The sequence below is a fragment of the Ambystoma mexicanum genome, chromosome 5q, assembly GCF_040938575.1.
Source record: "Ambystoma mexicanum isolate Mex_15411 chromosome 5q, UKY_AmexF1_1, whole genome shotgun sequence".
In the NCBI taxonomy this organism is placed as follows: domain Eukaryota; kingdom Metazoa; phylum Chordata; class Amphibia; order Caudata; family Ambystomatidae; genus Ambystoma; species Ambystoma mexicanum.
Window position 1 is genome coordinate 1,083,764,871 of NC_090933.1, and position 144,179 is coordinate 1,083,909,049.

Consider the following 144,179-nt stretch of genomic DNA (forward strand, 5'->3'; position numbering starts at 1 on the left):
TCCATCCATCTGTTGTCCATAAGTGCAGGAAACCAGGCCGACTTAACTGTAACTGTACCCTTCTCCCAGACTGTGTCTGCTCACTTGTGTCGCAAGAACATGCAGTGTCCTCAAGGCATTCTCTGTGAGCAACACCAATGGGAGCATATCAAACCCCTGCCAAAGCCATATTCTCCAGCTCTCTCTCCTTCAGTACTTTAGGGCATGGACCCAGTGCCGTCCCCAGGTCATCCAGAGCCCTGTGTGAGACTTTTCAGTGCAGCTCCACCCTCTCCAACATTCTGACAGCATTCTAGCCAACCCACAACAAATGCAGAACAGCAGGGTGTCAGCTGAACAACAGAACTGAGGCCCCTGTAGATCTTGTAAGTGCGTTTGAGGACCAGCTCCGTGTCATGCCGGGTGGCGTGAATCTTTAACGGGTGCTGGGCCAGTCTGATATTTAAGTTTACATGACACTGAGCTTGAGGCAAGGCGATCTCCACCGACGGGTCTAGCTTGCCTCTGATGTGCAGCAAGGTCCTAGAAAGTAACTGAAAGCATTCCAAGTGGATGTTCTAAAACGTTGGTGGATCAATGTAAGCTGGGACTGAAGGGCAGTCACAGTGCCTATGCTAAAGTAAAATCTGGATGTACGGAGTTATGGCAGCAAAATCACCTCGAAGAGATCAAAAGGTCTATTATCGTGTTTGGTATCACTCTTTGGAACAGTCTTCCAATGGGCAACGGGGAAACGGCTTCATTATCGAATTCAGAAAAAGGGAAACCTTTCTGTTCTGATATATCTTCCATCTTGTATTGTGTATTTGCATTTTTTAAAGCGCTCACACAGCCCGGGGGCATCGAGGCGCTGTTACAGGAATATGTCTTAGTTGCGTATTGATAACGCGCTTAGTACCCAGAGCGGACCTGGGAATGGAACTTTTGTAACTACGTGCTGTCTTGTTTCCAAGGCGATCACATTGCCACTGAGCTATCCTCCCGGATCTTGTGGTCATCTATATGACGGTTGAGCGGTGTGAAACCGTAGGGTCAGTTCTAGCAAACGTAAACATAGCATTGAGAACTCGACATCATATTCAGGGGTTTCCTGTGATTTTAGAGGAGTTGAGGGTTTGGCTTCACTTGGGGACCACATAGCTAAAGAGACATTAGGAGAATCACTATGGTGAAAATAATACAAATGCCTTTTGAGTTGGCCTAATAATGAACATGTTGATCAATACTTGTGCACTGCTTTGTCAAATACAATGTAGCCTTCATGCTACAAAAACTGAGAAATTATTAGCTCAACGTTAATCTATAATCCTTTATTAGATGCCATTTTTAGGCGCATGGTGGCCTGTGTTGAATAGGTTTTCACTTAATTTCTTATTGTTACAGTGAGTTACATGTATTTAATGTAACGTATTATTGTATGGTTATGTTTATTTGATCAATGCACACCTATAATGGGTGGTGCAGTCCTGAGTACCCCGCCGGTTAGGGTTACCCACGCAACCGTAACTTGCACCCTGCCATACACTGCTCATAACCTCACAAATGAAATCGCAAATGGATTGTCAAGAAGCTCACTAACATGTACAGTGGCCAACTGTCCTGAATCTTGCAGGAATATTCCAATTGTAAGGAGTAACCTGCACCCAACCTGTCTGGTATTGGATTTTACCTGCCTGCCATGGCCATTTCCTGGGGATGAGCAGCTGTTTGCAGGCTTCCCAGGCTCCTGTTTGTCTATTTCTTTTTCATGGTGCATTTCAAGCACCAGGTGTCACAAGTGCTGTCCGCGGGGTCTTTTTAAGAGAGATTTTAAAATGTTTGGTTTGTTGAAAAAGAACATTAGAATGCGAGGTATTACTGGTACACAGTTGCAGAGTGTGGACACCGCAGTGAGTAGGGAACTGGCAATTGGAAGTGGCTGTACTGCATTAAGAAGTGGGTATTTGTATTTATTTTGTATTTATTTCTATTTATATAGCGCTTTACAGCAAGGGTAGGTTTGTTGGTTAGAAATGAGAGGGGTGCATAAGAAGCAGCATGCAACATGAAACGATGACTACAAGCAGGGGACTTTCTGATGCGTGTTCTTTTACTGTGCGTCTCTCAGACTTACTAGAGCAGTTGTACGGCCCAGATATTTGTCCAGGTTCACATTAGTCTGCATGCGGATACTTGTAATCTGCTAGTTAGGATGGTTACAATCAAGCCATGATCATTCACTTTGCACAACATCTTTCCATAAATATTATTATATTGTTCGGGGGGTTGATTGTATGATTTGTGCAATTTTAAGCCACCTCTATGAAAGAGAATATTATTTTAGCTTTTGAAATCAAAACATAACACACATTTATAAAAACTAGACTGGAGAAGCTATGTGGTCAAGCGCCTAAATCACAGACTAGGCTCAGTAGCTGGTTAGAATCTGTTCCAGGGGCTACACCGGGAGATAACGGCCCAGCAGCCTGAGGTAACACCCCTAGTGAAGCGAGGACGGTTAACAAGGAGTATGGTGTAGCCAATGGAATGGGTTACTAACGCCATTAGCACACGGGTTACCAAAGCAGTAACCTGGGGTGCTAAAAAAAGAATTTTCATTCAATGAACAGGATGCTGGCGCGCGTCCCGTTCAATAAATGAAAATACTTTGTCATGATGGCCACCATGGTTGTGGAAGGCAGAGCTCATGCAGAGCCCCTCTTCCATTTCCATGGCAGTCGGCAAAGCGAAACGGAGGGAAACTGCTGCGGCAGCTACTGCTGCAACAATCATCAGGTAAGTGAAGCAGGGGATGGGGGTTGAGAAAAAAAGTTTTTTTAAAATAAACCGGAGGGTGGGCCTAGATGGCGCTGTGGGGCAGAGGCGGCAGCTGGCAGGTTCCGTGAAACATGGGCTGAGAGCAGAGGTTTCAGCCACGATCCAGGTACTTGATTGACTGCGCCCCTCGAAATTGAAACCATTATGAAACATGGCCACTCTACCTATATCATGGATGGCTTAAAAAATAAATGCACGCCCGAGGGAAAAATGAATAGTGGTGTATGTAGAGCATTTTCTTAGGCAATGCCCAATGGTGCAGATGGTATGAATCTGTGGCTGGAGCAGAAAAGCAGGCCAAGCCCCACACACCCAGTACTTACAGAACATGGTCAGAGGATGTGCCCTATGTGTAAATTGAGAAAAGGCAGTGCTTTATACCTTTCACATAATGTTGTCCCTGCCCTGTGAAGATTTTGGATATCAGCACTGTCTGGAGCATGGACACAGGCCATAACTAAGTCAAAGCGTGGCTGGATGCCATTCCTCTTGCAACTCTTGGATGTATACTCTACCTAGTTAATGGGCACAGGCCATGGCCCAGAGGCAATACATAAATGGAGTGGAATTCATTTAGGTACTTTCTGTAGAGTTGCTGTGCCTTGTACATAACCCAGCTCTTTACTCACAGACTATGGCAAAAGGGCATAGACGTGGGTATTGTGTGGAAAGGTAGTTATGAGTTTTGAAAAAGGTATAACGCTAAACCCTAGCCTGTGAGCGCCCTAGCCTGTGAGCTGTAGTCAGAGGTAATTTTTCACGATAATGTGCACATCGTGTGTCCATAACGCATGCACTGTAAACTGTTCTAATAGACTATGGCTCCAGGCCATGCACTGTGGATATTCTGAGTTTCTTTATTGTGTGTGGGTTATGGTTGCAGGGGAAGATCTTTACCTAATGCCGATGTTGTGTGGCCCTAATGATATCTTTGGTGATGTCAATAATGTGTGTTATTTCTTCTGTGATATTTTGTGTGAGCAGCGCATGGTGGGGATAAATTAGGATTCTGTTGTGAACCAGAACTGCTCTACTCCCAGGAGTCCCAGATGCTGACTTTGCCCTTCTAAATGAATCAAAACACGTCTCATCACACAACTAAGAAAATTCAACCACATCACCTCCAGGAGCTGCACTAGCAACTCCTTCAAGCCCCCATAATCTTCAAGAGAGACTGCATAACCCAAAGAGTAGTCACTGCCAATGCACCACTCTACGTGGACAAAAATGTACCATCTCTGTAGGCCAGCCCATCCCCAGTAGCCACAACATCACGGATGGGAAAAGAAGAAGTGCACAATGAAATAAACTAGGAAACATGCTGTTTCCTAATATGAACCTTGTCTCTGTAAGAAGCTATCATACAGACCCCCTAAATCCAACACTTCAGGAAAGACTTAAAGATACTGCTTTTCAAAGAATATCCCTCCAATTGCTCCAATGCTCCCCATTGTTCCCCTGAAGAGCTTGCTCTCCTTTGGTCCTCTACCCATCCCAGCTACCAATGCTGGCCCGGCAATCTACCTGTCCTCACCTGGTCGAGTTCCCTACACACACCACTCTGTTGCTTCCCAGTCGGTTGTTCTTCATAAACCCAATTCATACATCCATAAGTACTTTTTCAGGAAATATACAGGTTTGTGTGGGGGGTGTGTGCATGTGTGTGTTTGGGGGGTGCTTTGTGTGTGTTTGTGTGTTGTGTATGTGTATGTGTGTATTTATAAGTGGAAATATACTACAAAACAAACATGTTAAGTGCACAAACATTGGAAAAGCCAATATGAGTGTTACTCCAAACGCGCAAGCTAAAAAAAGACCATCACACCACAAATTGAACCTTGACTCACATGACAGCACTACTTTGCGAGATTATTTTTAGGTGGTCCAACAAGGGTCAGACAGGACATACACAGGTGGACCCAAGGGTATGTCAACCTTTCTTCACTTCATTGGCCACAGAACTCATCCTTCCAGCTTAGGGCTGTACTAGAGGTCCCTGCCCCGAGGCTGTTGTCTCTGGCCAAACTTTAGTGCCTGTTGCAGCCCCTCTCCTCCAGCATTCAAGCCCCCCTCGGCCATGTTTTAACACACCTGATGATCTTTGTCTGCAATCCAAGACTGACTCCCCTTCTTAAGGTTGTGTGTTTTACACCTTCTATTCTCTGTCTCTTCCTCTCCTTGTAAGTTCCCTTCCCTCTCTCCTCTCCTGTACTCCGCTTCTCTCCACCACACAATATGCTTTCCTCATCTCCATTCTCTCTTTCTGGGTATACTTTTATCCCCTCTTCCTGCTTTGGGCACTTGCATCCAGGTGACTCTCGCCTTTATTCCATATACTAGTTACTCTCTTTATTTGCAAAATAGATCATATAATTTTAGCTATCAAAGAGCGTACATATATTTGTGTAACCCAGGAAAGGTAGGACTCACAGCCCCCAGTCCACTTGATGGATGCATGCATGCTCACCCTTGACTTCGCAAGCTCAAGACCTTCTCTCTGACTATTGCAGTTTTCATAGACGAGGCACTTAAGAGTGTTTTTCGAGCTACCATTCAATTGGCCAGGGTTTTCATACCAATCAGCTAACCCTAGGTCTACTAACTGTTTTGTCACGGAAGCGAGCCATTGGATTTATTTATTTATTTATTCGTATTTTAAAAGCACACGCTGAGCCCGTGGGCATCGTGGCGCTGTTACATATAAGCATTTGGCTGGTTACAGAAGGAAGGTTATTAAGTTTACTGGCATTTTGATTTACGGTATCATGTTTTAGATATATACATTTACAAGGCATTTAGATTTACAGTATCATATTTTAGTTACATACATAAGCAGTGCGGACATCAGGGCGTTTAAGATATGTGTCGTTCATGTCGGGAGGGAAGGTCGGAGGTGATTATGTGAAGAGCATGGTTTTGAGGGATTTCCGAAAGGAAAGCAGCGAGGGTTCCGCTCTGAGAGAGTTAGGGAGGTTGTTCCAGAGCTTAGGTGCTATGTGTGGGAAGCCAATGCCATCAGCTTTAGCTCTTCTTATGGTGGGAAATCGGAGTTGGTTGTCATGGGGAGTTCTTATAGGACGAAGGGAGGATTTCCTGATAATGGTTTCTGCTAGGTAGGACGGAGCGGTGTGATTGATGCATTTGTGTGTAAGGGAGAGTACTTTGAAGTTAATTCTTTCTTCAACTGGGAGCCAGTGAGCATTTCTTCTGGCCTACGACACATGGTCGGATTTGGGGATGTGCAGGGCAGCACGGAGCGCATTGTTTTGCACTGTTTGGAGCTTGTTTAGATTTTTAGTTGAGGTGCCGGCTAAGAGGGCTTTGCAATAGTCTGGCCTGGCTCCTCTGGTGGCTCTAGCGATGGAGAGGCAGTTGGTAGTGGTAAGATAGGGTTTTATGGCAAAGATGAGTTTGGTGGTCAGTGCTGAGGAGGAGGAGATGGCGTTGACTTGTCTTGTCATGGAGAGAGTAGCGTCTAAGTATACTCCTAGGGTCTTCACAGCAGTGGAGACAGGTATGTTGGTGTTGTCGATGGTTATGTGTGAGTAGTCTTGGCTGAGCTTGGATAGGATTTCGCTGGGGGCCAGGATGATGATCTCTGTTTTGTCTCCGTTAAGGCAGAGGCCATTGATCGCCATCCATGCTTGGATCGTTGAGTAAATGTTAAGGAGGGCTTCTGTGTCTCGGGCATAGTCTCCAGTGAGGGGGAGGAGGACTTGTGTGTCATCAGCATAGTTTGTGTAGGCTATGCCGAGGGAGTCCAGTAGGTCGAAGAGTGGTTTAGTGAAGAGATTGTATAGAGTCGGTGCAGTGCATGACCCTTGGGACTCCACAGCTTATGGTGGTCGGAGGGGCATTGGCCTGGTCAGAATACACCTTCATGGCTCGACCTTCTAGAAAGGAGGTGATCCAAGAGGTTGCTTTATGGGAGAAGTGGGCTGCATTGAAAAGGTGAGATGTGAGGATGCCATGGTCCACTAAGTCAAATGCTGCAGAGGGGTTGAGTAGCAGGAGGAGAGCAGGTTTGCCTGTGTCCATTATTTTTGTGATTTGATTTTTTAAATCTAGTAGGGCAGTTTCGGTCCCATGGCCTTTGCGAAAGCCCGATTGTCTTCTGCCTAGGATAGCATGGGTCTCTATGTATTGCTGAATTTGGTTGTGTGCTGCCTTATCAAGGATTTTGAGGAGGAAGGGGACTTTAGGTGATGGGGCGATAGTTGCTGGGGGAGGTGGGATCTAAGGAGAGTTTTTTTAAGAGTGGGCAAACCCAGGCTTCTTTTAGGCAATGAGGTACGGTTCCTGAGGAGAAGGAGGCATTGATGAAAGCTGTGATGATTGGGGTGAGGGCTTGTGAGCAGTCTTTGATGATAGTGGGAGGGCATATGTCCCCCTTGCAGGTGGAGGGTTTGATGTTTTTGAGTAGGGCGGCGGTTTCTAGTTCTGTGACTTCTCTGAAGTCAAAGAGGGGTATTTGCGGGTGAGGGTTATGAGGGGGGAGAGAGGGAGGTGTGGCGGGGTATTGAGTGCTTTACGTTGGGATGCAATTTTGTCTTGAAGCGTTTTGACTTTGTTTAGGAGGGCTGTCTGGATGCCTGAGCACCAAGCTTCATCCTTGATGATTTCATCTGGGCTGGACTCGGGAGAGGTGAGCTCTTTGAAAATAGAGAATATTTCTCTGGTTTTGGAGCTGGATTTGGTTATTCTTTGATTGTATGATACGGATTTAGCTTTGAAGATGGCATTTTTGTAGGTCCGTGAGATTTCTTTGAACTCGTTGAGAGAGGACTGGTTGGGCGTAGACTGCCAGTTGGATAGGGCTTTGCGCTTCAAGGTGCGCAAGACAGATAGTTCTTCTGAGAACCAAGAGTTGGAGTGCATGGATTTTTTTCCTTTTTTGTCTTCCAGCGGGGCAATAGACTCAATGGCTTGGGTGAAGGCGTTGTTGTAGATGTTAGCGAGAGAGGTGGGATCTTGGATATAGGGATGCTTGAGTTCAGGGATATCAAGAAGAGGAGAGAGATTGGTCACTGTGAGCTTTTTGGAGCTTCTGACTTTGGTGGGGGGGTGCATAAGTAAGGGATTTACGGGTGGGTGTGGTGGGGATGGAGAATTGGATGAGATGGTGATCCATCCAGGAGAGGGCTGAGATGGAGGTGATGGATGATGAACAGTTATGATCTGCTACCCAGTCGATGGACCGGCCTTTGCAGTGAGTAGGTTTGGTGATTTTGTGGATGAACCCCATGTTGGAAAGATCGTTGGCCAGGTGTGTGGCAGATTTGTCCTTAGGGTCATCTAAACCAATGTTAAGGTCATCAAGTAGAATGGTTTTGGTGGAGCTTTTTAGGTTGTTGCTAATGATTCGGAGGAGATGCTTTTGGACGTCCGGAGGAGAGCTTGGTGGTCAGTATTTGACTAAGAAGTTGATGGTGGAATTAGGGGGGAGAGCTAGTTTAGCGTAGAGAAGGTCAGCGTTGTTATCCCAATGTTGGTTACACTGCCTAATGGCAAGTGAGTTTCTATAGATGAGGGTGACGCCCCCACCTTTAGAGGTTTTGCGGTCCTGCCTAAGGATGGTGTAATCCTGGGGCAGGGCAAGGTGTATGGATGGGTTGGATGCCTCACGGAGCCAAGTTTCGGATACGGCTAACATATCTAGTTTGTGGGTGGTGATGAGGTCATTGATCTCTATGGCATGGGTATGGATGGAGCGTGCATTAATGAGTGCGCATTTTAGGATGCGGTTGGTAGGCGGTGGGTCATGAACGCTGGTGTTCGGTGAGAGCGAGGTGGTGGGAGCACTTGTGAGTGATGGAGGGAGGGGTGCATGTAAGAGCGCATGAGGTGGTGGTTATGTGCTTGGACTAGAGGGTGTGATCGTAAAGATGTTATGTGGGTGCGATAGCTGAGCTTTTGGTTCCTATTGTGGGTAGACGGTGGGGAGCTGCGGAGCAAAAAAGATGGTTTGGTGCGGGTTCTTAGTCTGTAACGCCTAAGAAGGTGTTCAGGAGGGTTGGAAATGCAGTGGTTGAGAGTGGTGTGTGGTGATGTGGATAGGGAGGAGTGAGGCATGATGGTGGGCGGTGGTGAAGGGTCTGGGTATGCAGATGGCCCAGAGAGAGAGTAATGAGTGAGATAGAGGAGAGGGAGAGGAGGGGTGTGGGCGCTGTGAGGTGGGTGGCAGAGGGATGCATTCGAGCACTTGGCTGGATAGTGCTATGCGGTACAGTGCTAGTACTAGGGGCAGGTCGTGGCAGGTACAGTGGCAGGGTCTGTAGGGCTGGCAAGGCAGCGAGGGGCTGGTGGTGGCACACGCAGTAGCAGGGCCGATAAAGGCTGGCAAGGCAACACCGTGGCAAGGCCGCTAGGGGCTGGAGAGACAACACAATGGTATTGGCAGCAGAGTGGCAAGGCCGCTAAAGGCTGGCAGAGGAACACAATGGCATTAGCAACACAGTGGCAAGGCCGCTAGAGGCTGGCAGAGGAACACAATGGCATTAGCAACACAGTGGCAAGGCTGCTAGAGGCTGGCAGAGGACCACAATGGCATTAGCAACACAGTGGCAATGCCGCTAGAGGCTGTCAGAGGAACACAATGGCATTAGCAACACAGTGGCAAGGCCGCTAGAGGCTGGCAGAGGAACACAATGGCATTAGCAACACAGTGGCAAGGCCGCTAAAGGCTGGCAGAGGAACACAATGGCCTTAGCAACACAGAGGCAAGGCCGCTAGAGGCTGGGAGAGGAACACAATCAGTACACCTTGGTTATGGAGGATTAACCCAGCATAGTCTTCGGTTTGCTGCTTGTGAAAGTTAGTGTGAGTGCGGCCACGGGCTACGGCAGCGAGAGTTGCATAAAAATAAGTCAGGGGAACAATTGAACTTACAGACTAGTGTGCCGTAGGTGATTCGGGCAGGGTTCCTAGCCAACGGCCCATATGCATCAGACAGCAATATAGTGGATAGTTCAGCTTAATTTCAGAGGCAAGTAGTGGGCACGGTACTTACAGCTACTTCAGTTCTGCTCACAGTGTGAGTAGTCTTGGTCCATGAGCGATCTGTGTGGCCATGATGTGTTTGCTCATGTTGGGTGCACCAGTCACTGGGTAGTACGGTTGAGGGCAGCTGGGATATGAAGGGGATCATAGGAAGGGCATCAGGGGTCTCGGCTCGTGGCTCGTGGCTTGCCTCGGCGAACAGAGGCAAACAGAGCCTTATTCACAGCCTTAGTCTGTAGGCCGGCATCAAATAGCAACGCGTTGCTTAGCAACAAAGTGTAGCCTCGTTATGAGGCTGCGTTGCACCGGCCATCTTAGAATGGCAGAACAGCTGATTGGAAGCGCTGGGCTGCATCGGCTGCTAGGATCACTGAGGTGATGTCAAATAAATGTATTATAGATGCCAATCAACGCAAAAAGGGCTCAGTAGCTCACTAAGCTTACCAGTGGATTTACTGGTGTGGATGGAGGGACATGTGCCATCCGTCGTCCGGGTTGATGAGGCGATGGTAGCTGTGATGAGGGGGGGAGAAGGGCTCCTGCCCTCTCCATGTCCAGGGGATCTGTGCCACTACAGAGGCAAACAGAGCCTTATTCACGGCCTTAGTCTGGATCTTATGTGCTAGTTCACTTCTGTGTCGATCTTCCAAAATGATTTGTGTTAAAACAGCCTGTGGGTTGGTCCACAATGAGACCAATAGCAGACGAGGTTTCAGCCTCAAGTAATCCAGTAAATACATAACTCCCACCTCTAAATAGAGTGAAAGGGACGGGGCCCTTGTGGAACACCTAATAGTTAGCAAAGGAACTCATTTCACAACACCCCAGCAGGGCCATCTTGGTATAGCCCCAAATGCCTGCACTGTATGCCACAATTTCCACCATCATATCATATCATTTTGCTTCTATACAACCGGGCCATATGCTGAATCAAAAAAAGCCAAAAGTTTTTAGCAAACAAAAGATGGAGGCATTTGCTTGCTTCATGTGGATTAGGAATTTATCAACCTGGTTTGACCATAATAGGAAACCTAAGAAGGTAATCCACAAATAATCATATTTAGAGATTTGGGTTTTTACACCAGATAGCCCAACTCAGCGTTTTCGTTTTCCTTTTCCCCGCCGTTATACCTTATTATAGACCTCTCCTATCCATGAAATTGGCAAGTTTATTAACAAGGGTCTGAAGAACTTTTGGTGCATGAGCTAGCAGCACAGCGTCATCCAAGTAAAGTATAAGTGGATGCAGGTTACCCACCACCATCGGGACGTTCATAGTACCAGCAACTTCAACTTGTGGGTCATTGATATAGAAAGTGAAGAGAAGAGAGGCCAGAACATGGCCCTACCATACTCCTCTTCCTGATGCAAAGATCTTCGTTTGGACCAAACTAACCAAAACATTTAATAATGGGAGCGGAGTCCCTTTGTTCTTCAGCAAAACCAATATTTGCACCCTGGCCACACAATCAAACGCTATTTATTTGTATTTATATTATTTATTGTTTGCTTGTTGGGCACTTATATAATAAGCAAATACTGTGTTAAAGCAGGGAGGGAGCGAGGGTGGGAATTACATTAAAACACAATACACTATTAAAAGCAGAGGGTGGAGAGGGAGAGGGACGAACCTACTATGCCTTGTGAGTATTCAGAACATGCAAGTGCAGAGCAGTGGGGAAAGAGAGAGACAGCAAGTACATGAAGGCTAGGGACAAGGGCAAGCCATGGCCCTCTACTAACTTACTAATTAGGAGAAGAAGATTCAGGGATTGTTTGTTAGTGCCAATCCCCTCCCTGAAACCATATTATATTTTGTCTATGGGATACATTTCCTTTGCTCAATCAAGGGCTTGCATATGAATCAGTCTTCTAAATAGCTTAGCTGCATCCAGTATAGAGTTGGCTGATGAAAAGATGGATCTCCTCTGTCACCCATCTTAAAAATAGGCACGAGTACTGCTGTTTCCAAGAGGAAAGGACAGCCCCAGATGTATAAACTGAATTGAAGACTGCTGTTAGAACTGGCACCTAGAATCCAGGGACCAGCTTGAATACATCAGCTGGACAAGGATCGGGCCATGAACTCCTGTGACTAGATGGTCTCAGGAGCACAGCCTTAACTTCCTCCTATGAAAAGATCATAAATACCCTGCTAGGGGTAATCGAATTTAATGAAAGGTCTCTAGGGGTTGAGAAGAGCAACACGCAACCCTACGGCAATACATAAAGTGCAGCAAAGTGTTTTACCCAGGCTGCCTCCGGTATGTTACTCTCAGGCCCTGGAATATGATGTTTGCCTCTGATCGCTTCTGCTATTATCGCCCAGTATCTGCAGGGGTTTTGACCAATATGAGGTCAGACTCTACCCGGGCATAGGAGACCCACAATCTTCGTCTCCACTATCTGAACTAACATTCTGGGCTCCACGAATTGAATTACATGGGATCTTTCAATTAACAGACAATCGTTTGTTATAATGCACCTATGTCAGTGCTTTAAGTGGGGTAAGAAATTGAGGGGGGGCCCTCTTTTGGGGGCGTGGCATCCGCTGTGGGCGTGGCCTAAAAGTGCACAAAACATAGTAGGGTGCGCAAACAAATATATAAATGTAGTAGAGCATTTATATATTTGTATGCGTACTAGTATGGTTTGTGTATTTTTCAAGCCTTCTTTTATAAACATTGCAATGTTACATATTTCTATGTTTATAAAAGTTGGCTTGAAAGTGTACAAACCATAGTAAGTTGCGCACACTTGTGTGCTTACCTTACTACGGTTTGTGTACTTTTCAAGCCACCTTTTATAAACATAGACATTTGTAACATATTTCTATGTTCATAAAAGATGGCTTGAAACGTACAAGCCATCTTTTATAAAGCGTTTTGTCCGTCGACAAAGCTTTATAAAAGTTGAATTGGGTACGTTTCAAGCCGTCTGTTATAAACGTAGAAATTTCTACGTTTATAAAAGACGGCTTGAAACGTACACATTTCAAGGCATCTTTTATAAAGATTTGCCAAAGGAGACAGGCACCTCGGGCTCAGTGATCGCTGCTCTGAGCAGAGATCACAGAGCCCAAGGCGTCTTTCACCCTCTGGGAACCCGCGGGCTCCGTGATTTAATCTACATATTAAATCATGGAGCCTGCAGGTTCACAGAGGGTCAGTGACCTGGCGATGGCCAACAAAGGAACTGTAACTTCCCTGATGACCCCTCAGATGGGGGGTCATCAGGGAAGTTACAGTGACTGACAGAAGTGCCAGCCAGCCTCAGCGACGCTGTGGCTGGCTGGCACTTCTGTCCACTTGCCTAACGTTACACTGGCGGGCGCATCTCCCGTCGCGGCTGCGGCTGGATAATGCGTCCTGCCATGGCGTGGTGGGACCGGGGGCCCCGGCAGGGCCCCGGCTCAGCCCCACTTTTTGGAGACTGGCGGGGCCCGGCCCCGGCAGGCCCCGGCCCACTTAAAGCACTGACCTATGTATTATTTATGCTGTTTACTTCTGTGCTTTCCAGATATAATGATGTATGTGTTCACTTGAATGCTTTTGATGAACTTTGATCACACAAAAATGCATAAAAAAACTTGAATATTTTTCAAATGAAAGAATATCAGCTAATTAATAATAAAAAGCTGACACTTTTCAAAAATCTAGAGATATGTGTTTTTTAAGCAATAACTGTTTGTTTCCAACTATGAAAGCCCTAAGCTTACGGGCATCCAAAAGGGTTTAAAATCAGTATGCATTGTAATTATTGTGCATGGTTTTGAACTACAGAGGGTAGGACAACCCCCCAGTTATAGGGGTTACCTCCATGTGCTGCTTCGTTTAGATTCTCCCATAACTTCCCTTCCTGCTCTATTTTCCCAGGTTCATTGCCTTCACATAAGTGCTTTATTAAGTGGAACCATTACTTTCTGTCACTTTCCTATCTCTTTATAAGTTCCTCCTCCTCCTTTCCTTCTTCTATTTCCTTTTTATTATTGTTTATTTATTTTATAAGATTTTCAATTACAAAGTCTCATATAAGACCAGGAACTATAGATGCAATACATACAAATATAAAAATAAAAAGCTAATTAAGTACATCACATCTCTTGCAAAAAATAGAGCAAAGAGGAGCACAAAGAAGCGGAGTGATAAAGGTAAACGGTGAGCCAAACTTGAACAAAAGATACACATAATATTATAAAAAAAATTCACACATATAAATGGGCCAGATATTGCATTATAATCATCTCGACATTTTTTTCAGTATGAAAGACACCTTTTTGTTTGCTGACAATAAAACCGTACCATGTGCCATTCCTCACGCAGTGACTTATCTGAACTCTTCCATTTTCTTAAGATAATTTTCTTGGACATAGTTACGGCACTGTATAACCAGTATTTTGTCTCATTAGATACATTCGGAATCAATGACAACTGACTCAAAACAATACGCATTGATGACATGGGAATATTACAATTTGTCACTATCTCCATTCTATAAATAACATCCTCCCAATAATCCCCAGTTTTGCTACATTCCCAAAATATATGCATGTTTGTGCTTTTCACAGCTTTACATCACCATTATAAGTCCATTGATAACAGTGTCTCTTCGATCGCGTCCAATACAATGAACAATTTTCTGCTGGGTGTATCTCAGATCTACCTTCATCTGAAGGATGGTGCTACATATCCTGACAAAACAATGTCTGATATAGGGACTTGAATTTCGTTGTCCCATAATAAATGCTTTGAGTCAGCAATACAGGAAGTTGGAAACAAAAGATGGCATAACATTGAGTCAGGTATGGAATGCGCCCTCAGAAAACAGCTCAACTTTGTTTCATTATGCATATTTAACGCATACATAACCAAAGTCGGCCAACCCATCTCCAATCTAGACATCTTTAAGCTTCCAAGTGCCAGATGTCTGCCAGGAGTGGCAATTTATCAGAGAATTACCCCAGGTAATAGTTGGGTTGTACCAGAGACTTGATTCAAGTGACAGCAGGGTTTTAATGTTATTTTCTTTTTGGACATATCTCCAGGTTTCTACAGTATGATGAACCGGTGGTGGCACTAATCTATTTATCCAATGTACATTATATTATCAGTGTAGGTACCCTTACCTTGATAATAGGCACTGATACAATACACTGTGCACCACAAAAAACACTAAACATGGATAAATAATTGTCAAACTAAGCAACCTGAAGAGAGATGCAACAGGTTATGGGATAGCTGTCAGTGTTATTGATTTATTTCACATCTATAATTCAGGGTTTAAAACAATGTTACAGCAACCTGTCAAGCATCAGCAAGGTGGGATCTATCCAAATCCTATGTTGAAAGAAGTCTTGGCTAACTAAGAAAAAAGAGGGAACTGTATGTAACTAAGTTCTATATTTGTTTAAAACTGCCCTGAAGAAGGCAATACTATGTAGATATCTGCCGAAACCAGTTGACACTCACGTAGAGATGGTCAGTGAGTGCCTGCCACAAAATTATGTTACATCAGATGAGTTGAGTGGGTAATAGAGTGTTCTCCTCTCTGGAAAGTTAGGTTAGCTATCAAACATTTTAGCTATATTTGTTTTATGAGTTTTAGACACCTAGCATATTGGCTAATGAGGTGATTTTATTTTGCCAGAGATACTAGACTGGGTGATCTATCCCCCTTTTTAAGTAGTTTTTCCTCAATATTGATTGTTGAAAGTGGTGCTATGTTTGTTGTTTAAACATTCTAAAGATGATAAAATTAGGGTTTTTGGACCACAGGGTATAGGAAATCAACTCTTGCTCTTTTTCTATCCACTCTTAGATAGGTGGCTCATCATCGCGGACTAAGGAAATATCCAGCCAAGGTAGGGACAGTTAGAGATTTTCCATGTCCCCAGGGTCTTCAATGTCTGTACAGTGTCTTATGTTTATCCTCTGAATTACAGAATATAGTGTAAGGTTGTGTGTGAGTGTTTTTCTGGGTTGCATGAACAGGAGGGACCGACCTCAACAGGGGCAAAAGCCAACAAGGCACAAAACCCCCACAGGATAGTAGATCAAGAGATGGTCGCAGGAGCAGATCCACAGGTTAGGAAAGGATCCAAGAAGCAATGACAGGAGTAAGGTTCCAGTAAGATAGTGATGCCAGAGGGCAGCACAGAAACGAGAGAGTAGGGATCCAGAGAAAGGAAGCAGGGATCAACAAGACGAAGAGGAGGAAAGGGCACATGCAAATAACAGTGGTCAATCATAAGAATGCAAGGAAGAAAAGCTAACGTCTTACCCACAGAAAGCAATAGTGGGTTGCAACGTGAAGCTCCGAACATCTCTGCTAACTAAATAATGAACAGAGATAGTGGCCGCCATCCTGAAAAAGACTATACCAGCAACTCTAGTGCCGGTCTAGCGTGATGGCCCTCTGGAGCGTGCCTGACGCCATCTTTACCACAGTGACCACCACGTTGCTGTGGCAATCTGTGCTTATTGCTGCAAGGGGTTCAGAACGATCTTTACAGAGGTGAATCACATCTACTAATGTAATTATATTTTCACAGCTGTGTCTATCCACGACAATCCTGTTTAGTTATTATGAATTAGTCGCAGTATCAGTGCCCCTAAACGAGAAGAACATTTTTTGTCAATATCTTGATGTCAACATTCAACAAAGAAATTGGCCAGTAATTAGCACAGTCAGCATGATCTCTACCAGGTTTAGGAATTAACGTAATTAATGTCTAACCCCTGGTCTCTGGTATCACGCCCCTCTCCACAATATTCACATAAACCTCCCTCAGCACCAGCATCAACAATTGCTGAAACTTACTATAAAATTAATTTATAAAACTACCCGGACCTGGGCATTTGCCTCTTTTTAGGGAACCTATAGCTTCAAATATTTCCTCATTTGTGATGACAGAGTCACGCTCACTGGGTTCAGTGACACTCAATCTGTGAAGGTCAATATCCTCTAGAAACCTATAGGTATTGTCTTGTGTGCAGGTGTTATAACTGTTATACAAATCAAAAGAGAACTGTTCAAAAGCCTCAAGGATGTTGGAACAAGTGTTCTTTAAAGCGGCAAACTAAAAGTAACAGTGAGCCTTCCAACATACAATTTACTACCTATAAATGGCAGCATTTCCTTCATGCCTGCATTGGGTGGGCAGGAGCCCATCCCGCAACCCTGTTGCCAGAGGAGAAGCCTTTGCCGCGTGAGAAACCAGCACCGGAGTGCTGCAGGGTAAGGCGGCGTGCTTGTAGTGCATCCAGCACTAACACCGTGCCCCCACCTTGCCACAACCTTTCCTGCTCCCTAGAGAGCCATAGGCTGGAGGTCCGACCCTGCTTTGAGCCCCACAGCTGCTCCGCTACACGAGGAGCTCCCGCAATGGCTGCTGTTCTTTTTTGCACTGCGTCCTCGGTTGCTTGGCCACTACATTGCTGAGGCCATGTTGCCCATTGGCTCAGCGTTCTACTTCCGCAAGGAGGTCCAACCGGAAGGCGTTAGCCAGCCCTCTCACGAAGGCACCATACAAAGGCGTAGGCCTGTCTATGCCTGTCCGTGCCGTTCGTGCAGTCGGCACGTCCTTATGCCCAAACGTCCCAAAGCACCTCTCCAGTTCTACTTGGCTGAGTTGTAAGTACCTCGACGCACCCAGTGCAATCATTTGCCTTCCATTCCCACTGGACTTCTCTGCTCACAGGATTAGTGTCTGTGACCATAGCAATAGAAGCTCTTGTAAAAAAACGTATTCACTATGGATGGTCACACCCATATTATGCTCTGTACTTTAATACCCACAAGCCCACAGCTACACCCATTAGGTTTTATTACGAAATAGCCCATTGCTGCCACATTCTGATTTAGCCTGTTGTTGTGTTCTGAATCTGCCCAATGCTGCATATTTTGGTTTGAAACAACCCATTGCTGCCACATTTTGACTTAGCCTGTTGTGTTCTGAATCTGCCCAATGCTGCATATTTTGGTTTGAAACAGCCTATTGCTACCACATTATGACTTAGCCTGTTGTTGTGTTCTGAATCTGCCCAATGCTGCATATTTTGGTTTGAAACAGCCCATTGCAGCCACATTTTGACTTAGCCTGTTGTTATGTTCTGAATCTGCACAATGCTGCATATTTTGGTTTGAAACAGCCCATTGCTGCTACATTTTGACTTAGCCTGTTGTTGTGTTCGGAATATGCCCAATGCTGCATATTTTAGTTTGCAACAGTCTGAATCAAGCCTTTTGTACCAGCCTACTCTTACTGTGACTGAAACTGCCCACCAACTCGCCTGCTGCCTATTTGTTTAACCAGCCTACTCCCAGGCCCAGCCCACCTATCTACCATATTGTGCCTTTGCACAGCCACTACCTACCGATCCACTCCCATGTACCTAGACGGTGCTTACTATGTATCTGCCAACCGTCTATACTGTCCTGCTGAGGACCATCCTTAACCTACTCCGCACCTTGAACCCCACCATGACACCCACCTTTCCCTTAACAGTGACCACTCCTTGTATTGCGTCACTTCACAACAACTACCCCAGCCAGTTCAACCCAGACACTAGACCATGTTGTCTACATTCAAAGAAACCTTAAACTCTATGCTAGGCTCCCTAAAATATTTGAACCTACGGCCAAATCATTATGCAATCCCAGAACAAGTACCACCAGAAACCTGGGCACGCAGTCCAAAACCAATAACTCCCGCCACAAAAATACCTCCAACCAGCCCACATCCCCGAACAATAGTTGACCCACTCAAGATACCAAGACCCCCCTAGAGCACCTTCATAACTTCCAGTTACTGACCCATGAAACCATTCATTCTAGTATCAAAGGTGACCTAATAAACGCCCGCTCCATGGTAGCCCATGCCTTGGATATAGCTGACCTACTTCAGCAAGAAAAAATTGACTTCCTCGCTATTACCGAATCCTGGCTCCACTCAGCAGCAGGCCCAGTGATCATGCTTGCCTTTCCCAAGGACTATACACGCCTTAGAATAGATTGAACTAAATCCCGAGGTGGAGGCCTCGCCATAATCACTAAAACTAGACTAGCCTTCAGACTCACCACGACATAAAACCATGATTCCTGTGAATCACTGTCAGTCAAACTACCCATCAATGATACTCAAACCCTGACCATCCACCTTATATACAGACCACCCGGCGCCCTAGGATCCTTTGAAGAAGACATAACCAATATTTTATCAGACAACCTCAAAACCTCTTCACAATGCTTTCTCTTACGCGATTTTAACCTAGGGTTCAATGAGCCTTTAGACCACAATGCCTTGCAAATTAACGATTCCCTTGCTGAACTTGGGTTTACACAAAAAGTGACTCTTCCGACCCACATTAAAGGAAGGACTCTTGATTGGATAGCAGAGTACAATTGCCAGACTTCCATCACATCCATAATGCCACAACATTGGTCCGATCACCACCTGATAACCTTCACTCTAGTGGCCATGCCGCCACCAACCCCCGATAACAGCATAGCACCAGACATCCCTACTAGAAATAAAAGAAATATTGCAGCTGAAAAACGTACTCCCCTGATCCTTCCCACTCTGAACTTGCTTCCTGTCTATACTGATCCCTATACCTTAGTAGAGGAGTATAATAAAATAATGATCTCTTCCTTAGATACTATAGCACCACTGAAACTAAGAAAAAGCAAACCTAAAAAACATGGGAACACTTGGTTCTCTCCCCTTCTGAAATCAATTAGACTAGAAAAACGCAAAAGTGAATACATTTGGACACAAGATCCATTGGCCACTATAAAAATTACCTTAGTAAACTAGCCACTCTCTAAAAAAAAGAAATTGTTCTTGCCAAACAATCCTCCTTCAAAGCGCGTATCACACAAGCTACTTCAAGCACTAAAGAATTGTTCACAATACTTAAAGAAATGGAAACTCCTATCCATGCCCCTGACACCTGTCTGAAGGATAAAACATGGTGCACTAGTATCCAGAACGCCCTAGCTAATAAGGTAGCAACCCGACAAATCAAGATTGCCAATAAAAAAGAACTCTCAAACCGTCAAACTGCCAAGGGGACCCCTGCCCAGCTCAAATCACAAAGGATGCTGTGTGCAATCTCTCCCCATTCATCTCCAAACTCATTAATGCCTCGTTCGCAACCGGCACCATCCCCAACAACTTGAAACAGTCCCGGGTTTTCCCATTACTCAAAAAACCAACACTAGACCCTGTCATACCCACCAATTACAGACCGATCACAACAGTCCCTTTCCTCCTTAAAATTCTAGACAAGGTAGCTGTCACGCTCACCTGGTCTCCACGGGGGCATGCTTGTGTGCGAAGGATGATGTCTGCACTGGTGTTGTTCTGCTTAATGAGGGCCTGCTTGCGTCCTCCCTTCTGTCTTGCCTCATAAGAAGTTCGTCTGCAAGTTGAAACAAGCTATTAGCCAACTGTGTGGAGCTGGTTTTGGTTTTCACCTCCTTACGTGTTATCCTTCTCTTTCCCTGGCTCACCTTGTCTATTATATGGGTGAGCTCTCCGTCCTGCACACTCTCTGGCAGGGGCGCGGTACTCTGTAGTTCTTGGATCGAGTTACTTCACTGATCCAATGGAGGTTGCTGAAGTGGATGGACCGGAGTAAGCAGGTAAGTCTCTATTCCAATAGCTCCTTGAAATTGCTGCCTTAAGTCCTTGCATGCAAGATATCTAATGTTCGTTTTCTTGTCTTTTAGGTGCGGCACAAAAACAGTTTTCGGATGATGGACGACTCTCCTGACAATGATGTGCAGGATTCTTGCCAGTAAGTAGAACGCTGTGCGAGATGCGCTAATAGTTCGCATTATTTTAGCCTTCTTGTTGTGTGCGACTAACCTGCTTTGTCTTTTCTGTTCGGCAGGTGCAGCGCTTTTCCAGGAAGAAGATGGAAGGTCCGACTGATGGTGTCAAGATGCGGCATGATGCAGAATGATGGAGAACTGCTCGCTGGAGTTCCTGGAGGAGGCTGAGTCAGGCACGTCGCTACCCGAGAGGGTACCTTCTGTTCTGATCTTCTACAGATGCGGTAGCCCTTGGATAAGCATAAAGGCGAGGGCCAGATGTTCTGCAGGTAAGACCTTCAATGCATGAATAACTCTTGTTCTTCTATTTTCACAGGTGCCGATGGATAGAAGACTCTAGACGGGCGTGGCAGAAAGGAAGCAAGAACTGACACGGTGAGCGTTACACTGCAGGAGTGCAGATTAACACGAAGCGTGTTCAGTTTGCAAGGTGTGGTTTAAATAGCCTTGCAAGTAGTTCCAGGAAAATAGTCCCCTTCATCGTATCCTTTCTCTCTGGTAAAGTAGTCCCAAGCCACACCCTGTACTGAATGGGCTCAGCATCTCAGAGCCAAATAAATGGACCATGTATTTAACACTTACCATGAGCCTGGCGCCAACGGCGCCAGGACTGAGCCCAGGTGAGCCTAGCTGGGGCCTGGGAAGTCCCAAAGGAAGCCAGAATCTGGGATGGGCTCGCGGGTTTCAGGGTTTTGGGGGCATGCACCATGACAGTAGCTTACCTTCAAATCCAACAATACTTGGAACGCAACCACCTATTAGGAGTACGCCAATCAGGTTTCAGACCCCAACATGGCACCAAAACGGCCCTCATTGACTTAAAGGCACAAATTGATGCATTGAGAGACAGCGGAAAGGCAGCCATACTGCTTCTACTTGACCTCTCAGCAGCGTTTGATCGGGTGGACCACAAAATCCTGTGCAACCACTTGGATTCCGCCGCCCATTTCTCACAAGAAGCAATAAGTTGGACCCAATCCTTCCTTGACAACAAGACAATGCATGTCCTTTCACCGGCAGCGGGAGCCAACCCTATTCCCATCACCTGCAGAGTGCCACAGGGCTCCTGCGTGTCCCCTACACTGTACAACATTTTCATAAAGCCCCTTTTTGACGATCTAGATGATCTAGGTATCACCTACACTGACTATGCCGATGATACCCAGATCCTCATCCCATTGACGGGATATTACACTAAGGATTTGGCCTTTGTGAACAGAATGTACCTCATCATGCAGGCATGGATGGCCTCTCACGGTCTATGCCTGAATGATGACAAAACTGAACTCCTTATCCTCGGTACCCCTGCCAATCTCAACAAACTTGGCCACAACTACTCCAAATTCAGAATAGATGACAATAACATTACAGTAGCCAAGGAAGTCAAAACCCTTGGCGTCTACCTTGACTCCACCCTAACCTATAAAAAACAATTTAACTCCATGGCCTCATCCTCTGCTTATACATGCAAGTTAATCAGAGTTGCTAAGCCGTTCCTCTCCACTAACAACTGCATCACCCTTGCGAGAGCCCTTATTTTGTCTAAACTGGACTATTGCAATGCCCTATATTTAGGGAGTAACAAATATATTACCAACACAATCCAGATTCTACAAAATAATGCCCTGAGAGCAGCCCTAAGCATGCCCAAGAAAGCTCACATTTCTGATATTAGAAGAAACAATAATTGGCAATCCAACAAAGATAAAATACTCCCAAAAGCAGTGTCTCTGACACGTAAATGTCTACACAACGATGCCCCACAATACTTCATAGCTAGATTCACGAGGCAGTCCTCCAACCGCCCCAACAGAACTGCCAATGCCAACCTCCTAACGGTGCCTAGATTTAAACGTACGAAGACGGGTGGAAGTAGCTTCCCGGTCAAAGCTGCCCAATATTGGAATTCCCTCCCATCGCCCCTGAGGGAAGACCTACCCTACTTTCGCTTTAGGTCTAACCTTATCCACTGGATCAAGGAAAATTACCTCTGACCACACCTTTACCATGCAACCCTCTTCTTGCCTTCTTCTTTCCTCTGCTTCGACCGTACACTCTGTGTACATTATGTATTATGTATTGTGTACATTGCCTAAAAGTGTAAAGTGCTCGACCACACATACTATGCACATTGTGCATTATGTATTGTATATATTGTGTAAATGTGTAAGTCGCCTGCCTTTAAGTCTCATCTTGTATAAAATGCCTTTGCCTGCTAACTATTGCATAATTTGTCTCTCCCTGCAGAGCAATGTAACCAAAGCTGAACAATCTTCTTGATGCTTATTGCGCCCTGATACCCTGGGGTCTGGTGTGCATTACAAATATTAAATCAAACAAAACGAACAAACAAACATTAATACTTGGAATCTTAATCAGCAATATGACTTGTTTATCTTTATACAAATTGACAAAAGTGTGTTAGCCTTGAAGAAGACCTAATTTGGTCGAAACACTTGTTGGCTGTAATATTAGTTTATACATTACTACATAAGAAGCAATAAAAGTCTTCAAAATGGATTTTCTGAGTTTTTGTCCCTTATAGGGTCTTTTTTGATATTTTTAAATAATGGCGCACATTGGTCAGGATATCCACTTACCTTATTACTCACTTGTGACGTTGGGCAGCCCCACACATGCGTCTAGTCCTGCTTAATTGTTGTTGTGATACTTACTTTTTAGTTTGCGTCGCATGAGCATGTTGAAGCCCAGTCCACATTGTTTTAAAAAGAAATAAGAGCTTGTTTTTCCTTCAACCAGATTACAAAATCTGCACCATGATCTAGAGCATTGGAATGTAGATGTAACACCTAAGTAAGAGATGTTTACAGTGACTGAAAACATATATATAAGATACATATGTATAACATGGGTCTGACACTTATTTGTGGTGGCAGAAAAAGTATTTTAAAAAATCTTTATAGAGTGTTTGCAGTGTCGTTCTTCACTTTGATATTCATTTCATCCATTTCTGCTAATTGGTGCAGCTCTTTTCTGAATTCGTGTAATGGCTTCCATTGACACACAATTAGAATACTTTTTTCCAACTTCAAGCTTCTGACAACCCACCTTTTTTGTACTGAATCAAGGGAACTAATTGGAATGAAAGTTTCAGATTGGGTGACAATGTTAAAACTATTTAGATCTTGAATGTCCCTACATCGGTCCGGCATGGTCATAGCTTACAAGCATTGGGACATAATTGGTATCAGAATTCTTACAGCTCTAGCAATAGCCAGTGGGTTGCATTTTCAATGTACTAATTTTTACCCAAGAGATCCAGAAAATTAACTCTTACTGTCAATAGATCATCACCATGCTAACACCTGAGGACCTGGGACCGCTACCACCACAACCATTTTCTGGAATGTGGTTGGAGGACGTCTTCTTCCATTGATATACAACAAAAGGCAGGGATAAAAAGAACTGTTGGCAAACTCTGGCCTATGCACCAGTGCTGCATTCCTCGATGTAACGCTTTGCTCATACATTACACTCCTACACAGGGATGGAGAATTGAGATTTGTGTTGCACTTTATGTAGAGGACAAGACCTAGAATGCAAAATACGATTAAGGACTGGTTGAGTTACTCACACTCTAGAGCTCTGCTTCCAATTTGTGTTCTCGAAAGGCACAGAGGTACGGGTACCTGGAGGGATCTTTCAGTGATCTTGCAAGTGATTAGTAGCCCTAGCACTTAGTCTGAAGGCAAACAACTTGACCACAAGGACAGGGAAGGACACCAACAGTATTCCCAAAATACTTACGTGGTGTGAGCAAAGTTGAATATTCAGTTAATTTCATTAGTTCTATAACTGCAGCAATAGTACAAGGATCAACGTCACATTATAGGCCATTCCTGTAAAAGGATACAATGCTCTTGAATGATGTGCATGCACAGGGCTTGGCACCCTATGCAATGATTCATTAATGTAGAATGGCAACTGTGAGAACTTGCACTGAGGCAGAGCCTTCTTGGAGCCATTAAGCAATGAGGACATGCTTTTTATAATCTGATTAATACTCTTGAATCTATCATCTAAACCAGTGCAAATTATAACTGCAATGTCAATATAAGCCACGGTTCTTGGCTCCAAAACATACTGGCCCTCATCACAAGGTTGGCGCTCCGGTAAGAACGGCACTGGTAAGGCAATACCGGCAGCCATTACCGGGCCGATGAATCATGACCCTAGATGCCGTTGCTACCGGCATCATCAAGGACCCGCTGTGGCCGTGCACCACTGTACCGGCATGCGGGCACGCGTGCAGATGGGGAGGCCTTAATACCGGCATGCCGCAAAGATGGGGACACCACGAGCGCATGTACAAGTGCATACCGGCATCGAGATGCCGGTAAGAAGGGCGACCAGGATGCCGGCAATACTGGCATCGCGGATCACCCGTAAACAGCAAACTGCTGTGTAACCAAGTGCCACAGGTGCACACAATCAGCACAGCTGGAGGCAATGGAGTCAGGGCCAGCACAAAAGGAGCACACCCACACACCACACCCCCTTCCAAGCCAAAATGCTACCACTTGTACTTGCCATACTGGGCCTGGAGGACATGCCTGCACTGCTACTCCTTGAGCAGGCAGTACACCAGGAAACACAGAGGAGACGCAGGAGGAGAAGGAGGGTGAGACATGCCCAGCAAATCCCACCAGTGCAGGCAGTCGCTCCCCGCAGACAGCCAACAATCCCAAATATAAGGGCCAATCCATTTGACTTAACCCGAGCACAGATCCACACAGAGACACCATCACCAACATAGTGGAATTAATACAGGATGACTTGGTCAGCCTGATCAACATCCACACAGCCACCCCCCCCCCTTTGCTGAAGGTGGCATCTGTGCTCTACTTCCTGGCCACAGGCACTTACCAACACACAGTGGGCCAAATGCATGGCATGTCCCAATTATGCTTCTCTGTTGTGTTAAACCAAGTGCTGGATGCACTACTGAAGCATGCAACTGCCCACATATCCTTCCCAAGGACACCACAGGAGGCAAATGCCACCAAAATAGCATTCCATGCACTGGCAGGCATGCCCAATGTAATTGGTGACCTCGACTGTACCCATGTAGAGTTGGTAGTCCCACATGCCGTGGAGGCGGTGTACCGCAATCGGAAGCTATACCATTCCATCAATGTGCAGATGGTGTGTGATACCAGCCAGATAATAACACATTGCTGTGCCAGATACCCAGGATCCACGCATGATGCCATGGTGCTGCGGAACTCCTCACTACCCCGCTACATGGAAGGAGACGTTGTACGAAGTGGCTGGCTGTTGGGTGAGTCTGCCCTCTGGGCCATGGGGGCAGATGGATTGGGGGGGGTACATGCATATGCAAGGGGAATGCCCTCTGGGCCATGGGGGCAGATGGATTGTGGGGGGTACATGCATATGCAAGGGGAATGCCCTCTGGGCCATGGGGGCAGATGGATTGGGGGGTAAATGCATATGCAAGGGGAATGCCCACTGGGCCATGGGGGCAGATGGATTTGGGGGGAATGGAAGTTTCTTAAGTCATCCGCCGACACACAGCACTCACATTTGCATGCAAAATGCCCCTAGCCAAGACATACATTAGGTGGCCTGGTGTTTTAAAAGGCTAGGACCCTAGGTCCTGTATGTCACACAAGGCTCCCTCTATGGATTGGCATGCACTGTACAGGGCTGACAGTCATGTGGATGTGGCTGCCAATGACGAGATTGTGCATATGAACTTGAATGATGTACAGGCTGAGCACACCTGTCAACTGAGCCCCATCCTCACACATACCTCCTTCTGCTCCCATGTAGGTGATGCTGGATATCCTCTGAAGCCGTGTCTACTCACCCCTGTCAGGAACCCGCAGAACAGGCATGAGGAGGACTTCAATCGTGCACAGACACGTACACGTGTGGTCATTGAGCAGACGTTTGGCCTTTTGAAGGCACGGTTTCGCTGCATCAGCAGGTCGGGTGGGGCACTCACATACGGGCCTGAGAAGGTGGACAAGATCATCACGGCATGTGCAATGCTGCATAACATGTGCATCCGGTGGAACATACCCCTGCCACATGACGTGGAGCTGTCACCACCTGGTGAAGTAGTAGGAGAGGAAGGAGTAGAAGTAGGACATAGGCCAGGACACGAAACACGTGAGGGTCGCGCAGTGCGCCAAATGGTCACAGACCAATCATTCTGATGTACTTTGATGCAGAGGGTGCCATGTGTTGTGAACTGTGGCCACTGGGTGTGTGGGCACATGTGCACAAATCACCATGAAGCAATAAATTGACATACAAAAAATCAGCAATGTCCACTCATGTGATGTTTGCTACAGAGCTGGTGTATTCGTGAGGAATTTAGTACAACATGATTCAACAATCCACACCCCACCACCCCTCCACCTCCCACCACCCTACTCCCATGCCCCCAAACACCCCAGTACTACACACTACACCCACCACCACCCTCCACCCACCCCCTAACACCCAAAGTCAACTATGGCACGACATGTGTCTGGATATGTATCCAAAGAGATTCTGCAGGGTGGCCCTGCTACTGTTGAGCCCCCTTCGGAGGTGGGGGTTGGATCTCTGAGTGGCGGGAACTCCGCAGGGACCTGCGCACGGGGCTGGTCTGCCTCGAGCTCGCTGGCGTGGATGATGCGGATAACCCCGATGGTTGTGATTCCAGGGGCAATGTTTGCGTTTGGTCCATGCTGTCAGAAATCCTGGTGAGGATCTGACCAAAGGCATTGAAGCCATCACGCACTTGCTGTGCACTTGAGTTAATGGCCTGGATTATGGCCACAGTGCTGTCCTGGATGATATGGCGTGTTGTCTCCCCCTCAGCAAGGTACTGCTGCACATAGCCTTGCATCACCTCCCGTATGGCAGTGTTGGTTGTGGTCGGTGGGTGATGTGGTGGCACAGCATGAATCATGGGGCTGTGCATGGGCGGAGACCACTCTCCATTGCTCCCCTGGTCAGAGGAGTCCTGTCGAGGTGTGTCCCGTGGGGTGGTTTGCGGGCTTGGTGTGTGCACTACAGGCTCTGAGTGGACAAGTCCTGCATCGCCCACATTTGCCAGGCTCAGCTCCCTCATCAACACTATGATCTGCCGATGCAGCCATCTCCCCAATTGTGCTGGCAGCAGCAGACTGTGTGCCTTCCTCCATTCCTGCTGTGTCCTCAGCCAGTGTGGATGGTGTGACCAGGGGTGCAGGGGCAGGTGTCTGCTCGTCCTGTGTGGTTGTCTGTGTGGCTGTATTGGCACAGGTTGTTGACCCGCTTCCCGCTTGGCCCATCCTTGGTCCACTTGAGGTTGATGTTCCTGTGCCATCAGCTTGCCTCCTAGGCCTTTTGGCTGCTGTTGTGCATTGTGCACTCCCATGTGCTTCATCACTGTCTGCATCCGTACCTGTGGGGGACAGAGAGTGGCAGGGCATCAGTGATTGTGGCACTTGCATTATGCATGCATTGGTCTTTGGGCATGTGGCGCCATCTGATCAGTTGCATTCCTGTCTTTTTAGGGGACTGTGTACATGCAATGTAGGAGGGTGCATTTTGACAGCGTAGTCTTGTTCACATGTACACCATGTTGGCGGCCGTTGGGCCTTGATGTGTGTTGGGAGTGTCGTCCTGGGTGACACATGCCCGTAATATGTGTGTCGGGTGTGTATTTATGTATGGGCGCAACATGCAATGGGATGGGATAGTGGTGGACCCGGCATGTGTATATGGATATGTGTAGGTGTGCATGATGGGCCATGTATCGGCTGGCATTGCTGCCACATTTGGGGGACAATGATTTTGATTAGTTATCGTGTTTTTGTAGGGACACTCACCTTCATCTGCCGATGTTGGCACGCCAAACTCTGCTCCACCAACTCCTTCGATTGACACCACGTCTATGACGGAACTGCAGGTCTCCTCCCATCTGGCCAATTTCAGTGGTGAGTGTGGTCCTCCTCCTGTTGCCAGCCCCTGGCTCCGATTGGCCGACAATATGTGCCAGACTTGCAGCCTGAGGTCGTCCCACCGTTTTTTACAATCGCGCACTGTGCGTGCGGTGGTGCCGACTGCACTTACTTTCTGGGCAACTTCTTCCCAGATGACCTTCTTCTTTAGCTGGGCTGGAAGCCTGAGGTCATTGCAGAACACCACTTCAGCATTTGACACTAGGGTGTCGGCTAACATGTTGATCTCATCGTCCATGAAACGTGGTTCGCGCAGGTGGCCGTGCCTTTCCGGGTGGCCTTCGACATGTTGTCCGTGGTGGCCTAGGAGTTGTGGTGTAGAAGGTCCTGTAGGTGGAGGATGGCAATGGATTGTGTTTTTGAAGATGGCCGCCATGGCATTTCCCGTTCCGGCGCGATGACGTTACTTCCGGGTCCGGTATTGACAGACCCATTATTAGAACTATGTTCATAACCGTATCGCTATTTAGGGGTTGCCGAGGACGGAGGCGTTCTGTGCGTATTGGTCGATGCTGCTATCTGGGGGTTTGAGGGCCGTTAACAGCATGCCGGTATGGCCATTACCGGTATGCAGGGGTACGCGTGCTCACACACTCTTGATCTCCCGCTATTTGCGGGTTGGTGCCAAGCCGGACATGTTATTACCGCCATGCTGGTGCAGGCTGATTTTTAGCGCCAACCTTGTGATGAGGGCCACTGTCAGCGACTGATGAGCCACCACAAAACGCTACTGTAAAATCCTGCTTGTCCTTCTCTATTAACATTCATACTCATATTGACATGATTAAAGTAGAATGTGGAAACAGACTGATGACCAATGTTCTCTAGGACTTCTAGTGTAAATGCTGATTAAAATTCCAATATTATAACTTTCTGATTTGTCACATGTCTACCAGATCTTAAAAAATTACTGCCAATGACTGTTCAATTATACCATCCAGAGTAGCCATTTTAAGATATCAGATTTAAATTGTTTTTTTTTTTTCAATTGTATGGTTCAATTTATACTTCGATGAGATTTCTGTATTTGTTAAATGAAAGCAAAGCAGAGCTGAGAGACATTGATCGGAATTGCAATGTCTTGCGATTGCATTAGACCTTGCATTTCATCTAATTGCAAGTTTAAGTTTATTAATCCATTCACTTGTTGAGCATGTAGTCTCACTGCATAACATAATTCGCAGTAAATTGATTCTGGACTATCACATTGTTTTTTTTGTTGTATTTTTTGTATTTGTTTATTATTTATATTGCGCGCCAAACCCTAGGGTAACTGGGCGCTTGAGAAACCTAGTGGTTACATACATGTTAGGGAAATGTACATTAAGGGCAAAAATATATACAGAGATTGAGACCCTGGTTACAGTTGAGTCTGACAGCAAGAGGCATTATATGTCATAAATAAACAGTGGTCAGACAAACAAGAAGGTAACATCTTAATGTAGGGGCTTGTTGCTCAGCCAGTTTTTTATACTGTCTTTGAAGGTGAGGAAGGAAGGTTCTTGTCTGAGAGGGATGGGAATAGAGTGACAACGTTTGGCAGCTTGCACTAGGAAGCTGGCTCCTCCAGCTGTTTTTAGATTGAATCTTGGTACCACAAGGTTATGAGATTGAGAAGATCTGGTGGTGCGTGAAGGTTGGTGCATAGAGATTTTGTCGGATATGTATTTTGGGGCTGTGTTTGTGAGGCATTTGTGCGTGATGGCTAGGGTACATAGTGTGTATAGTGTGCATAGATGAGCAGCCAGTTCGCATTGTGTCTGTGCCTGGAGATATGGCAGGATCTGGGTAGACTAAGTGCTGCTCTCAGTGAGTTGTTCTGGAGTACCTGGAGTCTGTTTAGGTTATGTTCAGAGGAGCCTAGAAAGAGTGTGTTGCAGTAGTCTAATTTGGACAATGCAGTAGCTCTGGCTAACGTTAGGCAACTACTTGTAGATAGATACAATTTAAAGCTGTAAATCAATTTATTAGTGTAGGCTGTAGCGGATGCCACACTGCTGATTTGTTTTTTAAGAGATAGTTTTAAGTCAAGGTACACCCCAAGAGTTTTTATCTCTTTAGACACATTGATTGGGTTGCCATCAATACTGAAGGATGAATACCTGGTGTTGAGTTTATTCAAGTGTGCCTGGGTGCCCACAATCATTAACTCAGTCTTATTTCATTAAGAAATAGACCTTTGGTGGCCATCCAGGCTTGAATTTCCAGACAAATATTGTTCAGTAGTTTAGAGTCTTGGTCGTAGTGGCCAGTGAGAGGGATGAGGACTTGGGTGTCATCTGGATAGTTGATGTAGATGACACCCAAGTTATCCAGGCGGTCGAATAGTAACTTCGTAAATATATTTTATAGAGTGGGTGACACACATGAGCCTTGAGGGTCTCCACAGAGTATGGGTGTTGGGTTTGCTGAGGTTGAAGGGGAGAAAACTCTGGAGGTCCGATTAGAGAGGAAGGATTTGACCCAGGCAGAAGCATTAGTGGGGAATGCTCCAGCTGTGGTGAGGTGTTTGGTGAGAATTTGGTGGTCGACGAGGTCAAAGGCCGCAGATAAATCAAAGAGTAAGAGGATTGCTAGCTTGCATTTGTCTTTTGCCTCGTCCATTTGGAACTTGAGGTCAAGGAGAGCTGTCTCGGTTCCATGTCTAGGTCTGAAGCCTGATTGTCTAAGGCCTAGGAGTTCACTCTCCACTATCTAGATGCTTCTGAATTTGCAAATAGTCCACACGGTCCAGGATTTTTAGGAGGACATGTTGTATACTGTGCCAGCTTGATTTCTTTCTGTGATGATCAAGAATATATTAGTGACCTGTTTTTTCAGTTGGTTCCAGACATACCAGCCATTCAAGATGGTCCATACCTTCGGATGCCTAGAGGAAGAGGGCGATATAGACACTGCAATAGTGGCATCCATGCATGAGCACAGTGCAGGTGGTCTTAACATATTGAAGTCACACTAAGCCCCGGGATGAGACAGAAAAAGTTGAGTTCTGGAAAGATGACACATGACATTGAAAACAAGTATGGAATGGAACCGTGGGTTGAATGGAGTTTGTAATTCTTGCTCTTTCCAGAACCATATCCATGACTTGAGGTCTTGGTCTGCCAATTGCCCTGTATGGCTTTGGTATCATGCTCCAATGATCATGCTAAGTGCCACAGAGAGAGTGATCATGCGTGTTTGCATGGTACTGAACCGCTATATGGTGAACTTGGGTCAGGTGCAACCCAGAGAATTATATGACCAAGGATATAGTTGTCCATGATGAGGCAGTAGCCTGTACTTTCCATAGTGCAGAATCCATAATAAAATCTTAGTCAGAGGACCTTAGATGGAAGACCAATAATGGGAAGCAGGTGGTATTTGACCTGCTGAACCTTTCCGTGGCTTAAAATACCAAGGACCATAAAACCCTACTTGCCCACTCGAAGACAACACATCTATTCTTATTGATCATCTTTATAAGGTTGTGCTCACACCATTTCTATCAAAACTGGGAAGTACTGGATGTGAGATGTCACTTAGCTGCCACTTCTTTTTAAAACATTCATGACCCATTTGATCGTGAACTAGAGGTTAAGGTACATAACTATGTTGAGGGCACAGAATTGATCTTTAAAATTAACCCGTCTGTAGTTGGCTCAGCACAGAAATGTTTGCATGCATTGCCTTAACAATCAGATGTTGCTCAACTTCCTAAAATTACAATGTGACGAAAAACAGTGAGTCTGCCGGTGGCCTGCTTACATTTGGCCAACAGAACTGAAAGGTTGCTCAACTCAGTAAGCACGTTTAAGATCAACTACCGTAAATGCATTATTTTACCATCCCTGGATGCTCCAATATATCTTCTCATTTCTCAACTCCGAGTGTAGGTCCAAGGTGATAATAGGGTGTGCATTTTCTGATATTGACCTAACCAATCTTGTCTATCTGAGCATTCCAGATTGGCCAGTCACATGAATACTCAACACACAGTCACCTAAACCGGAGAACATTTGATCGTGTTATTAGAGGAAAGTAAATAGAATAATATTGAAAAGAAGCGACTCTACTTCATTCATTGGACGTTCCCACATATTTGTTGTAACATTTCCTCCCTTTCACTCTCAACCAATTTCAATTTTGTAAAAATAACCATTAAAAATCCCACTAGTGGAAGGAAACAGATGAGGGGCAGAGGGAGGAGCTCGCTGTCAGAACACATTCTGGGGTACTGTTAAAATGTTACCTTTGTGATGTATTGTGTACTTGAAGAGACTCCACTGTGGCTGTGTATCCCTGTTAATGCTATGCTTATGAACATTTCAATAAAGCTGAATAAAAAAAAAGAAATCTAACTAGTGCAAGTGCTAAGGATAGCTGTGTTCCATTCATTAATCTATTCCAGAGGTCAATTGTAATTACTCTGGACCTACAATTGACAAAGAGACCTAAGTGCTTTTTTCTAATGGCCACAATTGCCTCACATTTCATTACAACGCGAAAGAGAGTTTCTGTGCAGCCGACAGTGCAAAGTCTGCAAGTTCTTAATTCTTATGGGATGTTCCATCGTGAACCAACGACCTCCAATGTTGGCAGGCAATTTAGCCGAAATTTCATAAACCATGCGTTTTATATCTGGGATGGAAATTTCATCAGATATAATTTAATGTTAGGCATGGTAATGCTCCATAGGGATCTATTACTGTATAATTGCAGTCTTAATAAATCTTCACTGTCCACAATTTTAACCCATCTTCCAATTTTTTTTTTCACAACCCAATGCAAATCATCTTCCAATGCCGGACTGCTCATGTGAGAGCTGGAAAGATTATAAAGGTTTATTGTTTAAAGGGCGAATCACTGCTTGTAGGATATTTTATTTTTCATTTATCTTTGGGTGGGGTATTTATATAGCTCAGATCTGGCCTCAAATAGCAGCAGAAGAATGCACATAGCATAATGCTGTTGGATTACATCCAGTGTTGTGCGGGTTCCAGATGCATGCTTTGGTTTTTCCAAAAATGACAAAAAGGTTGCCATTGCCGCAGTGAAATGTTCACATTTGATAAGGGGATGTATGCATAGAGGAAGCAATAGTCTTGGGTGATAGCTGAGTGGTAAGTGGTGGGTAATGGATTGTGAACAAAAGGGGTTTAAGTTTGTTCCTGAATGTCTGTAGCGAGGGAGAAAAGCTCATGCCTGATGGCAAAGAACTCCAGATTTAGGGAACATAAAGTAAGAAGTCCGGTTTCCTGGTATTTCTTTCCATGCTTTATGCGATTCTAGGAGCTTTACATTGGAGCGGCAGGTTTTCCGTGCTTCGGCTTTTTCTGCGGTTGGCCAGGTTTTCTTGTGTGTAGGGCTTAGAAAATGATGCACAGACTTGAATTGTGCGGAGGTGATGGGATGGAATTTAATCAGACCAGAGATTATCAGCACGGCAGAAAAAGAATAGCTGTGTAGCATCCTCGGCCGCCACTCACCGGAATTAATTAATGAAGAGGAGAGCAAACTATGTCTATGAATGTCACCGAAGAAGACAGAATACCAAAAGCAATGTTCATTGTTTAGAAAATGCTAAAAAGGGGGGCTCTGTTGAGCAGCTAAAAGATAGCAGCTTGAGTAGGAAGCTCCGGCCCCATAAGATCCTGTTTTAACATAAATCCTCTTTTACACCACCAAATCCTCTTCTGAAGATCCCATTACACAATGGACGGATCTGGTAACCAGCGGCTCAAAGACCATGTAAAACCGCACTGTGAGGGCTGAGGTGTGCGCTGCCAAAAACCGTGGTGGTGAGAAGAGAAGTGGCCGATCTACATTTTCAGCCACACTGGTATGACAGACTGCGTCTCTTATCTGTGCGGGCAGACTCTGAACACCCGACCGTGAGGACGGTAAACTGGGCAGGGGGCCAGTACCCACAACACCTTACCACCAGCAACATACCATCATTTGAGCACGGCGTGATAAACCTGCAGAACTCAATGCCCACGCTTGCCTGCACGGTGAGAGAGCGTAGCAGGATACGCAAGGCCAGCGCTTCATGATACAGAGCACCCAAGGGGAACCATCAAGCTACACCCGACAACCACAGTGCCATTGCGATCTGATAAAGAGATCTGATGCCCGCAGTATATGAGCACACATCACACTGTTAGACACCCGGCAAACCCACATGCAGTGCAGTTCAGCATTGGAACGTAGCCATCTGAGAACACAAACTGGTTTGTACATTCGTTGATGCTGTCTTGAGACTCCTCCATTGACTGCGGCCATTAGCCCCTCTGGGATACATATGCTGTCATCCACAGCCATATTAATGATTTCAGTAGGGCGGAATATTGATTACACCTAACCGAGGCCTTGATCATACCCTATGCCCGCTTTGCTCCAGGTGGCCTGATGGCTGGATCTAGCTGCCTGCAGTATTGGCACAGAGAGTGCTTAGAACATCTGACTGATAAAACGGTAAGCTGGGCAGGGGACCGCAGCCCATACTACCAGCAGCACACCATCATTTGGGCATGGCGTAATAAATCAGCAGAACCCATACATGGCCACGCCTGCCCGCGCGATGTGGGCGCGCCGCGAGACCTGCGCTTTACGTGACAGAGCACACAAGGGGACCCTCAGGCTACACCCGGCCCAATAAGAGAACCTGACTTCCGTAATGTATGAAGACACAATACAATTATTATGTTCTCAATCACACACTGCACAGATAGATTTGGTACAGCTGTTTTATTTCTGGATAAATCATCATCAGCCCCATCTCTTTGCCCATCTCCACAACCGTCTCTTCTCTTTTAAAACATCACATTCTCCCCCAGAATCTCCTGTCCTCACCTACTCCCATGTTCTAGAGCTTTCATCATATTGCCTGTAGTGGCAAGCGGGTTGGCATACCTTGCTAATGAGGCATAGTAATTCCAGTGTCTACAACATAAGATTGTCTAACTATGTACACCTAACTAAATGTTGTAACAGTAACACTACAACACAGATCCTCTCCTCTAACTGTTGGCATTGACAGATTAATATTAGAAAGCTGATACCATAGCAATATTAGATCTGTATGGAAGTCTGTCCTCAGGCATTTCCATTTTTTTTTTCAAAATGTATATTTTATTCAATAGTTAAACAAACAAAAAGAAACAAATTAACTAGACAGTAGACATTGGAATCAGCACAAGATTATGATAACATAGTTCATTACAATGGAAGAGTGGATATCGAAGTCCCGTATGCAGTTCATTCATAACGATATATTGATGGGGAGGGAGTGGAGGAGGGGGATGGTTCTGGATGGGGCCGAGTTATAGCCATGCAGAGTTTAGTTAAGCCAGCGGACACTAGGCAGCTTCAGAGTAAGGGCAGGGAAGTGATCCGCATAGTCTATGAATGGGGCCCAAGTGTTCAGGAAGGGATTAAGGTTGCCCCGGCGGGAAGCCGTAATTCTTTCTGCTACAATGATGTCCCAGCACTTAGTCCACCAGAGTGGAATTGAGGGGCCTTCGTAGAGCTTCCAGAGATGAGCTAAGGCGATCTTGGCTGCCAGAAGTAAGTGGGAGCAGAGACGGGCTGCGTTTCCAGACATTGGCAACTCCCCATCCCCCGGGTCTCCAAGTAGAATAATTTCAGGGTCCCATGGGATGTTGAGGCCTGTTATTGGTCGGATGTGAGTCAGTACCCCCTTCCAGTACTGCGCCGCTTTTGGGCAGTCCCAAAGGAGATGGCAAAGTGTCTCCTCTTGCACGCATTCTCTCCAACAGTTCGGTGAGGGTCGCACCCCCGTTTTGTGTAATTGAGACGGTGTAATATAGTACCTAAAGCATATTTTATAACCACCTTCTCTGTTGGTAACGCACTGAGGGCCTCATTACGACCCTGGCGCTAAGTGAAAAACGATGGCGGTAAATGGTTACCACCATCGTTTTCCGCCAGGTCCGATCATGACCCGTGACCGTTAACTACGATGCCATTAGCGGCATCGTAGTTAAAGCTGCCGCTAACTGCGCCAAGGGTGCACGCACGCGACCGCCCTTACCGTACTTAGCACCATGGCGGAAAGGTACGCAAATGCCGACCCAAGCGGACATGCACCTAACGCCATCACCCAGCCCGTTAAGTACCTTACCGCCATGGTGCTAATAACGCCATCGCGAACCAACCGTAAAGGGCCATGTTAAGTGAATGCAGCTGCCACAGGTGCACAGAAACAGCACAGGTGAAGGCAATACAGACTCAGGAAGTACAAAAAGAGCACACCCCACCCCTTCCCACACCCAGTCACACTCCACAATGATACCAATACGACTAGCAATGTTGGGGCTAGGGGACCTGATAGCAATGCATGTGCTACAACAGCAACAACAACAACAGGCAGCACAGAGGAGACGCAGGAGGAGAAGGAGGGCAAGGCAGGCCCAGCAAGCCCCACCAGCACAGCCAGTGCCACCACGCAGGCAGCCCCCAATCCCATGCATCAGAGCCAATCCATCCAACCTCACTGCTGAGCAGATCCACACCCTGTACCGTTTGGACCGGGACACCATCACCGCCATCGTAGACATGACACACAACGACATTGTCAGCATGATAGAAACTCCAACCGCCACCCCCCCCCTACTGAAGATAGTGTCTGTACTCCACTTCCTGGCCACAGGCACCTACCAGCACACAGTGGGGCACCTGCATGGCTTTTCACAACCATTATTCTCACGAACACTCATCCAAGTGCTCGATGCCCTCCTCAAGCACACAGACGACCACATCTCATTACCACGGACTGGCCAGGAGATTGCAAACACCAAAGTGGGTTTCCATGCACTAGCCGGCATACCCGGTTGCATTGGTGCCATCGACTGCACCCATGTGGAATTGGTGGTTCCACGTGCCATGGAGGTACCGTACCGCAACCGGAAACAGTTCCACTCAATCAACGTGCAAATGGTCTGTGACTCCAACAAGATCATCACACATTGTTGTGCCCGATTCCCCGGATCAACCCATGATTCTATGGTCCTGAGGAACTCCACAATACCACGCTACATGGAGCGACATGCAGGGCCAAGATCCTGGCTACTCGGTGAGTCCAATGTCATGGAAGTGGGCAGGTGAATGACGTACCGATGCATACTCCACCAGGCTGAAAGGGGGGGGGATGATGCATACTCCACCTGGCTGAAAGGGGGGGGGATGATGCATACTCCACCTGGCTGAAAGGGGGGGGATGATGCATACTCCACCTGGCTGAAAGGGGGGGGGATGCATACGCCACCTGGCTGTGAGTAACACAGAGAACGGAGACAGAGGATGGGCACTCACAATGCACACAACCCACCTGCATACATTGGGTGATGGCATACAAAACAGGCCATGGGAGCCATGAGCATATACTGGTTGCATTGTGTGAATTAATTAGTGCATGTAGAAGTGAGCCAAAGTAACAGTTGGATGCAAGCCATGGTGGAACATCATGTTCTTGATCAGACAACATGACTGACACATACATTCTCGCCTACATACAGGTGATGCAGGCTATCCCCTGAAGAGGTGGCTCCTTATACCAGTCCGGAACCCGCAGAACCAGCACGAGGAGGACTTCAACCGTGCACATACACGTACTCGTGTGGTCATAGAGCAGACATTCGGCCTATTGAAGGCACGGTTCCGAAGCCTCAGCAGGTCTGGTGGGGCACTCCTGTATGGCCATGAGAAGGTGGCAAAGATCGTCATGGCATGTGTCATGCTACACAATATGTGCGTCAGACGGAATGTGCCCCTGCCCCCTGACGTAGAACTGAAACCACCTGACGATGAGGATGAGGAGGGTACAGATGGGGTGGCACCCCATGGAGGAGGCGATGCACAGGAGGGGCGTGCAATGCGCCAAAGTATCATCGACCACTGCTTCTAGCACACACGGCTGGTGTGTATCACATGGTGACTGCACTTGGGGCACTGTGTGGCTCTGGGACATGCACACTGTGGACTGTACACCAATAAAGCACACATACGCAATGAAAATGTCCACACATTTCTTTTTCGGAAAGAAAACAGTGTATTCAAGCTATGAAACGTCGTGACACCCCCCCCACCTCCCCCCTGCACACCCCAACACACACCCCCCACCTCCCCCTGCACACCCCAACACACCCCCCCCACCTCCCCCCTGCACACCCCAACACACCCCCCACCTCCCCCCTGCACACCCCAACACACCCCCCCACCTCACCCCTGCACACCCCAACACACCCCATGTAGGTGTCAACAGATGCCTGTGACAGTGGCCACAGGCTGTTACAAGCCCCCTCTCCCGGCCCCCGGGGCACCCCTGGCTGTGGAGCGCAGGTTACGTCCGGAACGTCGCACGGGGCTGCTCTGTGCAGAACTGGCAGTGGAGGATGTCTCTGCCTGCCCCCGTGCATGCACGTCCTGTAGGGTGTGGGTGAGCTCAGTGAGCGCACGACGCAAGCCGGCAAGTTCTGCACAGATGTCCCTGGACATGGCCTGCATGGCATCCCTCAGGGTGGCAGTGCTCTGTGCTACTTCGGCCCTTAGGGTCTCCGTGGCCTGTTCAATGGTTGCCCTAGCCCCCACACATTCCGCGGCATGCTCAGTCAGCATCGTGGACAGTTGTTGCTGCCGTTCTGTGATGTCCTCGAGGGACTGCTGCCCCTGCTGGCCCATGGCCAGTGCTGGTGGTGTGATGGAGGGGCTGCTCCCCTCCTGTGGAGTGAGGACTGGGCATGGGGTGGAAGGCCACTCCTCTACCTCTGTGTGCCCCTGTGTGTGATCCTCATGGGGGCTGGCGTCTGAGAAACAGGGGGAATGTAGTAGGTCAGTGGGGCTTCTGACCTCGTGCTCCATGTCTGAGTCTGAACATGCAGCTATTGCAGCTGTCTCACCGATGTTGCTGCTGGCCGCTGACCCGGTGCCTTCTGTGGCAGGCAATGTCGGTAGAGGTGGAGCAGCTGCTGCTGGCCTGCTGCCTACAGGGGTGCTTGCCGGTGGGACGTCCGGTATGCTCGCAGTGGGTCCTGCTTGTTGTGGGGTCTGCCTCACTGCAGCTGAGGTTGAGCGTGCGGGGCGGTATTGATGGCCTTCTTGGCTCTCTTCGTCGCAGGGGTGTCCTGGTCCTCGGGGTGTGAATCTATGCCTGTGGTGGAGCAAAGGAGGGAGGGCGTTATTGGTGGGTCTGCGGACTTTGGAATGACAATGATTGACATTATTCTGGTCAGTAGATGAGGCAGATTTCAGGCAGGGCCATGCAGGTTGTCTCCTTTTAGTGTGGAATGTGGATGCAGGTATGCGGGTGCCAGCAGTGTATACAGGGTGGTGCTCGCATGTGGCTATGGGCAGTGTTGAAATGTGTTGCATTTACACTGTAGGGCAACCTTGTGCTACACATGAATGGACTGCAGTGACTATGGCATGTCTTGTTTGAGGCACCTACCTTCATCGCCTGATGTCGGAGCTCCCCTTTCCATCCCTCCGACGCCTTCAATGGATTCCATGCCAATCGTGGTTGCACAGATCTCCTCCCATGGTTGGAGTTTTAGTGGGGATTCCGACCCTCCACCGGTACCCAGGGCAAGGTTGCGGTTTGCAGAGATGACGGCTCTGACCCGTATGCGTAGGTCATCCCAGCGCTTCCTGCACTGCTGTGGGGTGCGGGGTACAGTCCCCACCGCGCTGACACGCTCGGCCTCCAGGGCCCAGATGGCCTTCTTCTTCGCTATCGCTGTCCTGGTCATTTCAGGGGAGAAAACGACACCTGTGTTGTCTTGCAGGGTCTCCGCAAGCATGCAGAGTTCCTCCCGGCTGAATCTCTCCTGGCGCTGGCGGTCACATGCCTTCTTTACAACTTTAGGCCTTTTCGGGTACTTGGATGGGTGGGTGATTGGTTGGGACAGGTGTCAGGGTTGGATCTGGTGTTGTTCGGTAGGATGGCAATGGATTGTGTTTTTAAAGATGGCCGACGTGCTGTTTCCCGTTCCGGCGCGATGACGCTATTTCCGGTCCTGCTTTTTACGGCCACCGCAAATTACGGTGGCCGCTAATTACGGTGGCCGCTACTTACGGTGGCGGAAGTGCACCTTGCTCGCTTTACGATGCCGGTAGGGGCCTTTTCCGCCATGGCGTTAATTGCATTACCGCCATGGCGTAATGCACGTGCGCGATGGGTCGTAATGTGGCGCTCTTTACGCCATCGGCCCACGGCGTAAACGCTCATTACGCCATGGCGGTAATGACGGAAGATTACCGCCTGGGTCGTAATGAGGCCCTGAGTGTTCTTGTGAAGTTTAGTCCAAATTTTATCCCAGGTGTCAGGGTCGAGGGGACGCCCGAGATCACGCTCCCAGTGCAGCATATACTTTTCCTTTGATTCAGGGTTGAATTTTTCTAGGAGTTTATAAAGGGTAGAGATCTTGCCTCTTGGGGGGGATGCCGTTAGTGAAAGTTCGAGGGGAGTTAGATCCCTGGAGCCTCGGTCCCTGATAGAGCGCTGAGAGATCCAGTGCCTGATCTGAGTGTACCGGAATCGTTCCTCCTCGGAGACGCTGAATTTCGCTTTACAGTCTTCAAAAAAGAGCGGCTGGCCATCAATTAAAAAGTCTGAGATTTTGTCGAGCCCACCCCTAGACCAACTGGCAAAGCTTCGGCGACATAGGCCAGGGGAGAAGCCTGGATTGCCCCAGATTGGGGTTAGTGGGCCCAGCGAGCTTTTGATTCCCCATTTTCTGTTTGCGGCTTTCCAATTGTCCACTGTGTTACAGGTTGCGGGCAGTGGAGGTGTTGCGGGCGGGGTATTTCGAGATTGGATATGGGGCAGGTCTGATAAGGGAGACGAGCACCATCCTTCCTCAAGTTGTAGCCAAGCAGGCCGATCCCCTACACGGGTCCAAGCGAAGGCGTGCGCGAGCTGAGCTGCACAGCAGTATCTAGCGATGTCCGGGACCCCGAGACCACCGAGTTGTCGACTACGGGTCATGATTCTCCTGGCGATGCGGGGCCTTTTACCGCCCGAGATGAATTTCATAATATCGCGCTGCAGGTTTACCAGTTCCGATTCGGGGATATGGGTTGGGAGCGCGTGGCATTGATAAAGTAATCTTGGGAGCAGGGTCATTTTCACCGCGGCAACCCGGCCTAGCCATGAGATCTCTTGCTTGTCCCACTGTTTCAGGTCAGAGCGCAGTGATTTGAATAGCCGGGGGAAGTTGGATTCGTAGATTAGTGGGCTGGATTTGGGGATGTGAACGTCCAGGTATTCCAATGATGTATTCGCCCACGGGATTTGAAACTCGGGACACAGAGTGTTTGCTTGGCGCCTTGGGAGATTGATCGGGAGGGCGGAGGATTTATCATAGTTCACTCTGAACCCAGAGCATGCGCCAAATACTTCTAGTTCATCCAGAAGAGGTTGCATCGAGCTGCTTGGATCTGTGATTGTGAGAAGTACATCATCGGCGTAGAGTGCCACTTTATATTCAGTCCCGCCCACCGTGATTCCTTTAATGTTGGGATTGAGGCGGATTCTCGAGGTGAATGGCTCCATTGATAAGGCAAACACCAAGGGGGACAGCGGGCATCCTTGGCGAGTCCCTCTGGATATAGAGATGCTTGCCGATTTCCTTGCGTTGACTCGGAGCTGTGTTGATGGGTGAGTGTAACAGGCCATTAGACAGGTTGTAAAGTTGTGGCCTAAGCCCATGTGAGAGAGAGTATTCCGTATGAAGTTCCAGTTCACTAGATCAAACGCTTTATGTGCATCAAGAGAGATTACTAGAAGCAGGGTTTTCAATCTGTTCACGGATTTGATTATGTTGAGTGCGTCTAATATTATCATGAGTTCCTCTGCCTGGAATAAAGCCTGTTTGATGTTTGCGAATCAGATCGGGGAGAAACCTCGCAAGTCTGGGTGCTTTAACCTTGGAATAGATTTTCCAATCGGTATTCATTAGGGCAATTGGTCTATACGAAGCTGCTTGCTCGGGATCTTTTCCCGGTTTCTGCAAACGGATGGTGGTGGATTCGGCCATGGAGTGTGTTACCTGTTTTGTGGATAGGAACGAGTTGAACAGCATAGCTAATTGTGGGGTCAGGATGCGGGCAAATGATTTGTAAAATTTTGGTGTGAACCCATCCGGCCTGGGGCGGTGTTTTTAAGTGATTTAATGGCATCTAGAATTTCCTCTGAGGATATTGGGGCTTCTAAGGAGTCCAGTGGGGAGGATAACGAAGAGGTGGGGAAGGATTCTAGATAGCGCTGCTGTAGGGCTCTGTCCTCTTGGGATGTGGGTGGTCCTTGTATGACCGCTTTATGATGGGCCAATAGGATTTCGATTATATCAGGGGTGGCAAATTTGCTTTTCCCATTTGGGCCTTTAAGGCTGACTATATCGTTTCTGGTGTGGGTTTTTTCCGCAGTTTATAGGCCAGCAAACGGTTCGCCTTGTTACTATTGTGATAGTAAAATTGTTTTGTATATGCTAGAGCTTTTGCCGTGCGATCGGCCCAATGCATTTCTAGGGCCCTTTTTGCCTTTTTTAGCTCCCTGTCCACCTTTCTCGAGTATTTGGCCTTAAGGTCATTTTCTAGGGAGGATAGCTTAGATTCTAGTGTTTGTGTGAGGATTTTGGAGACTTGGTATTGTTCTGAGGCTGCACTAATTAGCACTCCCCTTATGACTGGTTTCATGGCCTCCCAAAGTAGACCAATTGGGGTTTCGGGGTTCTTATTTTCCTTGCAATAGTTGAGCAATGCCTCTTCTGCTTCGCCCCTGATCGCCTGGTCTAATAGTAAAGCGTCGTTGAGTTTCCAGAACCTAGGGGGGGGGCAGGGCCTCCCGAGATGGAGAGGTCGGCTGAGATGGGGGCGTGGTCGGACACCATTCGTGTGTGGATTTCGCTATTACTAAAACATGGGAATAAGGTGCTGGTGGCAAGAAGTACATCAATTCGGGAGTGACCTCCATGTGCATTGGAGAAGAAGGTGTAATCATGAGCGTCAGGGTTGGCTACCCTCCATATGTCCACGTGCCTGATTCTCTAAGGAGTTTGGCAAAAGCGAGGGCTCAGGAGAAGTCGGGATGGGAAGGGGGAAGTGATTTGTCCCTCGTGGGGTCGGGGACTAAATTAAAGTCTCCCCCGATTAGGAGATACCCAGTGGCGAAGGTTAGAAGCGGTGGGAGTAGTCCCTCTATGAATTTGTCCTGATTTGCATTTGGGGCATAGATCCCCACAATTGTGATTGGTTGTTCTGCAATGAGGCCACGGATAAACAAGTACCTGCCCGATGGGTCTTTCTTGACTGTGGGGCTAGATAAGGGGAATTTGTCACTTAGTAGGATCGCCACCCCTCGCTTCTTCTCGCCACTGTAGGCAAAGAAACCCTGTTTGAAACGCTTGAACTTGGCTCGGAATTCATCGGCTGGCAGGAGGTGGGTCTCCTGAAGAATGACTATATCCCCGTGTAGAGCTGTTAGCCTACGCTCCACTGACTTGCGCTTTCTGGGGGAATTGAGGCATTGGACATTCCAAGATAGGAAGCGGATTTCCCTAGCGTTATTCGGGCCTGAAAGTCCTGGGAGTAAGGCTTGTGTGGTGTGAGCTACTTGTACAGAGATTGCGTGGCTTTGGAGTGTTCCTAAGGAAGCATGCAGGAGTGCTATAATTACCAATGTCTACAAAAGAAACTATAACTTAGAACTGGAACTGGCAGGGGGGAGAACCATTCTCAAGGCTCAAAAGTGCCTTGGTTCTCCCCCGAAACTGTGAAAATGGGAATGAGACCATAAAGCTCATTCGTGGGGTTTACTGGTAGACCCCGTCGTCGGGGATATGAACCCGCAAGAGGAACAAAAAGAACACCCGTGGCACGGAGAGGCAGGCCAGGGCTGCATGAGGAACAGGAGCCCAGGACTGAGCAACTGCTCAGGAGTCTGCTAATGGTTCCCCGGAAAGCCGTGCTACGACCTAGTACCCTCCATGAGAGATGAGGGGGGAGGATGAGGAGCTGGGAGAGGCTAAAGATGCCCGGAGAACCCGGGTGAAGGGAAACATTGGTCTATCAAGCCGAATGCAGGGTGATACGTAAGGGCCGCTGATCAATCCGGATTGCGATGACTCCGAGGACCTCGGGGCCTGCGCTGCCCGCTGGTGCGGGACCAGCGGTTTGATAAGGGAGAGCCTGGGCGAGATTGGGAGCAGGATGCATGGTCAGAGTCCTCAGTCACTGAATTGTTCCCCAGAAATTGGTCCGCCTCTTTAGGGCTCCAGATTTGCCTGCGCATTCCCTCCCATTCGAAGCATTGAGATGTGGGGTGACCACATCTGTATTGTATTTTCCTTTCCTGAAGCCATTCCGTGAGGCTGCAAAGGGCTTTCCTTTTCTGGAGGGCTATGCTTGCAAGGTCATGAAACAGCGCAATATTTGCGCCTCTGAAAGTAATTTGCTTTGAGGACCTGGCCTCCCTCATTATTTCCTCTTTGACCTTGAAAAAGTGAATTCGGGCGAGAACATCTGGCGGAGAGGAGGAGGATTGCCTGGGCGCTGTGCGGTGTACTCTGTCGAATTTCTGTCGGCGAGCTGTCGGGGAGAGTTATAATGAATCTGAATAGATCACTAACAAAGCTCTCGAGATCCGTGTTGGTAACTGAGGTGGGAATTCCACGGATGCGGATATTATTGCACCTGGAGCGATTCTCGCTGTCCTCTTGCTTATTCTCGAGTGCGTCGCATCTGGCTTCTAAGGTTGCTATTCTATTCAGACCACACTCCAGTTCAAAGGTATTATCGCATAGGCCATTTTCCACTTCCTCAGTGTGCTTCTCAACTCCCTCCACTCTTTTGTCTAAGGATGCAATTCTTTTGGTAACCTCCTCTGTGCCTTTATGGATCTCCTTGGTGAGGGCTGCTAGGAGGTCTTTTAAGTGTGTTTTGGTGGCGAAATGATCAGCCTGTGAGTGCCCCGATGAAGGGAGGGCGTCTGGGGTTGCCATGGTGGAGGGTTCGATTTTGCTCGCCTTGTTTTGGCCCGTGGCGGACATTAGTGCTGCAATATCTGTTTGCTTCGCCGCTTTTCCACTTTTTGCCATGGTTTCGCCGTGAGGTGGAAGTGAGTGAGGGATAGCGGCTGTGGGGAAGGGGGCAGCAGTAAGGAGGGGTAATGTACTCCACCTCATAGATGGTGAGATCGGCTGGCGTGGTAGAAGGGGGTCACACCTCATATGAGTCTAACCGAGGGCGGCAAGGGAGGCAAAGGAGAAGGCGAAGAATAGATGCACTCCAGGCGAGCTATAGAGTTCTTGATGGGGGACGTGGAGATGGCTGTGTCAGGCACTCCCTCGTAAGATTCCAAGAGGAGTTGGGCTCATTTGTGCTGTAAATCCTGGCTTCAGGGAGGTTGTAGTTATTGGCTGGTGTAATCGGCGGCGGGGGCGAGTCGACTTAGGTGTTACTGATCGCCCAGGCGCAGACCACGCTTAAATGGGTCCCCACTTCCGCAGCCCAAGGGGATCACTGGGGCGGCGGGCAGAGGGAACCACCGGAGGCATGCAAGACCGAGAGACGCAGCAGGATCGATCTGGAGTCAGGCAGAGCCCCCAATCCGATGGAGCCTGGATCAGCAGCAGGGAGTTGCCAGGCATGCAAGGAATGCTGCAGATTTGGCGATTTGGAGTGCTGAGGACTCTGGCCAGATATGGGTGTCAGAAGCTGGGGGTGTAGCACTCACCGCCGGGGGGAGCACTCCCCGCAGAGAGTCTCCAGTTCGTTTGTGCAGACAGGTGGTAGTGGCGGGTAGGAGGCACAAACAGAGGCGTAAGAGTCCAGAAGAAACACCCGGGCTGATCCGGTGCCAGACAGGATGCGCATAGGTGAGCTCCCAGGCTGTTGAAGTCCGGGTCGCCACCAAAGAGCCAGGCGCGCAGGGAATACAACAGAATGGGCGAGCAGGAGCGTGGGGGATGTTAGCCAGACAAGTGTAACTGGAGCTAGATGCTGAACACTCGCCGTAGGGGTGCGCTCACCTTGGGGGCTCAGGACGCTGTGGATGAGTGCCGAAGTCCACTGGATGAAGAGGAGAGACTCCGGGCCGCCAATGAGGTAGGAGGTGTCGGACTCCAGGCCTGCAGGCCGCTTTGAATGCGAGGAGAGAAGAGCGTAGGAGCGTCCCACCCCTACCGGGTCTCAATAGTGCGTGAGACCGCAGGTCTCCGCAGGTGGAGATTCCGGCAGAAGGGGGGTTCAGCGGGCCTCTCCCCAGGTCCGATGCTGTGGGTGGAGTGTGAAGGGGAGCCGCTGTAGCGCCTGGGAGAGTGAAGGTGTGGAACATTATAGCGAGGCCTGGCACCTGAATGCTGGAGACCACTGGATAAGGAGGAGAGGCTCCGGTCCGCCAGTGAAGGTAGGAGGTGTCGGGCTCCAGGCCTGCAGGCTGCATTGGGTGCGAGGAGAGAAGAGTGTAGGAGTGCCCCTCCCCCACCGGGGCCTCAATAGTGCGTGAGTCCGCAGGTCTCCGCAGGTGGGGATTCCTGCAAGAGGGGGCCCAGCAGGTCGCTCCGCAGGTTCGACGCTGTAGGTGGAGTGCGAAGGGGAGTCGCTGCAGCGCCTGGGAGGATGAAGGCGTGGAGAGTTGTAACGGGGCCTGGCGCCCTCAGCCTCGTAGGTATGGGATTCACCCAGGCTATTTCGGGGATTCCGAGACCGGCTGTCCTGCATGCTTGTGGGTGTAGCCTCCGAGGCGGCTCGGCAAACAGCGGCAGTAGCTCCGGGAGAGGGCGGTGTGTCCGCGCCCCGACTCAGCAGCGTGCGGTGGTCGCAGGTACGTCGGCTCCCCCTCCGATGAGCCAACATAGGATCCCTGGGTGCTGCAGCTGTAGGCCCCCCCCCCAGGCCTCCCCTCCAGGGCTCACACGCTTGAGGAGGTGGCGAAAGTCAGATCCGAGGCCCCACGCTGTCCGGGGGAGATTTGCGCCGCTGACTAGAGTTAATGGGGGAGAGCCCCTCCCCCGCTTTGATTACTGAGGAGCCTGTTCGCCATCTGGCTTCCTCCATGCCGCGAACGATTGCGGGGCTCACCCGGCCGAGGAGCCGCTCCGTGCCGGCTTTAGCTTTGCTCATTACAGGCAGCAGGTGGTCATGGTGCAATCAAGCCAGGAGGTGGCTTGGGGACAGCTGTGTTCCGCGGGGAATTCGTTCTGATGACGGGGCATTCCAGGAGCACTTAAGGAGCCATGCCGCTCGGTCGGCTCCAGGCCACGCCCCCTAGGCATTTCCTTTTACACCTCTCATCTCATCAGAGCCACTCTCTCCTTGCTCCATCTGCCACCATTGCTCAGTAAAATAGTGCTACCTAAATATCTCTCCACTTTCATTAGAAACAAAAACATTTCCTTTCCTTTACCTACCCACCTTCCCTTTCTAATCTTAACCAGTGACCCTTCTTCCAATAGACAATTATTAACACACTTCTTTTTATCATATCTCACCTTGGATCTCCTTTGAGCATTCAACATCCTCTCCTGCAAGACCTCATCTTGTATCTCTCCCTGCAACCACACACATGTCTTCATCCACCCAGGGCACAACATAGAATTAGGCACTCTTTTCCATAGTGCTTCAAATGGTGACACCCCTGTCACTTGATGGGGCGCCACTCTATATTGAACTACTCTTTCCATAACTGTCTGCTCCCAATCACCACCTAAGCAATCGCAATTCTAATCACCTCCATCAATGATCTATTGACTCTCTCAACTGTGGCATTGCATTTAGGGTTATAGAGAGCCGTGGTAGAATGTTCAATGCCATTGTTCCTCTAAAAAATCTGCATCTCACAGCCCACAAACTGGGGGCCATTATCTGAAATAATTCTCCTGGGAAATCCTTCTCTCCAGAAGTGAGACTCCAAGAATTGTATTATCTTTCGTGAACTAATGTCCCTCGCAATGCACACCTAAGGCCATTTTGATAACAAGTCCATCATGACAATTAAATATGCCGTTTAGGCAACCCTCACTAACACCAGACCCAAAATATCCACTGCTACAACATCCCAAACCAAACTGGGGGGTTCCACAATCCTCATGGGTGGCATCCTGGTGCACAGGGGTTTATCACTATCCACACACACCTCACAACTTTTAAAAAACAATCCAATATCGTTTTCCATCCCCAGCCACCAAAAATCCTGCTGCATCAGACCTTTAGTCCTACTGATGCCAAAATGCCCCTCATGGGCGATCTCTAACACTGCACTCCTCATATCCTCTGGCACCGCCAATCGTACCCCCCTTGCCAACACTCCCTTCTCCACACACAACTCTTATTTCACTCTCCTCTAACCCCTTCATCCACTTCACCAATCGGCCATCCCTCTTGGACACATTTCATCACCATTTTGTATACAGCATCTTTTTCTCCCTCTTCTCTCCACTCCTTCTCCTTGGCAACTTTGCAGTGCACGAAAACCTCTCCCTCTTCCTCAACCACCACATCCTCCTTTTCCTTTATGGGATTGTAAGATAATGCATGCCTCAACTCCATGTCCAACCCTTGGAGAGAAGAAATCCACCTAACTAGTCTTCTTGAGACTCCATCAAACCCTTTTCTCTCATAAATGCCTACCAATGGCTTGTGATCCATTGCCACCGTAAATCCCCTCCCCCACACAAACTGCCTGAAATTTTCAATTCCCCACAAATAGGCTAACGCTTCCTTCCCAACAACTGAATATCGCCTCTCTGCATCTTTAAGAACGTGTGATGCAAAGGCAATTGTTTGTAACTCATCCCCTCTTCTCTTCATCAAGATACACCCTATTCCACTTGCATCAGTATATAACTCCACATCCCAATCATCTTTAAATCCTTTTAATATGGGCGCTCTCGCTAAGGTATTTCTGACGTCTTCAAACTCATTGTTACATCGCATGCACCAATTGACTATCACCCCATCTTTCACCAAGGTTCTCATGTTTTTCGCCCTCTTAGCCAAATCTTTCACAAATTTTCCATAAAATTCAACCATCTCTCGGGAAATTAATCTCCCTTATTGCCTCCAAAGTCGCATGTTTTGGTTATACCCCCTCTGCTGACAATTCATGTCCCAAATATTGAACTTTTGCATCTCTAAATTTACATTTCTCCAGTGAAATGGTCAAACATGCATCTGCTATCCTTGCCAACACCTCCTTCAAATGCACATCATGCTCCTTCTTATTCTATCCCCACACCAATATATTCTCCTGATAGCAATACGTCCCTGTCAAACCATTCAAGAACTTGTTCATGACTCTCTGAAATGCACTTGATGCAGACACCAATCCAAAAGGCATCCTCTTACATCGGAACAGCCCAAAAGGTGTTATAAAAGCTGTCAGATCCATGGAATCCGAATGTAATTTAACTTGATGATACCCTGCCTTTAAATCAAGAGTCAAAAACATTGCTGCCACTCCAATTCTGACAAATAAATCATCAATTTTGGGAAGTGGAAATCTATCAGGCTTTACACTCTTATTAAGACCTCTGCGGTCAATGCAAAGCCTCAAGCTCCCATTGGGCTTGCGCACAGCTACGATTGGGCTAATCCATTCTACTGCATCTGTCTCCTCAATTATGCCCTCATTCATCATCCTCTTCAACTCATTTTCTATATCTCCCATTACGCTAAGGGTATGGTACGCGCCCAAGCTCTGATTGGTATAGCTATAGGCCTCAACTTGATGAAATGGATAAATTCCTTAAGACACCCCATATTTTCTCCAAATACATTTGGAAACATGTTAATCTGAGACATATTTGTCCCCTTCATATAACAAAAACACTGCAACACACCTCCTCTCCTCTAACTGTTGAAAACATGTAACAGTAACACTACAACACCACTGCTAGACATCCTGCAGACCCACATACAGCGTGGCTCGATTCTGGAACATAACCCCCCGAGAACAGAAACTGATTTTCATTTTCAGTAATACTGTCTCGAAGCACTTCCTGAGACTGAGGCCATTAGCCCCACTGGGATACACATGCTGTCAACTGAAAACTGGATTAACAATTTCAGGAGGGCGGACTACGTCTTATACCCAACTGGGGCCTTGATTATATCCGATGCCCGCGTCGCTCCAGATGGCCTGGTGTTCGGGTCTGGTTGCATGCAGTACTGATACATGCAGCAGGGTACTTAAAGTTAAGCAGACCCATGGGGGAAGCAGCCTGCAGCACGAAACGTTGTGGATTGCATCATGGACCTCTAAGGCTGCTGGGGGGGAGCAGATTTGTTCCAAGCTGATGCCGCTACCCCAAGTCACCTCTGGAGACAGCTACTTAGTGACAAATACGCTAACATTAATCCAGCAAGACAACTTCTCCAGCAGGATAGGCCATGGATGCGCCTGCCTAGTGCCTGGGCGCCGCAGTGCTGCATGAATACAGATTGACAGGCCTGCACACAATTTCATACTGGGCTGACGCTAGCGCTATGATAAATGCATGTCCTCGGTTGCCCTCGGGAAAGAAGTTCACAATCTAAACATCCTTCGAGAATAGGCAACATTTTAGATAGGGTCAATAACCAAAGTATGACTCTCCAGGCATGAGCACAGATGCCACAACCACGCTAAATCCTTTCAAACCATGGCAGGTGTTGTCCTGACTCCTCAGCTCCCGAGCTTATGGTGGTTGCCTTGGGTGTGAGTACATTATTGGCACATTGGGCAGTTATTATTTTTTTTTAACATTTATTTTATTGTAACACTAGTTTGATTCAAAAGAAAGAAAAACTTTTTGTTACATTTACAATTCCAATTCCTTCCTTCGTTAGATGAGCTCAAAAATGTCACTCTGTCTTGTTTATCTTCAGGGCATCCATAAAGTTTATTGTTGCACAAGTCAACTGAGTGTTGGATCCTGCAATCAGGTAACACCACCAAGCGTCCATGGTTCCCGACAAGGGTGCAAAGCGTGCTAGATGTAAACTACGCTGTGCTGTGATTGCTTCGCAATCCAGGATCAGATGCTTCACAGATTCTGACCCATGCTTACAGAACTGACACTGTGCCATCTGTACAAGCGGATCACGCCTCAGCAGCTGTATCTCCCTTGTTTTATATAGGTTGAGTCGCAGTCGCAGGAACATGTTCCGATGATAGCATGCTGGAAATTTCTCCAAGTATTTGGGGATTGCGTCAAGTTTGTTTAACGCGCTTCCAAGGTCCAAAGAGGATGCCAGTTTGTTTCGGCATTCTTCATTTCTTATCCAATTTTGTAGTCAGATTTTCTTTTTTGCAACTTGAGGTCGTAATAGTACTGTCTCAAAAGAAACGCCAGCATTGTCTAGTAAGAGAAGTAGTTTTTTCTCCCACTCCTTCAATAGAAAGGCAGATGGATGCTCTGGTGCTGAGTGTAAAATTTCATATGGTTTTACTACTGTCTCCAGCCGCATTTTCCTTAAGATGGAAATTGATTTCCACAAAACGGATCCGTAAAGGGACTCGATACATAACTCGTAGCGTATCGCCACCATTAGAGAGCTGTTTGGTAATCTCAAGACATTGCGGCAGAATTTCCCTTCGAGCTTGTCCCACCGATCTTGTGGCATGTTCCAGCTTGTTTCGCTTCCAAAGGTTATCGCAGGAACTACTTTTTAAAGATAAAATGTTAGGACTGGCTTCAAGGTAAATTTTCCATATGCTGCATGCAGTTTTGCCCCTTGCAATTCAAACATTTTCATGCGGGCCACCAGGTCCTGTGACCAATCCCACTCTCGTATTGAGGTGTTAAACAAAACACCTAAGTATCGAATACTCTCTGTTGGCTCGAGAAGTTCATCGTTTATCTTCCAGGAAAATTTGCTTGTTCTCTTTAGTTTGCTTTGACCAACCACAACAATTTGTGACTTTTTGATATTGATTCGTAGGTCATTTTGCATACAATAATGTTGTAGCGCATTCAGCAGTCGCTATAATCCAATTGGATTGGAATCCATAAGAACAATGTCATCGGCGTAGATAGCCCAACTTATCTTTTGCCCATTTACTAACGGGGGGAAAACCCTTAGATCGTTTAATGATAGTGGCAGGTCAGAGATGAAGAGCTTAAATAGTTGGGCTGCCAAAGGGCAACCCTGCTTCACTCCTCGTTTTGTGAGAATCTCATCAGATAATTCGCCTTGCTCATTTAGTCGAACTCTGATGGATGTCTTAGAGTGTAACGCAATCAGTGGTGACAGCAACTCGCTTGGACAATTCCAACCGTGCAGTTTCTTCCACAAAAGGTTACGGTTGATACTGTCAAATGCCTGACTCAGATCAATGAAGGCGATGTACAGTTTTCTTTTCTGCCTCAACGTGTCTAGTTTTAGGCAATTCAGAAGGACCAGATTAAGCTCAACCCCCACTCCTTTTGTAAAACCGGTTTGTCGTTGGTCAACCGCAGCGTCCTCTCCGGCCCGCGTGCAAGTCGTTTCTGTAGAAAGGAACCAAATACCTTTCCGATAGTATCCAAAAGGGCAATCGGGCGATAGTTGCTGGGATCATCCCGATTACCCTTTTTGAATATCGGTACGACTACTGCCTTAGACCAGGATTCAGGCAGTTTTCTTTCCAGTGCAATTCTTTCAAAAAGGATGCTCATCAGGTTGGCCCATTCGGAGCTGTAAGTTTTCAACATGACATTTGATATACCATTAGGGCCAGCTGCCCTTGAGGACTTTAACTTCTGTGAGGCCTTTAACTTCTGAATCGCTCGTTCAATATCTTCCTCTGAGTCTGCCACATTCCATCTTCCATCAGTTAGAGATAATGGGGAAACCTCAATACAGTTGTGGTCGTCAAATATATTCGTAAAATGCTCCATCCAGCTTGCCCCGGTTACTCCATTTGACATTGAGTAGGTATGTTTGACACTACCAGTATTGATGATCTCCCATATATGTCTGCTATCTTTTTGCAAGATTAGTTTAAGCATCTGTTCGGCTTGGTCTTGTACCCGACTCAAATTAAAGGATTTCATCCAGTTTCGGTAGCGCTGTCTTCGTTTTTGAATTTGCTTGCTGTCACTAGAAGAGATATCTTTTTTAGGAGCCTTATGTCGTCCCGAAGTTTTTGCTTTTCTCGTCTTATTATCGGATTAAAAGTATGTTTTGCTTCGACATTGTTCCTCATTCTGGTTTTGCTCCTCACTTTGAATTGATGTAGTAACAGTGTATAGTTTATCCTCGAAGTAGTTAAGTTTGCATTGGCAAAGCTAGTTTTCATCAGTGCCAACTGAGGTGCATTCAGGCGTAATCTGTTTGCTCCATTGTTTATGGTGATCCTCTCTGAGTATTTTATCGAAGCTTTTTTTGGAGTTTTCAGCTAGTACAACATCAAGGCGTCGTGGTCGCTCTTTTCTGTCTTTATGACTTTAAGGGCTGTTACTTGGGCTAAAAAGTTCCTAGACATCCAGATGTAATCGAGTGTCTTCATGGGTGTGTCTTCATGAGTGTCTTTATGGATTCGCCTCGCTTCCAGGTAAAACCTGGGGGGATGTCTCCACTTATACAACCATTCAGCATTGAGCAGTCTCTAAGGGCCATCTCCTTGGACCATCGTGCACCACGGTCCTGTATCTGAACATTGCTCCTTGATCCAGATGTTATACTTTTTATCACTGGCCTGTTCACCCAGGCATAGTTAAAGTCCCCACATATTAGAATTATAGGATCATTATATGATAGTAAACATTCGTCAACTGTAGACACAACCACTGCAATGAATGTTGATTGAAAAATCATTTCAGGGTTCCAATAAATGTTGACTATCAATTTCACATGACAGCAAGGATTTGTAGTCCTAGAATTTTGAATTTTCGTTACTTTTACAAACATGTTTGGATTCTTGGTCGATAGGATCTTCCATTCATCGCTGTTTTTTATCATTGTTATCAAACCAGAGAAAGGGCGGCCGAATACATTCTTTAAAGCCGGGTTGAGAAGAACTGTATAGCCATCACACGCCAGACATTCACGAAGCCATGTTTCTTGTAGACATATGATAGAGATTTGGTCTGCTAATTTCCATTTTCCATCAAAAAGGTGGGAAAAGCCTCGGGTGTTCCATGATAATAACTGATTATTGCCATCCGAGCGATCAACGCTGAGCCATTGACCAGATTGATTATCGTCCTTTGGGCATGGTGAGCGCTTTAACCTCATCTAAGCCCACAGTTCTTTTCTTCGTTTTTCATTCTCGGTTTGTTCCACAAACGGGGAGGCTGTGCTTTCTTCGTCATGGTCGTCAGCACTGAATACTTCAAAACCGAAGAACAAAAAGTCGACAGCAGCATCCTTTACGGCTAACCTTAGCGTTCTAGATTTAAGATGTAAGTTGACCCAATCCAGGTGGTGCTCAGACATGTACTCAACTACCGCTATGTCATCTGATTTGCTAACTCGCAGAGTTGGGATGCACTGTAGAAGTTTCAATATGTTCCGTCGGTTCAGATTTACCTCTTTTTGTTCTGGCAAAGCATTTTTGATTTGTATTTTCCAAGGACCTTTTTCAGTTGAGGGATTTGATTTTGTGATCTCCATTTTGGAACCTCTGTCCTGTTTTTCGGCTTGCGCTCTTGTTAATTTCGGATTTAATTTGCCACACATGGCATTTAGCTGAGCAGAAGCAACTGCCAATTTACTAGTCGGCTCTTTTTTTTTTCCTTGTTTGTGGGCAAAGGTAGGAACATCTTTATTTTTTTTTGTTTTTTTTTTATTGCTGTACCACTTGCTTGTGATGGGATCACACTTTGAGCATCCAAACGGGGATGAGAATCTTTGGCCTTTCCCAAGACACCTGATAAGACTTCCTCCGTAGAAACAGCAACTACATTTGCCTCTTCATCGTCAATTGAATATATTGAAAATTCACATAAATTGATGGATGACTCAGATATTTCGTCGTCGTCACACTCTGAACTTGCCCTTGCTCTCTTTAGGCAGTGATGAGGAGCCGTTAATGTTTCAGCTTCATGTTTGGAATTACTTGGAGCCTCCTTTGACTTCACAGGACGGAGAAACATGGACGGATGTGGCGGCGTTGAAAGATTCCGTACAAATTTTTTACTGCCGGTTGTGCAAGCACGTTTGGCTACTTGCCTCTGGTTCGGACGTGTCTGAGATTTTTTTTCACCGCTCTTTTTTTTCAGGGGTTGGTTTTCACTCACTTTCTCTGTCGTTGTGGACTTGTTGAATATCCCAAACAAAAGTATCTCTGTTAGATTGCCTGAGACAACTTTCGCCGCCCCTTGCACTAGTGGCCGACCCCCAAGTATTTGCTCCGGCTCCGATGTTGCTGCCGGCTCAATGCCATTGCTGATATAGTCGGGTGCTTCCTGCTGGAACAAGAAGGTGTTCTGTGCACGCGGCATTTGGCTCTCGCTTGCTTCATTAGTCTTCATGCCCATGTCCCGTACTACAAGGACGTTCTTTTCGGTTTCCGTTTGCCCATCAACTGGACACACTGGGACCGTACTACGGCCAATCAATCCTGTGGGCACAAGGGAGGATTTTGGGACCGGACCAGACTTTCCAGTTGTTACTTCTGGCATTGGTATTTTCCTGGGCAGATCGTCAAGCCCTCCGCTTCCCATTCGTATTTTTGTGGGAATATTATGACGCATCCATTATGTGCACTCAATTACCGCATCAGTTAGAGATGATTTATCTCCATTTGCCTGACGAGCAAGATCACATAATCTACTTTGCCATTTTAAGGATGTCTCGGCTTCGCTATCAAGTCTGTGAACAATTGCTTGCGAGAAGGATTCAAGCGTTGAGATCTTTGTGTTTACAGCAGCCAAAAGAGACATCTGATCACACACGGCGTCATGCAGAGATTCATACAGTTTCATAAATGGCAGTAAGGCAATCGATGTTGCAGCCAAAACATTATTATGGATTTGAATTCCTGCTGCCGTGGATAGAGAGCTTTTAGAGGGATGTTCAAGTCTTTCTTCTTCTGCGGCCACCTGTTTCGCTCTGGCGGAGGCACTCTTTTCCTTTGGCAGGCCAGCCAGCTTCGAGTTACTCATTACGGCCCTCGTCTCAACGTCCTTAGTGCCTAAAGACTCCAAATTTCCATAAGATATTTGATGTATAGAGTTGTTCAAGACTGACATTGTTCCCTCAGATCTATTTGATATATTACAAGGTAAGTTCCCTAATGAGTTGTAATCGGCGGCTTCCTTTCTGTTTGTGTGAGCCGTTTGATTTTGCCAAAAACTGTCATTTAGACGTTCGTAGGTTGCCAAAAAGTTGGCCTTTAACCTTGCAGCCAACCTCGCTTCACGCCCTGAAAGTTCGGTAGAAGCAGTTTCAATCGATGTCATACTTTTGGGAGTATCCTCCAACTTTTGGAGCGGCAGGGTGTGTAAGGCATTTGTTGCGTCTGTTTCAGGTAGAGCCATTTGGCTAGAGTCTTTCCCTCAACTGAGGAATCGGTACTCCCCCCCCCCCCAGATTTTGTTTCATAAGATGATTTAAGACTGCCAGCCTTCTTTGTGCCATATGCTGTTAGAGGCACCAGCGTGTTTTTTTTTGTGTTAGAAGGCATTGGAGATGAAGATGCAAACGGCGCTCTGAGGCTTCTATTTTCAACCGGGGGGGGAAGCAACAGCACTTTTGTCTGAGATAAGACGTTTGGAATGTTGATTGCCAAAAGGTCGGAGTCAGTTAATTCAAAGGGGGAAATGAAGGCGACCTCACTGGCATCAATGTACACCGAAGGCGAAAATACAGTATCCAGTTCAACTGGGCGGCTTTCAAAGCTTTCAGAGCACACACGTTGATGAATTAAACTGCATTCCTTTCCAGTGTGTATATTCCCCAGGGAAGGGGGACCCATTGCTGTCTGGGAAAATGAGGCTAGCGAAGGCACTGTGCCTCTCAACAATCGACTGGCAGCCTCCAAGGCACCCCTATTGTCTACGTTATCTATATTGTCAATAGAAACAATTGAGTCATTTGGAACAGACAAGTCGACCAGGCTTACCTCCTTAGATAGTCTCTGAGGCAGCTTCCTTCGGGATAGCAATGATTTATGCTGAGTCTGCGGGCCCTCCTTCACAGTCACAGTCACCATATTGCACTGATTAAATCTGTTAATGGAGGAGCCCTGGCAGGCAGGCGGCTCTGGCGGACGTGCGGCGGACTGCGGGAGACTGAACTCGTCTCCGAACTCCGTGCCACGCTCCGAGCGTGCCCGTAGTTTTTGTAGGCTGGTCCAAGGAATTAAAGGAACAGCAACGCAGAAACAAGAACAGTAGCAGCAGCTCCTCGCAGGGGTCCAAACACAAGGAGTTCTGCGGGAGACTGAACTCGTCTACGAACTCCGCGCCGCGCTCTGCGCGTGCACATAGTTTTTGTAGGCTGGTCCAAGGAATTAAAGGAACAGCAACGCAGAAACAAGAACCGTAGCAGCAGCTCCTCACAGGGGTCCAAACACAAGGAGTTCTGCGGGAGACTGAACTCGTCCCCGAACTCCGCGCCACATTGGGCAGTTATTCCAATTGCAGACCCCTAGTACTGTTATCCACCCATTTCAGAAAGCTCTGATCTACTCCCAGGCGTGACCCCAGCACACCAACAAAAACAATAATAAAAGCAGAGAACATGACGAAAGGGGCTGGAGGGAAAAAGAAAGGGCCCATGGACTCATTCACCGAAACGCCTGCCAAGGCCCCGGGTCCTGGAAATCTGGTAATCAACGTCGAACATGCCTCGACCTCTGTAGATACCCGCAAAGACCATCTACTAGCGGCAATGCAAAGCAGCTTTATGGCAGTGAATATGAAACTAGACGTCATCGTCTCCACCAGCGGCTCACTGAAATCCAACTGGAGAAAGAAAGCGGCCGTATAAATGAAGTAGAAACCAGGATTGGCGAAACAGAGAACAAGGTCAACAGACATGACCGCGATCAAACACAATTGAAACTGGAGGTCCACAAAATCCATAATAAATGCTATGAACCACAATCACGCCCAACGCAAAATAATGGTCGTATAATTGGAATACCCGAGGCGACATGCAAAGTTTCTAAGGAAACATTTACCGAAGACTGCTAAAAACACTGTTCGATCCCACAAAGTTCTCCCTGCAATTCTTGGTGGAACAGGCTCATTGTGTACTGACTCCTATCCCTAAACCAGGGGCTCCCCCGTACCATCATAGCAAGACTGCTTAATTACCGGGACAGAGATCTCACATTGCAAATGTCCAGGGACAAAGGCACACTCTGCTAGGAGGCTCACGATATCCATATTTACCCGGACTTCGCAGCTAAGATGCAGGCTCTGTGAAAATCATATGACTCTTTCAAGAAGCTATTACGAATCAGACAAGTTCTGTATGCCCTAATGTTCCCGGCCAAACTAAGGATCCAACATGAGGCCCCTGGAACATTTCTTTGAGAATCCATCTGAGGCTCTGTATTTGTGGAAGCATCAATCCCTCTCCCGAGGCGAGACCATGATTGGAACCGCAGCCCTCAACAACACAACAATGAGGTGGACACCGAAGCGGTGACTGACTAGCACCAATTCAGACCTGAGTTCATCTGCTATATATTGTTTGTTCTCTCCTGAAACTGCTTGTCCACCGTGTTTTTCTGGCAAAATAAAGGACGTGTGATGGAGTTCCTTTTTTGCATCTAATGCATCTTTACTTGGGAGACGAGTGCCGCCTAGAAAAGCTTTGATTAGCTTTTTTTCTTGTTTTTTCTTTCTTTGATATATATATATATATATACACATACAGTGTAACAGCAGTGGCCATGTAGTTATTGTTAAGTTGCTGTTTCCATTGGAAGAGCACTTTTTGGGTGGCTTATAACTCGGCTCCCCCTGGACGCACCCTTACCAAAGTTTGTAAAATAGGTATATGGGCCACTCTGAATTTCTCCCCAAAGTTTGGTAAGGATTCGTCCAGGGGGGGCAAAGTTATAGGGGGGGTCCCAAAACGTCTTTTTTTCCCATAGACTGAATGGGGCAAAAACTTTGCACACGGCTACAGGGCAAACCACTGGACAGATTGTCATCAATTTTGCGGCTGGGGCAGGGGCTTGTTCCCCAAAGCGTGCTTTTGTAAATTTTGTGAGAAATCATACTGTACTTTCCTTTAAAATGATCAAAAAGTAGCAGTCTAAGAATTAGTGATATCAAAGTCCGCTCAGCGGTCCCACTTCCCTGTTCGCTCAGTGGAGAAGATTTGTATTGGCTAATCTATGGCATGCTGTACGTCAAGATGTAGCGCTTTCACCAATTGGTTCTGCCGTAGCGTCACGTGTGTAGCATTCTTTTGATACGGCCGCCATGGTCATTTAGTTTTTGTGTTGAACGCCGACATTCCCGCAAACAAACCCTTATGGAACACTGTCGAAAGGTAAGCATTACTTATATGTGGCAGTAGGAATTGACACAGTGCTTTATTCTTGTTACCAATATCGTCCCGTACATTGAAACTTGGTAGGCAACGTACGACAAGCACTTACTGCATCTATGTAAGAAGCCACCACCAAAAGAAGTGCGGATAGACTGGCGTCCTATGTTTTGGAATCTGAGGCAGCTACCTGCATGGATTCGTCAACACTGCGAGTCTGCACGTGGTCGGGAGTAACGGTTCTCATTATTGACTGCTGATATGTTGTTGCAAAATGGGAATGTATTTGCGTTCGGAGTGAAGGTCTGTTCATTTCATTTCATTTTTTCAGTAGGCGCTCAGTATGAGCGTACATATAGCAAACCTCATAAGGGTCAATTGTTTTTCGACTTTGACATACACGGAACATAGACAGAAAGAATGTAGGGAGTCACAGTTTGTGAAACATTCCCTTTGATAAGTTATGCTTCAAAAAGGTTTGTGAAGCTCATGAAACATCAGTTCCCGAGGACGTCTTACTGCAAACAACTACTGTGTGAAAACAAAAAAAATGATTACTAGTAATGCATTTGGAAGTTTGTGTGCCGTTGAAGTTTCAGATTGCACATTACCGTTACAATTAATGCATTTGGAAGTTTGAGTGCCGTTGAAATTTCAGATTGCACATTACCGTCGTCTGTACGATGTCACTACAATTTCCACTATTACCTACGAAATGTATGTGGCACTGATACTTTTTTACATAGTATGTCTATTGCACATTGTCGCCGTTTGTAGGGAGTCAGTACATTTCCCCATGTACCATTCATTATTTGTAGAGGTGCTATGTAGTACACCTTACATTTCCGCAAAGGCTTCATATTGATAGATCTTTTTTGTCTTTATCCCTTCATCTACTTCCTTCCGTATTGCGAGTGTCATGGATTGCAGCGTCCGAGTGACAAGTTTTTTAATCGTCAATTGCAGCTATTCGTCACCGGTTGTATGTGCTTCATCATTGAATGGGATGACCGCATCGGACCTCTATGTCCCTACGCAGTTGTAGCAGTAAGAAGCAAAATACCCTCATTTCTGGTGTCATAGTTCGCAGCCATTCACGTCACCTTTTAAATCACTGTGATAGGAATACACCTACTGTGTCATAAACGCATAATTTATGTGTGGTTAAACAACAACGTCACCATTGCCACTAACATTATACTTTCTGACGGACTACATCACAGCGATTGACGGCATCTTGCCAATGATTGTGAGAGGAAACCTACTACTGTGTCGCCACTGCACACTGTGTGCATGATAAAAACTGTGGCACCAACGCATGGTGACTGTGTGGGAAAATATCAACGTGACCATCAAAATTAACATTTTCATTGTGCGGCGAAGACACAAACTTAAAATTTCCTTGCAACTGAGAAAAGGGCGATGATTTAGCGCTGTGCATTGTGAAATAAAAGTACATTCCTACTTTTTACATGTGAGTGTGTTTTTAATCATTTCATGTTCCCCTTCACAATCTGCCATGGTACGTTGCAGGTTGTAGTATGTTCTTTAATAGGTGCCATATCACGGTGCGTAAGCCTTTAAGAAAGCAGTTGTTTACTTTGCCATGGTACGTTATCCAGAACGCTATTGCACACCACTTGCTTTGGCAACGTAAGGCTCAGGCCCATCTATTATGCTTTCGTGCCTTTAGGGTACTTTCTGTTACCCAGCTGCCCCAATTACAAAGATTAGTTCTTCATGAAGACGCTATGTTGTCAGATTTGGTATCTTTCTAAAAGTGGAAAAATTAGATCAGGTGCACTGAAAGTGTTTTCTGTACAGAAACGTTTCAAAAGAAATGCTTCCTTATACCTTTGCACTAGACATTTCTTCACCCTTTTCACCTTGTGGCACTTATACAAAAATGTGTGCAAAGGTCAGTGTTAAGGGTGTTGCTTGCCATATTTCTGCCATTAGTGCACTTCACTTCACAGGGGTTGTTGTGATTTTGTCCACATATTAGAGGTTTACTTTTTTGCGTTCTGCACGCTCATTTTTGCCAAACATATTCCCTGTATGTTCCACACATTTATGTAAAGGTCATTGCGCACAAACAAACACCTTTGTATTTTACATGTCGTAGTGTTTTCATACTTCACAAGTGTTGTCATGTACATAAGCAATCAACGGTACGCCTTTCGTCTCTGAAGGGTACGCTGTAGGTATGCTTACTGACCACAGTGTCGGGGAAGTAAATACTCCCATTTACAGGTTGGGACAAAACATTGCATTGCAGTCGACATGTCCACCAGACACTGGCTTTCTGTTAAAGGTGTAGCTGATAACCACACATTTTCAAACAAATAAAATCTTCTTCGCCCACTACGGTCACACGTTTTCCTTTTTTACTTTCTGGCAGCTGTAATGAAAAGTGGAAAAAGACTTTCTATGCAACGGCCGCTTTCCCTTTCCATGGTGGCCATCTTGGAAAAGGATTTGTTTTCTTCAAACGGGAACGCAGGAGGCGTTCCGGTTGAAGATAAAAAATCCTTTTTTTTGGTGGAATGGGTTAGTGCCGTAAAATCTGTATTGGTAATGGCATTCAGCCCCCACTTTTTTAAGGGTGGAATGGGGTTTACTGAATCAAAGACCTCGGTATGCACTCTTGCTTCTATTGTGGTGCAAACTTGCCCTGTTGAGTTGTGAACGGGAAGTGTTGCAGTTACAAGTTCGTACAACAATACACAATGTCCTTCTGCACTATCAATGACTTACCCATATTATTGAGCAGTGTGTATACGTTCTGCACCATGTGACCATGCTGTGCAAAAGCATATGGTACTGTGCAATTCGAAGAAAGATGGGCAGTGAAGTCACATGTTGCTTTACGGTATGCTTATGTGTTACTATTGGAATCCTTCTAAATGCTCAATAAAAATGTTGGTCAACTTATGTAATGTATCACGTACAGTACTGCCAACCTATGCAAATCATTCAAAAAACGTTTCTCAAAAGACATTATGGTTATGTTTGCCCTACTAAAAAAGTCCAAAATTCACTACAAAAAAACGTTGTTAAAGGGACATTATGGTTAAGTTGCCCTATTAAAAACCTGTGCCATTCTGTACAAAAACTTTGTAAAAAGGACGTTATGATTACAAGTACAATCTAAAAACCCCTGAAATTCAGGAGTTATGGTAGGATAATCACCCATTTTTCCATCTGCATTCTCCACTGCTACCACTACCACCCCGACCATAAAAGATGCCATCACACGTCATTGATGCCATCACTGACGCCATCCCATCTTTAGCCCCTTTCTTTTATGTCAGCTAAGCAACCATAACTCGCGCCACCACCGTGCACTGCTAAGACTAACACCCAGGATATCAAAGATGACATGACAAATGCCATTGATGACATCACAGAATGGCATAGGTTTTTAATAGGGCAACTTAACCATAACGTCCCTTTAACTGGTGTGCTCACATTGCAACCAGCTATATAATTACAACCACTGTTTGTAGCGCACCCCAGGAAGTTTCTACAGTTCCTTTTGGGCTGGATCGTCAAGTTGGGGGTGATGATGAGGGAGTGGCGGATGATGTCCGTCAAGTTGGGATTAATGATGGATGTGGTTATCAAACGTTGGGAGTGTTGAAAGGGTATGAAGTTGTGCTAATATGTTTAAAGAAGTGCAGACGTGTTGCCTAGTAAACATGGGAATAGAATTCCTGCAAAATATACATGTGAGACATGTTCATTATGTGAAGAAAATTTGATATTATAGGTGACAAGATCCCCTTCCTAACATGGAATATCCATGGTCTGAACAACCCTATTAAGGCAAAAAAGTACTAACATATATAAATCGCCATGGCCCTAAGGAAGTAATGCTACAAGAAACCCATGCCCAATGGGCACTCAATAAGGAATGTGCATCCAATTGGGGGAACCAGCGGGGCTCTACTGACTACTCAACTCAGGCCAGAGGGGTGATGACTCTGAATCATCGTTCATTGTGCTTTCAGGAAGATAGGCGAAGTATAGACCCGCAAGGGAGATATGTGATTTTATGCGGTAAGATCTCCGGCGTAGATATATTGTTAGTCAACACATTGTTACACTCAACTGATATCCACAGAGACGCCTGGTGGGATGACTTGCACCTCGAACCCTATCCCCGATCCCTGCGTAATGTCTCAGATGAAGGTAAGGCCTGAAATACAGGAGAACTGGGTTCAAGACTTGAATGTCTCCTGTAGTGTGTCTTCCCACCTCCCTTGGATTTGAAACCTCCCCCGGGGTCTGCTCCTCACCTTGATTCTTTATAAGGTGCGTTCTCCATCCTGCTCCTCATGGCACGAGCGTGTAGTCGTGGAGGGCTTGGAGCGACCAAGTTGCTTCAATGGTGCGAGCCCTGCCGGAGTCCAGGCCTACTGTGACTCCGTTTTGTCAAGGTAGGTTTGCTGCTTCACAGTCTTTGTAATTAGTTATTTTTCTTGTCCTTCTGTATTTGGAGAATAATGTCTGTTTCTTTCTCTTCTCTTTAGGTATGGAAGATGTTTTGGCATTGGCATGCAGATTGTGATGAGCACGAGCCAACTAGTGAAGGCGCGATGAGCGCGATGCTGTCGGTAAGTAATGCGCGATGCGCAGCGTTGTTTTGTCCTTTTTGCTAACCTATGTTTTTTCTCCTTTCTTCACAGGCCGCTGCGTTCTTCTTCGAGCGCCGTGAAGTTCCGAAATGGTGCTGACCAGGAGACGACTCACCAGGTAAGGTTTTCGTCGTTCGGGAGTGAATGCGATTAGATGCTCTTTAATGCTGTCTTGTTATCTCTTCTTTCCAGGTTGTTGTGTTTGGAAGACATGCAGCGCCGGAATGATGGCGTTCGCTGGGCCGAGTTTCTTCAGGTAATCGGGATCTGCTACCGGCGAGGAGTCCAAGACAGGAGGCTACTCACAGGTAGGATTATGTTAACGATGTTCTCTTTCCCTTCAGGTTCGTGGTGTCAGGATAAGCGGGCATCAAGTAACACTGGAGACATGGTGAACGTCACGCTGCAAACAGCAGAATAACGCAAAGCGTGTTCTGCTGTTTGGGTGTGGTTTAAATAGTCTCAGGTAAAGTAGTCCAAATAAAGTAGTCCCAGGCCCAGCCACACCCTAAACACTATACCGCATAGCTCAGTTCTTAGCACCTGAGCTATGTGAGTGCCTCCATTTTGGCTGAAGTTCCCGAATAAAATAGTCCCATGTAAAATAGTCCCATCCTAATGTTGGTCTCCATAATGATTATGAGCCTGGCGCAAAAGGCGCCAGGACTGTCTCCAAGAGAATCTTGGATGAGGTGCATGAGGTGCAAAGACCCTTGAGGCCATAGTGGAGGCCCGGAACCTTGCCTTAGCTGGGAGGTTGACTTGCCAGTGAGGGTCAGGGGTAAGGGTCATGACACACATATGGCCTCAATCTCGATGACCCCACTATGGGCAGATAATGGTGATTCTGCTTGGGGGACACCACTCCCTGATTATCTCGGGAGGTTTTGTTTGTTTGTTTTATTCATATTTATATAGCGCACAACAGCCCGAGGACATCGTGGCACTTGTTACAGTACTAAGCTTAGTTACTTAGTTAAATGGTCATTAGCAATATATATACAGGTTGCAATATAGTTACATAGTCATTAGCAGTATATACACAGGTTACAATATAGTTATATTGCATTTGTGTTATATTACAATATACATGGCAGCAGTGGAGGAGGCAGTCCTCCACTTGCTAGTTGAGGAGAGTGGCCTTGAGGTTGTTGCGGAAACAGAGATGGAAGTTTCAGCTCTAAGGGTGGCAGGGAGTGAGTTCCAGAGTTTTGGTGCAATATAGGAGATGCCTAGACCTCCCGCTGTGGCTCTCTTTATGCGTGGTATGTGTAGCTGGTTGGTGTACTGAGCTCTGGTGGGGCGAGTGGATGTGGTCCTTGATATTGCTTCAGATAGGTATGCTGGAGCGTTTTTGTTGATGCACCTGTGAGTGATGGTGAGGATTTTCAGAGTAATACGGTCTTTGACCTGGAGCCACCGGGCTTCACGTCTGGCGTGGGATACATGGTCTATTCTAGGGATGCTCATGGTGGCTCTGAGGGCATTGTTTTGTGTGGTTTGCAGTCTGTGAATGTTTTTGGCAGAGGTGCCAGCTAGAAGGGCGTTGCAATAATCGAGTTTGGCTCCTATAGTTGCTCTGGCTATGGCCAAGCGGTTGGGGGTGGATAAGTAGGGTTTAATGGCATTGATGAGTTTTGTGCTGAACGCTGATGCAGAGGCTATGGCGCTGTCTTGTTTGGTCATCGATAGATTTGCATCAATGTGAACACCTAGATTCTTGACAGAGGATGATACGAAGATGGTTGAGTTGTCTATGTTGAAGTTGTTGTATTGGGGGCTTAGTTTAGATAATGTGTTTGACTGGCCCAGGATGAGAATTTCTTCTCCCCGTTGAGACAGAGGCCATTGATTGCCATCTGTCATGATGCCTGCCCCCGGAAGACCAGACCAGGCCCAGCAGCCCCAGAAGCCGGCATCATGCCACTTGGAGCATGCTCAAAAGCCCCAGTTAGGGGCTGTTTGGGTGCAGTCCAGGCTCATAAAGATAAAGTCAGTCCTGGCGCCATGGGCACCAGGCTCATTATTGATAACTTACCTGAAGCAGACCATGCTGCATACTCACCTGAGGCAGACCATGCTGCATGAAGACTCAAGCCAAATCAGGCTTAGGAGGGACTATTTTACTGAAGGGACTATTTTGTTACTTGGGTGGGGCTGTGGAAGAATACTTACCTGGATCTTCTTCCAAGGCTATTTAAACCACACCCGGACAGCCACACGTGCTTCGCGTTATTCTGCTTGCTGCAGCGTAACGCTCACCGTGTTTTCAGCAGCTCCAGTCTTCAGCCACGCCCGCTTCAGTCCTGGCACTCTTGAAACAAGAAGAAAAGAAGGATAAAGGTTAGAACAGGAGTTTTAACTTTAATCCTTACCTGAATCCTGATCCATTTCGCCACGGAACTGAAAGACAGAAGTCTTTGAAGCATCGCTTCGCATTCCTACGGTGCCGCGCTGATCTCACCTGCTTGGCGGTACTTCAGCATTCCATCACGCTCTCTGCATCTCGCGGCCGCCCTCTGACACCTAAGGAGACAAAGACAGCAAGGTGAGCGAGGTGACTCTCTAAGGCTATACAAGCTACCCCCAAGGACTTACCAGATTTACCACGGGAGGTACTCATCTCATCTCGGGTCGGCGCAGTCAACTCTGCTTCATCGCCGTACCCCGGCCCCTAAGGGGAAAACCACAATAGACTTACCTGAATCTTACCGAGTGCATTTGGAAATCTTCGAGTGGATTAATCGGCAACCTGCAAGGAATCGGACAGTGTGAAGATCAAACATTTGAACTCTTATGAACAATTGGACTTTAGAGTCAATACTGGAACTCACCAATTCCTCTTCGCCAGTGAAGGAACTGGTCATCAACACGCCCCTGCGGTCGACGCAGGATGGAGAGCTCATCCTTCCAAACCATCAGGTGAGACTAAGGAGGGGACATCAAGAGTGATCTGTGGGAAGACAACGGGAGTGGGGAAGGTATGTTGACACTCAATTCCACGGGTGGTTAATACCTCTTCTCCTTTGCAGAAGAATATTCTTGCGAGCCAGACAAACTAGGCTGAGCGGGCCAGTCCAGTCAGTCATCTCGGCGCTACACGTCACGCTGGTGGAAACAACAGCGGCCCAGTTCCGGTCGACGCCCCCGTGGGAACCAGGTGAGCGTAACACCATCCAAGCTTGGATAGTGGCATAGATGTTGTGAAGGGCCGTGGCGTCTTGGTGAGTCCAGATAGGGGTAAAAGTACTTGAGTGTCGTTTGCATAGTTTGTATATGCAACACCCATGGAGTCAAGTAGGTCGAAGAGGGGTTTTGTGAAGAGGTTATAGAGGGTGGGGGCTGTACAAGATCCTTGGGGGACACCGCAGTTTACAGTGGTAGGATCTGCGTTAGCTGTGTCGGAGTAGACCTTCATGGCTCTTCCTTCAAGGAAGGCAGTGATCCAGGATGCTGCTTGATTAGAGAAATGGGCTGCATGGGTGAGATGGGTGGTGTGTGTTTGGTGATCTACCAGGTCAAAAGCAGCTGATAGATTGAGGAGAAGGAGCAAGGCAGGTTTGCCTTTGTCCATGATCTGTGAGATTTGATTTTTTAGGTCTAATAAGGCAGATTCTGTTCCATGCCCGACACGGAAGCCAGATTGTCTTTTGCCTAGTATGGAGTTAGCTTCTATGTATGATTGGATCTGGATGTGAGCTGCTTTGTCCAGGATTTTTAGGAGGAACGGGACTGTTGTTATTGGTCTGTAGTTGTTGGGTTGCGCTGGGTCAAGTGTGGCCTTTTTTAGAAGTGGCCACACCCAGGCTTCCTTGAGATTGTTTGGGACAGTTCCTGTTTGGAAAGATGCGTTAATGAAGGCAGTAATCAGGGGTGCTAGGTCATTGGCACATTCCTTGATGATTTTGGGAGGGCAAATGTCTGCTTTGCAGAGGGATGGTTTGAGGTTTTTGATGAGATTAAGGACCTCAGGTTCAGTGACGTTTCTGAAGGAGAATTGAGCGTGATTGAGATTACCACGCTTGTCTTGTGGGCGGTTGGTTTTTTGGTTTGGGAGGGCTTTGCAGTGGTTTTGGATTTTGTTCTGGAGGAGTTTTATTTTGTTGAGCATGGCAGACTGAATGCTGGCACACCAGGCTTTGTCTTTAGTTATCTCGTCAGCGGTAGCCGGAGGAGTGACTAATTCATTAAAGATTGCGAATAGTTCTTTAGCTTGGGAGTTGGCCTTTGAGATACTATCATTGAAGGAGTTGGATTTTGCCGCTAAGCTGGCTTTTTTATATTGGAGGGCTATTTGTTTGAAGAGGCTCTTATTTAGATCACTCAGATCCGTTTGCCAGTTTTTTAGCGACTGGCGCTTTTGAGCTCGGAGGGTTTGGAGTTCTTCCGAGAACCAAGAGTTGCAGTGAAATGATTTTTTTTCCTTCTTGCTTTCAAGTGGGGCTATAGAGTTTATGGCATTGGTGAGAGTATCATTGAAGATAGCTGATAGTATATTTGGGTCCTGAGAGAAAGGTGGTGCTAGGCAGGGGCTTTTAAGGTGGGGACACAAGTTGTCTGCGTTGAGTTTTTTAGAACTTCTTATTGTGGCAGGTGGTGCGTGGGTGAGAGTCTTAGGTTTAGGGTTGGTGGGGATGCGGAATTCGATTTATGTGTGGTCCGTCCAAGGAAGGGCGGTTTTTGAGGTAGTGTTGGATGCACAGTTGTGATCCATGACTCAGTCAAGGGTGCGGCCTTTGGAGTGAGTAGGGGTGAGGACTCTTTGGGAGAAACCTAAGTTTGCGAGTTCTTTAGCTAGGGTTGCGGCAGATTTATCCTTAGGATCATTGTATCCTAAATTTAAGTCTCCTAATAGAAGGACTTTGGAGGACTTTTTAATGTTGTTGCTGAGTCGATGGGAGAGGTTCTCTTGGAAGTCAGCTTGGAGTCCGGGAGGTCTGAATAGGATGTGGATGTTGATTAGATTATTGGGGGAGAGCGTAAACTTGGCTGATAGGATATCAGCATTACCACCCCATGTACTATGGTCTGCTAATCTGATGAATAGTGAGTCTTTGTGGATAAGGGCGACTCCCCCTCCAATCTTATCACATCTATCTTGCCTAAGGATGGTGTAGCCTGTGGGTAGGGCTAGTGCGATGGCTGGGCAGGAGGCATCATTGAGCCAGGATTCGGTGATGCAAAGTAAGTCCAGATTAAGTGTGGATAGTAGATCATTTATCTCAAGGGCATGTGCAGGTAGGGAGCGTACGTTCAGTAGTGCACATTTAAGAGGTGGGTGTTGTGTGCCTTTGATGTTTTTGTTTGTACTAGTATGGGGTGAAGTGTGCTTGTTGTGGTGTGTGATAGTGAGGGTCTTAGTGCAAAGTAGTGTAGAGGCATGTTGGGGTGGTGGGGGGAGAGGGGCAGTGCCTATGCTCATCTTAGTATGGGGTAGTGGTGCAGTGAGGGTGCCTAATCTGGTGTTTCTAGTCGTGATGGGTGTGGGTGAGCAGACTAAATACCTAGGAAGTGATCGATTTCTGAGATTGCAGAGTCTGGTGGCTAGGCTAGGTGGCCGAGACTGTGTGATGTTGTAGTCTGGTGCTGCGGCATGTGAATTTAGTGCCGGGTGCTGGGTGAGGTATGCTGGGAATATGTGGGGAGGCGTGGAGGCCATTATAGTGAGGGCTATAAGGATGGCTGTTAGGCTGGCTGAGCGGCGTGTGGCAGGGAGAGTGCGGGAGAGTGAAACTATGCTATGATTAGGAGGTGCATTCTTGGGCATCATGATCGTGGAGAGTGGCTGTGTGCAGCTGGTGTGTGCCAGTGGTATGTGACAGAAATGACAGGGGGATTGTGTGACTAGTGCTAGGTAGTTCAGAGGCAGGGCATAATAGGTAGCAGTTCATCAAAATACAATGCCTAAATTCGATTTTCTAAGTTGGGCAGGCAGAGGCTAAATGGTGGCAGGGCATAATAGGTAGTAGTTGGCTGCACAAGAGGATACAGTACAAGCGGATAAGTAATACTGGTAAATGCGCTAAATAGTATAGTGAGATATTATATATCAACAATAGACCAGGTGTTAGCAAGCAATTGTCCAAAGTCAGTGAAAAGCAGAGGCACCCATGAGGTGTACTGCATGAAGGGATTAGGTGGAAAGGTTAGGTTCTGGGGAGGTGTGGGCAAGCTGCAGGGTCAGGGCAGGCTTACCAGAAAATGGGCAGAGTCCTTGGCCCAGGCCTCAGGTGCCTCCGGACAGGCTCCAGACAGAAAACGTTCCTTGTGATGAGGATCCTTTGGATGAGGGGGGCGGCGTTTGCCTGCCGGTGCCTGAGTGGCCTTCTGTAGTTGCAGTTGGCCAATGGGGGCTCTCCTGGATGTCATGTGGTCACCTTCTTGGCAAGGAGGAGGTTGGCGGCCATGTCGAAACAGGAACACCTCGTGTTCCAATGGAGGTACAGAAAAAACGTTCGAAATTTGCTTTTTAGGTCTTTTTTTCAATAAAAATATAATTTACACTGCTCATGTGTAATTATGGGGCTAGGAGGAGCACTTTTAGTGGGTGGGATTTTCGAGCCCAGGGGGCTAAAAATAGGCAGGGAACCTACCTTAGGGTGGATGCACTCTGGTAGAGGGCTAGCCCACTGCTCCTGCAGTGTTGAGGGCTCCTGCACCTCGGTGCAGGAGGTGACTTTAATATTATCCTGGATTGTGTTCTGGACCAATCAAGAGATCCCCAATGTGACCTAACAAATATGGGTCACATGGTAAAACAAATTATGTTGCAAATAGAATTGGTGGATGTATGGAGAGATCGTAACCTTGAAGCACGTGAATATACTCATTCATCGCTCCATGATGCACAATATAGGAGTGATCATTGATTGGTCTATGCGGGGCTGATGCTGGAAGCATGGTATACCTTAGAACCATTTCTGATCACTCGCCAGTATCGTTATCCCCGCCCGCCCATGGAGAATGCCACCCTCATGTTTACTTGATGTACATTTCCTGGAGGTACTACAAAATAGGATTGAGGATTTTTTCCAAAGAAACGAGGGATCTGTACCCCATTATTCCACTGTCTGGGAAACATTCAAGGTATGGCTGAGGGGACAAATGATCTCAATGACTGCTGGTGGTCTGAAAGAAATGAGGAAAGAATTGGGAAAGGTAGGAATAGATTTGAGACAACTCGAAAATGAATATGGCACTACACATAACAAAGCACTGGTGGGACTTGTTAAAGGGAACCTATTGAAATTCAGAGACCTGGCTGATAGAGAGGTCCATCTGATGAATCAGCCCACCCAGGCACAGTGACACGGGGAAGCAGAAGACTGGGTCAATTTCTGGTGGGTGTAATCCAGGGGAAAAGAGACACAACACATCACTGGGATTAAAGGGCACACAGGCAACACAATAACTACACACAAACAGATTAACGGTGAATTCTACCAATATTATTAAACCCTATACGCCAATGCAAATGAATGTACTGACAATGACCTGTCATGTTATCTACACAAGATTTTGCTCCCATGCTTCCCTCCTGACACACAATCAATACTCAATCAACCATTGACGCTTGAAGAAATTACAGAAGCAATAATGACCCTTTCATCCTCGAGGCCCCAGGCCCGGATAGGATAGGAATTGAACTGTATAAGGAACTTTGACTAATCCTGGTGCCTAAATTGCTCAAGGTCTGGGAAGAGTCCCTGCAGGTCGGTCTACTACCACTAATGCTCTCTGAGGCCGTAATTACGGTACTACTAAAACCTAACATACCAGCATCCGAAATGGCCTTGTATAGACCATTATCATTGATTAACACTGACCCAAACATTTTTGCCAAAATCCTATCCACCCGCCTCCTGCCATACATGTCAATGTTAGTGCATCCAGATCAATAAAGGTTTGGCCCTGTGAGCTTAACATTGCTTAATTTGCGTAGGCTGTTCGGCATTATGTCCCAAATAAATCGCAAAGCCAGGGCAGTAGCGGTGTCACTTGACGCAGAAAAGGCATTCAACTCAGTTTCTTGGCTGTTTGTCTTTTCAGTCCTGCGACGGATGCAACTGGGGGATCATTTCATAGAATCTATACAGCTTTTATACATTAAACCATCTGCTAGAGTCCGTACCAATGGCACGCACTCATCTGCCTTCTTTATGGGACGCGGCACAGGGCAGGGATGTCTATTGTCGCAACTGCTTTTTGCATTGACGATTGGACCTCTCGCCCGAATAATGCAGAATAAACATGGGCATGGGGATCTCCATATAGCGGGGCCAACACAGATTATATCCCTATATGCTGATGATACACTTTTATATATACGCAAGCGGGAACAGAATATAGTCCTAGTGATGGAGAAAGTCTGTAGATTTACAACACATTCCAGATACCGAATCAATTAAGCAAAATAAGAACTATTCCCACTGACCGACACCACACATATCACGACAGACTTGATGAAAATTAGATGGGTACCACATAAACTCAAATACCTGGGCATATTGATCTCCAGCTCACACCACTCCATGCTCACTGACAATCATGACATTTATTTGGACACACTGGCAACCGAATTACAATTATGGGCAAAGTTCCCAACGACAGGCTCTCATTACTTAAAATGGTAATGGTTCCAAAATTGCTATGTTATTTCTGCAACATCCCGGTGTGGCCGGAACGAGCATTTTTTAATAAACTTCACTCGCTAGCAATTAAATATGTATGGAGTATGGGGGTTCCACAATTGAAATGGGAGGGAATGTCTGAACCGTTCGAACAAGTTGGCCTAGCAGGCGTCTGACTTTGAGCTCTACTATACTGTAGCGCAAGCACAATTCGCAGGCCATTGGTACTTCACCAATGATACCCCAATACACTAAACCCTGGAGTCATATAGTGCTTCGCCTATTAATTTAAAGTGGATTATTCTGGCTGATTCATGTTCATTTGACCTGATCCGCACAACAGTAAATATCTGGTCAATACTGTTTAAGAGACTAGATGTGGCGGCACCATACTGTGGATCGGTTCCTCTATGGAACTGTCCAGGGCTCCCCCCAATGTACGACAAGGACATCAAAAAAATTTGAGATGCTAGGAAAGATATGACTTTACAGGACCTGTTCCCTGGTGGGGCATTCGTCACACTGGAGGAATGTATGGCTAAACTGGGCAACAACCCAGTCAGATTGTTTCAATATTTCAGAATGAGGATGGCGGTCCGCAGCCCATGGCCCTCGTACCACCTGGAACCAGATATCTGTGAACCAATAGAAATGTTTGTACGCAGCGGAGACCCTAGGAGACTTGTGTCCAAACTATATAAAACATGCCAAGCCAATCAGGTGTCTATCAGAGGCGCCAAAGGGAAATGGGAAAAGGGGCTGGGCACAACAATGCAAGATAAGCAGTGTCTACGCTGGTGTCGCCTGACAAAAGAGGTTTATCTGAACGCAAGGTTCAAACTAAAACAATTTAAAATACTTAATCAACTACACTATACACCTGCAAATATCTCGAGATTTGCACCAGATGCCAGCAACGAGTGCATAAAAAGCGGTGCGACTGCTGCAGATTCCCTCCATATGCACTGGAACTGCCTGCGGGTTAAACCGATTCTGGCAAGAAGTGGCAGATGTCCTATTCGACATCACTGAAATACCCCCTACACTCTCACCCCCCAAATACCTGCTGGGAGACATTGGAAAAGTAACAATAAATATCCGTAGACTCTTTAAACTGGGTTGCTTGATCGCCACAAAATGCATACTTAAATATTGGAAATCCAGAACGACCACCAATGTTGCTGAATGGCTTAAATAATTAACTTATGAGAGAGGAATGCTATATTTCAATGATTGTGCCCAGCAGCCCAGATGTAGACCGAAGGACATTTGGGGCCCGTTTCGAGATTACATGTTGAGAATAAACGAGCAACAACAAAATATGTGACAATGTAAACTAATCTATACGGTGTAATTTGACTCCTGAAAATGTTACAGAAAACTGATGCTTATATGACGGGATGTTGTAATTCACTCGTCTATGAGAAATGTGTTGGAGGTAACATGTTTGCCACTATGTTAAAAAAGATTTTTTTTTAAAGAAAAAGCTAAAAAGCAAAATGATCAGGATTGAAGAGAATGTAATGTACTCTGTAACCTGTACATTTTCCTTGGCAACCTGTCATGCCAAAAAAGTACCAATAAAGTACCTTGTGCTGTATTGTGTTTTGTTGGTTAATACATTGTGAGTCGCTGACTCTCCAGAAGACCCTTTGTTGGTGAGTAGTGGATTCTGGATTAGATTGTAAGTACTTTACATTGATGCCAATTGGAAGTTGTTGTTATGAAGGAGGAGAGGAAAATCTGTAGAATGAGTTTGCTGAAGCAAACTGAAAACTAAGCATCTCAGCATTGCGTGGCTCCCCTCCGCATCAGATTCCATGTGGCCCCTCCATGTGCCCCCGACCCTCCTATTAGAATCTAGGGGTCTAACCTCCGCTATCCCTTTCCCAGTGCTCTAACACCCTCAATTAGATGCTGTGGGCACTCCAGAAGTACTCAAAGGACACTTTCCCATCACATGTACTTAGAATTCACACACATGCACCAAACACAGTGCACTGTCGGCGGTCCTAGGGCATGTTTTATACACCACCACACACATGCTTTAAATCTGGCACATGGCCAAAAGACTGTGTTCCGTGATTGGCTTACCTAAATGATACACATAGTGTGTGGTCACAGGCCGTGCAATCTGTGAACTGCACATATTCACTCAACCCAGCCCAGAAATGTATGCTGCAGCTCATGTTTGGTGTTACTACACACTAAACTCATTTTGCAGCCAAAGGTTGACCCAGCAGGATCTATCAACCTTATTATCCAATCAAACAAAACAGTTTCAGTAATTTCATGTGTTTTGTTTTGAGATCCTAAGGAAAGTTACTAACAATAACTTAATTGTAGCAACACAGGAGTGCAACCATCTGTTAGGAGTGGTGTCATGTGCATGGTGATGTACAATTACCAACCATGCCCTGCAGCCTTTGGCTGCAGACCATGATTAGCACATGTCTGATAAAGAGCATGTAATGCAGGTGTGCATTGCATCCACAACCTAGATACAACATGCATTATTTAATGCATGTTTTGCCTAGTCTATAGCCAAAAGATGTGGGCTTAGTCTGTGTTAATGCATGTGATGCCTAGACTATAGCTAAAAGGTGTAGGCTTAGTCTGTGTTAATGCATGTGATGGCTAGTCTATAGCCAAAAGGTGTGGGCTTAGTCTGTGTTAATGCATGTGATGCCTAGTCTATAGCCAAAAGGTGTGGGCTTAGTCTGTGTTAATGCATGTGATGCCTAGTCTATAGCCAAAAGGTGTAGGCTTAGTCTGTGTTAATGCATTTGATGCCTAGTCTATAGCCAAAAGGTGTGGGCTTAGTCTGTGTTAATGCATGTGATGCCTAGTCTATAGCCAAAATGTGTGGGCTTAGTCTGTGTTAATGCATGTGATGCCTAGTCTATAGCCAAAAGGTGTGGGCTTAGTCTGTGTTAATGCATGTGATGCCTAGTCTATAGCCAAAAGGTGTAGGCTTAGTCTGTGTTAATGCATGTGATGCCTAGTCTATAGCCAAAAGGTGTGGGCTTAATGGGCTTAGTCTGTGTTAATGCATGTGATGCCTAGTCTATAGGCCAAAAGGTGTGGGCTTAGTCTGTGTTAATGCATGTGATGCCTAGTCTATAGCCAAAAGGTGTGGGCTTAGTCTGTGTTAATGCATGTGATGCCTAGTCTATAGCCAAAAGGTGTGGGCTTAGTCTGTGTTAATGCATTTGATGCCTAGTCTATAGCCAAAAGGTGTGGGCTTAGTCTGTGTTAATGCATGTGATGCCTAGTCTATAGCCAAAAGGTGTAGGCTTAGTCTGTGTTAATGCATGTGATGCCTAGTCTATAGCCAAAAGGTGTGGGCTTAGTAGGCTTAGTCTGTGTTAATGCATGTGATGCCTAGTCTATAGCCAAAAGGTGTGGGCTTAGTGGGCTTAGTCTGTGTTAATGCATGTGATGCCTAGTCTATTGCCAAAAGGTGTGGGCTTAGTCTGTGTTAATGCATGTGATGCCTAGTCTATAGCCAAAAGGTGTGGGCTTAGTCTGTGTTAATGCATGTGATGCCTAGTCTATAGCCAAAAGGTGTGGGCTTAGTCTGTGTTAATGCATGTGATGCCTAGTCTATAGCCAAAAGGTGTGGGCTTAGTGGGCTTAGTCTGTGTTAATGCATGTGATGCCTAGTCTATAGCCAAAAGGTGTGGGCTTAGTGGGCTTAGTCTGTGTTAATGCATGTGATGCCTAGTCTATTGCCAAAAGGTGTGGGCTTAGTCTGTGTTAATGCATGTGATTCCTAGTCTATAGCCAAAAGGTGTGGGCTTAGTCTGTGTTAATGCATGTGATGCCTAGTCTATAGCCAAAAGGTGTAGGCTTAGTCTGTGTTAATGCATGTGATGCCTAGTCTATAGCCAAAAGGTGTGGGCTTAGTGGGCTTAGTCTGTGTTAATGCATGTGATGCCTAGTCTATAGCCAAAAGGTGTGGGCTTAGTGGGCTTAGTCTGTGTTAATGCATGTGATGCCTAGTCTATTGCCAAAAGGTGTGGGCTTAGTCTGTGTTAATGCATGTGATGCCTAGTCTATTGCCAAAAGGTGTGGGCTTAGTCTGTGTTAATGCATGTGATGCCTAGTCTATAGCCAAAAGATGTGGGCTTAGTCTGTGTTAATGCATGTGATGCCTAGTCTATAGCCAAAAGGTGTGGGATTAGTCTATGTTAATGCATTTGATGCCTAGTCTATAGCCAAAAGGTGTAGGCTTAGTCTGTGTTAATGCATTTGATGCCTAGTCTATAGCCAAAAGGTGTGGGATTAGTCTGTGTTAATGCATGTAGGGGGTAAACAGATTTCACAGCCAAGCAATATGTTTGCCTCAGAGGCCAACATTTGCATTTCGGAAAACAGCTAAAGACCATTCTGTTCGCATAATTACATAGGCATTGCTTCTCCCTCCTGATTGCGCCTGGATGCCTTTGGGCTTTGGCGCCCTACAAATGAATTAACATAACGTAACATAACATTAATACAGTCCCAACGTAAAGTAGAGGTATTCCCTTTTATTTTTAAGCAATATAGTCCTCATTTTGTTCCGTCCCTCTGATCGTATGTTGTGTGGTATAATTGTAATGTATTTGGTTCCTGCCAATGTGTCGCTGTGTCCCTGTGACTTGTACGATTTTAATGTTGCATGTTGTTCGGTTATGTTTATGTATTTTTGTAATGTTTGCATCCTGTGATGTTATGCTGTTTTGGTGGATCATTTACTTGTTTCCCACTGTATCATCCCCTTATGCATGTTGTGATGGTGTACTGTAGTGTGAGTGTATATGTGTTGCCACTGTTTTTTTTTTATTGTTAATGATATGGTCCTCATTTTGTTGTGTTCCTCTGACTATAGGGTGCATGGCTGAATGTGCGTGTTTGCCTGCTTGTGTGTGTGTGTGTGTGTGTGTGTGTGTGACTGTGTGAGAGTGTGTTTCTGTGCATGTGTGTGTGCGTGCATGTGTGTGTGTGTGTGCATGTGACTGTTGTGTGTGTGTGTGTGTCTGTGTTTTTAATACTTTTTAATTCATTGTGTTTCTCTGACCCTACTGCGCATGTACAGAGGGGCCTACTGGTGTGGCAGTTCATGTTTTTCTTTTTGTGTCAGTCCTCTGATCCTACTGCATGTGACTGAATAGGCATGTGTGTGGGGCGGCTGATGATTTTGTAAGTGTTGCAGTATATGTTTTTATTATGTGTGTCACATTGCACCTGTTGCTCATATACAGACATATCCGTCTATTTATTGGCCCTTACAAAGTGAAGATTTCGAGTTTGGCTGCTGCGATTTTTTAAAGCGTCATCTACTGCTTCTGCCAAGGACTGACGTGTATGCCAAAGATCTCAACCATTCTAGGGAACTATTTTGATATATAGCTGGCTAAATAGTGCATTTTCAGCCTCGATGGAAAGAACAATGCAGAAAGAAGTATTTCTTCCAGTAGTTATGTTCATCTTTAAAACGTTGATATGACCAGATCAGTGGCCTGCCATATTAGGTGAACTTTCATGGACGGGAATACAATGTACAAAGGAAAGCTTTTTTGTATTTTCTTATGCACAGTTCGGTGTAACCTTAACCAGAAAGTAATGACCACAGTATATGGGAAATAATGTATAAGATTATTCTGGGTTTTGACAATCCGCCTTGCTCATTGAGACAAGTGTAGAGGTTGCACGTCATTTTTCAGACTTTTTCATTTTTCACAGCTCTGTTTGTTTCACAATTTCTTTTCCTTTTTTAAAGGGGATTCCTCCTCCACACAACCATCTGCTCTTGCAGCTCCCCGTGCCTCCCTTCTTTTCCATTCAACCTTATTCTGCCTCTTTTTTCGTGTTTCTCTTTTATTCCACTTTCACTTACCTTTGCGTACCAACCATTATATGTGGTGTGGTTGCTATGGAAATCTTATGTTATGTTACTTGTTATTTGTAAAGCACCGTCTGCCATTGTTGTGGCATCGAAGCACTCTAGGGTGAGTTGCACTTTAGCAGACCGTGCTCTGAACAAACATGACCTACCAGAGCATTAAATTGCATGTAAATAGTACATGTGGTTCGTGCAACAATTCACTCACTAGCAGAGATTACCAGTTTAAAGACATTAAACTAACTGTAAAGTCAAAAAAGGTTAGAAAATGTAGGATTCTGATTTGTTTTGTTTTTCTGTCTGCAAGCCAAGTTTAACATTCTTGTTATGCCTAAAATATATACTTTAAGTGATTATTTGAAATTAACATTGTATAATGTTGCAAAGTCAGTTTTGAATGTTAGCGCCAATAAAATTATTTCCTTTTTTATTAATAGCTCATTTTTATGAGAATATGCACCATTTTGTTTCTTTTTTGAACACCAAGGCAATGTTTAACTGTGTGTGCTAGCCACTGGTTAGTTGGTAGTTCTGCTGAGACCAGGCATTTGTTACAGTATGCAAAAACAACTATCGACAAGGTGTGTAAGAATACCAGCGACTTTGCTCAGAGCCTATCTGTGCCACCCATCCTTCCTGCTCCCTCAATGTGATGGCCACGTTCCTGTAGAAAAAACCCAATGATAAAGTATGTCTCCAAATGCCAGGCCTGTCCCACTTTTAACTATGAATAACACAGCACCCCCATTTTCTCTCTGTCACGCTGCTCTCAGCAACAGCTGGGGTGGCACTAGCAATGGGAGGTAGCAATGGTATGGGCTAGGAGAAGAGCGGCGGGGGTGCAGAGGACGGGGTGCTACGGATCTGCAGAAACCACTTCTCCCTCACATAGAACCCTGATGAAAAGTGCAACTTCCGATTATAGCCTCAAGTGGCTCTCTGCCTGCACATCTCCCTGAATAATTTGATAAAGAAATGTGCCCAGGCACATTCCCAATTCGTTTAATTGCAATAATTCTTTAATGACATTACTTGCAGTCGGTGAAATACTTTTTCAAATTCAGATGCCCTTGATTAGCATTCCAAGTCATGTGACCTCTGTCACAGTTATGACTTTTTAAACTAGAGCGCATCCTGTGTCTGCATCCGCCTCCACTCACTATTGAAGTGTAGTCCTACATTCGGTTGTGGCCTATTTTGGCTTTTAATTTTGAAAACCTGTTCACCCTATATATACATCCCTGTCTCAGCCCCTCCCCTCCAAAAGTCATCGAGCTCCTTAACTCCCACCCCACACCACAAGCCATTACTAAAACACTGCAAGGCAATGTAGTCAGATACAGCCCTGCTCCCCCATTTAACCCCTGCGTCCCTCACCTCCCAGCACACCACCAGAGAGGGTGGGAAGGCTCCCATTAAAGCACAGAAAGAGTGAGAGGAAGAGATAACGGGGAGAGGGAGAGAGAAACAAACTAGATCAGCAAATAATATGCCAGGATCAGGTAGCATGTATATATATATATATATATTTTAAATCATTTTGGAATTCTAAAGCATGATGGAAAACTGTGCTTAGGTGCTGCATCTTCTATATCCAAAGGAAAAGTACTTAACTTCAGAAAGGAAGTATCAGGCCCTGTGGCAAAGGCAAAGGGTCACCATGCCCTACCCAGGAGAGTCACATCATTGGTTTTTACTCCTCCCCCCACCAGGAAAAAATGTGTGCTTTTGGAGGGGAGTTGGTTCCTGGTTACCATAAACAGACTACAGCTACCAGAATTCCTTGAGACCAATTGAGACTAATCTGTAACACCTGAAAAGACAGCCTCCCTGAAGATTGACACATACATGAAAGTGCTTGGAAGAGAAGAGCAACATCAAATGCAGCAGGTATTCAACACTGGGAACTAGAGTGCGCGCCTCACATTCCCTCTGTTTCTCTACCTGTGGCAAAGAGGATGGAACACAGAGAAGAGGCAAAGAGTGCATGACACACTTCTTTTTCCTGGCCTGATCCCCCACATCCTTCCTCACCTCCCTCTCACCCCACCAACAGAATGTTCTTTCTATAATTATTCATCCTGGTCCTGTCTCTGGTCCCACCTATGCAAGCGACAGGTGGCCCATTTTCTGGCCATGTGTCACAATCTGAACCCTTCATTGGAGAAGAGTACAGGTAGGATTCAGATCTCAGGTAGCGTGGCAAATCCCCCAACCCCATGCATTCCATCCCTGCTGCTAAAGGCTATTGGCAGAGTCACTGTTTAAATGATGGTACAGATAGGATAGGTCGAGCCTGGGAATCAAGTCAGCACTTACAGAGCTCATCCGGCACCGTGTCTATTCATGAGGCAGTCACTGAATGTACCTTCAACCCTATATTTTTAGTTTGGACTATTAGGTGGAACTTGTGCCACCCATAAACCAAAACTATTGCATTAGAGGGCAGATAGGGAGAAATGGCATATGAGGAGGGACACACATCTTATCAGTGGTGGTTGATTGTTTCCCCACCTATTGACTGCCCATATCCAAGCTAATCCCTATGGCAATTCCCACTCAGTTCCGGCACCTTCCCGCACCGAACACCTCCTCATATGGAACTCTTTGAACTTGCTTTAATCAAGCTATACCATCAAACTCTGCACTCAAAGTGCCTGCCAGTGTTTTTAAAGCAGTCTTCTGAGGGTTTATGACTTAATTGGAGTTGTAAACCTGCTATTGGTGTAAGGACAATGTCTAAACCAGGTATGCCTTCATCCACTCGATTTATAAGCACTATGCATGTCCTCCAGAGTTTTGGCTTGTGTATAAGTATTGGGCATTCGCCAGGTACTGCTATCAGGTGCCCAGCTACTCGCACCATGTTGCGTCTGCTACCATCAAAGGCCAGTTAATAGCACCACGGCAGTGCCTGGCAAGTGTCTTTCCCATGCCTACACAAACACCCAAACCGTTGGCATTGCAAATGCTTGTTTACTCTTGCTACAAAACGTTAGCAGTCTAAATGATAAACATGAAAGCGCACACAGACTTGCCAATTAGACTACCAAAGCTTATTGCTACCAGCAAGGAGCAGACAATATAAAGCACCTTTCAACCCTACACCTTCACATAAAGTGCCAACGGGTGCAGCGAACAAACAGGCTCCTCAGAACATGGGTCTGTGGAAGTTACAGGAAGTTGGATGGAGGGCCATATATCAACAGACGTGTTGCATGGCCTGCTGTAGAGTTTCATGATTTCATAGAAACCCGGAGAGCTAGAGAACGCATGGTTCTCAGAGTGGCATCTCTATTCCTCTCAGATTAACAGCCTAAACCGCTGGGTTTTCGGTGGTCTTCAGTCTTTGCCTTCCCTTCCACACTTCCTGGCCTCCTTCCACTATCTGTCCCTGGTCATCTCATTACCTCTACCTCGTGTCAATTCTTCAGTGGCCGACTTGGATTATTGTAATCATTGGATTTAATTATTTTACAGCCATCAGTACCCAGGGTAAAAAGAGCCAGAGCAGGGGGCTCCAGCTTCCCGTACCTCGCTGCCGTACACTGGAACACCCTCCCTAGCTCCCTGCGCTCTGAACCCTCACTGGCCGCCTTTCTGAAAGCCTTGAAAACGACCCTGTTCATCTAACAAACATATGGCCTAGCCCTCATGAATGTCATGTATGATGCATTACGTGGTATGACACCACCTATATCTGATCACAGGTCACTGCCTCACTGTAACCCAAGGCACAACCTGTACCCATTGTAACTAAGTTTTCCTTACAAGTAACAGTGCCACAATGCCCCTGGGCTGTCTGCGCGCTATATAAATGTAATAAATAAATAAATAAATCACTAAGCGGTTGGTGTGCGATCATAGAATCCAGTACCCAAAACCGTCTTCTGCATCTATGTATGATTGGTTTGAAATAGTAATACAAACACGCAGCCCTGGCCAATATCATGGGCAATATTGCCTTTAAAGCCATTAATTGTGGCTCAGTCGATTAGTCGGACCTCTGGGCCCTGTTGCTAGTGCGTTATGCTTTAACACTAAATTAGGACATGAATTGTGGGGATGACAAACTCTGGATCAGTTGGGCGCTGGTAGGGTATGGTGGCCCAATGGTCGCTTGTTGAGCGATTAGATCAATTATGTGGTCCAGTCAGGTAATAGTCATTAATTTGTTTATTTTTGGTTAGTTGGCACCATAGAAAACATCACTGTAGAAATGAATGACAAGTTTTTGACATGGTAACTCGCTACACAGCCGACGCACGTTTCAACCTAAGTCTTTTTCAAGGCCAATTGAGTTAAGGGGTGGACTTCAATTGCTGTAAGCTGGTCCTCCCAGATAAGGGCGACAGGGGGGCTGGATAGCCGATCGTTGGCCGGGTCCAGCGAGTTCGTTGCGTGCGAGCGTTCTCGGGAATCCGTGTGCACACTGGGCCACCATACCCTACCCTACCAGCGCCCAACTGATCCAGAGTTTGTCATCCCCACAATTCTTACATTTAATGGGAACCCCGGAGTTGGTTCCTCAACAAACCAGGATCCAGGCTGCTGGTCAGATTCGGCAACAAGAAAAGAAGAGGTGCGCAGGAGAAAGGGAGTCCCGCCATGATCAACTCCACCTCTGCTAAAACTAAATTAGGACATGCACTGGAATGTTGAGATTGAGGCAACCAAAACCGATTGCTCATGAAGCAGTCCATAACTGTTGGTATTGGAGCAATCTTCTTTCACACTCTGGCAATGAGTATTGTGAAAGTGCCATTGGCATTACTGGCCAGAGTTGGCATTACTGACCACTACTGAACGCTGAGCCTATCACTAACTGAGTTGGGAGCCTATCACTAACTGAGTTGGCATTACTGACACTGAGCCTATCACTAACTGAGATGGCATTACTGACCACTGAGCCTATCACTGACTGAGTTGGCATCACTAACTGAGTTGGCATTACTGACCACTGAGCCTATGACTGACTGAGTTGGCATTACTGACCACTGAGCCTATCACTAACTGAGTTGGCATTAATGACCACTGAGCCTATCACTGACTGAGTTGCCATTACTGACCACTGAGCCTATCACTAACACTAGTTTTTTTTTCCTTAAACTCCCCGTGAGCCACTATCTGCAGCACTGGCCCATAATGTGCGTGACAGCCAATAACTAGTGTAATTTGCTGGCTCTGAGGTGAGTGATGAAAGTAAATTGTCTAATTCGGGGGTCTGCAACCTTTGGCTCTAGTCATGTTTTGGACTACAACTCCCATGGCCCTAGCCAGCATAGTCAACGGTGAGGGATGAGGAGAGTCGTAGTCCAAACATCTGGAGAGTCAGAATTTGCAGGCCCCTAATCTAATTTGAAATAATTATTGATATAAAAAACGATGAAAACAATAGACAAAGTTAAACATTTTCGAGTTGCCTTAGAGAGTGGAGACCAGTGCATTTTATGCCAGATTTCCGTCAATAGATTCCAGGCAAAAAACCTGTGCACTGCACGATTAAAATAGAGTAATTTCCGGCATGGGAAAACCAGTGGATTTTCAATCAGCCACACTCTAAATCAGTGGCTTCTACAAATCAGACTGTTATTCTATTTCTGTTTCCCATCCTCGTGCAGTAGGTTTCTTATTTTCGGTGCTTTTACCTTTGCCTCTCTCAACTCCTCACAATCCTCCCTAATACCAACCCGCAATCTCTGTCAATTTAATCTTACCTCTATGTGACATACTAACTAATTACATGGATGTTAATAATATGATCATGTCTACAAATACCAATGCTAATTTGCATACATTATGCACAAACAAACAATTCCTTTTTGTCCTTATATGTTATGTTATTGTTATTCTTACTATTGTTAATTTTAATTAGACTCTGCCCTGATTTGATAAAGGCAATTTCTCACCAAAACATGTGTCATCAAGAAGGGCATTACGTGTGATGAGACCATTAAAAATTGAAATCTAAAAACAATTGGTGCAGATCTCTGGGAATTTTTTCTCTTTTTTCTGTTTGATGAGGCGGTTTTTGGCCTTTTTCCGTCAACTCCAGTGAGACGCGACACAGTCTATTTCCAGAACGCACACTACAATTATGCTATGTCATAAACTGAATGGGTATTTAAGGAGTTGCCGACTAGACCAGCCTCAAGAAAAGCCAACCTCTTTTGAATGACTATTGAAATGTATATAGTTTTATCCTTGCAGTGGAATTCTGGTACAAAGATTCCATCTTAGAGTTTAGAGCATGTGGATGGAGTGTTTGGGTTTGAAAGGGTGGGGCTTGAGAGAGAGAGAGAGAGAGAGAGAGAGAGAGAGAGAGAGAGAGAGCTGGGAATGGGAGGAAGTTGGGAGCCTGGGCTGCTGCTATTCTGCAACTGAGAAATAAATCCACTTAAATCAATTGAAATGAGTAGATGTCAAATTCATACTAGCAACGAGGACTCCTGAACGCTTCAACAGCCCTGGTCTCTCCATGGACGCCTCCTTCATCGCAGATTATGCCTGCCTGGTGTGTGGTGCCTGTCAGCATGAGAAGTCCTGAATGGGAGTGCTCTGTGGTGAATCTCTGATTGTCACAACCACGCTCATGCCTGTGGGTTTCTTGAGTCGACATCCACTTGGGGTGGGACGGTTTTGGTGGTCCACGCGAACGAACCGCCATCAGTTCTTTCGGTGTGCACAGAAGCCAGTGGAGGGCGCAAGCATGCTGAAGAGAAGGCCCATCCTATTGGTTGCCTAGCAATGGTCCAGGCGTGTAGTACACCGCTGCAGAGCACACAGATGTCAGCGACATGTAGCAAAATGTTGGCATCTATAGCAACGGGTGATCAAGTATTGAAGGAGGTGGAAAGCCATGTTTGAGAAGCATGCAAATGTTGAGCACGTATTGTCAGTGCTGTGGGAGATAGCCCGATATACAACAGACCTGTATGTGTTTATGTTGACACAGTGAGACATGTTACAGGCTCTTCATCAAAACCCAACAATGGCAAACCTTTCGGGGCCACCCTTACTTTTTCAGTCACCTGGAGAGCCTGTCATAAAATGGGAAGATGGGAAAGAAGGATTCCAAGGTTATATTCATGGTGTCTATAGAGCTACCTTTTTAGCAGAGAGAAAGGATTCCCTTTTCTTTCATTGTCTTCGGCATGAAGGTCAGACGGTGTACAAAAGACTGCCAACTCTATTGGAAGCAGAATGTGTGGCTTAAAATGCTTTTGAAATCAGCTTGAACAGGCTTGCCAAATATTATTTGGTGAAGGAGAACAAAATGCACTATCGCTTCGCTAGAAGGGAGCAAAAGGGAAATAAATCTTTTGAAGAGTTTGGGCCTCATTACGAGTATGGAGGCAGCCATGCCCTTAATAGGGGCATGGCTGCCACCATACCGGATTCCAGCTCTGGGTTCCTTCAATGAGCAATTACTGGGCCATTCCAACCTTCGAGGACCCGGTAATTCCTCATTGATAAAACCCTTCCCCATTGGGGAGGGAGCTAATAACGGGCCTGTTAGTAACGGGCCCATTATTAGCTTCCTGGTCCCCTTGCGGGACCCACTAAGGACGTCTGGTCGGACCAGACTTTCTGAGCGAGTCCCGCAAGGGGACCTCGTAATAGGGCATCCCGTAATGAACGGTGCCGGTCCCGTACCGGCACCCTTCATTACGGGAGCGCCACAGTCGTAATGAGGCCCCTTGTCACTGCTCTGCGTGGATTGGCAGTAAAAAGTGGATTTGAACATTGTAGGAAGGAACATTTGGGAGATAAGCTAATGATCAAGTGTAATAAAAACAGGATTAGGGAAGCGCTCTAGAGAGAGTGTGATATCACGTTGGAAAAGGCAATCAAAGTGGCAAAGATGGTGGAACATTCTGAAACGTGCATAAAGGAGCTTGAGGGTGATCGTGCGGCTCCTGTGCAAGATAACATGGGTGCAGTGGAAAAATCCCAGAAAGGAAAAACAATGAAGGAAAGTACCACAATGTCTGTGAAGCAGAAGACTGATGGCAGAACGAAACAGAGTGAAGGCAAAGAAAGCCAAGAAGGGAAGTATGGTGTTCCCAGGAGATGATATTGCTGTGGGAGCATGGAGCATCTTGCTAGTAACAAGGAATGCTTTGCCTATCATGTGATGCGTAGGGACTATGGATGGAAGGAGCATATTGCCAAATGCTTCAAACATTGGTTGAGTGGAGTAAAAGCCGTTTACAATGTGGTGATGTTCCTGGGAGGAACAGTGTCATACATGAGTATACTCCTCATGCAGTCATTTATGTGAATGATGTGGGGAGCAGGATGTTGATTGACACTCGGACAGACTATACACCTGTGAGTGTGGGGACATGCATTGACAATTGACATGGATTGACAATGTCACAGACTATACACTTCTGCATGTGGGGACATGGAAAGAAAAAACTGATGTGTGTTGCAGGAGAGTAATGTGGCTGTGCATGCATTGTGGGGGAGTTTGAGGCTGATTTGACATTCAAGAATAGAAAAGCAGGAGGGTGTGTACAAGTGATGGAAAAAGAGGGAGGTTTTGTGTTATGGGATGCGCAAGCTACTTGGGGATACAATTGTAATCCGGATCAGGTATTTAGGGTGGAGTGTGTTCCTGTGGGAGGAGAATCTAGAAAGGAAGTCAAGGTTTGGTTTTCCGAAGTGTTCAGAGAAGGCACAGGGTGTCTTTAGGAATTTGTACACAGGATCAGGGTGAGAAGGGATGCTGTACCGGTGAGGATGGTGGCACTTTCATTGAGGCTGAAAGAAAGAAAGAGTTGAGGCGTTTGGAGAAGGAGGTAATAATAGAGGAGGTGGAGGCTGCGGATAGGCTGAATCCTGTGGTGGTTGTGGTGGTGGTAAGGAAAAGCAGTGGTGAAGTGAGGTTTTGTGTAGATTTAAGAGCCTTAAATAAGAGTGTGGTACCAGACATGTTCCTGTTGCCTAAGGTTAATGATTTAATTGCAGAGGTGACTGGGGCAGGATTGTTTTTGATCATAGTTCTGAAGTTGGAGTAGCATCATGTCAGGTTGCATGAGGCATCTGTGGAATTGACTGCATATTTTACTCTATTTGGGTTGGGGTTGTATCAGTTTAAACGGGTGCCATTTGGACTTATTTCAGCCTCAAGTGTCTTCCAGAGGGTGATGGACAAGTTGGTGGGAGGTTTGAGTGGTGTGTATTGTCATCAGGATGATATTTTGGTGTGGGGGAAGGATGATGTAGAGCATGATGAAAGATTGAAGGTAGGGATCATGATTTCGTATGAAGCAGGTTTGACGAAGTGTACGTTTTGAAAGGATAAGGTGATTTACTTGGGGTATGAACTATTGGTAGGAGTTTGGCCTAAGTTGGAAGCAGTTGAGGCAGTGAAGAGGATGGCGGCTCCTGTGCACAGAGGGAAGGTGTAATCATTCCTGGGATTGGTGGAGTATTATGGTAAATTTATCAGGAATTTGGCTGATAAAAGAAAACACATGGGTTATCTTACTAAAAAGAGTGTGAGATTTGTGTGGGACGAGAGAAGCAGAGTTTAAAATAATAAAAAAATAATCTGTTGGATGCTCCTGTTTAGCAGGGGATCAATAGTGAAGAGAACGTTTATATTTTCATAGATGCAAGCGACTATGGTTTGGGGTGTGTCTTGACGCAGCCTGAAGACGATGAGATGAATACAGTGGCTTTTGCATCAAGGGCTTTGAGGGAGGCAGAGAAGAGATATTCAGTGCTGGAGAGGAAGGCATTGGCTTGTGTGTGGAGTATAGAGAAATTCTGGTCATTTGTTTGGGGAAGGTCATTTACGATTGTTATTGATCATAAACCCCTCGTGATCTTTAGCAGGAAGAGTTTGGTTGGAGTGTCGAGGAGGATTGTGAGGTGGATAACTGGGATTCGGGGTTTGGATTTTGTTGTTGAGCATATTGTTTGTAAGAGAAATGTGTTGGCGGATGCTTTGTCGAGGAATGTGGGTAACCGGGAAAGGTTATGAGGAAAATCTGAAAGATGTGAGAGGGGAAGAGGAAGGGGAGGTTTTTTGTGAAATCAGCGGTGGTGCAAGAGGGGGTGTGGAAGGAAAGATGTAATGCTGATGAGGTGTACAGCAAGGTTCCGGAGTATGTATGTGGGAGGTGGCCAAATGATGAATAGAGGAGGAACCTTTGGTGAGAGGGCAGGTGCTGTGGTATGTTATGATATGGCATTTATAATGCACCTTCACACAAGTGTTTCAAGTGGTGACAGAGAATATGAGGCAGAGGATAGAAAAGATTGCGCCTGAGGGACATTTGGGGCTGGGAAAGACTAAAGCTCTGATTAGGCAATATTTTTGGTGGCATGGAATGGATGGGAATATAGAAAAGGTGCTGAGGGAGTGCAATATTAGTCATAATGTGCTGATTGCTAGGATGTTTCCGATGAAGGTACCGCCAGTGCCTGAGGTTGTGTGGAACATGGTGGCGGTGGACATTTTGGGGACATTGGCTATGAGGGGAACTCAAGGGAGTTAAGTGGGGGTTTTAATGGATGTGTTATCTCAGTGGCCACAGGTGAATGTGTTGAAGGAGATCAGTTCCAGAAAGTTCATCCTGTTTATGGAGTCGGTGTTCTGGCATGAGAGCTCCCTCAGAAGCTCATTTCAGATAATGGCCCACAGTTTGTGCGGAGAGAGTTTGAACAGTTTTTGGAAGAGAATGGGATTCAACATTCTACAACAAGGGGATCTCGGTTGTGGAAAGGTTCAATAGGATGATAATGGATGCAGTGAGGATGGCATCAGTGACAGCAGGGGAGTGAGTGTGTGCAGCGATGGAAAGAGTATTTCAAAATAGGCTGACACCTCGTAATACCACAGGAGTATCACCGTTTGAGTGTCTGAGGAAAAGATACCCAATACAAGTTTTGGCTTTTCTTAAGGACTTGCAGTTAGGGTGGAGCAGGTTATCCTTAGCCCTTTGAGAGGTGATTTGGTGTAATGAACTTTTATTGACTTGAACAGCGCTCATGGGGTCGTCTATTGTCTTTTCTCTACTTCTGTTATTTTCTCCTCCTTATGCGAATTGTTATGCTTGTTTACATTTTTCTTATTTTTTCCTTTCCCTTCCCCCTCTTTTTTTTCACCTTTTTTCTGATGTTAAGATGTAAAATTGTTTCAAGTGTTTTTTTTCAGTATTTTGTATGATCATGTTTTCCTTAAGGCAACATTATTATATCATATATCGTGCTGTTGTTTTAGCAATTGTTTGTACTCAGCAGCGTTGTTGTTTAGTTAAGCAGAATATTTAGGGTCATTTTTTTTCTTTTTTATTCCTGGAGAACTCTATGTTTTAATGTGTTAACAGTCATAATTCTGTTTTTTTCTGTTTTCATGTATGACTAAAACACAATAAAAAAAACAAAGAAATACAAGCTTGTATCCAGGATGGATGAGCAGGGCGAGGTCTGTGTATGTGGATGATGGGGAGATGAAGAAGAGGATGAAGGTGAAGGGATAAAGAGCAAAGGAGAGGTACAACAGGATGTGTTGTTTGAGGGAGGTGCCGATGGGAATAGGGGCAGTAGCTAGAGTCAAGTTAGGAAAGCATGAGCCGAAACATATGTCAAAGTATTCCAAGGCCATAGTGGTTAGAGAGGACCTATATAATTCTATCAGGATGGGAAATGGAGAAGTGGGGTAAAGAGAGTGGCAAAGGTGCCAGCAGTGTCTTCGCGGGTGGAGTTGTGCTGTGTTGGGAAGCGAAGGAGAAGGAGATGTGTTACACTGGTAAATATTGAAATATATATAGTTTTGTCTTGGCTGTGGACTTCTGTGTTAGAGTTTAGAGTGTGGGGAATGAGTGTTTGAGTATGAAAGGGTGGAGGTTGAGAGATGGAGGCTGGGAGACAAGGCTGCAGCTACGCTATAACTGAGAAATAAAGCCAGTTAACTCACCCGAAATGAGTGGATGTCAACTTAATCGATGGCTTGGTATAGGTCTGGAGGAACAGTAAAGAGAGCACTAATGGCGGCTTTTGGTATTATAGGGCAGTAGTCACCGCCCTATAGTTAAAGTGAGTTGGAGTTCCATAGGAAAGCCAAAGAATGAATTGCTTATTGCTTTTTTACTCACACATGCAATGGATTTGGCTGACAGTTTGAAGACAATTTTGTATCCCTGGGCATCCTCTTAGGCCCCCATCCCTCAATTGGAAAGTTTGGGAAAGACCTCTTAAAAAATAAAAACGCCATTAGGAAAATTAAAAAAAACACTTTCGGGCTACTCCCCATTCATTTTCGCATAGACAAAAAATTTCAATTTATGCTCGACCATACAGCCAAAACCACTGAACGGATTTGGATCAGGTTTGAAACACTTAGGGCACGCGTTGACTCACGATTTGTTTGTGATTTGCGGTTATTCCATCCAAAACTTATTAAAACAGTTGATGGAGGAGGGGGTGCCTACTTCTCCTAAAAAGAATGCTATATCCCCCATGGTGCTTTGTAGCAAAGAGGCTGGGAGGCATTTCAGAAATGAAAAAGCAGCCATTTTCTCCTAAAATTCTGTTGCTAATAACTTTTGACTTGCTGGGTGGATTTAGAAGACATTTTCAAAACCATATTTTTGTCAAGGGCTTCCCCAAATTTCAAATGTTGGGAAGAAACGGGTATACAATCAAAAAGCTTTTAAGAAAACAAAACCCCACAGTTTTACAGTTGTCAGCCTATCGATTCTTCCATAGTGAAAAAGTGCAGTTTTTGAACCGCCATAGTGCAATAAACCTTGCGCAGATTTGCACCAAATAAGAAACAACTTGGGCACAAAGCGTGGACTTAAATCTCTTGGCTAGTTTGGGTTAAATCCATCAAGTATTTTCTAAGATTTTCGAGAAGGTGGTGCTCCCTGCTCCTTAAAACCTTTATATCGAGCTTGGTGCTATTTACAGCAGAGAGGCTGAGGAAGGCTAATAACGTTTGACTTGTTGGATGTATTTGTATTACATTTTCCTAACACAATGGTTGTCAAGAGCCCCACTAAACTGGACATTTAGGAAACAATTGGTTAGAAAATGAAAAAGTTATTAAGAAAACTTAAAACTGTTTTCAGCTTATTTGCATTAATTTCCCCATAGAGAAAAAGTGCAGTTTTTGAACACACGTAGTTTAAAAACCACTTGGCAGATATGGACCAAATGAGAAGCAATTGCAAAACACATTGGCCCTCATTACGACCCTGGCGGAAAGTGACTGACCGGACCGCCACAGCGTAAATAGCGTTTCCGCCATTGTACGAAGGAGCAAAGTGCGGCCCATTCCGACCCATCGGGCACGAGCACCACGGCATGGCGGAAGTGCAAAGTCCGTGATGGCGGAAAAGACCCCAAAACGGCCCACACCGCCGCCGTACGGCGCCCTAGGTGCAATATCGCCACCCATCACAACGGACACCGCAGTGTGCGCCTACCGGAAAGTACGGTGACCGGAAATATACGGAAACGGAAGTTAAAACATGGGCCCGGAACGGGAAACATCCCGCGTACACCTATAAAACCACTAAAACCACACAACCACTAAAAACACTACCCTGAGACACACCCCAACCCGTCATCCACCCTAGCGAAACCAAGAAAAATGGGAAAAGTAGCGAAGAAAGCGTGCGACCGCAAGCGGCAGGTCCACTTCTCCCGTGAGGAACTCACCGTGCTAACAGAGACCCTCCAGGAGAATGCTGCCGTCGTCTTCTGCACGCAAATGACCAGGACGGCACTTGCAAACAAGAAGGCCATATGGGCTCTGGTGGCACAGCGGGTAAGTGCGGTGGGGACCGCACCCCGCACCCCACAGCAATGCCGAAAGCGATGGGACGACCTGCGGATACGCGTCCGCAGCATACTCTCTGCCAACCGCAACATTGCCACAGCCACCGGGGGAGGTCCTGAATCACCCATCAAGTTGACCCCCTGGGAAGAAATCTGTGCCTCCACCATCGGAATGGAGAGCATAGAGGGAGTCGGAGGGATGGAGAAAGGAGTGCAGACATCCGAAGATTCAGGTAGGTGGGCCAGATAAAACAATGCCAAATCCACAAAGTCCAACCATGTGAAGTACCATGTGTCCACATAGTGCAACAGAAACACATGTCCAGGAGAACGTCCACACACATCGGCCTGATAGCGCACGTAAAAACCCACAATAAATACATAAATAATTAAAAACTCCTAAAACACCCACTACACGTGCAGCAGGCACACCCTAACTGCAGGCTGCCAAACAACTGCACCCTCACTCCACACACAAATGAAAGCACCTCCAAGGCCCCGACCCAAATCACCCTCAGGTACCACCCCAATGCATGTGATACAATGCCATTCCAATTTCCACAGACCCATCAATAACCCTCGCCCTCCTTTACTCCACCACAGGGTCCGATCCAAACGACGAGCTTCAGGACACCCCTACCAGCACACCTGCAAAGAGGGCCAAGACCAACGGCCAAAGACCCTCCACCTCAGCTGCACGCATCAAGACACGGCAGCAGCACAAATCCGGTGGCAGCACAGAGGAGGGAACATCAACAGGCACCCCAGCAGCCAGCATGCCCACAACACCACCACCACAGGTCCCCCCAATGGATGCCACAGAAGGCACTGCCTCTGGTGGCAGCAGCACCATAGGTGACACCCCATTGATGGCAGCATGCTCCGACACAGAAGACGGGGATGTCGAAGTCAGATCCATCCATGACCTGTCCCAATCCCCCTGTCTGTCCCATCCCGTACAACATGAGGATACCACGCAGGGGCACCCACAAGACGACGACTGGCCATCCCCCACAAGCCCTGTGGCAAGGCAACATGAGGTCAACAGCCCCTCTGTGACACCCCCGCAAATGGCCATGGCCCAGCAGAGGCAACAGTCCCTCGACCAGTTAATCGTGCAACAGCAGCAACTGGCCACGCTCCTCAAGGACCATGCCGATGAATGTGGGGGCACTAAGGCAGACATAGAAACATCAACTGAGACACTTAGGGCAGAAATGGAGAGAGGTATAGAGACACTAAGGGCACAAATGGAGAGTAGCACCGAGAGCCTGGGAGTCCAAATGGAGAGAAGCACCGAGAGCCTGAGGGGGGAACTGCATGCGACGTCCAAGGACGTATGTGCCGAACTTGCCGCAGTGCGCCGTGTGCTCACTGAGCTCTCGCAAACCCTTAGGGACATGCATGGACGTGAGCAGGCAGAGACATCATCCGTTGCAAGTTCCGTCCAGGGCAGCCCCCAACGTAGATCTGGGAGGAACCTGCGCTCCACAGGCAGGGGTGCCCCTGATACCCGCAGAGGGGGCTTGCAATAGCGACTGCCCACTGACAATGAGCATCTTTGGACACTGGTGTTCGGGGGGAGGTAGGAGGGTGGAGGGGGTGTGTTGGGCTCACTTGGGTGGCGGGTCGATAGGGTGTTCAACATGATATCACATATGCCATAAACAGTGCACGATCAACCAATGAGATGTGTGGACATTGATCTTTGTGTACTAGGCCATCATAGGCGTACAGTCCATATTGTGCATGTCCCAGACACACACAGTGCCACGAGTCCCGTGTCCATGTATCAGCCACCAGGCGTGAGTGCTAGAAGCATACATCAATGAGATGCTGACGAATGTCACGGCCCTCCGGTGCCTCGCAGACTCCTTGAGGTGCTGCCACATCCCCGCCCTCATCATGACCATCATCAGGTGCTTGCAGTTCTGCGTCAGGGGGCATGGGCAAATTTCTACGTACGCACATGTTGTGGAGCATGACACATGCCATCACCATCTTTGCAACCTTCTCATGGCGGTACAGGAGTGCCCCGCCAGACCTGCTGAGGCAGCGGAAACGACCCTTCAGTAGGCCGAATGCCTGTTCAATGACTACACGGGTACGTGAGTGGGCATGGTTGTAGTCCTCCTCATGCTGGTCCCGTGGGTTCCGGACTGGTGTGAGGAGCCATCTCTTCAGTGGATATCCAGCATCACCTGTATGTGGACGAGAAACGTATGATGTGGAATGCCATTGCTACGTACGCACCCCCCCCCCCTTCCTGCCAGGTCATTGCCGAATCACATACCCCACATTATCATGCATGTAATGAGACTCACCGAGTAGCCAGGATCTGTTCCCTGCGTGTCGCTCCATGTAGCGTGGTATTGTAGAGTTCCTCAAGACCATAGAATCATGGGTTGATCCAGGGAATCGGGCACAACAATGTGTAATGATCCTGTTGGAGTCACACACCATTTGTACATTCAGAGAATGAAATTGTTTTCGGTTGCGGTACTGGGCCTCCATGGCATGTGGGACGACCAATTCCACATGGGTGCAGTCGATGGCACCAATGCAACCCGGTATGCCGGCAAGTGCATGGAATCCCACTTTTGTGTTGGTAATTTCCTGCTCCGAGCGTGGTAGGGAGATGTAGTCGTCTGCGTGCTGCAGGAGGGCATCGAGCACTTGCAATAGTGTCCGTGAGAACAGTGGCTGAGAAATGCCATGCAACTGTCCGACTGTGTGCTGGTAGGTGCCTGTGGCCAGGAAGTGGAGTACAGACACCACCTTCAGTAGGGGTGGGATGGCGGTTGGGCTGTCTATCATGCTGACAAGGTCAGCCTGTGTCATGTCCACAATGGCGGCTATGGTGTCCCGGTCCAGACGGTAGAGGGTGTGGATCTGCTCATCAGTGAGGTTGAACGGATGTGCTCGGAGGCGTGGGATTGCGGGCTGCCTGCGTGGTGGTAGTGGCTGTGCTGGCGGCCCTTGCTGGCCCTGCCTTGCCCTCCTCCTCCTCCTGCGTCTCCTCCGTGCGGCCGGTTGTAGTTGGTGTTCGTCTTCTTCCTGGAGTTGGAGTACTTGCAGTGCTATCAGGTCCCCCAGGGCCAACATCGCGAGTCCTGCCGGTAGCATTTCGGAGTGGTTGTGGGAGGAGACTGGCTGTGCAATTTATGTGTTTTCAGGCTGTATGGCCTCCACCTGTGGTGATTCATTCCACCTGTGCAAACTGCTCTCCCCTTTGGCCGAGCACGTCCCGCACACAACGCTGCAATTCGGGGAATGGCATCTTGCTATTGCAATCATGTATTTGTACCCGATGGCCGTGTAACATTGGTTGATATGTTCATTCTGCTATGGTCCCATTGTTTCACATACTATCTGTGCAGTCGCGAACAGACTTGTGAAGAGTCAGTGGTACGTAGTACTCGAGTAACGGTGGGCCCTCATGCATCACTGTACCGAGTTGCAACGACGGGCGGGGCGTCCCATTTGTGGGTGAAGGCAGTTGCCATTTTCACACACAGCCGCACTAGATGGATTAATTAGTGATTTCAAACGGCCACAGATGCTTCTTCGACGTGATGTTGCAAATGAGGAATTCGAAGGGCGGCGCTTTCGGTTTTCAGCTAGCGGCGGGGAAATGCCCACAGGTCTGACTGCAAATATAACGAACTATTGTTCAATGTCCTTGGGACAGGGGCCATGGCGAGGATGCAATGATTGATATGAATGGTTTGGGATGCGCAATAGCGACGTGGGCGATGAGGCCGGACGTTCCCAAATACATGTTACTTCACAACACTGGCATTACGGGCTGGGGCACTGTGGATTTTGCAGGCTGCATAACGCACAGACTCAATGGATATTTCTAATGTTATGTGAGTAAATATTCAGGCGTTTTAATCCCGGGATGAGGGAATGATGAATGGATGCATGGGCAGGTGATTTGATACAGAGTTTGCCATGTACAGGGCTTCTTGGAATCTATCCGCCTCCCCTACGCTATGTGATGCAGGGCTGCCATAGTGGGACCATCGTCTATCTGGCCTTGTTGAGCCCTCCCTGTCTCGACGCGCCCTCAGACACTTGTGTCCATGCACGTTACCAATCCCATCTGATGTATTCTGTTTTGACAGACGCATGCACAGGTACACTCGTTTGTGATGGTGTTTACACCTCGATATAGATAGTTATGAGTCGCAAGTGGTTTTTGGGTGGTGATGAACCTTTGGAGTGGGCTAGCATGCATATGGCTGTGGATTTAGTGTGATCATTGAAGTGAGTTGTTCGAATGTAGTTCTGATGGCCATTCTGTTCTTTTTCTTTTCTTTTGGTTGACAGGTATCTCCTCCCCTTTTGCCACTGCCATCTGTATGCCACTCCTGCAGATGGGTTTTACTCCCGACACCTGCTGCTTCGTGTTAATCAGTGGAGCAGCATTACGATCTTATGGGACGATCGCCAATGGGCCACATGCCCTTACGCAGTACTGGTGGCTCGGAGCAACATTTCGGCCTTTCAGCTGGACTAGTGCCTCCCCATTGGGACGGCCCTGCGGTTGTGTGCGCTTCCATGTTGCCTTTTCGTACGTGAATGTGGCTCTGTGTACCATGATGGAACAGGGCGTCACACAAGTAGTGGCTGGTCATTTCTTGCGGATGCAGCCCACAATGGTGAAATGTGTTTTGGAGTTCATGGCCTGATGGCTGTATGGGCTTGGTGATTTTGTTGTGCATTAAATTTCTATTCTGATTTGGCCCGTGTAGCGTTCTTCTTTGCAAGTGATGTGGCATATTCCTATTTGGGGAGCGATGTATTGTGAGGAGATCTGCATTGGGTTCCAGCTTCGGAGTTTAGTTGCGTGGTACTGTACTGGGCGCGTTTGCCTACGAAGCCCGTGAGGTCAGGGATGGGGGCTGCCAATATGACAGTTTGAATGTTGTCATGCTCAGGGGCGGGGGATTGGGTTTTGTGTAACAGATGCCGGTCAGCCAGGTGGACTGGTGGAATGATGTGATTTTCGGAATATTGCTGGTCACAGGTGCCTGTGTTTGCGTGCGTTTCTTGGTGGGGGACTGTGGTCATGTCCATTGGGATGGCTTCTGTATTCGTGCCATCTGTGCCCTGCAGCTCCCATTGGCCCCTCTTGTGTTTCATTTGTTCGTTGGCATGCATGGGTGACTTGTACATTTCAATGGTTGCATTGTGACTTCATTGCACCTACGGGGAGTTGTACTTTGTGGGCAGGGAGCGGTGTACAGGCACTCAGTGGGGCCGTTTACGGTTGATTCGCGATGCCGTACTTCTCACCATGGCGGAATGGTTCATTCCGCCATGCTTGATGGCGTTAGGTACATGTCCGCTAGGGTCGGAATTAGCGTACCCTTGCGCCATGGTGGTGTTTACGGTTTGGCATGGCGCGCGCGCGCGTGCTTGGTGCAGTTAGCGTTGGCGTTCACTACGGTGTCGCTAATGGCTTCGTACTTTGCGGTGACGGGTCATAGTCGCACCGAGCGCTATTCGATGGCGGTATTGCATTTCCGCCATCGTTTTCCGAATTCCGCCAGGGTCGTAATGAGGGCCATTGACTTAATGTCCTTGACTGGTTTTGGTTAAATCCATCCGAAAGTTTTAAAAATTTTTGACCGAGAACAGTTTGCCCGCTTCCTTAAATCCTTTATATTGGTCTTGGTGCTGCAGTAGAGTGGTTGAGAGAGGCTAATAACTTTTGACTTGCTGGATGGATTTGGATGACATTTTCTAAAACAACGTTTTGTCAAGGGCTCCCCCAAACTGAACATTTTGGGAACTATTTTGTTCAAAAAATTAAAAGGTTATTCAGAAACCATCAAAATCTTGTTTTCAGCCTACTCGTATTAATTTTCCCATACAAAAATACTGGGGAAATCCCATGGGAATGGGTAGTTCAATGCGACTGAATGTGGAGGTCGTGGGCACCTAGGCGGTCCAAAAGAAACATATCAAGGGAGCATGTTCAGTGGACACGGCCAAAGGCTGTAGCAACTAGCCATGGTAGAGTTTTAAAATATACAGTGGGCATGGCCGAAGGACATGCTCACTGGCCATGGCTGAAGGCCCCGGCTAGTGGCCCGAAATAAAAACCCTTGTGCTCATGGCCAACGACCCTGACACCTATTGGGTCCAAGAAAAACATTGGGGGAACATGTACAGTGGGCACAGCCAAAAGCCGTGGCCTCTGTCCATGGCCAAAGCCATGACTAGTAGCTAGTAGTGTTTTAAAAGGTATTACCCAAATTGTTTGTTTACAATTGTTCGAATGAACAATTGACCGAATTTAAAGGGTCACAATTGACCTTTTCACAATTGACTGTATATATATATATAAATATATATATATATATATATCTGTTTGGTAATATATATTTATATATATATATAGGGGTTTTGGGGGGTTTGTCGTTAGGTGAGAGGTTGTGGGGGGTTTCCCCCCACATATATGTTACAATTGACCTTCACAATTCGGTCAATTGTGAAAAGGTCAATTGTAATTCAAACAGTTGTAAAACGAACAATTCGTATACAACCTTTTAAAACATACACTGGGCATGACCAAAGGCCATGCTTACTGGCCAGGGCTGAAGGCCCTGGATAGTGGGCCTGAAAGACATGTATAGTGGTCACAGCCAAAGGCATTGGCCACCTATATAGGGGACATGGCCGAATGCTAGTGGCCTGGTCATGTTTTCAAATATACAGTGGGCACGTCCAAAGGCTAATGTGGCCGAAAGACATGTATTGTGGTTACGGCCAAAGGCCATCCACCTAGTAGGTCTAAAAGAAATATATTGGGGGAACATGTACAGTGGACGCTGCCAAAGGTATTGTTTTTAAAATATACAATAGGCACGGCTGGAGGATGTGCTCACTGGCCTGAGTTCAAGGGAGGCGAGCTCAAGCGGCACAAGCTCACAGAGACACACCGATACGAAAGAGGACGTTAGGGTGCAGGGACACTGATGCAAGTGGCTGGCACACCACTAGAACATTGTATCGAGCAACAGATGTGCCACAGCATCCATGGATACAAGTGACCTGCTACTGGAGAGCCACCCTGTCGCGGCAGGGGACCAATCGAGCAGGGCAACACTGTAAGAACAAGATCTCGACGCATAAGAATAACAATGTCATCCAAGTCCCAGAAAAGCAAGGCTAAGCAACCCACAATGGATGCCTTTGCCAAGCCCACTACAGCGGCAGAAAATATTGGTTCAATGACACCTCAAAGGTAGCAGATGCTCGAGAAAGGTGACCAACGGATCCCAGAAGCCATAGCATCTCTGAAAGTATCCCTGGAGGCTAAGATTGATGCCATCAGCATAGATGTGAACTTGGTAAGACAAGATGTGAGGTCAGTGGCTGAATATGGGAACGCTGGAAAAGACTATTACAGAGAATACACGCAGCCTAAAAGACACCTCTGACGAAGTCAGGGTACTGCAATAACAAGTGCATAATCTGGAAGACAGAGATGAGGATGCGGAAGGCCGAGATAGGCGCAATAAGGTAAGAATTATTGGGCTCCCAGAAGCAGAGGAAGGAGCTAATGCAACAGACTACATAGAGACGCTGTAGCAACAAGAAATTGGTCGGACCAGACTTTATGAGCGAGTCCCGCAAGGGACCTCGTAATAGGGCATCCCGTAATGAACAGTGCCGGTCCCGTACCGGCACCCTTCATTACGGGAGCGCCACAGTCGTAATGAGGCCCCTTGTCACTGCTCTGCGTGGATTGGCAGTAAAAAGTGGATTTGAACATTGTAGGAAGGAACATTTGGGAGATAAGCTAATGATCAAGTGTAATAAATACAGGATTAGGGAAGCGCTCTAGAGAGAGTGTGATATCACGTTGGAAAAGGCAATCAAAGTGGCAAAGATGGTGGAACATTCTGAAACGTGCATAAAGGAGCTTGAGGGTGATCGTGCGGCTCCTGTGCAAGATAACATGGGTGCAGTGGAAAAATCCCAGAAAGGAAAAACAATGAAGGAAAGTACCACAATGTCTGTGAAGCAGAAGACTGATGGCAGAACGAAACAGAGTGAAGGCAAAGAAAGCCAAGAAGGGAAGTATGGTGTTCCCAGGAGATGATATTGCTGTGGGAGCATGGAGCATCTTGCTAGTAACAAGGAATGCTTTGCCTATCATGTGATGCGTAGGGACTATGGATGGAAGGAGCATATTGCCAAATGCTTCAAACATTGGTTGAGTGGAGTAAAAGCCGTTTACAATGTGGTGATGTCCCTGGGAGGAACAGTGTCATACATGAGTATACTCCTCATGCAGTCATTTATGTGAATGATGTGGGGAGCAGGATGTTGATTGACACTCGGACAGACTATACACCTGTGAGTGTGGGGACATGGATTGACAATTGACATTGATTGACAATGTCACAGACTATACACCTCTGCATGTGGGGACATGGAAAGAAAAAACTGCTGTGTGTTGCAGGAGAGTAATGTGGCTGTGCATGCATTGTGGGGGAGTTTGAGGCTGATTTGACATTCAAGAATAGAAAAGCAGGAGGGTGTGTACAAGTGATGGAAAAAGAGGGAGGTTTTGTGTTATGGGATGCGCAAGCTACTTGGGGATACAATTGTAATCCGGATCAGGTATTTAGGGTGGAGTGTGTTCCTGTGGGAGGAGAATCTAGAAAGGAAGTCAAGGTTTGGTTTTCCGAAGTGTTCAGAGAAGGCACAGGGTGTCTTTAGGAATTTGTACACAGGATCAGGGTGAGAAGGGATGCTGTACCGGTGAGGATGGTGGCACTTTCATTGAGGCTGAAAGAAAGAAAGAGTTGAGGCGTTTGGAGAAGGAGGTAATAATAGAGGAGGTGGAGGCTGCGGATAGGCTGAATCCTGTGGTGGTTGTGGTGGTGGTAAGGAAAAGCAGTGGTGAAGTGAGGTTTTGTGTAGATTTAAGAGCCTTAAATAAGAGTGTGGTACCAGACATGTTCCTGTTGCCTAAGGTTAATGATTTAATTGCAGAGGTGACTGGGGCAGGATTGTTTTTGATCATAGTTCTGAAGTTGGAGTAGCATCATGTCAGGTTGCATGAGGCATCTGTGGAATTGACTGCATATTTTACTCTATTTGGGTTGGGGTTGTATCAGTTTAAACGGGTGCCATTTGGACTTATTTCAGCCTCAAGTGTCTTCCAGAGGGTGATGGACAAGTTGGTGGGAGGTTTGAGTGGTGTGTATTGTCATCAGGATGATATTTTGGTGTGGGGGAAGGATGATGTAGAGCATGATGAAAGATTGAAGGTAGGGATCATGATTTCGTATGAAGCAGGTTTGACGAAGTGTACGTTTTGAAAGGATAAGGTGATTTACTTGGGGTATGAACTATTGGTAGGAGTTTGGCCTAAGTTGGAAGCAGTTGAGGCAGTGAAGAGGATGGCGGCTCCTGTGCACAGAGGGAAGGTGTAATCATTCCTGGGATTGGTGGAGTATTATGGTAAATTTATCAGGAATTTGGCTGATAAAAGAAAACACATGGGTTATCTTACTAAAAAGAGTGTGAGATTTGTGTGGGACGAGAGAAGCAGAGTTTAAAATAATAAAAAAATAATCTGTTGGATGCTCCTGTTTAGCAGGGGATCAATAGTGAAGAGAACGTTTATATTTTCATAGATGCAAGCGAGTATGGTTTGGGGTGTGTCTTGACGCAGCCTGAAGACGATGAGATGAATACAGTGGCTTTTGCATCAAGGGCTTTGAGGGAGGCAGAGAAGAGATCTTCAGTGCTGGAGAGGAAGGCATTGGCTTGTGTGTGGAGTATAGAGAAATTCTGGTCATTTGTTTGGGGAAGGTCATTTACGATTGTTATTGATCATAAACCCCTCGTGATCTTTAGCAGGAAGAGTTTGGTTGGAGTGTCGAGGAGGATTGTGAGGTGGATAACTGGGATTCGGGGTTTGGATTTTGTTGTTGAGCATATTGTTTGTAAGAGAAATGTGTTGGCGGATGCTTTGTCGAGGAATGTGGGTAACCGGGAAAGGTTATGAGGAAAATCTGAAAGATGTGAGAGGGGAAGAGGAAGGGGAGGTTTTTTGTGAAATCAGCGGTGGTGCAAGAGGGGGTGTGGAAGGAAAGATGTAATGCTGATGAGGTGTACAGCAAGGTTCCGGAGTATGTATGTGGGAGGTGGCCAAATGATGAATAGAGGAGGAACCTTTGGTGAGAGGGCAGGTGCTGTGGTATGTTATGATATGGCATTTATAATGCACCTTCACACAAGTGTTTCAAGTGGTGACAGAGAATATGAGGCAGAGGATAGAAAAGATTGCGCCTGAGGGACATTTGGGGCTGGGAAAGACTAAAGCTCTGATTAGGCAATATTTTTGGTGGCATGGGATGGATGGGAATATAGAAAAGGTGCTGAGGGAGTGCAATATTAGTCATAATGTGCTGATTGCTAGGATATTTCCGATGAAGGTACCGCCAGTGCCTGAGGTTGTGTGGAACATGGTGGCGGTGGACATTTTGGGGACATTGGCTATGAGGGGAACTCAAGGGAGTTAAGTGGGGGTTTTAATGGATGTGTTATCTCAGTGGCCACAGGTGAATGTGTTGAAGGAGATCAGTTCCAGAAAGTTCATCCTGTTTATGGAGTCGGTGTTCTGGCATGAGAGCTCCCTCAGAAGCTCATTTCAGATAATGGCCCACAGTTTGTGCGGAGAGAGTTTGAACAGTTTTTGGAAGAGAATGGGATTCAACATTCTACAACAAGGGGATCTCGGTTGTGGAAAGGTTCAATAGGATGATAATGGATGCAGTGAGGATGGCATCAGTGACAGCAGGGGAGTGAGTGTGTGCAGCGATGGAAAGAGTATTTCAAAATAGGCTGACACCTCGTAATACCACAGGAGTATCACCGTTTGAGTGTCTGAGGAAAAGATACCCAATACAAGTTTTGGCTTTTCTTAAGGACTTGCAGTTAGGGTGGAGCAGGTTATCCTTAGCCCTTTGAGAGGTGATTTGGTGTAATGAACTTTTATTGACTTGAACAGCGCTCATGGGGTCGTCTATTGTCTTTTCTCTACTTCTGTTATTTTCTCCTCCTTATGCGAATTGTTATGCTTGTTTACATTTTTCTTATTTTTTCCTTTCCCTTCCCCCTCTTTTTTTTCACCTTTTTTCTGATGTTAAGATGTAAAATTGTTTCAAGTGTTTTTTTTCAGTATTTTGTATGATCATGTTTTCCTTAAGGCAACATTATTATATCATATATCGTGCTGTTGTTTTAGCAATTGATTGTACTCAGCAGCGTTGTTGTTTAGTTAAGCAGAATATTTAGGGTCATTTTTTTTCTTTTTTATTCCTGGAGAACTCTGTGTTTTAATGTGTTAACAGTCATAATTCTGTTTTTTTCTGTTTTCATGTATGACTAAAACACAATAAAAAAAACAAAGAAATACAAGCTTGTATCCAGGATGGATGAGCAGGGCGAGGTCTGTGTATGTGGATGATGGGGAGATGAAGAAGAGGATGAAGGTGAAGGGATAAAGAGCAAAGGAGAGGTACAACAGGATGTGTTGTTTGAGGGAGGTGCCGATGGGAATAGGGGCAGTAGCTAGAGTCAAGTCAGGAAAGCATGAGCCGAAACATATGTCAAAGTATTCCAAGGCCATAGTGGTTAGAGAGGACCTATATAATTCTATCAGGATGGGAAATGGAGAAGTGGGGTAAAGAGAGTGGCAAAGGTGCCAGCAGTGTCTTCGCCGGTGGAGTTGTGCTGTGTTGGGAAGCGAAGGAGAAGGAGATGTGTTACACTGGTAAATATTGAAATATATATAGTTTTGTCTTGGCTGTGGACTTCTGTGTTAGAGTTTAGAGTGTGGGGAATGAGTGTTTGAGTATGAAAGGGTGGAGGTTGAGAGATGGAGGCTGGGAGACAGGGCTGCAGCTACGCTATAACTGAGAAATAAAGCCAGTTAACTCACCCGAAATGAGTGGATGTCAACTTAATCGATGGCTTGGTATAGGTCTGGAGGAACAGTAAAGAGAGCACTAATGGCGGCTTTTGGTATTATAGGGCAGTAGTCACCGCCCTATAGTTAAAGTGAGTTGGAGTTCCATAGGAAACCCAAAGAATGAATTGCTTATTGCTTTTTTACTCACACATGCAATGGATTTGGCTGACAGTTTGAAGACAATTTTGTATCCCTGGGCATCCTCTTAGGCCCCCATCCCTCAATTGGAAAGTTTGGGAAAGACCTCTTAAAAAATAAAAACGCCATTAGGAAAATTAAAAAAAACACTTTCGGGCTACTACCCATTCATTTTAGCATAGACAAAAAATGTCAATTTATGCTCGACCATACAGCCAAAACCACTGAACGGATTTGGATCAGGTTTGAAACACTTAGGGCATGCGTTGACTCACGATTTGTTTGTGATTTGTGGTTATTCCATCCAAAACTTATTAAAACAGTTGATGGAGAAGGGGGTGCCTACTTCTCCTAAAAAGAATGCTATATCTCCCATGGTGCTTTGTAGCAAAGAGGCTGGGAGGCATTTCAGAAATGAAAAAGCAGCCATTTTCTCCTAAAATTCTGTTGCTAATAACTTTTGACTTGCTGGGTGGATTTAGAAGACATTTTCAAAACCATATTTTTGTCAAGGGCTTCCCCAAATTGCAAATGTTGGGAAGAAACGGGTATACAATCAAAAAGCTTTTAAGAAAACAAAACCCCACAGTTTTACAGTTGTCAGCCTATCGATTCTTCCATAGTGAAAAAGTGCAGTTTTTGAACCGCCATAGTGCAATAAACCTCGCGCAGATTTGCACCAAATAAGAAACAACTTGGGCACAAAGCGTGGACTTAAATCTCTTGGCTAGTTTGGGTTAAATCCATCCAGTATTTTCTAAGATTTTCGAGAAGGTGGTGCTCCCTGCTCCTTAAAACCTTTATATCGAGCTTGGTGCTATTTACAGCAGAGAGGCTGAGCAAGGCTAATAACGTTTGACTTGCTGGATGTATTTGTATTACATTTTCCTAACACAATGGTTGTCAAGCGCTCACTAAACTGGAGATTTAGGAAACAATTGGTTAGAAAATGAAAAAGTTATTAAGAAAACTTAAAACTGTTTTCAGCTTATTTGCATTAATTTCCCCATAGAGAAAAGGTGCGGTTTTTGAACACACTTAGTTTGAAAACCACTTGGCAGATATGGACCAAATGAGAAGCAATTGCAAAACACATTGACTTAATGTCCTTGACTGGTTTGGGTTAAATCCATCCGATAGTTTTAACAATATTTGACCGAGAACAGTTTGCCCGCTGCCTTAAATCCTTTATATTGGTCTTGGTTCTGCAGTAGAGAGGTTGAGAGAGGCTAATAACTTTTGACTTGCTGGATGGATTTGGATGACATTTTCTAAAACAACGTTTTGTCAAGGGCTCCCCCAAACTGAACATTTTGGGAACTATTTTGTTCAAAAAATTAAAAGGTTATTCAGAAACCATCAAAATCTTGTTTCCAGCCTACTCGTATTAATTTTCCCGTACAAAAATACTGGGGAAATCCCATGGGAATGGGTAGTTCTATGCGACTGAATGTGGAGGTCGTGGGCACCTAGGCGGTCCAAAAGAAACATATCAAGGGAGCATGTTCAGTGGACACGGCCAAAGGCTGTAGCAACTAGCCATTGTAGAGTTTTAAAATATACAGTGGGCACGGCCGAAGGACATGCTCACTGGCCATGGCTGAAGGCCCCGGCTAGTGGCCCGAAATAAAAACCCTTGTGCTCATGGCCAACGACCCTGACACCTATTGGGTCCAAAAAAAACATTGGGGGAACATGTACAGTGGGCACAGCCAAAAGCCGTGGCCTCTGTCCATGGCCAAAGCCATGACTAGTAGCTAGTAGTGTTTTAAAAGGTATTACCCAAATTGTTTGTTTACAATTGTTCGAATGAACAATTGACCGAATTTAAAGGGTCACAATTGACCTTTTCGCAATTGACCGTATATATATATATAAAAATATATTTATATATATATATATATATATGTATATATATATCTGTTTGGTAATATATATTTATATATATATATATATAGGTTTTGGGGGGTTTGTCGTTAGGTGAGGGGTTGTGGGGGGTTTCCCCCCACATATATGTTACAATTGACCTTAACAATTCGGTCAATTGTGAAAAGGTCAATTGTAATTCAAACAGTTGTAAAACGAACAATTCGTATACAACCTTTTAAAACATACACTGGGCATGACCAAAGGCAATGCTTACTGGCCAGGGCTGAAGGCCCTGGATAGTGGGCCTGAAAGACATGTATAGTGGTCACAGCCAAAGGCATTGGCCACCTATATAGGGGACATGGCCGAATGCTAGTGGCCTGGTCATGTTTTCAAATATACAGTGGGCACGTCCAAAGGCTAATGTGGCCGAAAGACATGTATTGTGGTTACGGCCAAAGGCCATCCACCTAGTAGGTCTAAAAGAAATATATTGGGGGAACATGTACAGTGGACGCTGCCAAAGGTATTGTTTTTAAAATATACAATAGGCACGGCTGGAGGATGTGCTCACTGGCCTGAGTTCAAGGGAGGCGAGCTCAAGCGGCAAAAACTCAAAGAGACACACCGATAAGAAAGAGGACGTTAGGGTGCAGGGACACGGATGCAAGTGGCTGGCACACCACTAGAACATTGTATCGAGCAACAGATGTGCCACAGCATCCATGGATACAAGTGACCTCCTACTGGAGAGCCACCCTGTCGCGGCAGGGGACCAATCGAACAGGGCAACACTGTAAGAACAAGATCTCGACGCATAAGAATAACCATGTCATCCAAGTCCCAGAAAAGCGAGGCTAAGCAACCCACAATGGATGCCTTTGCCAAGCCCACTACAGCGGCAGAAAATATTGGTTCAATGACACCTCAAAGATAGCAGATGCTCGAGAAAGCTGACCAACGGATCCCAGAAGCCATAGCATCTCTGAAAGTATCCCTGGAGGCTAAGATTGATGCCATCAGCATAGATGTGAACTTGGTAAGACAAGATGTGGGGTCAGTGGCTGAATATGGGAACGCTGGAAAAGACTGTTACAGAGAATACACGCAGCCTAAAAGACACCTCTGACGAAGTCAGGGTACTGCAATAACAAGTGCATAATCTGGAAGACAGAGCTGAGGATGTGGAAGGCCGAGCTAGGCGCAATAAGGTAAGAATTATTGGGCTCCCAGAAGCAGAGGAAGGAGCTAATGCAACAGACTACATAGAGACGCTGTAGCAACAAGAAATTGGTCCAGACGCGCCTCACTAGAGGCGTCATGGTCGAAAGAGTGCATAGATCACTGATGAGGAAACCACCGCCTGGAGCTCCTCCAAGGCCAATAATAGCCTGGATATTGAACTACTGCCATAGAGAGAGGATCCTAGAACACTTCCATAAAGGGGGGTTGATCGAACGAGTGTCTGCTACGATAACTGGATATTCAGATTACGCTCTTCAAGTGCAGAAGCATCGGATGAACTACATCGCCATTAAAAGGAGATTACGTGCGGCTAACCTGAAGCAGATGTGGTTGTACCCGGATATCTGAAAGTGATTCACAAAGGTCACGCCATTTTCTCTGATGACCCAGAAGACGTGTACAAATGGATGGACACGCAGAATTTGCCGACCGGAGCAGAAGCTGGACCGAGCAGCGACGAGTAGACACATGCAGAAGATCAGGACAACTGCAAGATGGCAGATGGCTGTAATAATGCAATAAATCGGTGGGATGACCCCACAGATGGAGAGTTTTAGATTTTAAGAAAAGTTCTCCTCTTAATTTCAGTACATGCACTTTCAACGATAATAGACCTAATTCTAGGTGTATGTACTCAACCAATGTCGATGGAGGTAGCCTTAGCACACAACACCAGAAGAAAACTCAAGTACTTGTAACCAATCTAAATCATGGATTTTCAAGTGCCTCCAACCCATACAAGATTACTGGACAGAACCACTGCTTATACAAAGCAAGGATCTCACCCAGCGAGAACCCTGCATGACCCAGCACGAATTTACAGAACATGAACGAAAATTGTTTGGCTTTGAGAGATTTTTTTTAGTCATTTCCTGTCCTAAGTAAGAATAGCCATGAGGCTCATTGTTTGCCTCTTTATATGGCGGGATGAAACCAACATGGCTTTTGATTTTCTTAGATTAACAGTCAGGCCGTGCTCCTCTGCATACAATGCAAGGGCATTTAGCATTGCTTTAATTACCGACAATAAGTGGTCACATAGGACAAGATGGTCAGCATATAGCATGGCTGTAATCATACACCGACAGATCGTCAGAGGGCTTTTGGTACTCAATGACATCATAGTTCGTAGATCTGAAATGTAGAGGTTAAAAAGCAGGGCGGCAAGAGACAACACTGCTTTACCCCTCTATCAATACAGATGTCCCTAGAAAGGAGTCCATCATTACCTAACCGTATCTGTGCTGATGTTTCTGTATGGACAGCCACAATGATCTGCAATAACCATTCTGGACAAACAAATGCACAGAGCTTTTTCCGCAGCAATTCTCGGTTCAGTTGGTTGAATGCAGCACGGAAGCCAATATATATAACATAGACAGATGGACTATCTTTGGCTTTTGCCTGCATCATGACTGCATCTAACACTACGATGTTATGAGTGGTGCCGGACCCCTTTCGGAATCACATTTGAAATGGGTGTAGAATGTTAGTCTTGCTAACCCAGGACTCTAAATGATCCAGGACAAACCCTGCAAAGACATTTCCTGTGATGTCTAAAAGGGATAGTAGGCCATAGTTCTCCAGGGTGAGGCGATCCCCAGTTTTACACCCTGGCACATAGATGGCTTTTTTCCAGGAACTGGGGATACGTCTCTCTCAGCAAACCTTTGTATACATATCACAGAGGTTAGTAATCCATAATTCATAATCACCTTTTAATACTGCTGAGATAGGCCATTAGGCCGAGGAGCTCGGAAGTTTTTTAGTTTGGTTAGATGGACAATCTTGTCAGATGGATTATAAGTCATGGGCCAGTTGTTATTTTTAGACAGCTCAAATCTGTCCATATTAACATCCTTCTTCATTTTTCTTCGATTAATGTTATCCATACACTCTCAGGGAATCGGATTAATGATGGCTTTATATGTAGGGGGTCTGGCTGAGTTTAGAATATGTTACATTTGCTTAGTATTTTGGTCTTTGAGTGCCCAGATCATCGTTTGCCACTTAACAGTTCAACCCATACGTTTCCTACGTTTTAACCAATTAGCGTGTTGATTTTTCATTTTGCAATTTGCCGTTCTATGGTTATTCCCTGCACTTTTTTCCAACCTACAAATTTGAATGCAGAGTCTACCTTTTTGAGATTGAATTTCACGATCAAATGCTCGCACATGCAACTTTGCAGTTAGAATCAATATATTCCACTTAGGCTTGCCACTTTCAAAAGCTTAGAATTGCCACACAGATAGTCAATCGTGGCAACTTTTGCCCCACAGTGCCATGTAGTTACTCCAGGCACATCGCCAGGGATACGCCCATCAAGTATCACCAAATCCCATTGATTCAAAAAGCACAACCAATTATTACCCTTGTAATTTGAAGGCTTCTGTGCCAACACGTTCTCAATTGTGATAGCAGTGTACCTTCCATTGTTGGAATGTTCCCCACACCTTGCATTTAAGTCACCACCCAACGGTAGCAAGTCGGTGTCCACATTTCCACCTCAACTGGTAAAATTGATTCAATAGCCTCAAATACCTTATCGGTAGCATCAACCCCTGGGGGGGTTGTACACATTCACAATTAGCATTCTGCATTTGCCCATTACTGTGTCCCAAACTAATTCCACTGCAAGAACATTGTCACACTCCTGTGGGTGTGTTATCATCGAGGATTCCACTTCTTGTTTAACTCCGATGACAAGACCCCCAAACGGACGGCCTTAGAGCATTGCTTAGCAAAAACCTGGTGAATCACATAACCCTTGATAATCACCTAGATTTATATTACTTTCAGGTTTTTATTACAATGATTTATAGAGTAATAATAAACTAAAACACATAACCTAGAAAAGGAGAAGATTCTTTACATAGCATCCCTTTTTAAATGTATTCACTTTTGTATGTACAGATTGTAGACCATATACTGCATTTAAATAAACTAAAGCTGAATAAAATGTACCTTATAATTACAGCAGAATATACTGTAATTTAATATTAAGTATATGGGGGGTCATTCCGAGGTTGGAGGTAAGGGAAAAACTCTGCCGGTAAAGGATTACCGGCATCCCTTACCACTACGGGCTATTCTGACCAGCCAGACCACTATTTAAGGCATCATAATTTACGATGCCGTTAATAGCGGTCTAATGTCGCGCACGTGACGCACCATGCCAAAATCAGCGGCATGCCGTAAACCGGATCTGATCACAAGCAATGCGGACATGCAAATAACCGCCTCCTGAAGCCCGCAAAGTACCTTACCGGCATGGAGTAAATACCGGCACCTCAGAGAAGGTGTTAAGAACCCTGAGCAGTGTTTCCAAGAGCCACAGGTGCACACAATCAGCACAGGTGAAGGCAATGGAGACTGGCACAGCGTATGTTATCAGAGCTAGCTGTGGGAGAGCTGATTCCTGGGGTTTTGGCCGACGTAGAAGTTGGCAAATGATATAATAATGCGGGAGGTGGAGAGGGACGAGGCAGAGGCAGGAATGACTACTTCCTGCCCCCCCAATTTGAGGCATAAGGGATTCATTGATGTGTTGGCAAGCCTGGGAAGCCGGCAAGAGCCGGTAAAGTTTCTCACTTCATGAGGCAGCAGATAACTCACAGAGGCAGAGGACAGAAAACTGCCCAGACAATATCAATCAATCCTCCATAGTAGTCTCCAAACGGTGCGGTCGCTGGACCCTCTTCACCTTGTGCTATAATTCCTTGTGGCCATGACAGCATAGCTGACTGTTGCAGCTCGGCCATGGCAGAGGCAGAGGAAAGCAGAGGGCAGGTCAGGTTGTCAAGCTCCATGGGCATCTTCAACCTATGAAAAGGTGTCCCATGCTTCAGGCACAGTGGGTGCTGAGCTGACAGCCTTAGTATGTCTTTGTTTTTGCCCTCATTAAATAGCTAAAGATAGGCAGCAGTGATTGTGCAATGTTTGCATAATCTGTGGTAAAATGCAAAATAATGCAGCTCAAAGCTAAAACCTCACAGAGCTCCCAGTTTCTCTGTTAAATCGCTTGCTCTTCCAGCAAGAAATAATAGTGCTGAATAACTACTTAAAACTATTGAGCCCATGACCATGATGTCTGTTGCATTATTTTATGGGACTGTACTTTTTAATAGCATCATCAAGCTGCATGCAGGTGTCAATGACTCGCCTAAAGAATATATATTTATCAGAAGGATTTATTAAGTCTGTGCATTTAAGTCTATGAATATAAAACAGATTACAAAACCTATACCTGCCATACTGCCTCGCCACCTGTTAGGCTCTCCTCTAGTTTTTACAAAGAGAAGGTGGGAACCATGGCCGGTACTAGGATTTCTGCATATGACCATGTGCTGCATAAGATGGGCACGCCACATAATTTGCACATGCACTGACAACACTATAAGTGGCGTCTCTGAAAATGAAATCACTGGGAGTAAACTAAGTTATGCATGCTCCAGAGCACCAAGAGATGGCACATTGCAAAACGTTCAATGAGGGCTCCAAGAGGCAAAGGATTGTCATAAAATATATCAATGGTCACTAATATTATTTCATGAAGAGCAACACTAGTATAGACCAGTAAAACCATGATTAAAGCTGTCCTTGAATAGCGGACATTCTAAAGCAAAACACTTTTCCTTTTGGAACTTCCAATTTTGGCAGGTAATGATTTGTCCAGGATCACATAGTTTGGTTAAGTGGAGAAGCCAGGACTTGAGGCCAGTCTGCATTTGAGGCACTTTAGTGGTATGCATTAAACTGGGTATAGATAGCACCTGGGTATGGGGTTGCTCGGCGTACAATGTGCCTCTCTTCCCACATGCCAGCTAACCCCATGATCACGGAGAGATGAGGAGCTACCTGCAAAAATGTTTCTTCAAGGGGGTCTTGGCATGAGAACGTTTGAAGACCAGGGCCCTATGATGAAGCTAAAGGTTTAAGTGCCAGGCTCAGCTTTTGGGTTGCCAACGCCTCAAGTGATTAGCATCTTTGTGAAACTAAGTAGCCTTCAGAATGTAGGTGAAAGATGCGTCTAATGAAGTCACAATAGCTATTCATCATCCTGGGCTCAGAGGAAGAGGGTGAGGCTGTCAACAGAGCAATGGGTTTAATGGCCCCACTCACTCAATACCAGCTTTTAAAACTGCCATCCAGCCTCCCAAAATGTTGAGGCGGGCTCTGCCCCCGGAAAGCAGTACTCACTGCTTTGCCATCCTTCAACTGCACTCAGCAGCACTCTGCGCCGGTAATTACAAGGGATGCAAAAGGCTATCAACCAAGGCAAGCTGGACCAGGGGTCTAGATGTGCAACTCCATAGAGGCAAACGCTGCCAACCACTCCACACCGCATCAGAAGCTTCTTCGGTCACAAGATCGCCTTTCACTTCCAGCCTGTCGAGCCGCTCTCACACCATCAGGCCACCGGATGCATTTTGTATCCATTCAAGGAGGTGTTTTCTAAACCATTTTTTTTTCAGGCCACACCTTTTACACATTTCTTCGGTAAAGTTCACATAAATAGCGGCTGACTTTAGAGAACCTATTCAGATGAGTGGCAGAAACGTTGGATTGACTCCAAGCATAAATCAGATTATGGCAGATTCCCTTTAACTGCAGGAAGGTTCTAGAAAGTATCGTGGATTCAGGGATACACCGGTTCCACCACTGACCCTTTCCCTCAGATGGAGTACAGTCGGCAGCCAGCCAGATACAGGCAGAGGGCGATGCCTGGGAGTGATGTAGGAGCGTTATTAGAGCTTAAGGGCTCACACACCGCTCTGCACCATTCTTTAGGGCTCCAGGTAGCACCAGAAACAGCAACACTCTGGGCCTCATTACGAATATGGCGGAACGGTTAAACAGCGCCGTAAAAGGTGATGGCGCCGTTCAACCCGTTCCGCCACATTACGAGGTCCCCTCGCGGGACACGTTAAGCACGCCTGGGAAAACCAGGCGTGCTTACCAGGTCCCGCGAGGGGAAGAGGGAGCAAACAACGGGCCATCTCGTTATGGCCCGTTGTTTGCTCCCTCTCCCATTCCCATTCAGCCCTATGGGGGCTGAAATGAGAATGGGGAAGGACTGTGTCCGGGTCCTTGGTGGAGGAATTACCGGGCCATCCGAACTCGGAATGGCCAGGTAAATCCTCATTCCGAGGACCCGGACATGGATGCGATTTCGGCGGCAGCCATGCCGCCAATAGCGGCATGGCTACCGGCCGAACTCGTAATGAGGGCCAGTGTTTCAGTCTGACTGCTGCCTGGGACACAGTACCTTAAGTGGCACTGGAAAATGATCTGGGGCTCATCAAGGGGGCATGGCTTAATGACGGGGGTTGCCTGCTGCCTCGGTAGGCCACAACCTCCAGCAAGCCCCGGCTCAACGGGCTACAGGCAACCCCACCAGGCAGCGTTGTGTAGAGATCAGCACCCTCTCCACTCTAGGGGAGAGGGTGCTTTATTTGCTAAAGGTTTGCCTGGCAGGGGACAGCGCCTCACCTTTTCAGCCTTAATTGTGGTGCTGCCCCTTGCCAGGCTGGGGAGGGGCAGCATCAACATCGAGGCTGAAAAGGTGAGACCGCTGGAAGCCGAGGCCTTTTTTCCTAAAGCTTGAAACACCGGCAGGAGCTTCAGGGTTTAGACAAAAAGGCCTCGGCTTCCACCGGCCTAACCGTTCTTCCATAATGTTGGCACCGGCCCACAGACATCTCTTGCTCGAAGGGATGCATTGCAGGTGTGGCACCACCACTATAGATTAAAGGCATTTTCTTCTGAAGCCTGAAGTTCTCCCATATGAGCCAGGGTTGCCAGCGGAGATTAGTGAGCCCCGGCAGAGCCCTGCCTCAGAACGAGATCTCTGAGCCTGCTGGGGCTTGGCCACAGGTAGCACCGGCCCACTTAAAGGCCTGCTAGGACACAATCGCAGTCAGCCACCATTAGAGGAAAATACGGTTCAGCATTCAAAGTTCAGAGGAATTTTCTCCGTAGCAGTCCAATAAGTGCCAGATATTGTATGTAAGCGGCAAGGGTTCGGGAGGCAGAAATGTTTGCGTAAGCCTTGGAGTGCAGGGAGCAGAACGAGAACAGACTTAGGCCCATCGCCCTGCGATATACAGGCACTGTGCCTAGAGGGGACTCCTAGGCCCATCAGCAAACATCATTTTCTGAAGTGCCCAGCAAGTGATTGGATGATTCCAAAACCCCTGATCATATGGCCCAGACATCTGCCTCAGTACCACCAACAGATGGCATCTGCCAGCTGCAGTGACCATAAAGGCTTCCGCTTAAAAAGAGCACAGAGTTCAGGGGAGGAAGAGGAATTAGTGTGTATAAGCCTGCCGACTGATAGCGTGGAAGCGCCTGGCCAACCACAAATGTAATGCCCTGCATGCTCAAAATAAGCCCCGCTCACACAACACATAGATGCATGTCAAAACCGCACTCCCACAGAGCTATGGACTCACCCCCTCTCCCCCAGGCCCCGCCCACAGTCCCATGGTGTCCCAAATCACGTGGTGCTGTAGCATCTCACTCATGGACATCCTTCAAAAACGGTCTGCCAGGAGGGAGCCGAACCCTGGAGAAAGAGTCAGAACCATGGAGACAGAGAGAGCAGGTGAGTCTGGGTTACCTGGGATGAGACGGGAGGACATAGATGTTAAAGTGTCCAAGCAGAGCCACTGGAGATATGGGTGGCGATTGTTATGATATAATGGAAAATAAGAGCATGACAGTGCTTGATGTGTAGGCTTAACCCAGACATTGGTTTGGCTATTACAGGTGTGGGAAAAGGACGACTATTGGAAAGAAGAGCCAGGTGTGGGAACAGGAAATGAAATGGGAGCAAAGGATGGGACATGTTTTTAAGCCGTGTAAATTCATAGTGAGATGAACATTTTTAGATTTTTCGATGTTTATAATGTACGGGCTCTATTAAGAATTGCATAGTTTATAAACGTTCAAGCCCTAGCCAATGACTTATTGAAGAATTTTAAAAATCTTCATGAGAGAAAGAAATGTGATAACATATATTTGCATGTACTATTTAATTGCGTGGCCTGCTTGAATTTGAACCTATGATCTGCACGAGAGTGGCAGAATTCTACAGCAAGTCATCAACACACTAAATGATCTTACTACCACAGGAAATGCATTGGTATGCAACAGACTATGCCATGCTGACCTCCGATGTAACCTGCAGAGTGGCACATCCTTGCGTCTGTCATTACGCTCCCTTTGCTGGGAGACTAGCTCTACAGTTTGAGCGCCTACTGCAGGCTTCTGTTGCTCACCTGATGCCACATGTTTGTATCCCGGCAAGGCCAACTAAGCCATTTATCCAGTCCAGGTCATTACAGTAAGGCTTTATGGAGGGCAGCTCACAGGGTCATTTCTATGACCCAAACCCGGATCTTGGAGAAAAGGACCCAGTCCATCCATTAGTCATCGTCTGTGCTATGCTTTCCAATATTTATCCAGCTGTTGCGGTCTGTAGATCATATATAGTGTACTTTTCTGAGACTCCCCCGCAGTCAACATATATGTTCTTGTTATTCTGCAGCGGGTTGGCTGCTTTGAGAAAAATGTATTTGACCCCACTTTGGAGAACCACAGGGATTCGCCAAGCATTTAGTGCTGTTGGATATCTGGGCCAGTGTCTTGATATCCATGTTGTTAGAGCAACTGCTCACTATATTCACAGAGGACGGATGCTCAAGGCTAAGTCTCATGCCTAATTGTTAGGTATTATTTGAGATTATAGTGGTCATGAAAGTGAGGCTGTGAGCTGTTGACTCTCCTCAATTCGTTTTTTTCACTGTCATAATTAGTGACCCAATCATACTAAGTTCGCGTATTCTGCCGCACACTTTTATCTCTGCTTTTAGATCTAATGTACTGTGTTTTATTGATACATGCATTGTGGTTATGAAAGTGGGGCTGCGAGCTGTCGACTCTCCTCTCTAAGTTGTTTCTATTATAATCATTGACTCAATCATACTAAGCTGGTGTATTTTGCTGCACACTTTTATCTTGGCTTTTTAGATCAAGTGTACTGCATTTCATTTAATATATTAACTATGTAAGGACAGCTGCATTGGTATCAATGTATTCCTTTTTACTGAATCTATCGTCCTATTCCATATTGTTCTTTTATGGTTGATTAACCGAAATAAAGTTGTTGATGATGTTATATGTTCTTTGTGTATGAAACAAGAGATGACTGCATTGATTGTTTTTTTAATACTTTTTCTTTGTCTGGTTCTATAATCCTTAGAAATTGGGAGCTCAAAGCACCTAAGTAGGCTTAGCTGCACGGGCCTCATTTGGCAGCATTTCCTATGGAAAAAGCACCAATTATTGTTTTGCCTGTCACAAGCAAGAAATGTCTGTGTTTAACAAAGAACTCATCGTACTGAAGGAATATGTTACTTAATATTATCAATGATTTTCTACTGCACTGTGCAAGGCATTGGGCGGGCCGAGCCCCAGTGACATCAAAGTGTCAATGTTGTCTGATGCTCACTTAAGAATACAACCCTGTGGGACACAATGAAGGCCTTCACCCCTCCAAAGGCCCTGCCTCAGTCCTAAATTATAGGCGGGCAGGAGGAGGGGGGCTAAAGGGAGGCACCTATCAGATGTTTTACTCCTGTTTCCACCTGATGCCATGAAGAGGAGAGAGAGAGAGAGAGAGAGAGAGAGAGATATGAGCACTGGTAAACTGGTAACCAGCAGCATGAAAGTGTGTTTATAGTAGGGTGCCGGCAGTATTCATTGAAAGTGTATTTTATAAGGTAATGCTGATATATATCAGACACAGTCAGCCTGAAATTGTGTTTCTACAGTGGCAGGTTGGCATTTGTTGTGCACAGCCAGAATGGAAATGTTAACAGTGGCAAATCTGCATATATTTGGCTTAGACAGAAGGACAATAGGTTTTTGCAAGGACACAGCCAGCGTGAACATGTGACATGATGGATTTTTTCGTTTTTTAATTACGCTTATTTTAATTTTGGTGCTTATTGGAAAGTGCCAGAGAACTGTACATCAGGCGGGGTAACAGGCATACGTTGCCTGGTTACAGTTAGTAAGAGATTTTACAACATAACATGTGTATAAAGTGTTCTGTTGCAGTAGCTGCTGCCGACTGCAATCGCCTAGTCACACCCAGGTGCAAGCGCTCCAGAGCTGGGGGATCCAGCTTCCCTGTTACGGCCACCCCACTCTGGAACACACCCCCTCCCTCCATCCTTGAGAGCTGAGCCAACCTACAGCCTTTTCCGAAGAAATCTGAAGACTCATCTTTTCCACTAGTGTCTGTAGCTAGCACCTAGATGCCCATGGGTTAAATGTGCTCCTATACATGTAAACATAAATAAATAAATGAGCATCATACCATTGAGAATATAGAGAACAAGGTAACATTTGCAAGCAGTTGGAAGCATATAATATGCTGAAAGGTGGTGATGGTGGCTATAGCTGTAACGGGTGGTGGGTCGGGAGATATACTGCGCAGGGTGGGATTGGGGGTCTATGTTAGGGAACATGAAGAGGGGGCTCCTTGAAGAGGACCATCTTTTCTGGATTGAATGAGGGTGAGCCTGGAGGTTGCACAGTCTGGGGTGTAGACCCAGAATGCCTGTTTCCTGGATGTTGGCCTCAGCTCCCCACTGCCCCTTGGAACCCATGATTCCCAGTGAGGAGATGAATGGTGTTAGGGAGAATTCTCTGTTTAGGCTGAATTTCATAACCTAGTGAGTCCCCCAGCAGCTTTGCTGGATTTCTGGAGTTTGTTTTTTCCATCCTGCCAAGAGTGAGACTCTTTTTCTCCCACTCTTGGACATGAATGTGTGTAATTCCTTTGAATGTCAATGTGTTCTATGGGCTATGGGGTCTTTTACTCCATAGGGTCTCATATGTTTTTCTATGTGTGTTACACTGCACCCTATGTGCCGTAACACTGGGGCGTCCTAGCGGACCTCCATCATAGACTCCATTCCCAGGGACTGACTACTGTCTCCCCGGGCATGTAAAGGCACCATTGGCTTTACTAGACCTAAATTTACTAACAGCACTAGTACAAACCATCCTATTGTGGACGTACTAGTAGGGGTAATTCGATTACTCCTGGGTCTGTTATTCGAGGGGGCACTGTCCCGTCCCCCCTCGTCGAGTTTTGGCTGGTGGCAGTGGAAACTACTTGTTATGTTCGACCCCGAATATAACCCTATGGGATTCTTCCCATTGTTAGGGATTGATACTGTTTCTCGTTAATCTCTAACATACCTCTGGTCTACTTATCTTAAATAAGTCTATCGGATGGTATTTTCTGCCAGAACACGGCTTTTTAAAATGGGGTCTGTGTTCGTCTCTGTGACTCATAAAGCAAAGGTTGAGCCCTTTGTTCCACTTTTGGCGGGCCTCTGTACAGAGACCCTCCAAAGTGGTGCCATTCTGTCTGGGTTACCACAGGGGTGTGGGAGGGGGCTTAGGCACCCTGGACCGAGTTGCCTTGCCAACTCCCGTCGCACTCTGGTGTGATTGGCCCAAGTGGTGAGCCTCCCTGCTCACCACTTAGCGTGTGTTGATTGACAGCTAGGCTGAATGAATGGGGGTTTTCTGCATAAAAGCAGGGCTTTTGGGACTGGATCTTCAGAAGTCGCCACAGGACCTAAGAATCCGACGAGGGTAAGCTGAGCTGACCTGCAACGACAACACCTCCGGTGGAGCCCTGCTGAACCGACACACCACTTCCCGACGACAGAGGAGATCTCCCTGCCGGAGAGTCTCTTCCCCTGACTGGATTGGAACAACCAGTCCCCTTTTGCTTTTTCTTCGCCTCAGGACGCAGTGGTCGAATTGCCCGTGCAGAGCACCTCGGCAACCGGATAGCCACTACCCCTGTACCGCGACCAAAAGGTGGTGCCTTGTGACGGAGCACTCCGCGGCTGGTCTCTTCCCTGGTGGTGCACCGGACTTCACTTTTCTTCGACGACGAGATCATCTCTACTCTTGGCAAAGACCCGACGTGCATCCACCACCAGGGACAACTGCCCCCGCCGGAGCTGTCTCTCCACAAGCAAGGTACTGTGTCCGCCTGGCTTCCCTTGTTGCCGGATAGAATGAGGTGTCTTCTTAATCCTCGCCTCTCCATAGGGTCGCCTCCAAGCTTTCTCTAACGTGTTGTTCTGAACTGGTTCAATCTGCCGATAACAATTTGCTACACAGACTCAAACGCATTTCCACAAAGAGACTTTTTGGGACATATCGCCTTGCCTCTCTCCAAGTGAGCCTGGCCTCTGAACTTTATGATCTATTGTGGTTCTTGCCTTCTTGCCTTGCATTTTTCCCGTGAAGTATTGAACTGTGTTGATTTCGTAACCTGCTTATTTTTCTCTCCCGTCGTAACTAATATTAGAGAGCCATCTAGGTTGAGGCATACACCTCTGTCTGTAAATAAGTGATGCTGGTAGAACCTAGACTTGTCGAAATATTGTTAGGGGGATTGATTGTTTCTTCTTCGTAGAGTAATTGTGATTGAAGTGTTTGCCGTGATAGTGCCATAGTGTTTTCCATAGATGTTCCGTTATAAATAAATACCTTAATATCTTTACACTGAAGCCTCGTTGCGTGTTTGCTTGTCTTACTGTGAAGAATTGCCCTATTTTGTATACTCCACATAGTGCTTAACTCTTCTTGAGAGAAGTCTGACTGCTCAGCCACTGCTACCAAGTGGGTTTACTGCCAAACACCTGTAGTCCTAAATCTTTTGCAGTGGTCCCAGAGGGAACTGCACAGGTTTCCGCCTAACAAATGGGAAGGCTTGCGGCCCCAAGAGACACCAGTGGAAGTTCAGAAAACGTTCAGAGCGTCCGTGGTTTCATCGTGATCTCTGTCTGCTGGGCAAGCTGTTTGTAGGGCATGCCTGATGCCACACTGCCATTGGCAGGCCTTTGTCTTTGCACCATGTTGTGAGACGAGTCAATAAATATGCAAGAGCGCAGCATGCATCTACATGCATCTTCAGTAAGGCGCATTCTACCTTCAGTAGGTGTTTGACAGCAATGCAGCCGCTCCTTCCCAGTCACTCCTTTTTCGGTGAATCGTGGAACTGTTTGCTTACCCATACTTACCCTGTGTACATCACAGATGTGCATAGATCTTTATGCATAGGCCCCTCGGTGGTGTTACCATTTACTCCTGCTGTGTTTCAGTGATGAATCTTCACAGGTGTGAGTTCTAAAGCAAATAACTGTGCCTAAAATGATACTTCTCCTTTGGAATTAGCCACTTGGCAAGTGCCTACCCATTCAGTCCCCATCTCTAATGTTGCAGTAGCTCATGGCGTCCACTGACTCAAAACAAATGTACACTTTGACTAACAGAATCGCTATTGTTGCTGCTTTGAGCAATCAGATGTCATGCTTGATTTTTTATTGTGACCCGTAGCTGTCCTATCCGGGAGTCTTATTTAGTTTCGGCTCATATTTGTCACTCTAGTAACAGCTCTGCGAGACAAAGCCTCTGGTATGGAATGCCATCTAGTATGGTGGCAGTCTTGAGGAGCATCTGAGGAGGGATACAGTGCTTGGGGGATTGTTTCAGGGCGTGGAGTTTTCACAGTCACTAGTTGAATGTGGGTACCTCTGTTATCTACATCACATATCAGAATACATTGATTTGTAATCACACCCTTTGCAACATTACATCGATTTGCGGTGATGGTGTCAGTAAGTGAAGAGAAGGGTGTCTTCGGTTTTTCTCTGAACTTCTTGCGAAAAAGCTTTTTCCTGAGTTTGGCAACTGCTAGCAAAGGACTTTTATTAGGTGTAGACTTAATTTGCTTCCTTTCTCAAAACCTAATCATTAGTGATCATAAATAGGATATTTATCTTTTGTTTAGTAAACTATAGAATGTTGTCAACGTCATTGCAATTTCTATATGTGGAGGTGCTTGGAAAAAGCATTTCCACAGATTACACATTTTGATTATGCATTTTTGTTGGAAAAGCTTACATGCAATAATATTTAGATTGCTTGTCACTAAAGACGTTTTTTAAATAGAAGGTAATGTAGCGAGGTCACCATAGACCTTTACAGTTTGCTGACCGTGCTTAGTATGAAGCAAACACACGTAGGTAAAATTTCTTCTCAACCACAGAGATGTGGTATACCACAATGCGGGGTGCATTGTATACCACAAAAGGGGTGCACGTCATAGATGTGCTATACAAATCCTGCATAGCAAAATGTAATGTTTTGATGGCGCATGGAGAGAGCCCTTATTTATTTGTATTTGTATTTGTTTTTATTAAGTTTATATAGCGCTTTACACCAAAGCGGTGCACATTTTAACAACAAAAACAGGATACATTTAACAATAACAAAATAACAGTAACAGTAGAAGCAAATTACAATTTTGAATCAGACCAACAAAACAGTATGGAGAGCAATTAGACAGAAGGGAAGGGGGAGAGTAGTGGAGTAGAGTTGGGAGGAAGAGGGAGGATGGGTAGGAGGAGGGGGGAAACGGAAGGGGTGAGGAGGAGGTGGAGGGGGAAGAGGAGGGAGAGGATTAAGGGGAAGAGGGAAAGTGTTGGAGAGGGGAAGTGAGAAGGGGGAGTGGTATCATGGCGGGGAATGCAAAAGGAGAGATTTAAGGGACGTGCGGAATGAGGAAAAGGTAGGAATAGAGCGGATTGAGAGAGGTAAGGAGTTCCAGTGGAGGGGGGCTAGGAGTTGGAAGGAGCGGAAACGGGAGGAGGCACAAGGGGAGGGAGGAACAGTGAGGAGGAAGTGGTCAGCGGAATGAGATCATGTTTAAGAAGCAAATGTCTACTGTGATAATAATAATAATAAGCTGGTGATTTCTATAGCGCTTCATGCCAGATTATTCCAGTTTCTACACTCTTTAATAATCCATGTGGCCATTCTTACCCACGCACTATACTCGATCTGTCGACCTCTGGAGAATGTGGGGCTAAGTTGGCCTGACTGGGATATGAAACCCTTGTCAAATGGCAATGTTCTGTTAGCGCGGCTGGTGCATTGCCATTGAGGTATCTGCCCAGCTGGAGCCCGATTGAATGGAAGCATATTTAAGGATCAGGCTGTGGTCTCTATTCTCGCTCTGTGTTAAATAACACAAATCATGAATGTTGTGCATGTGCTTCCATCCCCATTGAATGGCAAGGAGCTACCTAGTGGTGGAAGCTAACCAGCACTTCAACGGGCTGTGCACGATCAATACTGAGGACAGATTGGGGCTACAGAAGTGTTGAGATCCTTGGACGTCGCGGCTGAGTTGATGGATAAACAGAGTGATACGCACAAAACATTCTTGCAGGGACTGTAGAATACTGAATCGTCCTATTGTATAAAAAGGGGGCCGATTCATTTCCTGGCCTTTGTATAGGTTACCTACTTGTGAAATGAAAACCCATATATCAGCAACTCGCTCCAAATGACCGGTTGCTGTAGACCTGCGTGTTTTTAGACATCTCCTGAATCACGAATCACTAGGGGGGAGTTCCAGGGTCGATTGTATTGTATCAATGTCCCTTACTGTAAGCAGCAAGTTGGTCACCGAAGGTATGATGCCCTGGTATAAATTCCAGTTGACTAGTTCTAATTGGTTTCTAATGGAACTGGTTTCTCACATTTGGGTTTTTGTTAATCTCCTGAACTTGTGTTTGAACCAAACCCCACATTTATGATGGCCCCAAATGAAACACTCTGCGCACATCAAACTATGCCGAGGTTGCACCAACCCATACAGCTATGAACGTATTTTTGAATTGTCCCGCATCGTGCCCCTCTGTGAGAGCCTCTGTGTAAAAAAAATAAAAAAAAACAGGCCAGAAGCAAGAAGGCAGCTTATGGCACTGGCACCAATGGTGCCCTTTCAGTTCCTGTCCCACAGTTCATGTGATGCTGTGAGTGTTTGTGTAAGGGTTATGAGTGTCTTCTGGTTACATGGCATTTATTTTAGATTGTCTTCCTAGGTGTTGCTTTGTTGCTATAGCGACACAAATAAGTGGTATAGAATACTGTACAGGAGTGCATTTGTGGTGTATCCAGCCACTAGAATGTCAGTCACCTGCCACATTATATTGATTTGTTGTAAATTGAGCACTTCTGAAATGGGCTTAGTTTCGACAACCCTTGTTGTATTGGCTGCCACAATGCAACCATCATTTCTACCTACAAAGCCAGCGAACTTGTGTTAATGATGACGCTTTAGCCAATCTTTATCTAGGTTCATGTCTTATTTATGTGATATAAAACATCAATTTCTGCCTAATAAATAATCTGTCTAAAGGGTACTGCAATGGGTTCATTGCAGCAATCAAGTAGCTTCTGGTGTAATTGTATGAGTGTATGTACTTATGTATGTATGGTGCTTATATAGCGCAAACCGAGCTAGCAAGCAATGAAGTGCTTCATAATGGTTGGTTAAACACATGGCATGGACAGGCGGGCCGGCTGTCGGTTGAGTGGGGGCAGCACCCCCTTACCGACATGTCATGGCTCACAGATTTTTAGAAAATGCCTTAAATAACATGGTGTTCAGCTTTTTTGTACACTGCAGTAGTAATGGTGCAGCGCTCGTGTGCTGCAGATGCTGGAAATGTTCAGGTTTCTCGAGTACTTATCAGCAAGGTATGGTGGCAAATCAGTTGCTACAACCTTACATGGATTGTAAGGAATTGCCATCTGGCAAGGGATGTAGGATAATTAATAACAATATTCTGGTAACTCGTTCTATGAAAGGGAAACCTGCTGCTAACATTTCCCTTTTATAAGATCCATGCCAAAAGCATAGTGTGTATCTGTGTCCTGCTGCATCAGTATCCTGATTAGCAATGCCTGCTCTTCCAGTCAAACAGAGCAAGTTCAGAGGTCACAGCTGCAGTGACAACCAAGTCTGTGCCACACAGGGGCTGCACATATGATATGCACCTCTGTTCCAAAATGACATAACTCTGAGCATCCTGTTCTGGTGGCACAGTAAACTGTACATATAAGCCATATCTGAGTTAGGGTATGGTGGCCAGCATCGCACATAGTTATCCCAATCACATTACATTAATATCACACACATGTTATCCCTGTGGGCACAGTTCAAATGTAGAATAGTTATGTATATTAATTCCAGACAAGACTCCCCTGCCCACTGGCAGGACTGTAGCCTTGGGGGGATTCCCTCTATTTGGCCCTTTTTAAGGGCAGAGAGTGCCATTTCCCCAGAGACAGCCACCACACAGGAAGCTGGCCTGGGAACAGGAATCAAGGGGCACACCCATTCACCAAGGGCTAGGCCTCACACCAGGGTGCTGCCTTCCTGAAGGACTTTGGTTCTACTGCAAAGGGAAGGGGACTGGGTTAGTGCATAGTCTTGGGAACATTCTATGCCTTTGTTGCACTTTCCTGTTCCCTCAAATTCCTGTACCACAGAGCACTTTGGGTGTGATGTTAGAAGGGCAAGAAGCTATAGTCGAAGTACCTTTGGGCTTCCGCCTTTAAAATAAGAGGTCTCACAACACTTTTTTAAATCATCCTTTGGATTCCAACCCTGAAAGAAGATTTCCTTGGACCATGCTGGGAGAGCAGTCCTTTCCAGAGTCCTCTAGTTGTGAGGTGGAGGCAGGTGTTCCAAGGCAGAAGCGAGCTCTGTCCCCTAATCAACCCCAGAGAGCCTTGGGGGAACCTCTGCTGCTAGACCAAGACTGCATCTCTGCCTGCCACCCTGGCCTGACCCTGGTGTCTCCCAACCACGACCTCTGAGTCCCGCATAGAATTTACTTGTTGCACATCGTGGTGCAAGCTCGACTGTCATTGATCCTTGACAGCTGAAATGAACCTGGTGACCGCCTGATCTGCACAGCTGGAGTAGACGATTTGATACAGTAATTACCTTCCGTTCGCCCCCGACTCGATATCAGCTTGCCACTGAACCAGTGCAACTGCTGCATCTTCGAACGGAAGAGAACCCGCCATTGAGGTCGAGAAGCCTGGCGCGATGTAGTCAAACCACCAAGACCTTTGCAAACGTATTATTGGCTAGGATCTGCCCCCTGGTCCATCTTTGGGCCCTGGAGACTGGATAGGTCACTTCGATCCCTTTTGCAACGTCAAGAACATATCCTTTGAACATTGTCGTCTTTTATGGCCCTTTCTCTCCATGTCTCACTACCCGGAGTGCTGCATCTATTCTATCTTTGCATTCTATGTTCTTTCTACAGTGGTGGGTTTTTCACAGTTTTTCTAATTAGTTATTCTTGTATTTATTTATTTATTTGGTTTAATATAAATATAGCAGTTATGCTTTGTATTTGTATTTGTATTTGTTTATTTATAACGCGCAAACCAACAGGCCCAAGGGCATCAGGGCGCAATTTGTACAAGGTTGCAAGAAAAGAACATACAGGGATATAAATTACAATAAAAGAGTGTCAAAACAGCAAAAAACAAACTTAATAATTACAAATATTACACAGGGTACAGTATCCCTAGGATCAGCAGAGGAAGTATCCCTGAAGTAGTTGGGAGGGTAGCAGCCCGGAAATCATGTAAGGGAACAGGCGGGCTGGGTAAGTAGGACAAATGTCTGACACAACTATTGCTGGTTAAAGAGCCAGGATTTGGTTTTATTCTTGAAGGTGTTGAAGGAGTCTTCAGCTCTGATGGCAGCGGGGAGGGTATTCCAAAGTTTGGAGGCTAGGACAGGGAAGCTGGTGCCTCCGGCTTTTTGGAGCTTAAACCTGGGGATAGTAAGGCAGTTAGTCTGGGCAGTTCTTAGTGGACGGGCAGTGGAGTGGCGCGAAAGCCGACTGCAGAGATAGATCGGAGCCTTGTTGGCTAGGCATTTGTGCGTGAGGGCAAGCGTTTTTAGGGAAATTCTCTGCTTCACGGGTAACCACTTAAGGCTAGTTCTGGCTTCTGAGATGTGGTGGTTACGAGGGATGTTCAGGGCCGCTCGAATTGCATTGTTCTGGGTGGTTTGGAGTTTGGATAGGTTTTCTTGGCTAGTGCCTAAATATAGAGCACTGCAGTAATCTATTTTTGCCATGATAAGTGTTCTCGCTAGTGTGACGCTATTGTGGGTGGTGAGGAAAGGTCTACAGGCTGAAATGAGTTTGCACGTGTAGGCGGAGGTGGACCTGACTGCATTAGTTTGTCTTGACAAGGATAAGGTGGAATCCAGGTAAAAGCCTAGTGTTTTAGTGTCTTTCGAGACTTGTATGGAGTTGCCGTCTATGATGAATGACTGATAGGATGGCTCAAGTTTGCTAAGGCGTTGTGAAGTACCCAGGATAAGTAGCTCCGTCTTATCGTCGTTCAGACATAGCTTTGTATATAAAGACATAAAACATCAAAAATTAAAACAATAGTGAAGGAGATAAAAGGGCATACAAATCAATACAAATACAACATGCAAGACAATATAAAAACAAATATCCAAATATCCATCGTTAAGATCTTACAGGAATAGTACAGATAAAAGATACATAGTATTGGATAAAAGGACCTAATAAAAAGCCAATTTTAGCTAAACATGGATTCAAAAAATGTATACTATTTCTTTGCAATTCCAGTAAAATGTAACAATAAAATGGAAAAAAAGGAGGCTATTGCCCTCCATAAATTTCGCCCAGAGAGAAGCCAGCTCACTGCAATCAATTAGGTTATTAAACATTTTCAAATACTTATGCCTCAATGTACTCATATCTATAGCAGCCCCACTTCAACTTCAGCCTGTGTTTAATCATACCGAGATAGACAGGGTATTCAGAGCAGTTCAGTCCAGACTGCCATTTGCCATACAAAGTGATTATTCAGCCAAGCGTACCAAACGTCATGAAATTCTCCAGGTGTGTTATTATTTAGCTGTATCAAATTAACCCAACACATGAAAGATCTCTGGGTGAACATGGAAAGTATCCCAGGCAATTTGAATTCCAAGTACAATAATTCAGTAGGTAATGATGATGGCAATCGGAATAGCTTACAAAGTATCTTGGACTCAAACTGAATTAGCTCAGGAATAAATGCATGGCCCCAGATTTCAATTTCGTACATAAGCACAGGAACTATTTTAGCAGAGCATAGCAATAGCACGGTCTGCATGGAAAACCCACCATTCCACCCTATAAAATGAACTTATGGCATTTTCCATAACCAAACACTAAGCCTTAGTCTCCTGCCAGTGAATGATCCACTTTAGAGCAATGTCTATACATATACCAAGATATGTATAGCATGTGACAGTCTCAAGTGCCATGCCATTCAGTGACCATTCAGTGACCAAACAGGGCACAGTCTCAAGTGCCATACCATTCAGGGACCAAACAGGGCATGATCTGACTTTCTTTTTTACAGGAAAGATCACCTCCTTACTTTTAGCGGTAACACTATTTTGATCCGCTTACACCGCATGTGCACATATCATCGCCTGGAGGTCCCTAGGGATATAGTCCAATAATGCCAGATCGTCAGCATAAGCTAACCAATTTATAAACTCAGTGCCGACCTTGACTGGACAATGATTGATATCCACAAAGGATTCATGCAGATCAGCCAAGTGCAGGTTAAAAGGAGTGTCTGTAATGATACAACCTTGTTTAACACCCCTATTTATGGGGATTGAAGAGGAGTGTTTGCCAGTACCATCCAACCATATTTTGACACTGGTATCCTTATGAAGGAGCATAAGCATCTTCAATAGCCCAGGCAGGATGTTCCATGCCACCAATTTCTTCCAAAGACGATTTCTTAACACAGTGTCGAATGCGTCACTAAAATCAATAAAAGCACAATATACCTGCTATTCGTCTCAGCTTATCCTACTCAACAGATGCAACCAAGGCCAAGATGTTGTGGGAAGTGGAAGATTTTGCTCGGAAACCAGTCTGAAAGGGCTCAAAATACTATTGGCATCAATCCATTTAGACAATTCAGCCAAAAGAACCCTAGCCCGAATCTTTGCCGGGATATCGAGCATCTCAAGCATGCGATAATTTGAGGGACAATTGCAAACACCCCTTTTGTGTATGGGGAGAATATGGCTTTCTCGCCACGTAGTAGGTAGTTGATCTGTTCAACCAATCTCAGAAAATACTGGATTTAAAGCACGTGCCCATAGATCGGGCGAGATTTTCAAGAGACCATTACATAGGCCGTCAGGACCGGCCACTCGAGACTGGTTCAAGTGTTCAATTAGCACAGTAATATCAAGAATAGACGCAGTGCATACCCATACCACCTCAGGAATAGGCATTTGATCAACCTAAGAAGGCGAAGATCCCAGGGTAGATTCAATATATTCAACCCATACCAACTCAGACACCCCATGTATCATTAATTCACTTTTAGAGCATTGTCTCATTATTTTCCATATTTTTATTTTTATCATTGGATCATCAGGCTCTTTCATGAGAGGCCTTATGATTTTTTGCCCATTGATGATTGTCTTTTTTTGCATCTTTAATTCTCTCTTTAATATTCTCTGGTCCAGTACATCCTACAGCAGCATAAAGATGAGAGTTAAGAATAGCTTGCAGTTGTTTTTTTGCAGCTGAGATAGCAGGATCAAAGTCGATGCGTTTGGAGATAGTTTTACTACAGTGCTTATATGGGCCTTTATATTGCCTTTGTCTTATGATGTGGTCTCTAATTGCACCAATCATTAGCGAAAAGGAGTCAACAATAGGCAGATGGGAATAATGTGTCATTTCCACAGAATTTTTAATGAATCGTGGAAGTAGACCAATTGATACCTCCTGAGCTTTTCTCAAGTTATTAGGGTACCATTGTATAGGGTTGACGCTACAGTTAACAAACATATCTCAATTTAAAGGCATGGTCTAGTAAAAAAATGTATTTAAAAAATAGATAGGCAACATAAAAAAAAAATACTAGCATTCTCTTTTTTAAAACTTCCTATGTAAAATTTTGAGCTATTCAAGCTCAAAATTCGCAAAAGCAAGCACATGGGCGCATCCATTTTGTGAAATGGATGCCCTCCTGTGCTGGCTTTTGCTTTTGCGGCACTAATGAAGGAAAAGCCAGCCAGCTGTAGTAAACAAAAGCTACCGCTGGGTGGCTTTCCCTTCATTAGTGCTGTACGCGGAGGACGGGGACTGGAGACTAGAGCAGGAAAGCTGCAGCTGAATCTCGGTAAGTGCTATTTATTTTTTTTTAAAAATCGAAAGCGGATTCAGGCAGAAACAACGCAGCATTGCGGAAAACAACCGCGTTGTTTCTGCCTGAATCTGCTTTCCCATTTGGGGCTCTCGGGCTCCCCAGAGCCCGAGAGCCCCAAATGGGAAAGCAGATTCAGGCAGAAACAACGCGGTTGTGTTGGAAAACGCTGCGGTTTTTCTTTCTGTGTTTCTCAGGCTCCTCTGAGCCGGAGGAGCCTGAGAAACTTGGAAAGAAAAACCGCAGCGTTTTCCAACACAATAGCGTTGTATTTATGTTTGCGGTCGCTTCAAAAGAGACCGCAAACATAAATACAATGTTTTTAAAGCTGCGGTTTTATTTCTAAGTTTTCCGGGCTCCTCCAGCCTGGAAAACGTAGAAAAAAAACTGCAGCTAGTGCTTATTTTTTTTAAAATAAATAGCACTTACCGAGATTCAGCTGCAGCTTTCCTGCTCTGGTCTCCGGTCCCCGTCCTCCGCGTACAGCACCAATGAAGGAAAAGCCACCCAGCGGTAGCTTTTGTTTACTACAGCTGGCTGGCTTTTCCTTCATTAGTGCCGCAAAAGCAAAAGCCAGCACAGGAGGGTATCCATTTCCCAAAATGGATGCGCCCATGTGCTTGCTTTTGCGAATTTTGAGCTTGAATAGCTCAAAATTTTACATAGGAAGTTTTAAAAAAGAGAATGCTAGTAATTTTTTTTATGTTGCCTATTTTTTAAATAAAAAGTTTTACTAGACCATGCCTTTAAGTTATAATGACTAACAGGCAAATCACTCAAAAGGGGACCCAAAAGAACACTTAACTGCAGATGATTGCTTTCTTCTCTTGGCACGATGTCTGTGTCTACCACTACCACGTGGGCTAGTCCAAGTGGGTTGACAAAGACATAATCAATCGTGGAAGAACATTTCCCACAAATTCGGGTGAAAGCATGTGGAGAATCACTAGCACATAAGCCATTCAGTCTCGTAACTCCATATGGCTTGAGGTTTAACTACACCATATTTCACAGGTGACGAGGTTATCTGCAAAGACAGCGAGACATCATTGATAATAATATTTGCGTTAAAATCACCAGCTATAAAAAACGGCACATTACCACCAATTCCCCCAAGAATATTTTAAACACTTCTTATGTTCTGCTTATTAACAGTACAATTTGGAGGATTATATACATTGATCAAGATAAAAGATACCGCAGCATAGGATAGTTTTACTCCAAGTACAAAGTCTGTGGAACCAGATAACTCAGAGATTTGCCAGGGGTGTCGTGCAGAGACTAACAGGCCACCCTGTGGGCGACCAAGTGGACCTTTAGTGGTGACTTTCTGGATTGTGTCGTTTCAGTCAGCCAAGTTTCCTGAAGAACTAAAATCGTAAACAAGTCCATCACTGACCATAAGCCCTCTGTTTCAAATAAATGAGCAAACCCCCTCGAATTCCATGAATATAAAACATCACTGTCATCGATACAATGAGCAAAACCGTGATTTAAAGGCCACAGGTAACTATTGTCAGTATTTGTCACTGGGATCTAATCCATCATTATTTCCCGTAGGGCTGGCTTGTGCCACAGGCGGCCCCTTAGACAAGGGCACAGATACATGATTTGAAACGGGTAAGAGTGCCATAGACTCTGACAGTACAGGAGGCAATTTATTTACAGTGATTCCTGGTACACCTATCGAGGGTGTTGTACAGCTACTAACCTTAGGAGGGTTCCGAGGACAAGAGACAGCCACCGGTGCACTAAGTTTAGCAGGGGCTATGTGTACAATCTTACATTTAAAGCCCACCCTGTAGAGCTCAGTCTCATGATTCATTACATAGTCAAGTGTGGCTTCAGAACTAAACCATAAATTAGATATACTAGACGATATGTGTTCTATCTGATCGACAATTTTAATATCCTTAGATAGAATCACTCGTAGAGCAGCCACTGCATGAAATATACCCAATACTCTTGAGCGATTTAAAGGAAGTGTATAGTCCTTATTAAAGGCAGGTTGTAATTGTAGAGGTTTTATGGTACAGGCAGTCGAAGGTATAGAAGAAAGGGCGTCATTGGTTACAGGAGGAAAATGGGCCGGAACAGCCCAAAGATCAAAAAGTGCGGTTTGTTACGCCTTATCAGGGATATTGGTGTGAGAGCTAGATGATATATTTGTTTGTGCCCTCATTGACCTTTGAGGACAATTGCCACAAGAATCCAAGCCAACAAGAAGATCAATTGATGCTTGTACCCCCTCACGAGAGCACAGGCAGGATTCTCCGTTTGAGGCAACACTATATTGTTCACGAGGACATAGATCATGTTGCTTGAGGGAGGATCAATATGAGGAAGTATAGAAAATCCATAGGGGTCCGATACTATGCATGCATTTTTCCTAAATTTGGTTCTCCTAGCATACATAAAGGCTTGAGGCACAGGTTTCACTTTCTTTCTAGAAACTACTCGTTTAGAGGAGAAAGGACACCCATGAGAAGCATCAGTAACATTAGAGGCCTGTGGTGTTGAGGCAATAAGTGGAGATACAGATGTATTAGGATATTATCCGGATAACACAGTATCACTGCTTTGATCTTTAACAGACTTAACAAGCTTTATTATACTTTTATGAAGTAGAAGATATTGGAGATCGATTTTATTCTCCATATTTTCACATTTCATAATTAGTGTGGTTAACAGAGATTCAAAGCCATGTAACAGGTCATTAGAAGACATGCTCGACAAACTTATATCATTATCTTCAGATTGCAATAGGGTGTCGGCTATGGCTTCGGTGGACTCATGTAAATTATCAGTAGTGTCCTTAGCTAATAGAGACCCCGCATTAGGATCAACATTTTCCACAGGAATAAAAACGCAGAACATCCGAATTTGAAATATTCAACAAGTCACTCATGTACTCAACTTCAGATAAGTCAGGTGACGTAACAAGGTCAAGCCCAAGATCAAGCCGAGCAGTACATGTCAGCCTATTGGATGCTGAGCTATGGACCATGACTGAAATCTTAACACCCAAAAATGGAAAGGGCAGTGGCAAGGGCATAGCGCCACCATCACTATGGACGGATGCTTTGTCTTGAGTACTGGATGAAGTACCCCTCCCCTCGGGCATGTCAACAAGGTTACACAGAACAGGTAAATTTGATTTTGTAACACACTACCTATCGGCCAGAGCCAGAGCCGAGTCACACCCCTCAACAACTATTCTGGGGGATGGGGGGAGATGGGCAGGACCAACAATGACAGATTCAATAAAGTTAGAGCACAGACATTCAAGCGATGAGTTCAGCTCGACTAAAAGATCTTGTGTCGCATTCACCGCATCTATTTTCGCCAGCATAGAAACTTTCGGTAAGTAATACGTTAATTTGTTGGATGTTGAACTTCGTGGCTCTAGTGATTACCTGCGGGGGACATATACATCTAACTCGCCTAGAGAGTTTGGACGTAGTTACCGCCACAGGAGCAGCTTCCATTTACGTATTAGGATCCATATTAGGATTGTTAGTAGCTTGCTCAGTAGCGCAGACAGCGGAATTATAATGAAGGAAGGCATGACATAGATCGAAATGGTCCAAACTATAGCAACACACACACAGATTCACGTTAAAAGAAACGCTATCAAACACTTCCCCACTGCCAATTAGAATCAAGAATACAGATCGCCAGCCATTTCTCAAAAGTGCATTAGAGAAGGGATAACAAACAATACCTTACAAAACAGATCATTGAGGGATAGCGGGTAATTTGCAATTACTCAAACAATGTCAACCAAGCGGTCGTTCCCATAGACAAAGCACCATGCTAGTATTTTGCAATAACAAGCAAAGATAAACAGTAAAAACGTAGCGAGATCTGAAACTTCCGCACCCATCCACACTGCCACACAGCCAAAAAGCAAAACAGCGCACTTCCGGTTGTGCGCATGCCGGATGCGCACGGGCACAAGATTAAATACTGTGGTCAGAGCAAGTGGGCGGGGCTTCACAGAAGAGCTGAAAATAAAGGGAAAGAATATCAGGATATAGCCACAGATTCGCGTATTCGCTCATTCAGATGACATTAGGTCCATAACAACTACAGACCTTGTAGCAACGTCAGTAAAAGTCCAAAGCTTAAGAGGGAACCAGCAGTACAGCAAGGTCCAGCGTCCAGCAAAACAGCGCACTTACGGTTGTGCGCGCGGGCACAAGATTAAATACTATGACATACATGCCAATCCTTCCGATTTAGGCGGGAGACTCCCGATTTTTAGGTGAAAAATATTACTATTTTTCACAGTCTCCCGCCTAAAATAAGTGTAGCCCCAATGCATTCCTATGGTGAAATATGCATCTCCCGATTTCCCTGTGTAAATCTCCCTCCCAGGTGCATCTGAATGTTGGCATGTATGAGAGCAAGTGGGCGGGGCTTCAGAGAGGAGCTGAAAATACAGGGAAAGAATATCAGGATATATCCACAGATTCGCGTATTCGCTTATTCAGATGGCATTAATCCATAACAGCTACAGACCTTGTAGCAACATTAGTAATCGGCCACTGCTTAAGGGCGAACCAGCAGTCCAGCAAGGTCCAGCGTCCAGCTAAACAGCGCACTTCCGGTTGCGCGCAGGCTGGATGCACGCAGGCACAGTCAGGGCAAGTGGGCTGGGCTTCACAGAGGAGCTGAAAATAAAGGGAAGGAATATCAGGATATATCCACAGATTCGCTTATTCACTTATTCAGATGACATAAACTCCATAAAAGCTACAGACCTTGTAGCAACATCAGTAAAAGTCCAATGCTTAAGGGGGAACCAGCAGTCCAGCATGGTCCAGCGTTCAGCAAAACAGCGCACTTCAGCAGCGCACTTCCGGTTGTGCGCGCACCGGATGCTTTCGTGCACAAGATTAAATACTGTGGTCACAGCAAGTGGGCGGGGCTTCATAGAGGAGCTGAAAATAAAGGGAAAGAATATCAGGATATAGCCACAGATTTGCGTATTCACTCATTCAGATGACATTAGGTCCATAACAACTACAGACCTTGTAGCAACGTCAGTAAAAGTCCAAAGCTTAAGGGGGAACCAGCAGTCCAGCAAGGTCCAGCGTCCAGCAAAACAGCGCACTTCAGCAGTGCACTTACGGTTGTGCGCGTGGGCACAAGATTAAATACTATGACATACATGCCAATCCTTCCGCTTTAGGCGGGAGACTCCCGATTTTTAGGTGAAAAATATTACTATTTTTCACAGTCTCCCGCCTAAAATAAGTGTAGCCCCAAAGCATTCCTATGGTGAAATATGCATCTCCCGATTTCCCTGTGTAAATCTCCCTCCCAGGTGCAGCTGAATGTTGGCATGTATGAGAGCAAGTGGGCGGGGCTTCCGAGAGGAGCTGAAATACAGGGAAAGAATATCAGGATATATCCACAGATTCGCTTATTCGCTTATTCAGATGGCATTAATCCATAACAGCTACAGACCTTGTAGCAACATTAGTAATCGACCACTGCTTAAGGGCGTACCAGCAGTCCAGCAAGGTCCACCGTCCAGCAAAACAGCGCACTTCCGGTTGCGCGCAGGCTGGATGCATGCAGGCACAGTCAGGGCAAGTGGGCTGGGCTTCACAGAGGAGCTGAAAATAAAGGGAAAGAATATCAGGATATATCCACAGATTCGCTTATTCACTTATTCAGATGACATAAAGTCCATAAGAGCTACAGACCTTGTAGCAACATCAGTAAAAGTCCAATGCTTAAGGGGGAACCAGCAGTCCAGCAAGGTCCAGCGTTCAGCAAAACAGCGCACTTCAGCAGCGCACTTCCGGTTGTGCGCACGCCGGATGCTTGCGTGCACAAGATTAAATACTGTGGTCAGAGCAAGTGGGCAGGGCTTCATAGAGGAGCTGAAAATAAAGTAAAAGAATATCGGGATATATCCACAGATTCATTTATTCCGATGACATTAAGTCCATAACAACCACAGACCTTCTAGCAACATCAGTAAAAGTCCAATGTTTAATGGGGAACCAGCAGTCCAGCAAGATCCAGCGTCCAGCAAAACAGCGCACTTCAGCAGCGCACTTCCGGTTGTGCGCGTGCCGGATGCTCACGGGCACAAGATTAAATACTGTGGTCAGAGCAAGTGGGCGGGGCTTCACAGAGTAGCTGAAAATAAAGGGAAAGAATATCAGGATATATCCACAGATTCGCTTATTCAGCTGACATTAAGTTCATAACCGCTACAAACCTTGTAGCAACATCAGTAAAAGTCCAAAGCTTAAGGGGGAACCAGCAGTCCAGCAAGGTCCAGCGTCCAGCAAAACAGCGCACTTCAGTAGAGCACTTCCGGTTGTATATAGTGTGTTTCATTAAAGTAGATATTTTTATAGAACCTTTATTGATTTGCTGTTTGAGTCACTATTGAACCATATTCACACCCCTCGAGAGTATAGCCTGCCCTCGGCCCACGTTACCACAAAATGCAAGGTATATCTGTCAACTGTGCCTCTTTTAGCTTAAGGATTGTGTTGGCTCTTGGTTTGTAGAAGGGTGAAGGCTGAGTGGGTGCTTTAGCCTCTACTCATCCTTGATGGGCAGAAGTCAATTCATCACAATAATACCAGCTGTTTTAAAGATTTCTTCAGCTGGTATTGGTATGCTAACTGGTTCCAGGCAGTCTGTTTATTTGACGATGCGAACTTTGAAGGAGATGTCACTATCAATACCAAACTCTAGTGATTTGGCACTAAGAAGACAACTTTGATATGACTTCCTGGCGGTCTGGTTTCTGAGAAGCCAAAACCTGTTTTTGTAGGATTGAGTTTCAGATGTGAACCTGTCAGCCTGATGTGTTTGAGCGCCAGGCAGTATCTAGCCATGTGATCTAGCCAGTCTTCTACGGATGAGGGAGATGTCCTGCTAATCCAGGGGAACTCCTAGAGGCTCCAGGTAGAGGTGGAATATGACTGGCACTACGATGGACTCGGGGGGGACACCACAGGGAATTAAACTTCTTAGCCAATTGTGCCTCCAGCCACTCAATGTCTTAGCAATTCAGCTTCCAAGCACACAGACCTGAATTGAACTACTACAAGTGTTTCATTGTGTTGTAGAAAATGTTTAGACTAGTAATAATATCTCATTATTGTTAGGTTTCAAATGAAAAAGACGAGTCATACGATGGTATTAATCGTATGGGATCTTTGCTAGAAAATTGTAATATATAAAAGTTGTAATGTTAAAAATGTCTTAGTAGGGGAACGTGTCTGCCTCTAGAAAAGTCAAAAAACGTTTGCTTTGCTGATGTTTGTTTTATTTCGTTTTATAGCGATGCCAAGGTATAATAATAATAATTTAGCATTTATATAGCACTACGAACCCTCAGGTATCTGAGCGCTGCTTAATACACACGCTCTGCACAGATGTCAAAGCGAGCGCTCTACTCACTGTGCTATCGGACCAGCTATGATTGGGACTTAACAAAGATCTTCTTACACAGAGGTCTCAGCAGAAGTCGCAGTAACCCACTGATCTATGATAATGACTTACCTGTGATAGTTGGATTGCTGCCTCCATGTAAAGTATAGATCTCTGTTGCACTGGGACATGACCTCCAAGCGAGCCCCACCTTTTCCGGTTCCCCCCCTCACGCCTCCTTCTCTCTTTCCTTCACTCCTCACCATCCTGCGTTCCCTCATCGCCCCTTTGTCCGTGCTCCTCGCAGACCATCTTATCAATGCTTACGTGTAAGTCCAAGCAATTGCTTCTCGAACATGCTGCGGTGACATAACCCTACCCCTCGCCATTGCGTTTCCTTCATTTGAGTGATGAAGTTTCTTCCTGTAAACCTCCTGCTGAGTGCCGGTGCGTGCACTTGGAAATTGATTTCTGCCGAGCAATCTCGCACCATTTAAGTAAATCCACAAGCAAGCTATTGATTACCCTACCGACAAAGAGGAGCGTGGATTTATGAGCTGTTGGGCGCCTGAAATTGCTCATTTGCATCTTCTTAAATGCACAGAAGACAGTTCATCACAGAAACTGTCTTTACCAAAAGGGAAGTGACTCAGTCAGCCATTTATTTCTCTTCCTGAGAGAAAGCCGACAAGTACCAGCATCTGCTATAGAGAGCAAATGGTTTCAAATCGACGCCAGCAGATTGGAGAAGTCGCTTAACATTGGCTCCCAGAATAACTACAGTTCTTCTATTGGAAAACACATACCTAGGCAATATGACACTACAGGAAGTGCGTCATCATTCTCTCTCACCAGCACGTGCGTATTTCCAAGGAACCAGACCTGCATTTGAGTTATGTTGATCCAGTATTGGCATGGTGACATACTTGCCAACCTTACTGATTGAGGCAGTAGACTGCTGCTTTTTAAGCAGTCCTACTGCCTACAGATTCGGGTGACAGATCCTACTGCTTTTTACAGAGGCAGGTAATTTATGTGACTCTAAGGCAGGCTGCTTGAGACCGGCCCAGGACAAAGCATGCAACGCATTAGTTAGTCTGTCTGTGCGGTGGGCGGGTAAGTGATGGGCTCAGACCAATCCAGTGACCTGACAGCTACATGACTCTGCCCTGCACTCTGGCCGGGACAGGCCTTAGGTGAACCACCAGTGAAGGCAACTGGCAGAGCGTACCACCATAACACAGCATCTGCCTATCAGACTGAGGAGGGTATAAGCCAGGGAGGTCATTTAGGAGATGCAAGGGGTCGCACCTGCGATCCCTGAGGTCTCCCTTGCTACCTGTGTGGACTTCCTTGCTACCACTAAAAAGAATTTCTTTTTTTTTTTTTAATGCAAGGTCCTGGGCTGTGGCTGAGGCTCTGGCTGTGGCCAGCACCATGTGGCTCTTTACTTCTGGAGCGGCTGGCTTTCTTGTTCAGGCCTCTTTAAAAAAAAGAACAGGGGTTCCACAAGTCTTAAACTTTCAGGAGTGACCCTAAATAAGAAAGAATGAGAATACCAGATCATTTGTCTTTCTAGAATTCTTTACAATAATTGCTAGACTCATTGAAGCTTATTTCAGGCACACTTCAGGGGGTGAGTCACTGATTTAGTCTGTTCTTAAACACCTCAACTCAGCCTTTCATCTTTCTGAGATTGATAAATGAGCACCAACATAGGTTGGGAGATATTGTGTGTATAGTTGTTCTATATAAAGCGCTTAAGCGTAAGTGCTATATAATACCACAACATTATGATTTGGCCATCGACATCTGCTTGCAATCACAATCATTTGGTAATATGGGCCTATACACACTGATCTTAACGATACATATGGCGATCCAGTCCTGTATGAAATGTACATCACATCATAGTAATATTGTAACCATATTTTTCGTAGTGTGCTTAGGAGTAATGCTATGTGATGCCACTCCTGTTTTGTCAAGGTGGAAAGGTCATGTTCCATCGCTTCCCGTGATATTAATGCGGGGTGGGGTCAAATGACATCACTTCCTGTGATATCATCAGAGGTAAAGGGTTGTGTGATGTCTCTTCTGCTACCCCTAGCATTTTGGTCAAATGATGTCCCTGGTATCAGTCGCCATGTTGTTCAGTTATTCATCTTGCACTGCAGGAATAAAGCCCATGCTGCTGCTACAGAGCGGTGGCAAACTTTGCCTACCAGCTCTGTGTGATTAACTTCAGTGAAGTTCGGTAATTGAATCTGGTGTTAACTTTCCATTCAGCAGTATACATTTTAAACATTTGAACATCTTTCCATGTTGTGCTGTTTGATGGGTTGTGTATTTTAGAATGATCCAGTGGTGCCAACAATGTATGTTTTGTATTTTCCTGTATAATTTTTGAAACTTGAAAAATCCTACATCTTTTTGGCTACAGTATGTGGTGGGTGTTATCGTAACCAGTTTCTCTGAAGCCCGGTGTAAGCCTGGCATGATCGCGGTACAAGAAACTAAAAAACAAATCTAGCCAATCCACACTTGAGTGTCTGTGGTTGCCTTTCATGGGTCCAGCATATCCCTGTTCTGGTAGAACTCCACTGGCTCCCCCTGTATGCCAGGATCCTTTATAGTTTTGCCAATTAGGGGCCAGATTACAGAAATGTTGCACCGGTACAAGTGCTATGTTGCACCTTATTAGCACTTGTGCAAAGTTTACCCTATTTTTAAAAAAAACATTGGGGCCATATTAGAAAACAATTGCACCATGACAAGTGTCATTTTTTATGGTAAAAGCACTACGGTAAAATTGCCCTAGTGTAAAAAAACATGGACTTTTGCACCATTTTTCCCTACAGCTTATACCAACAAGGCTTGCACTTGTCACAGTGTAAATGTTTTCTAGTACAGTCCCAATGCTTTTCATGCAAGGGCACACTTTGCCCTAGTGCTAACACGGTGCAACTTTGCACTTGAACCGGTGCACCGTTTCTATAATCTGGCCCCGTATGATGCTGTAATCGTGGCCTATAAGACCAAAACTAATGTTATGGAAAGTGAAGATAGGAAATAGAGGAGATGTAAGAAGGGCTGCACAGTCTGTGGGTGTTGTTTGGCCTTAACCCACCTTTTGACTCCCCATGACCATGTTACCTCTATAGCCATTGCCACGCACTGCCTGCCCTCCACCCAAAATGCATCCCCTAGGTTCTCCTTGAACGCCCTTGAATTCTGAGTAGCTATCTGAAAGAAAAGAATGTAATTGAAACAATAAACCAGCACCTGGTGTAATAAAAATGCCTTAATCATCTGTGCCTTTAGCCACTTGATTTATAAGTAGCATGTTTCTCCTTGCATCTGTTCCTTGCATTTAATTCCTGTTAAAACCAAGGACCTTCAATGCTAACAGTTTTGGCTCTTGTATAGGAAGTAGATAGCAATTTGCTAGTCACTGGCATAATATGCTCAGGAACTAACACCTTTTGTCAGCGGCTGCCATCTTATAACTAACTGGTACCTGTATGTTGGTACCTAGAAAATGCTGATGCCATACCTACACAAAATCCCAAACTGCTAGTTTTGTCAATTACTGTTTCAAATCCTGTGCCTCGTGCATGAGGCTATTCACTCTAACAAATCCAGCTATCTAGTCCAGGTGGTAAGTGCTAGTGAAACCTGGCTGAAAATCGCAAACTTAAAGCCTGGCACAACCAACTCACCCTCAAATCTTCCCAAAGTTAATAAAGTGAATGTCATTGCGCTCGCTGCTAAATAACAACCATTAAAACTGCTACACTATCACCTACCCTCCATCTCTTACAAAGTCTGGAAAAGGCACAAAAAAGACATACTGAGAGCCAACCCTGGCCTACCCATCGTAGACACGTATGTCAGTGCAACTTCACCGACATCCTTTTCTCTGTCCCTTCTCCAGATCTATGGACTCTGCATCTCATCTCCACTCTTCTCCCTTTCACATCATCTCCCATTAATGGTGGAATCAAGTGGGAAGTCCTCTTTGCCGACTTCCCATCATCACGCTGCTTCATTAACGTCTACCACACAGGCACTATCTTGGTTCAGGGTCCTCAACCCAACCTCCTCCAGTTTGACCGGTGCCTGCCGTCCCTTATTAGCTTCCTTCCTTCACCTGCCTCTCCCCCACTACTCTCTCTGTCCCTCCCCCTCTGACTGGTGTAGCACGTCCCTGTACTCCACCTCAGAAAACCCTCAAAGATGGAAACCTCCTTCACCTGGCTACTCTTAACACCTGCTCAGCCAACAAACACTCTGCTGACATCTACCTCCTTGAAAACACTTAGCTCGATATTCTCGCTCTTACTGAGACATGGTTCAATGCCAGCTCAGTCACGGCTTTTGACTCCCCTCTCCCTGATGGCTTCAAGATGATCTCCAAGCCACAACCTCACTCTGCTGGCAGTGGGGTTGCCTAAATCTTCCCTCAGTGGTTCCTTCATCCGTCATACCCACCCAGCTCTACTCTTCCTTTGAGAACCTGGTCTGCAAAGTGGTCATCTCTTCCTCTTCCTCCCTGACCATTGCTACCATCTACAGCCCCCCCCCGGCACAACCACCCTGTTCCTCTCTGAATGGGCTGTTTTTTGCTCCTCCCTACTCTCAACTACCTCCAATCTCCTCCTCATGGATGATTTTAACATCTAATTGGACTCCCCTGTCACAGCATCCACTCTCTTCCTTGACCTCTGCACTTCACTATCCATCTCCATTCTCCCTTCTGGCCCAACCCAATTGGCTGGACACACACTGGATGCCCTCATCCATTCTACCCTCTTTCTCCCCCCTCTGGTCACTCCACTCTCTTGGTCAGACCATACTCTCCTCCCCTCGCACCTGGGTCCCCTCTGCCCTTTCACCGCACCTCCAAAAGACCTGACAACCACGTTCACAAACATCCTTCCAATGAAACAAGTGTCAGCTGCTGCCTTCGCATTCACCTTCATCCCCCCTCTCACCCACCCCAGACTCTACCACCCACTCTGTTCTCAGCAACCTCCATTTGGCCATTACCAACACCCTTGACATTCTTGCCCCAGTCATGAAGATCCGCCTCAAACCTGCCTACAAACGTAACACCCGGTACGACTCTGAACTTGCAGCCCTGAAACGCAAATGCAGAGGTGCGGAACAGAAGTGGAAACCCTCACCCTCTGACAAACTGGCCTGCCGCCTGCTCCAAAGGCAATATAGACTCTCCATCTGTGCCAAGAAAAGGGCCCACATCCAGGCACGGGTATCGGGTGCATCCTACAACACGGCTGAACTCTTTAAAATCTGCAGAGAACTAGCCAACCCTTCCGCAGTCTCCTCCTCCCCTCTTCCATCCCAGACCCTCTGCAACACACTGGCCACACACTGCACCACTAAAACTCTGGACATCCTGAGCACCCTCGCCACCCTGCCGCCCAACCCGTCCCCCAAGCCCTTGCCTCCTACGTCTTCTCAGCCTCATTCTTCCTCTCTCTCCTAATTCTGCCCTGTCACACCAGAAGAAGTCACCAGAGTTGTCAGCTCCATGAAGGTCTCTTCCAAAAATGTTTCCCCTTGCTCCTCCAGAACCATCCAGGACAGCATTGGCTCTCTTGCCCCTGTACTTGCTGATCTCTGCAAACACTCTTTTGCCACTGGATCTTTCTCATCCTCCCTCAAGCACTCTCTTGGGTGCCCCTCATGAAATAAAACATCAGCAGACCCTATCTGTCAAGCCAAGTACCGCCCTATTTCTATCACCCCTTCCTTGGGAAACTCATGGAGAAGCTGTCCTTTCCACAACTTACTTCACTCACTGAACTTGTTGGTGGTCTACACAACCATCAATCTGGATTCCGAGCATCCAGAGGCATGGAAACTGCTCTTCTGAACACCTCTGAAGAATTGCTTGCATCTCTGCACTCTAACTCTCCAGCTGTCCTCATTCTACTAGATCTCTTCTCTGCCTTTGATATGGTCAACCATTCTATCCTCATAAAATGGCTCCATGATACCCTTGGTATTTTGGAGTGGGCACTGGACTGGCTGACCTCCTTCCTAACTGACTGTTTGTCCCAAGACATTTTGGGCACCTTCTCCTCACCTGCTTCCTTCTCCACCTGGGGTGTGCGCCAGGGCTCAAACCTCTCCCTCTGGATCTTCAACACGTACCTTGCTCATCTGGCACTCCTCATTTCATCCTTCTCCACCAACTTCCAGTGCTATGCAGATGACACACAACTCTTTTTCAAACGTCCTGCTCACCCTCTTGCATCTTCCATCATCCCT